The 125,614-nt window shown below is 44.3% G+C and overlaps 2 protein-coding genes across 12 annotated transcripts; both read left to right on the top strand.

Annotated features, from left to right (window-relative positions):
• Window positions 1-35,418: 35,418 nt before the first annotated feature.
• Window positions 35,419-81,683, top strand: sema3aa (sema domain, immunoglobulin domain (Ig), short basic domain, secreted, (semaphorin) 3Aa). Of its 3 annotated transcripts, none has more exons than XM_078787456.1 (17): window positions 35,419-35,549; window positions 61,868-62,028; window positions 64,011-64,073; window positions 69,285-69,404; window positions 69,505-69,595; window positions 69,670-69,789; window positions 71,951-72,093; window positions 73,388-73,502; window positions 73,579-73,648; window positions 75,893-76,037; window positions 76,239-76,458; window positions 76,541-76,632; window positions 76,706-76,747; window positions 77,526-77,683; window positions 78,826-78,893; window positions 79,618-79,772; window positions 79,860-81,683. In XM_078787456.1, the coding sequence occupies exons 2-17, from the start codon at window positions 61,870-61,872 to the stop codon at window positions 80,490-80,492; spliced, it is 2,394 nt and encodes a 797-aa protein (XP_078643582.1). In that variant the 5' UTR covers window positions 35,419-35,549; window positions 61,868-61,869; the 3' UTR covers window positions 80,493-81,683. The 3 variants fall into 3 exon arrangements, with proteins under 3 accessions (XP_078643582.1, XP_057933805.2, XP_057933804.2); XM_058077822.2 differs by lacking the exon at window positions 35,419-35,549 and adding an exon at window positions 46,541-47,117 and having other exon boundaries at window positions 69,288-69,404; XM_058077821.2 differs by lacking the exon at window positions 35,419-35,549 and adding an exon at window positions 46,542-47,117.
• Window positions 81,684-84,967: 3,284 nt separating this feature from the next.
• Window positions 84,968-121,264, top strand: pcloa (piccolo presynaptic cytomatrix protein a). 9 transcript variants are annotated; one of them, XM_078787417.1, is made up of 26 exons: window positions 84,968-85,167; window positions 88,817-90,029; window positions 90,411-91,379; window positions 96,562-98,634; window positions 98,743-102,655; window positions 102,994-104,528; window positions 104,606-106,679; window positions 107,839-107,886; window positions 108,267-108,349; window positions 108,438-108,513; window positions 108,774-108,899; window positions 111,948-112,056; window positions 112,129-112,193; window positions 112,261-112,436; window positions 112,519-112,569; window positions 112,633-112,763; window positions 114,388-114,414; window positions 116,149-116,242; window positions 116,475-116,546; window positions 116,614-116,848; window positions 118,017-118,193; window positions 118,421-118,562; window positions 118,681-118,736; window positions 119,300-119,434; window positions 120,012-120,157; window positions 120,236-121,264. In XM_078787417.1, the coding sequence occupies exons 2-26, from the start codon at window positions 89,022-89,024 to the stop codon at window positions 120,377-120,379; spliced, it is 13,665 nt and encodes a 4,554-aa protein (XP_078643543.1). In that variant the 5' UTR covers window positions 84,968-85,167; window positions 88,817-89,021; the 3' UTR covers window positions 120,380-121,264. The 9 variants fall into 9 exon arrangements, with proteins under 9 accessions (XP_078643543.1, XP_078643554.1, XP_078643549.1 ...); XM_058078661.2 differs by lacking the exon at window positions 84,968-85,167 and adding an exon at window positions 87,098-87,589; XM_058078663.2 differs by lacking the exon at window positions 84,968-85,167 and adding an exon at window positions 87,103-87,589 and having other exon boundaries at window positions 96,562-96,732.
• The last annotated feature ends 4,350 nt before the right edge of the window (window positions 121,265-125,614 follow it).

Below are 125,614 nucleotides of genomic sequence, written 5' to 3'. Positions count from 1 at the left end.
ATCTGTTGGTATTCAAAGTGAAAAGTTCTGACTGGAATTGTTGGGAATGGGATACGGAAGAACTGACCATTGTTGATCAAATACAGAACAGGTTTCCAACAGGTTCTACAAAATATCAAAGACTAATAAAAAAAAAATTGTTTGGTGTGAATCATAAAATGGGTATGATATAATATGAGAGCTGCACCGCACGGACGTAGTGTGAACCTACAACAGGGATTTCAACCTTGCGTGATGGTTCCGGCGCAGATGCAACGGACATTAATTTATCAGAGTTGGGTCTGGATAAATGAGACACGCCTGTACTGGAAACAGATCTCAATACGTAACTCTACAGAATGGATGTAGTTGTAGTATCATAACAGTGACCGTGACTGACTTAGAATTCATTGCATAGCATCTAATTAGCAGCCGGTATTAATGTTGCCGTACAAAAATAACCCAATTGTATTTAGCACACAGTTTGTCACTTGGCATGTATCACTTGGCAGATTTTTCTCAGTTCAAAAACACCTTGCCATCTCTGGGGAATTTTTTGCAAGAGGAAAAAAAACAAAACAAACACGGCACCAGTGAGTTATTTTCAAAGTTCATATCAAGGACCTTTCTCCGTTCCAGCTGGAGTCTCCAATTAGAGAAAAGAAAAACAACTGAAATTCAAGCACCGATGTGAGAAAACGGACTCGCTTTTTGATCCCCAGTTGACAGGATTGTCGAGAAAACGGTTGGCGTTATCTTCAAAAATCCAGCGCCGCCTCACCTCCCTCCACTTTGGTGACCTTGTCATGAGGCTCTCCGTCTTATCAGACGAGGCGGTGATGTCAGCACTCCTCCCTTCTCGCTTCTCCTCGCCACAACAAAACCGCACTCCGCTGAAGCCGGGCGGCTAGAAATAATTAAAGTGGAGGCTCGGTGATTTAACAGGGGACCACGAATCGATAAGGCTGGGGGGGAAAAAAAAACAACAAAGGAAGAAAAAAAAAAAAAAAACTTTCCGTGGGGCTGACGCGAATGCAGTGTCACTTGAGGGGTCTGCGCATTGTTGTTGACTGCCAAAGTGTTTGTTTTAATTGGCTCCCCTGTGTTGATCATTGGACTGGTCTCTGCCGGACTGAATTGCTAGCGCCTTGCTGCCTATTAGAGCTGACAGTTTAGCATCCACCGCTTAATATGTCCAATTTCTCATCCTGCCGCAAAAACTTCCCCTTGTTATTTCTGCTTTGTTGTCTTTTTTCTGTGGGCTATACGAAGGAAAGCGGAATAGCATTAACCCGCTCTTCTTTGCGTCTGTCAATCAACACAGTAGCCGTCCTTTGTGCGCCGCTACGGTTTTTGCCGAGCGCCTGCTGCAGAGATGAAAAAGCCACCTGACCTCTTTAAGCCCTGTGATCGTTCTACCATTTGTGCCCTTCCCCACGGTTTAGTGTTTGCCCCCGCATTGCACCGCTTCACACACTCTTGCCGAGATCAAACCTCCCCCCCTCGTGCCCCCCAATGTGTCCTGATTCCCCGCCGGGACCCGCTCTGAAAGTGCTAATGACCCTGTTGGTCCGAGGGACAAGCAGCTCATCTCCGTCGACTGCTTCCCGTCTGATTTGACTGCGTCCTGGCTTTATTGTGATTGCTTTGCCACCTGTGCGCTACTCCTTTGACCCTTAAGTGCCGGAAGGGCAGCAAACGGCTGAACTTTTACTGTAGGTCAGTGTCCTTCGTTGGGGAAAAGTGCTGATTTGGTTTTTGGGGGAGAAAGCAGACAAAGCAAACACCTGCTGACTCGTAGATGACACGGGTGTTGACATGTCGGTTAACGGCGTAGCTGTACTGAAGCCTATCAGCCGAGGCTTTGGTTTAACCCTTAGATGCACGAGTGACTGGACCCTACACTCTTCCATAAGTGGGTCAAAAATGACCCATACTAGAATCAATGCGTTTTTATATCAATTTTGCCGTTTTGGTTAGGAATAATCACTTGTATGATATTTAGTATTATATTCAGGACCACACAAGAATGATTTCATCCAGCATATGTAGGCATTTCAGCTGTGTATCTCGCAGCCAAGAGTAATGCCCAACAATACATATAGTAATGTTAGCTGGCTAGTGTCAGCTAGTTATAAAGTAGGCTAATTTGTTGATAATACTAAACAGTCATGAAAGACACATACATAATATTATATGAAGATAATACTTGTTGTATTAGCACTTTATGTGTAAAATAATCTTCCTGAGGGGTGACACTTCTGATATAGTCTGTGTGGTCTACAGTTAATTTATTCCTGACAGCCAAAGTTGATAAAAATCAAAGGTTCCGATTGGATTCCATAGAAAATTCATGCGGGTCTTTTTTGACCCACTTATGGAAGGTTGGGATAGTAACACAAAAACTAAAGTTTCTTAAAATTTATAAAAGGTAAGTTAAAAATGTGAATGGTATGATATTAAAAACATGTTTTTTTAGGAATACCTGGAATATGAAATGATGAAAAATTTTCATTACAAAGATAATTCAAGAAAACAACCTGACTGAGTCATTTTTGACCCACTTATGGAAGGTTGGGGTAGTAACACAAAAACTAAAATTTCTTAAAATTTTTAAAATGTAAGTTAAAAATATGAATGATATGATATTAAAAACATGTTTTTTTAGGTATACCTGGAATTTAAAATTATGAAAAATTTATTACGAAGATATTTCAAGAAAACAACCTGACCGGATCATTTTTGACCCACTTATGCATCTAAGGGTTAATGGCCATTTTGCATACTTTGGGGCGTTTGGAATATCTGAAAATGTCTTTAGTGAACTCCAGATGTAAAATCATACCACATGCTGTCAAAATTAGATTTGGAACGAATGGAAATTACCAACCAACAAACAATCTGTAAGGCTAAAAGCTCTTAAATGTTAGCAATGGCGTATGAGAAAGGAATAATATTATTATCCCAGGCAGCAGGTGTTGTGGTCCTACGTTGAGCCAAAATGGACCTTTCTGGCTTCCATCCCTGCAGATATATGAGAAGTTGTAATGAAACACATCCAACCCCCCCCCTCCCTTTAGTTCTTGGGATGGTGCAGTCTATGCTTTTATTTGCACTGAAGAAACCCAACTTCAGTTTGATAAACCCGCAATAGGACAAATGACAAAAAGCGCGGTCGTAGGAAGTTGTAGGCATCTTCAATCTCCCAAAAGCACAAGCGATCCACATGGAATCCGAAAGGAGAGCCGCGGCAGCGTATCTGGTGTTTCGCAGCGTCGTATCTTTTCCTTTATGTCAGCGCTTGGGATCGCAGCGAGATCACATGCGCAGCGATGATGTCTTTCTGGGCCCGGACCAAGTCGGCATTATTCACCGAATCTATCCTCCTGCGCTGGGCCTCACATTACCGCCAGCCCGCAAAGCAATTTGTAGGCAGCTCATTTCAATGACGTTGGACGGTAACTACACATTGTTTGTAGCGGCATCGCTTCGCCCGAATGGCTCTTTCGAGGTTTATCAAGTTGCGAGCTCTGGGAATCTGGCACCAGTTAGCGTGTCAGGCCAATTAGTGGTTTTGTGGAGCTCAATCATTTTCTTCATTTTTTTATTATTTACATAGGTGGTCTTCAAAAGCCAGACATTTCTTTCTTGCGCCGTGGTGAAACCAGTTACAAGTTGGTTCGGATGAACTTGAACGCCACAGATCATCACAAACGCAGCAACCGCCCTCCCGGATCTTGCCTCCAGCGAGTCCAAGTCCAACCCCGCTTTGGAGGGGTTCATTTCTGGTCCACTACCTGTGTCTCCAGTGTGATTAGTCAAGGGTTAGAGCTAAGCCTTCCAGAGCCGTGCGGTTTTCAATTTAAAAGCCTTGACAGGCATCCAAATACTCGCCGAGAGCCGCAATGAAGACGCCGGGATGTGCAGTTGTTGATTTCACGGCCCTTGAGTGTTTAAGCGGTCCCAGTCGGGGCTCGGCCACGGAGAATGTAAACGTAGCCTCGTATAGTTTTTACCCAACCCCGAGGCGCTCTGTTCATGAAACCAGTTTTTTATATGACACAATGATGAATACCGTTTAGCTAGTCTTACCAATAATGCGGTTTTAAAAATGTAACAGCCTTGCGCCGTCAAAAAAAGATAGCAGTCACTGCTAGCTTAGACAAAAGTAGGTTGCGGACATAAGATGTGCTGAGGTGGCGTTCTTAGATACGCCTTCATTAGTCATTCATTTTCATGCTAAAGCTAACATTTGCGTTCCTACGGTTGAACTGTTGACGTCATTTGTCATTCGCCGGACGTCATTCATTAACCACGCGCATTCCGTAATATCCTCACGTCGTTTTTCGGCTGTTCAACATCAGGGCCGCGCATCATCTGTTTTGTTTTACACTTGACGCAACGACAGGACGTCACCGCTAACACTTGCATGTTCAAGTCTGAAGTTTGACTTCACGATGCGGTCGGCCAACTCAAGCGGAACAGCCAAGCGCAGCCCGCAGGAAGTGATTACCGTGGGTGTACAGCGCTTACATGAAAAGAAATAGCCCTTGCAACATTTCAACATGGCGTGTGCTGGATAATGTTTGGAAAAAGACAATTTTGCGCCCGGGCTGTCTGGCGCTTTTCAGGAGGTTATGGTGTTTGTAGCCAACAGACCTTCAGCCGCATTGAATCTTGAAACAGGGCAGGTCTGCCGCTAGCAGACCCCGCTAGAAGCCGCCCGCAGTCGAGGCTGACTCCGGGTCACTGCAGGGTCATGTTTATTTGCCGTGACATGGAGTGTGCCGAAAACCACCTTCTCCTTGAGCCCCCCCCTTTCTCCAAATCTACATCCCCAACCCTGACTCACCGTAAGCCGGGCTACATCTGGATTCAATTGCATTTATTCCTGTAAAAAGTCCGGGAAAGTAAGGATTTCATTTTATAATAAAGACTTTTTAATGTAACTTTTTATTCATAATTGAGCACAACACTGGTGTCTGACGGCCTTAAGCTACTGTGGCCTGTTAGACGTGTTAAAGCAGAAAAAAGTGACATGTTTATTTGGATATTGGTACCCCGGTGGGATAGTCAGAGAGGCAGAACACTTTTGGATTTGAGGTCTCTTTCAAATAAGCCGTCATATTTCATTACGTCCATGCAGGTTTTAGGAAGAACCCGCCAGTTCCTACTGCGGTACATGGCACCAAATTTACGTCTATAAAGTCAAAGGACTATGCAACAATAAAATCAGTAAGGCCACTTTTAGCATGCAAAATAACAACATATTCATCTAGTTGGACTTATTTTCCAAAATAAGTGTTTCATTTGTTCAAATGTGATGGAATGAAATTTGGGTTTAATATCAGGCTATACAGACAAGATCAATACTAATAATATAATATTATATAATATATATAATATTATTCATGTTGCATTAGTGACCACTTCCTGCAAGGAATCTGCAATCTAAGATATTCAAGCTATAGACTCCCATCTTCGGAGGGGTCACCGAGGTAACCGAAAGTCCCCAAATGTGTCTCAAATTGGAACGAATCCCGATTGCTTTTGGAATATATGGTAATGGTAATGGTTTAATTTCATTTGAACATGCATAAGATTACAATTGAATGCATCCCATAATCAGTTCACAGTTCCACATGTCCAAAAGGAGTAGGAAGAAGCAAAGCTTATTAAATCCTACCCCTCCATCTGGTACTTTTACAATTACTAACTGTTACATTTGTTCACTCCCGGCTTTCCTAATATAGTTTACGTTTTTTTTTTTTTTTATTTAATATATTTATATTTATTTATATATTTTTTTATTTTATTTTATTATTTTTTATATATATGTTTTAGAATTTCAAAGAAATTCAAAGAATTCAAAGAATTCCGCTAGAATGCGAATCCGAATGGCGTCATAGTCTTTGTTGCGCTGCGGCAATGCGCCGCCAATGCAGTTTTTAAACGCCCCAATTGTCTCGAAAGAGTCCGGATGGAATTTTGGACCTCATTCGTGTGACGTCATGGAATCAAGGTGAGGAATGCCATCGTGGGCAGGGCAAAGGTGCCGCAACCCAATCCAAGAGGCCCCTGAAGAGCAGCCAGCTCTTACTCTTGATTGCAATGCACTGACGCTCACCTTTTGGACCACATAGTTGAAGAACGGAAGAAGATCCTCCTAAAATGGACACAGATCTTAACCACAACCAGAACACAGTCACTCTTGAACTGTGAACTAGTATCCAGTATCTCCGTCCAGGCAAGTGTTCCATTCAGGAACAGGGGTGCTTTAAACTGCACAGGCCTACTGGGACTCAAGAGGTATCGCATTGTGTGAAAGCGGCTGCAGGACACTGACTGACCTGCAAAGATAGCGGAAAAATCCAAACCAGCTGGGAGGCGTCGGCAAACTGTTTAGCGATATTTATCTGTGAGTCACGCTGATTACATGAGCGAGCGTCGAGCTGCCGACCGAGAGTGAGTCAGTCAGCAGGCCGCATCTTGACGGTAAACAATGAAAGAAACCTCAACCAAAATGAGGAATACTTCACAGTTCTTTAGGATTTAAGATTTAGGATTTAGTTCTTCCAGAAGGTTTAGACCGTCTTGTGTCGGCATCTCTACAAAGTATCATTCACACAAGGATGACCTGGCCCCTTTTAATGACTCCCCAATGCTGGCGTCCACGGGCCTCTTTGGACTAACCTCATCGGATCACGGGCACCGAGGTCAGGGGTTCAGGATTAGCACCCCCCTTCTTTTTGTGTCACCCCCCCCCAATCTGAGCATTATCAGACCTGTCAGATGCACAGACGTCGGAGGTCCGGGACCCACTTCGTGACCTGTCCATCAGCTCCCGGAGGAATTCCACTAATGAGGCACTATAGAGAACAGATGCAGCGAGGGCAGCCCGGGCAAAAACAACCTGCCACACTCGCTTAATGATCACGTCCACACGCGGTTATGTCACAGACGCTGTGGACTCACGTATGCAACTTTTCCCTAAGATGAATGGATGCCTTCCCGCATCCTCCCACATACCGCTAGCCCATTCCTCTAATAGCATTTCTCTACAAAGCTGCAGACATGCCCAGGGCACCCGGTATTTCATTTCAGGAAGGGATGGCGCCTTTTCCGAGATATGAGCCGGTTTATTATTACAATATGAAAGTAATATCCGATATGCACGCCATAAATATTGCACAGATGGTCATTGCTTATCCCCCCCCCCCCGCACGTGTCGTCTGCATGCCCTTAGGTAAGCAGACTTATTTCCAATTGCCGCAGGGTTCAAGGTCTCTTATGTGAACATACTGTATATTTGTGATTGGCATCTGTGAAGCGTAGCACCGCCCATTGTCCGCCATTGTTGACATGATTAGAGTTATATGGCGAGTCTTTTGAACCACATTTCATCGTATTTATTGACGTGTATTTATTTTTACGAAATACGACCACGGCGATATCAAATGCGCTTTCTTCTTTCATTACCGTGCGTCAGGAAAACGTGGGAGAAGCGAAGCGCCGAGCCTCCGCATATCTGCTCCAGATGTGTTTTTTAATCAGGTAACCATATAGTCCATAGTCCCCGGGCCTGTCTTTCCTTCTCAACGTCTCCATCGGTTTCTTTCTTTTCTTCTCGCGCTCTCTCCCGCCTCCACGCCACTTCCAGGACCCAGGAATCAACATGAAGCGAGCGAAAACGACGATCCGTAAAATGGAAATGAGCGTCTACCAGCTGTTAGTGGCAATCATCTGGCGCTTACCTCAGTCCCGTATCGGAGCATGGATCAAATACTAAACATAGAGACCATAGAGACCCCAACACACACACGCCATGCACGTATTGAGGTTTATAGAGTTCTAGCACATGATAAAAGTGGATTTATAGACTTTGGCAGGAACACGCAACAAGAACGTTGAGAGAGGTCGATTTCTGGTTAACACCCCAAGTTATTCAATGCTTTGAACGCCTCCTTGTGCAAATCATTGCATTTCACAGCAGGATTATAATGTCATCAATTCATAATTGAAGTCCATCCATCCATCCATCCATCCATGCATTTCCCTCCGCTTATCCGGGTCGTAGTAGTCTTAGTAGGGAAGCCCAGACTTCCCGGTCCCCGGCCACCTCCTTCAGCTCCACCGGGAGGACACCAAGGCGTTCCAAGGCCAGCTGTGAGACATAATCCCTCCAGCGTGTCCTAGGTCTGCCCCGGGGCCTTTTCCTGGCTGGGCGGAGTTTGGTTCCGAAACCCAAACCGTGGGTCGAGGTGAGTCCGACTATGTCCAGTCGGAATATCTCAACCTCTCGCACAAGTTCAGGTTCTTTCCATGTCCCAAGAACCAGATTTGGCCGCCGAAGACCAGGTCGCCCAGGCACCCGCCCTTGACCGCCACCGAACACACAATGCACCGGACCATTATGCTTGCCCCCGTAGGTGGTGGATCTACGAGGGGGAGATCCCGTGTGGCACGGGTGAAGGCCTGACCACCAGGCGCGCGCCTGCGAGCCCCTCCCCCGGGCCTGGCTCCAGGGTGAGGCCCCGGTATCCCACATCCGGGTGATGTACGGTTCCTCCTCTTGTTTTTCTTCATAATTGTCTTCTGAATCACTCTTGGTCTGTCCCGTCACCTCGGACCTGTTTGCATTGGGAGACCCTACCAGGGGCATATAGTCCCAGACTACATAGCTCCTCGGATCACTTTGATCAAATTGGATCAAATTGAAGTTCAGAATTTAAAGAGTAGGACTGAAAGTAATCTAAAGTCAAAACTCACAAAGTGTTCATTCAGCCGTGACTACGATCATGTGACGGACCAGATGTAGACAGAGCCAGACGGTGGAGCGAGGACATCAAGGACTGGACAAGAGTATCATTGATTTGATTTGATGCTTAAGAACTGTACAGGATTGATGTGAACGGGGAAGACCGGTGCAGAACTCGTGGTCGCCGTCCTTACGTCATGAGGATCGGAAACAGTAATGTGCCGAAGCACGAACGCTCGGAAGAAGTTAGTTTCCACCTCAACTTTCTTCAAGCAAGACCTTGAAACCTATTGGCACCTTGTATAAGCCCCTGCTCAGCACAACTGGGGTAAAAAAAAAAAAAAAAAAAGCGCCTGTAATCATATTGATTTGACCTCAGCGTCTGAGGGTCTGCATTGATTAAGTCATAACTCAAAGCCTAGCATCTTAGCAAGAGGAATTATCACGAAACAGAAGGGCTTTGCACGAAGGAAGGTTAAATCACCACAAATGTTGTTGGAGATTGACCTCACAGGCTGAAGGTGACTTTTAATGCGCGGCGATGCCGTCGGGGGGTGTGCGCCTTGATTAAATAATCAAAGATGGTGGACTGCAAGGAAATGAGGGGAACGGCGCAGCAGGATAGGGCTTTCTAAGAAGAGAATTACTTTATTGATTTTCATTAATGTGCTTTGCCCCTTGGTTGACTGAATTCATTAATTGAGGGCTGGAGCATCTTCTCTGTGTCTTAGCTACCTACTTAGTTCTACATTCGACACGTATGGACCTGTGGTCACCAACGTTTGAAGCCAACAGGCCAGTCGGGGTAACTGGGATTGGGATAAAAAGCTTATTAATGGGGGTGTACTTAAATGGTAATGGTAATGGTCTAATTTCATTTGAACATGCATCAGATTACAATTGAGTGCATCCCATCATCAGTTCACAGTTCCACATGTCCAAAAGGAGTAGGAAGAAGCAAAGCTTATTAAATCCTACCCCTCCATCTGGTACTTTTACAATCAGTAACTGTTACATTTGTTCACTTCCTGCTTTCCTAATATAGTTTCATTTTTTTATTTTTTACTTTAAAAAATTCGTAAACGTTCTGCTTTCCTAATATAGTTTAATTTTTCATTTTTTACATTAAAAAAAAAAATTATTCACTTCTTGCTTTCCTAATATAGTTTAATTTTTTTTTACTTAAAAAAATGTTTTTCATTCACTTCCTGCTTTCCTAGTATAATTTAATTTTTTTTTACTTAAAAAAACAAAAATGTTTTTCATTCACTTCCTGCATTCCTAATATAGTTTAATTTTTTTAATTTTTTTTCTTAAAAAAACTCTTCTTCATTCACTTCCTGCTTTCCTAGTATAGTTTAATGTTTTATTTTTTACTTAAAAAATTTTTTTTGATTGGTTGTTTGTCTATATTTGCCCTGTGATTGTCCAGTCCAGGGTGGACCCCGTTTCTCTCCTGAAGACAGCTGGGATAGGCTCCAAAAATATATAGTTTTCTGTTTTAACATAGATCTCAATGTTTTTTGCTGCCTGGTGGGGTGGCGGGGAGGATTAGATTCCCCATTGCCGACGGCTTGACTTCCTCATTCCCGTTTGTATTCACGCAGCATTTGTGCGAACTTTGCAACTCGTGCGTCAGGTTCCATGTTGTCCATTGTGAAACCTCATATTAGGAACGTGATTGACAGAAGTAAAGTCGGAGGGTGGAAAAAGAAGTAGAAACCAGATGGGGTTCCGTGTCATAGACAGTATATATCACAGCCTTGACATGTCTTCATTGTGGTGCCGGACAGATCATTATCAAAGACACGCTCGTATGGTAAAGAGCTGATGTGTCACTCTTTGAAAGCGGTATCAGTTTCACAGCTGGAGGGGGGGCCAGTCACACGGTGAGTCGATTGTAAAATGGATATTTATGCATGCTACCTACAGCAACGTGGACTTTTAAGTACCAATAATTGGACTCGCTAATGATTAAAACGGTTTGTGCTGACCTTCAGCATTGACCATCACGTCAAAACGGGCCTCATGGATCTTCTTTGAAAGATCAACTGTCCGATTGCAAACCCGGCGACCCCGCTTCTTAATACCGTTGTTGCCAGTATTGAGGACCGCCTGAAACGGTCAGTATCGAGAGAGCAGCAAACAGGAAAGAAAAGCGCATGGCTCGGGAATCGATGTCCGGGGGGGCGGACAGAAGGCCGATTCCAATCAAGGACGGCAAATGAAGTAGACTTGAAAAGCTGCTGAAGCAGCGCAAAGGAAAGAAAGAGTGTCATTTGGAACGCCTTCGACCCGGCCTGCGGTCGCCGAACAGTTTCCTCGCAACAGCCAGACACGCATGGCAAGATTTTCTCCCAGAGGTTCTTCTCTTAGGCGCGCCTTGCCTGTATTTATTAATAAGAGCCCCTGAGACAGAGATGAATGGCTTCCATTTTGATATCAATGCGGTTTTGTTTCGGGGCTAAAGAGCTTCAGCAAGAAGGGAAGTAATGTATTCATTATGTGGGAGAAAAAACCCTTAGGTTATTTTTTGCAAGTTTGGCCTTTTAGTGTGCACATTCTCCATTGAACTCCATTGGATTTCAATGGACGGCCCCCTACTGTGCAGAACCATCACGCACGTTCACCGTAGGGTGGTCCGCTCTGCCATGGTGAGGTCATCGCTTTAACTCACGTTCCAACGAAAGCACGGCTGTTGCTCCCATTGCAGACCCCAAACGGGAGTAGTTTCTGGAAGCGACTAAACCGAGGCTCGGACTTGTTTTCATTGTGAGATCTCGACTGCCATGCTGGTTTTCCTGTTAAACATCCTATTGGGGTACACGTCCGCCGACTCCATTGTGTACACAACCTCATCTGGGAGCACGGATTCTGTGTGACCTTCTGTGTGTGTTGTCGGACCAAGCTGGACCCCTCGGTAGGAAGCCGCGTTGTTGTTTTGACATTTTCTGCAGAGAACTGAATTGATGGGAGAGCGTTTGAAGTCAGATGACCGCTAGTGATACCAAGAAACTGTCTCTATTTTTAACTTGAAGTTCACTTTGCTCACATAAGGGAAATTTTGCCATTTGGACTAAATCAACAGACCTTTTTAGCGCCAATGGGGGGGAAAATATGACATCTCTTCTCATGGCTGCAAAAATATACAGTCCATGCATGGGTTCTCCATGCCACCAGAAGGCCATAATTCATGTGGTGCCAGCTTAAACAAATCATAACTGTGTGTTTCATTTCCCTTCAGGAACACTTTTTTTTTTTTTTTTTTTTTGGGAAGAAATCCCACTTGGAGGAAATGAAAGCATGGCTGTCCTGTTTAAACTGTTAATCTATTGATTTTTCAACACTTGAAGCGTGAAGTTTAATACACTCCTCAATCATAATCATAAGACCGGGACTAAATGATAAAGATTTTATTTATTTGACCCTTAATCACAAAAGATTCTCAAAGGGCTTGACAAGCTGGCAACAATCGCCTGATCCCACATCCCCCATATGGGCAAGGAAAAACCCAAAACCCTCATTTGGGGCGAAAAAAGAAACCCTGAGAAGGGATGACAATGCTACAATGGATTACAACAACATTATGACACTTTATCATTGTATACAATGTCAATTCAAGTAACACAGTAGTCCGGTTCATAGATGGTATCAGGGGAGTTGGTCAGTCGGGTCTCGTGCTGTAATCAGATTGACAATTCATTAGCTGGTCATAGGTTTACGGTAATGGTAATGGTTTCATTTCATTTGAACATGCATCAGATTACAATTGAATGCATCCCATCATCAGTTCACAGTTCCACATGTCCAAAAGGAGTAGGAAGAAGCAAAGCTTATTAAATCCTACCCCTCCATCTGGTACTTTTACAATCAGCAACCGTTACATTTGTTCACTTCCTGCTTTCCTAATATAGTTTAATTTATTTTTTTTATTTTTTTACTTTTAAAATTTTTTTTTGTTCACTTCCTGCTTTCCTAATATAGTTTAATTTTTAATTTTTTACTGAAAAAATTGTTCACTTACCACTTTCCTAATATAGTTTTATTTTTCATTTTTTACTTAAAAAAATTGTTCACTTCCTGCTTTCCTAATATAGTTTAATTTTTTTTTTGTCACATACCAAAGTACGAGGTGATATGAGCATCCTATTTGTCATTTTAGAAATAAGGACTTAGTATGTTCTCTGTAGGCGGCATTATGAATTATCCTTACTGACCTTTTTTTGCAATACATTTAGCCTGTGAAGATTGCTTTTATAGTTGTTAGCCCATATTTCCACACTATAAGTAAGATATGGTAGAACCAGAGAGCAATAAAGAGTGTGGAGTGATTTCTGATTGAGAACAAATTTAGCTTTGTTCAATATTGAAATATTTCTGGTCACCTTATGTTGTATATTTGTAATATGAGGTTTCCAGCTCATGTTTTCATCTATTTGTTTAAGACCATCAGTTAATTTTGTATGCTGTGTGTCCTCACAAGCTGGAGTCTATCCCAGCTGACTTTGGGCGGGGTGGAACAAAAATATAATTCAAGTGGTAGGCCTAAAAAGGATTCACCTTCCACCCACAGGAAGCCCGGTAACCCTAAGGCGGCATCTGCGAGACGGGGGCTTAAGATGGAGCTTGAGGTTTTGCACTGGCGGCTGGCTGTGTGGATGAGTCGAAGCGGGCGTCCATGTTGGCTGAGGGCCCCAGTTTGCAAAAAAAATGCAAAGGCGTATTTGATCAAGAGTGACTGTTGTTGCTTAGGTAGGTTATGGGTTGGACTTTGGCCTTCATTCCATCGCTATTGGGTCAGGCCGCATGTCCGCCCGCTCCGCAGTTTTTGGTGTTTGATCAGCACTCTTGATTTGCGCCGCCTCATTCTCAATCATCAATTCTGCCTTTGATTCGTCTGCCTGATGTCGCTGCTCAGACGCCCAGGTGTTTCTCATCAGGCCTGTGAGAAGGAGGTTCCCGCTCACCTAAACCTTTCCATACGTGAAAGCGCCCCCCCCCCCCCCCCCTCTTCAGCTCATGTTTCAGCTCGTAGGCGCTGATCAGCCTCGGACACAAAGCGCCTTTTCCATGTGACCTGGACTTTAAAGGGAAAAACATTACAGGACAGCACATTTTCTATCATTACAGTCTTGGTGTGCTTCGCAGGCCCATGCAAATAAAACGCCTGCGGGCGTCGACACCCACAGGGGTCACTTGCCAGTATTACAAATCCCGGACTCTTTAACAGCTCTTTGGCCCTCACGTTGAGGAAAATCGGCCCGTTTATTTCATTGCCGCACCTGGAACACTTTTATTTGGCACTGCTGGAAATATGCAGGCCGTGAGCGGAGGGGACGTTGGCGGAAAAACGAGTCTCCTGGCTTAGCCCGAGCCCTCCCTGCCAAGAGCACTTTGATGACGTCCCTAAGCGGGAACCATGTTCTCGTACGCCATACGGGTACAGGAGGACAATGGACAATGTAACGCTTGCAGGCCGTCCTTGAGATTTGAGCTGTTTCTTTTGTGATGGTGACAAGCATTCAGGATGTCAAGTCTTGACACATCCACCTCTCAAGTGCGGGCCGTTCTGTTGAGTCGAGACGACGTTTCGGAATGTTTCCTGTCACATAAGCCACACCCGAGTCGTGTCTCAGGATCTTATCTGATGTGAACACCATTTGCTAATGGTAATGGTTTTATTTCATTTGAACACGCATCAGATGACAATTGAGTACAAAGCTTATTAAATCCTACCCCTCCATCTGGTAGTTTTACATTATTGCATCGCATCATATTGCATCGTATTGTATTGCATCGTATCGTATCGTATTGCATTGTATCGCATTGTATCACAATCAGTAACTGTTACATTTGTTCACTTCCTGCTTTCCTAATATATTTTTTGGGTTGGTTTTTATTATTTTTTAAATAATTTTTAAAGTAATTTTAGTAATTTTTTTTGTATTTTTTTTGTATTTTTAGTGACGTACCGAAGTACAAGGTGATATGACCATACAATGACATAACGTACCATAGTAACTGTCAATATAGTGATATATATATATAGCACATTCATGACGGCCTTATTATCCTGGTGGGTACCGAATAAAAATGATAAACACACAACTACGAGTGCGCCTGAACGCCTCACACGCAGTCAAAGCAGAAAAAAGGAAGGCGATGCAGCATAAAGTTGTTTAGGGCTACAAACTTGTGAAGTTTTATGGTTATGTTATGGGACTTATTGTATCGTATCGCATCACAATCAGTAACAGTTAAATTTGTTCACTTCCTGCTTTCCTAATATAGTTTAAGAATTTTTTTTGTTTTTTCTGTTTTTTTTTGTCACATACCGAAGTACGAGGTGATATGAGCATCCAATGACATAATGGGTACCATAGTAAGTGTCAATATAGTGATATATATATAGCACACCATGACTGGTTCAAGACTCTTCATCCTTGTATTTAGCAAATTTATTTTATTTATTAATTTATTTTATAAATGTTTATAAATTTTTTTTTAGTTTTTAAAATTTTTTTACATTTTATTTTTTGTCACATACCGAAGTTCTGATGTAGGACACTGGACACGTGTCCTGCGTTACGGATGGAGTGACCTATGATGGCAGTGGGCAGGTATATGTCACGGTTACCATTGGTGACATTTTGAGGTAGAATGTCTTTTCATTGAATATTTAATATTTCAGACATTTTAGGGGTGACAGTGGGGGGTACACCCCAAGTATCTTTGCTGAATACTACATACATGACCTCAACCGTGCACACATCTGGTTTCAGTTTCTGAGTGGGCCCGTACGTGTACGTTCCTTGTTCATCCTGGTGCATACAATAGACTTTTTATTCCGTCTTAATCTGCTTCTGCTCCACCGCAACCTCCGCTTCCAATTAGGTAGATGAATTACAACACATCCGGCAAAATAAGCCATTTTATGCATTCAGCGCGACCTGGTCCATGTCTTTGTGTACTGCAGGGGTCTCAAACTCAATTTACTTGGAGGCCACTGCAGCTCGGGTGTGGGTGAGACTGGGCCGCATTTATTAAAAACAAAAACATTTAAAAAACTTCGCTTTGGTTCCAGTTTTCAAACAAGAAAAGCTCTGATAAAACATTCCACTGTTCTCAAATATCTTACTTTTTATTTTTCTACACAAAATAAGATGAAAAATAAATAAATCAAGAATAAAGAAAATCAATCAATCAGTAATATAATAATAAGAAGAAACCACATATAGTTGGTGGGTAGACAATTTTTTTTCAGATTTAATATTAACAAAGCATTATTAGAGCCCTGTAGACATGACAAAACACGACTATAGTCACATTTATACTCTTTTTATTTGCGCAACTGCAGGGTGTTGAGACACATGCTAACTCGCAAACTTAGAGAGCTAGCGACCTAAACGGTAGGCTTCAAGTTATTTCCTTTAAACTTAAATAGCCAAAAACTTACCACTTCCTCACGGATAGGGAGGATAACTATTAACAGTTATTTAACCTTTAACATGAACATTAATCAAACGGAATAATTTTTTCTGGGTACATGATACCATACAGCATCCATATCAAACTAACATTAAACTTTCATATCAAGGCGGGGGCCTCGAACTAGTGTCCTGCGGGCCACATTTGGCCCGTGGGCCGCGTATTTGAGACCCCTGGTGTACTGTAAAAAAGGTAAAGTACAGCATTTTAGTCGCGCCATGACAGGAAATAAAAGAGCGGCCATGACGTTTCACAAAAGGCAATTACCATCAATCACACCGGATTCTTTGTCACGGTGGCCTGGAATTGATTCCCGCTCTGGGAGCACTTTGACAGTGACATAGAATCCTCCCCTCGGCCACGAGCAGGAACCTACAAGATGAAAGATCCCATTGGACCTAATGGGGGGCCATGTTCCGAAATGTAATGCATGGTCATTGTCTGTCATTACGCCCTTGAAGAGCCCGTGACACGGACCATTTGGTGGCATTAAAATTCAGCTCATGGCTTCCATGTGGACAAGATGGAGGATTCTTGCTGAGCGTCTTGCTCACAAATGAAAGTGGAAATGAACGGACTTGACACGAGAAGCAAGTGTGAGCACATCATAATCACCTGCTTCCAAGTTTCTTTCTGGGAGTCCACGGAATAGTCCTATCCCAGCCCTGCTCAATTCCCCCCCCCACACACTCTTCATGTAGCATTCCACAGCACCTCGTAGGTGCTGGCTAATTAGCCACCTGACCTTTGAGGTCAAATGTCACGGGTTCACCCACCCTCAGGGGAAGCCAGTGATATTTTAAGGAGTTTTTATTTTGGATACTTAAGCTGGGGAAATACCCCCCCAAGGCCCCCCCCATTCCCCCTGTAGACCTTCATAAAAGCAGAGCCTGGCTCATCTGATGATGGCAGGTGATTGCGATCAAGGTGGTTATTGTATCTAAGGAACCGGTTCTTGCCTCTTCAATGCTAGTTCACCTCAACACTTGCTGACTTTTTCTAGCATTTTAAAAACAAAAATATGTTCCTGTCATTTTGACTAGCGCCCTAAAAATGCTGTAAGGCTTTTGGAACTTTAAAATTTTAATTTTAATGACCGGATGATTGAGTTTTGCAATGACGGGACCGGCCAGAGTAATTTAGTTCAACACCTAGGTTCCCGTCAAGGGAAACGCATACACATAATTATCCTGGTGTACCGAATAAAAATGATAAACACATGAACACGCTCACAACTACGAGTGCGCATGAACGCCTCACACACAGTCAAAGCAGAAAGAAGGAAGGCGATGCAGCATGAAGTTGTTTAGGGCTCCAAACTTGTGAAGTTTGATGATTATGTTGTGAGACTTATTGTATTGTATCGTATCATATCATATTGCATTGTATCGTATTGTATTGCATCGCATCACATTGTATCGTATCGTATCGCATTGTATCGTATTGCATTGTATCGTATTGCATCATATCGTATCACATCACATTGTATCGTATTGCATTGTATCGTATCGTATCGCATCGTATAGTATAACATTTTATCATATCATATCGTATCATATAGGATTGCATTGTATCGCATCGCATCGTATAGTATCACATTTTATCATATCGTATTGCATCGTATCTTATCGCATCGTATAGTATCGCATTGTATCATATCGTATCGTATCATATTGTATTGCATCGTATCATATCGCATCGTATCATATTGCATTGTATCGCATCACATCATATAGTGTCACATTGTATCATATCATATTGTATTGCATCGTATCATATCGCATCGAATCGTATTGCATCGCATTGTATCGTATAGCATTGTATCGTATCGCATTGTATTGTATCGTATCGCATTGTATCGTATCGCATCGTATCGTATCGCATCGTATCATATCGTATCATGATTGTTAACATTTCCCTTTCAGTTTGGTATCAAATTAACAGACTTAAATCCTACCAAGCGGACAAAAGTGAAGCTGGGGTTCAACTCATCAAAGCTGAAATAAAACATTACTACTACCAATACTACGATTAGTACTACCATGTATCAGTGCTCATTTAAAACTTTTATCCAAAGTTCACTCGGCAAAATGCTCACTTTTGAACCAGAATTCCTCACTTACTCTAAAATGAATTGGCCACCTCATCATTCAATATTTGGAGTTCATGAAGATTGAAATAGGTTTACGTCTTTTAGAGAAGTCCTTCAAAAGAGGACCTTCCCAGAAAAGGGGACGCCAGAGATTCTAGCTATCCTCTTCCAGTAAGTGTTGTCTACGTACCTCCTGCAGCAGTGCATCCCTGGGTACCCATACAGTTAATGGACTTTTTTACCACCACGTGTTTGAATTTCTTGCCAGAGGTGACATCAGGAAACATCATTTGGAGGTTTTCTGTGACACATCCGAAACGGCCATAACCCACAAACATGCAAAGCTAATTTACGAGGCGACTTGACGGGCATATGTCATAAACATTCCTCTCTCTGTCTTTACAAGTTGCCAGGTGGACTATACGCTGGTGGAGCAAGTGCTCTTAGTGCTCTTAGTGGGCGTTTGAACATGTAGATGGCCTGCAGCATCGTCGCTCAGGTGCAGCAGGAGCATGCTATGATGCAAGCCATCATGAGGAGCTTGTCCTCTGGAGGTAGTGCAGATAGAGCTGGTCCTCGGTTTATAGCGTTCAGACGTACGTGCTTCCAAAAATTCAGGAAAAACTGAATTTAGGTCTGTAAACATGAGACACGCTTTAGAAGTAGCATCATCTCCCGTGGATGAGCTGCTACTTTTTTATCACGCTTCAAACCCAGCAGCTCATGCCGCTAATTTGTGGTTGTATTCTGGGTTTGCCACGTCTCGTGTGCTTTGAAACAGTCATCATGACAACATCTGTGCACGTGTTGTCATGATGACACTCTTGTAGGGCTCTTGTACGCCAGTCGGGGCTCTTGTACGCCAGTCGGGGCTCTTGTACGCCAGTCGGGGCTCTTGTACGCCAGTCGGGGCTCTTGTACGCCAGTCGGGGCTCTTGTACGCCAGTCGGGGCTCTTGTACGCCAGTCGGGGCTCTTGTACGCCAGTCGGGACTCTTGTACACCAGTCAAGACGCCAGTCGGGGCTCTTGTACGCCAGTCGGGGCTCTTGTACGCCAGTCGGGGCTCTTGTACGCCAGTCGGGGCTCTTGTACGCCAGTCGGGGCTCTTGTACGCCAGTCGGGGCTCTTGTACGCCAGTCGGGGCTCTTGTACGCCAGTCGGGGCTCTTGTACGCCAGTCAAGACGCCAGTCAGGACTCTTGTACGCCAGTCAGGACTCTTGTACGCCAGTCAGGACTCTGGTACGCCAGTCAGGACTCTGGTACGCCAGTCAAGACGCCAGTCAGGACTCTTGTACGGACTCTTGTACACCAGTCAAGACGCCAGTCAGGACTCTTGTACGCCAGTCAGTACTCTTGTCAGGACTCTTGTACGCCAGTCAGTACTCTTGTACGGACTCTTGTACACCAGTCAAGACGCCAGTCAGGACTCTTGTACGCCAGTCAGGACTCTTGTACGCCAGTCAGGACTCTTGTACGCCAGTCAGGACTCTTGTACGCCAGTCAGGGCTCTTGTACGCCGGTCAGGACTCTTGTACGCCGGTCAGGACTCTTGTACGCCGGTCGGGACTCTTGTACGCCGGTCGGGACTCTTGTACGCCGGTCGGGACTCTTGTACGCCGGTCGGGACTCTTGTACGCCGGTCGGGACTCTTGTACGCCGGTCGGGACTCTTGTACGCCGGTCGGGATTCTTGTACGCCGGTCAGGACTCTTGTACGCCGGTCAGGACTCTTGTACGGACTCTTGTACGCCAGTCAGGACTCTTGTACGCCAGTCAGGACTCCAGTCAGGACTCTTGTACGCCAGTCAGGCCTCTTGTACATCAGTCAGGACTCTTGTCAGGACTCTTGTACGGACTCTTGTACGCCAGTCAGGACTCTTGTACGCCAGTCAGGACTCTTGTACGCCAGTCGGGGCTCTTGTACGCCAGTCGGGGCTCTTGTACGCCAGTCGGGGCTCTTGTACGCCAGTCAAGACGCCAGTCAGGACTCTTGTACGCCAGTCAGGACTCTTGTACGCCAGTCAGGACTCTTGTACGCCAGTCAGGACTCTGGTACGCCAGTCAAGACGCCAGTCAGGACTCTTGTACGGACTCTTGTACACCAGTCAAGACGCCAGTCAGGACTCTTGTACGCCAGTCAGTACTCTTGTCAGGACTCTTGTACGCCAGTCAGTACTCTTGTACGGACTCTTGTACACCAGTCAAGACGCCAGTCAGGACTCTTGTACGCCAGTCAGGACTCTTGTACGCCAGTCAGGACTCTTGTACGCCAGTCAGGACTCTTGTACGCCAGTCAGGGCTCTTGTACGCCAGTCAGGACTCTTGTACGCCGGTCAGGACTCTTGTACGCCGGTCAGGACTCTTGTACGCCGGTCAGGACTCTTGTACGCCGGTCGGGACTCTTGTACGCCGGTCGGGACTCTTGTACGCCGGTCGGGACTCTTGTACGCCGGTCGGGACTCTTGTACGCCGGTCGGGACTCTTGTACGCCGGTCGGGACTCTTGTACGCCGGTCGGGATTCTTGTACGCCGGTCAGGACTCTTGTACGCCGGTCAGGACTCTTGTACGGACTCTTGTACGCCAGTCAGGACTCTTGTACGCCAGTCAGGACTCCAGTCAGGACTCTTGTACGCCAGTCAGGCCTCTTGTACATCAGTCAGGACTCTTGTCAGGACTCTTGTACGGACTCTTGTACGCCAGTCAGGACTCTTGTACGCCAGTCAGGACTCTTGTACGCCAGTCAGGACTCTTGTACGCCAGTCAGGACTCTTGTACGCCAGTCAGGACTCTTGTACATCAGTCAGGACTCTTGTCAGGACTCTTGTACGGACTCTTGTACGCCAGTCAGGACTCTTGTACGGACTCTTGTACGCCAGTCAGGACTCTTGTACGAACTCTTGTACGCCAGTCAGGACTCTTGTACGGACTCTTGTACGCCAGTCAGGACTCTTGTACGGACTCTTGTACGCCAGTCAGGACTCTTGTACGCCAGTCAGGATTCTTGTACATCAGTCAGGACTCTTGTACATCAGTCAGGACTCTTGTCAGGACTCTTGTACGCCAGTCAGGACTCTTGTACGGACTCTTGTACGCCAGTCAGGACTCTTGTACGGACTCTTGTACGCCAGTCAGGACTCTTGTACGGACTCTTGTACGCCAGTCAGGACTCTTGTACGGACTCTTGTACGCCAGTCAGGACTCTTGTACGGACTCTTGTACGCCAGTCAGGACTCTTGTACGGACTCTTGTACACCAGTCAGGACTCCAGTCAGGACTCTTGTACGCCAGTCAGGACTCTTGTACGCCAGTCAGGGCTCTTGTACATCAGTCAGGGCTCTTGTACATCAGTCAGGGCTCTTGTACATCAGTCAGGGCTCTTGTACATCGGTCAGGGCTCTTGTACATCGGTCAGGACTCTTGTACATCGGTCAGGACTCTTGTACGGACTCTTGTACACCAGTCAGGATTCTTGTACACCGGTCAGGACTCCAGTCAGGACTCTTGTACGCCAGTCAGGATTCTTGTACACCAGTCAGGACTCCAGTCAGGACTCTTGTACGCCAGTCAGGACTCTTGTACGGACTCTTGTACACCAGTCAGGACTCTTGTACGGACTCTTGTACACCAGTCAGGATTCTTGTACACCAGTCAGGACTCCAGTCAGGATTCTTGTACACCAGTCAGGACTCCAGTCAGGACTCTTGTACGCCAGTCAGGACTCTTGTACGCCAGTCAGGACTCTTGTACACCAGTCAGGATTCTTGTACACCAGTCAGGATTCTTGTACACCAGTCAGGACTCCAGTCAGGACTCTTGTACGCCAGTCAGGATTCTTTTACACCAGTCAGGACTCGAGTCAGGACTCTTGTACGCCAGTCAGGACTCTTGTACGCCAGTCAGGACTCTTGTACGCCAGTCAGGACTCTTGTACGCCAGTCAGGACTCTAGTCACGTCCCCCCAGTGTCTTTGAGCATGCTAAAGGATCTGCTCCTATGAAAGTGCTTATGTAACCCGAGGACCAAATGATATTTGAAGGGGGGGGGCGTCTGCATCACACGTGACATCATTTGCTGTCATGTTACTTTTTTCTGCCATTTATTGAGTCCAGCAGCTGGCGACAAACGAACAAGATTTTCACTTTGGCCACCCGCTGCGGAAATTGAACCGACGACCCTCCAGGCACATGCTTGTGTCTTTAACCTTTCAGGGCACCACTTCACCATGCATCAGCACTGATTTATTTACGACTGCGCCAAATGCAATATTCCCGACAACGATATTCACCGTGTCCTCGTCGCGGCCCGACGTCGTACGTGCCGCACGGTGAGCAGGGCCAGCGGGAGGTTTGCAGAGCGCATAAAGCAAACTGGAGGCCACACAGACTCCCGATCCTGACTGATGGGTCCACTTTATTACCGCGGCCACAGAGAGCTCACCCCCCCCCCCCCCTTGAGGGACACATACCTATCTGCGTGATGGATGGAGACCCGAGGCACAACAGCACCGCTGTTCAAAGTTTGAACAGCACGATCAGGACTTGAAACTAATAAGACGCTGCAGATTGAAGGGAAGACGGCCATTACTTTCCTCCCTGTCTGTTCTTGGCCGGCCACTTAGGAAGTTTGGGAAGTGTGAAAGTAAGGTGCTAAGTTGTCAAGCAGCCATCATGGAGCCGGGCGCTTGTAATGAGCTCCGTGTCCGCGCTGGCCTCCATTTTACAGCATCGACTGCGAGAATAGGAACCGAGAGGCATGTTTCAAGCAAACTCCTTGAACCGAGGTTACTGCCCTGCTTTGCATAGAATGTTTGAAAACGTATCGATTGATACGAGGTAGCTGGGTTAACAGTGGTCAGCTCTTGATTGATGGCAGTGTTTGCCTCAAAAACATGTCAGGCTGCCTGATGGATGCTTGGCAAGGATAATATGGCGGTATTGACAGGCAGGGATTGAGGGATGTTGGGCTAAAACATGCCCCGTGTATTGATTAGTGGATGCAGATGAAGTCGGAGGGTCAGACTGGGCCTCCGGGGGCAATGCAGATGTGTTGGAATGAATGTCGACCAAGGTTGCGTCTACTTGTATATGAGCTGGAAAAAAAGTATTTTGCTATTAAATGAGTACAATAAAGTACAATTTATTCCCAAAGTAATTCAGTAAATGTAGCACATTTCTATCCACATCTGGTTACAAAACAAATAAAATCTGGTTGCTCGTCACACCAGCACAAAGACTCAAAATCAATGATATCTCCAAAGTCACGAAAGACTTAAAGAACCTAAATAATACTAAAATCATGCTGTTTGCTAACAGTAGAAAGGACACGTACCAGCAAATACAAATAGACGCTGTGGACATTGAAAGGGTGAAGGAAAATACATTTCTGGGCATCACAATCGATGAAAATATGAGCTGGAAACCTCATATTACAAATATACAACATAAGGTGGCAAGAAATATTTCAATATTGAACAAAGCAAAATTTCTTCTCAATCATAAAATAACTCCACACTCTTTATTGCTCTCTGGTTCTACCATATCTTACTTATTGTGTGGAAATATGGGCTAATAACTATAAAAGCAATCTTCACTGGCTAAATGTACAGCAAAAAAGGTCGGTAAGGATAATTCATAATGCCGCCTACAGAGAACATACTAACTCCTCATTTCTAAAATCACAAATACTTCAACTTGCTGATATAGTTCATCTTCAAACAGCTAAAATAATGCATAAGGCTAAAAAATAAGCAATTAGCTAAAAATGTCATCCAATACTTCTCTACAAGAGAGGAGAAATATGATCTCAGTGAAGAAGTACATTTGAAACACTTCTATGCTAGGACTACGTTAGCGTTAGCATAGCATTTCAAACAATGCACAACGATGAGCCAATTCAAGAAACAATACAAGCAGTTGATGTTTGCTAAATACAAGGATGAAGAGTCTTCAACCAGTCATGATGTGCTATATATATCATTATATTGACGGTTTAAATTTAAATTTAAATTTGTTCACTTCCTGCTTTCCTAATAGAATTTTGTTTTAAATTTTACAATAATTTTTAATTTACATTTTAATAAAAAATTAAAATAAAATAATAGATTTTTTTAATTTTACAATTAATTTTTTTAATTTAAATTAAAATTTTAAATTTTTAAATAAAAAATTACAATTTTAATTTAAATTAAAAAAATAATTGTAAAATTTAAAAAAAATCTATTAGGAAAGCAGGAAGTGACCAAATGTAACACTTACTGATTGTAAAAGTACTAGATGGAGGGGTAGGATTTAATAAGCTTTGCTTCTTCCGACTCCTTTTGGACATGTGGAACTGTGAACTGATTATGGGATGCATTCAATTGTAATCTGATGCATGTTCAAATGAAATTAAACCATTACCATTACCATTACCATTACTCGTATGTGTGTGATGCAATCCAGGTATGCTAGACATGTATGTCATTTGCTGCAATAGCGAAGGGTAGCAAAGTAGGACTAGAGGGGGAATTCTCCATTCAACCCCGTTAAGAGTGTTGACGCCTCAGCTGACACCCGAGCGCTCCACGCTGAAACGGACATGCCTTCTGTTGCTTGACACTTTAATAAGCCCACTTTTTCGCAGCCACGGGCCATGCGAAAACACACCTAAAACAACAGCCCTCCGACACCCCGCCTTAACATCTCCAGCGCAGTACAGCAGGAGGCAACACCTGCCTCACCGACGTCTCCCAGTGTCGATTTACCCCTTGATATTCACTGGGTAATTGCTAATATCCTCTGTAGCCATGTTGCCTGTTTTATTATGGGAGTTTTGTCGTCTTGTGGTAATTAATCTTATCTCGGCAATCCTCCAGGCCGCCGTCATTTGATCCCGGTGAGCTCACAGTCTGGCCTGTGGTTGCCAGATAGGAGAGGTTAATAGACTTTCCAGTGAATACAGTGAAAACACTTGGGTGTTTGGAAAAGTAGCAGGACGTGTCGACAAGCACGGCTTGACGGGAGAGGGGGGGGAGGGGGGGTTCTGGACACCGGAAAGTCGGGGACAAAATACTTTAAAAGACATGCTAGCATACCTAATACAGATATCCTCAAATTATCCAGCCAAATTTAATGGGGAGTCACTGATTTGTAGAATTCTTGGCGAGAAATTTCAAGTTAATCCAACAGTGCCATTTGACATTTGGTAATGGTAATGGTTTAATTTCATTTGAACATGCATCAGATTACAATTGAATGCATCCCATAATCAGTTCCCAGTTCCACATGTCCAAAAGGAGTAGGAAGAAGCAAAGCTTATTAAATCCTATCCCTCCATCTGGTACTTTTACAATCAGTAACTGTTACATTTGTTTACTTCCTGCTTTCCTAATATAGTTTAACTTATTTTTTTTTAACTTTTTTTATTATTTTTTGTTCACTTCCTGCTTTCCTAATATAGTTTAATTTTTTCACTTAAAAAAATACATATTTTTTGTTCACTTCCAGCTTTCATAATAGTTTAATTTTGCGCCACTTTGCGCCACCAGACAATCTATAAAAGCCGCTTCCTGAGTTTTTGAATTTTAATTAACTTAATAAATTTTAATTTAATGTAATTTAATTTCATTTAATTTAATTTAATTTTTTTTTTTTTTGTCACATACAGAAGTACGAGGTGATATGACCATCCAATGACATAGTGGGTATCATAGTAAGTGTCAATATAGTGATATCTATATATATATATATATATATATATATATATATATATATATATAGCACATACATTGACATTTTTCACTGTTGGGTCTTAAGGACGGTTTAAGTGAAAGCTTTAAAACGCCAAAAGAAGAAATGGAGTGGAGAGAGCTTTTCCACGACTGTGTGCACGTTATTCCTCCCTAAAGCCGACTCATTTTGCGTGCTTTCCACCCGTCATTAAACTTTGGCGCCACTTACTTCATACTTCTATCATACTTCCAGAGATAATACGGAGTACCTTCACCTCCTAAGCTTACGTGGCGCTCTGCTGCGAGGAAGAAGAGCAGCGGTAGATCACACGTCTTCATGGCTGTCCGACAGTAAATTGAAACAAGGAGCAATTTCCTGAAGCCCAATTAGCAGAAAATTGGTGCTGTCTGTTGGAGTGCTTGCACTCAAGTGGGAGGAAATGAGCGAGGAGGTTGTTTCCAGGAGGAAAGCGAGGATGAACTCATGCACGCGATTGATGATAGGCTGTCGTTTGAGATGTATTTGTTTCTATCGGGCAATGCAACTGACACCTGTTTGCCGTGTCCCAGAATAGCCCTTAAATAAAGACACATCATGCTAGGCCACAAGGTGCGTATCTACTGGGAATATTGGGAAAAAGCTCTCTCACGCAGTTCCTTTCCACTGACATCCAGGTCTTGTGTTACAAGAGCGGCCTTGAGACACTTTTATTTTGACAGGCTGGCCTGGGATGCATTCTTCTGCTACGACGAGGGATTTGTTGCTTGGTTGTAATGAAAGGCATAACAATGACAGCAAGGAACGGGATTTGTTTCCTGGGCGTGGTTTGCGTTAGACCGCTACACATCTTCAGGAAAATTTTAGAGATTTATCTCCGTGTTGATATCAGCCAAGTTTCCCTCAGACGTAACCGAGCGCTGATGGCTTGAACATCATCATAAAATAGTTTAGTCATTGTACGAGTTGCCATGAAAAATGTTTTACTGCAGGAGAAAAAATGGCAGCTACGTTCAGGAGACCAGGTGCTTGTCTTGGAATATTCATTCATTCATTCATTTTCCACCGCTTATCCTCATGAGGGTCACAAAGGGGTGCTGGAGCCTATCCCAGCTGTCTTCGGGGCCAGCCAATCACAGGGCACATATAGACAAACAACCATTCACACTCACATTCATACCTATGGACAATTTGGAGTGGCTAATTAACCTAGCGTGTTTTTGGAATGTGGGAGAAAACCGGAGTACCTGGAAAAAAAACCCATGCATGCACGGGGAGAACATGCAAACTCCACACAGAGATGGCCGAGGGTGGGATTGAACCCTGGTCTCCTAGCTGTGAGGTCTGCGCGCTAACCACTTGACCGCCGTATAGTCCATTATTATTATTATTTACTTTTTTATTTTAATTCTTCTTCCTCTTCTTCTTCTTCCTCTTCTTCTTCCTCTTCCTCCTCTTCCTCTTCTTCCTCCTCTTCCTCTTTCTCCTCTTCTTTGTCTTCTTCCTCCTCTTCCTCCTCTTCCTCCTCTTCCTCCTCTTCCTCCTCTTCCTCCTCTCCCTCTTCTTCCTCTTCCTCTTCCTCTTCTTCTTCCTCTTCTTCCTCTTCCTCTTCTTCTTCCTCTTCCTCTTCTTCTTCCTCCTATTCTTCCTCTTCCTCTTCTTCCTCCTCTTCCTCCTCTTCTTCTTCCTCTTCTTCTTCCTCTTCTTCTTCCTCTTCTTCTTCCTCTTCTTCTTCCTCTTCTTCCTCTTCTGCCTCTTCTTCCTCTTCTGCCTCTTCCTCTTATTCTTCCGCCTCTTCCTCCTCTTCCTCTTATTCTTCCTCCTCTTCCTCTTCTTCCTCCTCTTCTTCTTCCTCTTCTTCCTCTTCTTCCTCCTCTTCCTTTTCTTCCTCTTCCTCTTCCTCTTATTCTTCCTCTTCTTCTTCTTCTTCCTCTTCTTCTGCCTCTTCTTATTCTTATTCGCTAGAAATCAAAAAGCCATAAAAGGTGGTTGGTGTTTTAATAGAGGCTTGTACAGGCGGATTGGGTGAATTAGTGAGTTATGTGCATTGTGAGCTGCCTCGTGCTAGTCGTTTACAGCCCGTCTTGGAATATACTCTTGGCTATTTTCTATTACTATTTGCATGTCAGCATTATTTTCCAGAACAGGATCCCTGGAAAAATTCAGGCACAATTTGTCAACAATGTCAAATTCAATTTAAATATATAGCAATTACAGAAATAATATGCTTGTTTTATTAGCCACTTTGGGCAAAAATTGTCCACTGCGTACATGAAGACACAATCTACAGCGGAACATCGGATTCGATCATTAATTCCTTCCAAAAGTCAGAGGAAAACTGAGGCAAATTTTGCCCATAGTCAATCATGCAAATCCAATGAATCCCATCCCAGACCCCCAAAATATGAAGAGAAAATACATTCCATGTGCTAAATACTCGCCTCTTTCCTTTTAAAGGTTGGACAGAAATGCGACAGAGCGCGTGGTCGAAAAGGTCGGGTGTTGTAGACGACAGATTTTCCATCAGAGTGGCGACGACCACGCGGCCATGAAGGTGCTGATCTTTAATGTAGCTGTAATGGACAACAGACAGGAGTTGTGATGGATGTCGGTTTTTGGACAAGGTCCAATGCCTCCAGAAGTGCCACTCGTGCACGTACGTGCGCTGTTCGATCAATTTCCGCTTTTGCCTCCCAGGGCTCCACTATCGATGGGTCAACGCGGGAGGCAACCGGGTCAATGTTAGCTCCGGTTGGGCATCGACCCGTCATGGGCGTGATAATGAAAGTGGTCCATCCGCAGATCAATCGGTTCGAGTCTGCTCCTCTTTTATTCAATGAATGATGTTGATGACTTATCAAAAAATCATCAAGGCCTTTTCTGGAAGATCTGATCTCTTGGAATCAGGAATATTCCGGAAGAAAAAATCCTTCCTTTGGTAGCAGCTGGCCTGTCCGTGGCTGATAAGATTCAGTTCTTTATCCATCCATCCATCTAATGATCTGTCTACCTGCCAGCCCGTGTCCATCACCACTCCGCTCTATTGTTATTCATTCCAGGCAGCACAAACACAACACGCTGACCTCGGGGCCAAGCTAAAAAAAAAAAAAAAAAATGGGGAGGGCGACCCTTTTTACCTGCAGCGCCGAGGGTCATTGAACGCCACTGTTTCAATGCAACATGTCATCATTTTGTAAACAGCACAATAGCCTCAACTTCAACTGGAGCCTCCAAGAAAACAAAAGATAACCCCCCCCAAAGTGAAACCAGCGGAAGACCCCCTTTTTAGCACCGCTGAGCACGAGTGCCCGGCTTATCCTCCACTTGGAAGTTAATGTATAATCACACACGGCGGTTGTCTTCCCAGATCTGAAAAGACACGGGAGGAGCTTGACCTGGATTTCTCCAAAGCTCTCACTCTGCGGTGGGACTTTGTGGGAGTCTTATCGTGGTGAACATTAAAGAAGGATCGGCCGCTTCCTCGCAACAAAAGGTGTCTTGATTTTGTAGGAAGGTAATTTCATGGCTGCTTCCCGCAGACAGGTATCAGACAGCGGTCTATTATGAAGGCCTGAGGTATTAGCCTGCGAGGTAGGGGGCGGAGGAGGAGGTATTAAGCTTCTAAGTGTGTAGACGGCCCCAAAGCTCCGGAGTGTGTATGCGATGGGAGTGGGAATGTCGGCGAGTGTGGAACGGTCGGTCAGTCGGTCGGCGTATCACGTTGCTCTGAGGCCGCCGTCGCCGTATCGAAAAACGACGGGCTGTTTATGTCAACTATGACTGATCGACTTTTTATTCGCGTCTCACCTCCCTTACTCCTTCACTTGCTCCTTCAACTTCACTCCCCTTGCACATGAATTACATTTGTCAAACTTGCACCCCCCCTCTCCCGAAACCTTCTGTTCTCTTGCCATGGACGCTCACCCCCTAATGAGTTCCTCTTTCTCCCCTTGAGCCATTTAAACAGTGGGAAAGGTTAATTGTTTGAAAGACCTGCCGTGTTTTTTCAGCTGATTCCAGAAGGAAAACAAGATTTGTTACCAAAGAGAGTTGACTCTTATGCCAATAAAGCCTAATGTGAATTATACATGCTTTATGGCAGGGGTCTCAAACTCAATTTACCTGGGGGCCACTGGAGCTAGGGCAGGGGTGGGCAAACTACGGCCCGGGGGCCACATCCGGCCCGCCAAGTGTTTGAATACGGCTCGCCCAATCTTTCCAAAGTATTTCATTTAAACTCAACATACAACCTGGCATCATGGCCTGAGCCAACCTTTTGATGGTTTTATCAATTTCTGTTGTTTACAAAGTGCTCCTGAAAAAAGGGACACAAGCACATAATAATAATAATAATAATTATCATTATTATTAGATTATTATTAGATTAGATTATTATAATTATTATTAGAACTATTATGATTATTATAATTATTATATTAATGCTAGTTATTATATTAATTATATATAATATTATTGTTATATTTGCATATTTTACATCATAATAATATAATAATTATTTTAATTTTATTGTAATTATTATAATTTATTATTTTTAAAATATTTAAATATAAATATAAAATAATAAATAATAATAGCAGATTGCATTACAATTTTACAGATACAATAATACCAGGTGGACTGTTACGTGTAAAATATATAGTCTGCCCCCCCCCCAAATTTTGTCATATCAATGCGGCCCGCGAGTCAAAAAGTTTGCCCACCCCTGAGCTAGGGTCTGGGCAAGGCTGGGTCGCATCAGGTTTTCCAAAAAAAAAAAATATTTATTAAAAATAGAAAAATATACAAACTTTTTCAGTGCTTTGGTTCCGATTTTCTACAATAAAAGCTCTGATAAAACATTCCACTGTTCTAAAATATCTTTAATCTTTTTATTTTTCTGCACAAAATAAGATGAAAAATAAATGAACAAATCACATACTATACAGTTATGACAGGGACTGGGGGACAATAAAAGGGGAAGTGGAAAGGGGGCAATAAGAGAAGAAGGGAGGATAATCTGAGAAAATGAAACCTCAGCATTATAATCGCAAATAAGCACACTTTACAAGATAAGAAGTCCAAGACTTAGACCAGAGAGAGGAAGTGTTCCAGTGTATGGAGTATGAATGGAGTATGACATTACACAATTTCACACTAGAGTGGGAATGCCGTGGGTTTCACTTTAGATTATTTTGATTGAATACATTCATCCATCTTCCGAGGTTGGTTCACGGTTGGTTCCCTACCCCCTGGTTAGCCATCCAGAGGCATTCCCTGGCAAGTTGAGAGACACGGTCTCTCCAAAGTGTCCTCGGTCTTCTCCTCTCAACGCGGAGGAGCAGCGGTTGTAGTCCGAGATTCTCCCAGTGCTTCTCACCTTATCTCCAAGGGAGAGCCCAGCCACTTTGCGGAGAAATCTTGAGTTTTCACGGTCCCAAACATTCCGGAATTAAGGTGTGGAGTGCACCCCATGAACAGAACGATTACTTGAATGTGGGTACGCCCCACGAGTGACGGGTCCATGTGCAGAAACCTGCACTAATCCCAAATGAGCACGCTGCCCGCATTGTTGTGACCCCATGAAGGCAATAAGCGGTCTAGCTGCGGTCGATCGCTTCCTAGGTTGACGGTGGATTAGCTTTGATGATGCAAGAGCAGAAACCGGAGATGGTTTTGAACGTTTCAGGCACAAGTTTCCCAAATGGTGAGCTGCACAGAAGTGATGACTAAGCATCAGTAGGACTTCACAATCACCCGAACAAATCAAGTCAGAAGTTCTTTAATTCAAAGCAGGCCAGGCTGTAACGTGTTCAGATGAAAACCACAAGCGACTGTCATTCCGCGTTCATCCAATCAAAGGTGAAAGGACCGAGGGCCGATGTGCTGCAGCTGTGTCTGGAAGCAGCAATGGGAAGCTGGGGAGTGCAAGCGAGTTCTACGGACGCCATGTTGCCTGGGATGTCACTTTCAATCGCTAACATGAGCTTCAAGAACGTTAGTTTTGTCTACAGAGAAGCAACTGTCTCGATGTTAGCCACATATTCATGGTTGCTGTGTCTTTGTGTCGGAGCACCAAACATTGAAAGGTCCCTCAACGGTCTGAATGGCTTCCGACGTTCCGTTCCTTCAAGGAGATCCCACCTGAGATGTTTTCCACACGGCACAGTGGAGCAGGCGCCATTATGATACTTCAACGGAACAGTGGTGCTGCAGATTGTGCAGGGGTGTCAAACGGCAGCTGGCTATGTGGAGATGTTGCAGACGGCATCTCTCAGGACTGAAGTCCCTGGTCTGTGTGCTCAGGGCTGGTCAACTGGACAACTTCACAAAGGACGTCTTCCAGAAGAAGAAGAAGGTCATTCGGACCATCCTGGGTGTTCCCCTCATCTACATCCAATGGAGAACATTTGGGGATGGACATCGAAAATGATCCCGACAGTTCAAGACAGTGGAACTGTGGAACATGATTATGGGCTAATAACTATAAAAGCAATCTTCACTCGCTAAATGTACTGCAAAAAAGGTCAGTAAGGATAATTCATAATGCCGCCTACAGAGAAGAGTCTTGAACCAGTCATGATGTGCTATATATATCACTATATTGACACTTAATATGGTTCACATTATGTCATTGGATGCTCATATCACCTCGTACTTTGGTATGTGACAAAAATTAAAATTAAACTATATTAGGAAAGCAGGAAGTGAACAAAAAATATATATTAAAAAAAAATTAAACTATATTAGGAAAGCAGGAAGTGAACAAAAAATAATAATACAAAAATATATAAATACATAAATAAAAATAATAAAAAAGTAAAAAAAAAGAAATAAAAAATTAAACTATATTACGAAAGCAGGAATTGAACGAAAAATATATATAAAAAAATTAAACTATATTAGGAAAGCAGGAAGTGAACAAAAATAATAATACAAAAATATATAAATAAATAAATAAAAATAATAAAAAAGCAAAAAAAAGAAATAAAAAATTAAGGAATTAGGAAAGCAGGAAGTGAATGAAAAATATATTTTTTTAAAAAGTAAAAAAAAATCAATTAAACTATATTAGGAAAGCAGGAAGTGAACAAATGTAACAGTTACTGATTGTAAAAGTACCAGATGGAGGGGTAGGATTTAATAAGCTTTGCTTCTTCCTACTCCTTTTGGACATGTGGAACTGTGAACTGATTATGGGATGCATTCAATTGTAATCTGATGCATGTTCAAATGAAATAAAACCATTACCGTTACCATTTTTGCATAAAAAAAGCATAAAAAAGCAAAAGCAATCAGGAGTGCATTCAGAAATAGCATTTCCTAGTTTATTTGTGCATCCATCAGATTCCGTGTGGGGTCCATGTGTGTACTTCAAACCGTTGAAACGCATTAGTCCTAAGTGGCAGAAGCGAGCGTTGTCAAACAAATGACCCAAAGATTGCCGTCGCTGGCGCTGCTGCGTGTGATGAAGCGCGAGAGGCGGAGTGTGGCATTCTTTCAAACTGGCCGTGTTTAGGCGGAGGTGGCGTATTCAAACACATTACGGATAAGAGGGACAGAGCGAGGAGGGGGGGTCGTGTCACTAAATGCATTACAGGGTCTCGGCGTGCAGCATTTCCAAACACATTACGGCGGATTCACGACGACGGCGTGCTTAAACAGCGCTGATGGAGTTGGCGACGGGGTCAAGAGAGTTTCTGTTTTATTTCAGCGAGCTCTGTGCGCTTTGTCCGCCCCTCCCCGGTGCTGACAGCTTTGACATGCGTACACAAACGTCTCACGTACCGCACCTTGACACACGTGTACTGTACATCCACCCAGATACGCTGGAACCAGAAAAACACTTCAACATTCCTGGCACCGATTCCACCCCAATTAACCTTACAAGCTACCAACGGAATTCCCGGAACACCTTGAACAAAGCGCTCCACTCCACTTCTGCGCTCCCGTGGCGGGACTCGGGATGGAATCTTTTCAATTAGTCAGGTTGACTTTGCATGGCTAATTAAGTCCTCATCCTTGACGAGCTGTCTGACTCTACCACCAAGCGCCTTACCCAGCCGGGGCTTACATTACCCACGGGGGCCACCGTCCAGACGGATTGTTGTCCAGCTGGAATAGGATTAGGAGCGCGCCAGGGGCCCGAGGCCCTCAGCCCCTGATCCTTTGTTTGAGTCTCAAGTGTTGAGTTGGATGGGGCTAAGCGGAGAGAGAGGATTGAGGTAATACCCCTCCCCGACCCCCCCTATCTTCGGGACTCAAACCACAGAATCCTACAGAGCACCAGACCACCAGCGCCCCTGTTTGCTCATGGTAGATGGGTCGCCCCCGACATGGAGCAATGTTGTTCCGACGGATAATTTCCTCTCAACCTAATCAAAACATGCTGTTCCTGGTCAGGCTTAAAGGACAGGGGGATTAAATGACCCCCCCCCCCCACCAGAACACACCATTCAAATAATCTGGTCCAGCATATTTAAAGTACGCTCGCTGCTTGTGGTCCCGTACGACTCGGCATGAGTCAAAATCTCTGCATTTTCCTCCAGGTCTTGTTTAGTCACGTCCTCGTTTTTTCCACTGACAAGTGTTGTTTTAGCTAAGCCCAGCTGATCACAAATACCTAAAACCTGTCAAGATTGTGGTTTGTTTTAAGACGCCCCACCCTTTTCGAAAGGATTAGCGCACAAAAACTGCACAACTCCCAACGAGGGTCGTCCCTGCTTGACTCCAGCATCTCCGATCGGGGAAGCTCATATACGTAGGGTTGAAAAATTGCTTAGCATTGTGTCCCGTGGTGCACCTGCGTCTGCTAGCGTCCGCCACCCCCAACCGCCCCCCCCCTCCTCCCCCCAACCCCATCCAATAGCAACGTCTTTCATCGCCGTGTGACCGAAGCACACAAGATTAAGAGTGGAATCCGACCAAAAACAACCACACTGAGCTGGGGGATAATCTACCGCCCGAACATCAGAGGGAGTGCAGGAGGTTATCATTCATCTAGAAAAACACACACACACATACACACACACACATACACACACAGGGGTGTACAGATGCGTCACTCTTGTCCCACCTCGCTGACACGGGGGAAAAACAGGATGTGATGCCTGAGGTGACAGCGATGCCACCATTAGCTCGGAGACAACAATAGCTACTCCATTCAGTACGCAACAGCGTACTTTGTATTTTGAGTATTTGTGTACCTCACAGCTAGGAGACCATGGTTCAGTTCCACCCTCGGCCATCTCTGTGTAGAGTTTGCATGTTCTTCCCATGCATGCGTGGGTTTTCTTTGGGTACTCCGGGTATCCTCCCACATTCCAAAAACATGCTAGGTTCATTGGCTAAAAAAAACCAACATCCATCACAACTCCTGTCTGTTGTCTATTACAGGTACATTAAAGATCAGCACCTTCATGGCCGCGTCATGGTCGTCACCACTCACCGGCCTGCTGATGGAAAATCTGTCATTGTCTACAACACCTGACCTTTTCGACCACGCGCTAACCTCTAAAAGGAAAGAGGTGAGTAATTAGCGAATGGAATGTGTTTTTTGTTCATATTTTGTAGGTCTGGGATGGGATTCATTGGATTTGCATGATTGACTATGGGAAAAATTGCCTCTTTTCTTTTCCTTTTGGAAGGAACTAATGATCAAATCCGACGTTCCGCTGTAGATTGTGTCTTCATGTACGCAAAGGACAATTTTTGCCCGAAATGGCTAATAGAACAAGCATATTATTTCTGAAATTGCTATATATTTAAATTGAATTTGACTTTGTTTACAAAAATAGCACAAAAGAAAAATAAAGGAAGCGGCACGGCGGTCGAGTGGTTAGCGTGCAGACCTCACAGCTAGAAGACCAGGGTTCAATTCCGGGTACCCCGGTTTCCTCCCACATTCCAAAAACATGCTAGGTTAATTGTCGACTCCAAATTGTCCATAGGTATGAATGTGAGTGTGAATGGTTGTTTGTCTATATGTGCCCTGTGATTGGCTGGCCACCAGTCCAGGGTGGACCCAGACAGCTGGGATAGGCTCCAGCACCCCCCCGCGAATAAAAGCGGTACAAAATGAATGAATTAATGAACATTGAGTCACGGAACGTGCTTAGAATGTGCGACACAGCCGACGGTTTGACTGTAAAGGAGTCCGCCACCGTTGGCTAGTCGATCCGTGCACAAGTTCGGAACACGGCCCCCTACTTCGACATGGACACGCCATGATTCCACATGTACGCTGTACCTGAGGCATAAAATGGCTGTAATGCGATCGCACCTCCCAGGTTCTTTGAAGCACCTAGCGTGAGTATACTCTAAAATGGCGTCTGCGTTTACACTTTAACTACACTGCGGCAAGGAGGTGCCATTTACGACGGCTACTGCTCTCAACGCCAATAAATGGAGGGTATTAAAGCAAGCACGTCGAAGTTTCCACATGTAATTGACTTCTAATTTGGTTAATTTGTGTGTCTCCAGATCGGCCGCTTGACTTCAAGGCGGCTTCATCCTCATTAGACGGTACTTTCAGACCCTAAACACATTTTTATTACCTTCATTTTACAGCCTACAATTTCAAAGAGGTCATGTAGTAGCCATGCAACTTCTGTGCTACTTCCTGTGTGCTTTTTCCATCCACACGCAAATGTGTGCAAAGGTTTGGGCACCCTGGACTAGTTCCATGATTCGTTCATTTATGAATCATTGGTGTTTGTTAGGGGCTGCACGGCGGTTGAGTGGTTAGCGCGCAGACCTCACAGCTAGGAGACCAGGGTTCAATCGCGTGGGTTTTCTCCGGGTACTCCAGTTTCCTCCCACATTCCAAAAACATGCTAGGTTAATTAGCCACTCCAAATTGTTTGTCTATGTGCCCTGTCTGTCAGTTTTGTCATCTAACATTGAATAGTACTGTAACTCCAAACGATGGTTTAGTCGTGAAAATGACGGAAATTGTCAGGGGTGCCCAAACTTATGGTACCACAGTATGCTGTTTTTTTATGATAGTCGTCAAACAAGGTTTGCATACAATTTTCAGTTTTCCGGGGCAGCATTCTGGATCCAAGGGAACGCCAACATCCTTAATATTCCACCCCCCCCCACACACACACAAAAAACAACAAGGGTGGCCACCTTTCTGCAGCGCTCAAATTTGTTTTTATTAACTGCAATGTCTGTCAGTTATGTCATCTAACATGGAATAGTACCGTAACTCCAAACGATGGTTTAGTCGTGAAAATGACGGAAATTGTCAGGGGTGCCCAAACTTATGGTACCACACTATGCTGGTTTTTTATGATAAATAGTCGTCAAACAAGATTTGCATACAATTTTCAATTTTCCGGTACAGCATTCTGGATCCAAGGGAACACCAACATCCTTAATATTCCAAAAAAAAACGACAGGGGTGGCCACCTTTCTGCAGCGCTCAAATTTTTTTTTTTTTACTGCTATGTCATCTAACATGGAATCGTACCATAACTCCAAACGATGGTTTAGTCGTGAAAATGACAGAAATTGTCAGGGGTGCTTAAACTTATGGTACCACACTATGCTGTTTTTTATGATAAATAGTCGTCAAACAGGGTTTGCGTACAATTTTCAATTTTTCGGTGCAGCATTCTGGATCCAAGGGAACGCCAACATCCTTAATATTAAAAAAAAAAAACAAAAAAAACGACAGCGGTGGCCACCTTTCTGCAGCATTTTTTTAACTGCTATGTTTGTCAGTTATGTCATCTAACATGGAATAGTACCGTAACTCCAAACGATGGTTTAGTCGTGAAAATGACGGAAATTGTCAGGGGTGCCCAAACTTATGGTACCACACTATGCTGTTTTTTATGATAAATAGTCGTCAAACAGGGACTATTTGCATTAAATTTTCCGGTGCAGCATTCCGGATCCAAGGGAACGGCAACATTTTGTGATTTGGTCGTACAGCTAGCAGTTTTGGCAGAGCTCTGCGCTCTCTTTTGAAAAGTGGCTGCAGTTATAAATCTTTATTGGATTGTTCCTTAATATTTCACCCCCCTCCCCTCTTTTTCCATGTGAAGCGCAGCCCTGAGAAGAGTTTTTTTTCCAAGTGTTTGGCTGGCCAAGTGTGAAAGATAATTGGCCACCTCGGACGTTTTAATGGAGCCGCTCTGATGGAGTCATTTGCTCGCACCACTTTGCATTTCATCACCCCCGTCTGTCAATTATACTTGATTTACAAGGTGTCTCGGGGAGAGGCAACGTGAAGCATCAATTTGCGCGCGGGTGATTGCGCCGGGAGTGAGGGGAGATGGCAGGATATATCACACATTACCACGGCGGAATGTCCTTCAATTATACTCAGTCCTGGTCCAGAGTGAGTCATCGTGGGCATTGGTCCTATCTCAGGTGTTTCGCTTTGGCGTTGCGTCGTGGCTTTCTGAACTACGGTTTCTACTTTGGTACAGGCGGGGGTGATCGCTCATGAAGTTTATATTTACACAGATGGTTTGCATCCACTCGGAGGGCCTTACAGCACCCCCCCCCCCCACTTCAACTTTGCATGACATAGGGTCTTAAAGTGACAGACATAAAGCAGGCAAGGTGATAACATGCTAATGACCTCTGGAGAAGGTTGGGATAATAAATAAAAGAAGGTACTTACTCTGTTAAAAATGAGCTTGAGGACAATATTTAGTAGTGGTATCTTTTTAATGAGGGGGGGGCGACAAAGGGGTCGATGAGTGGCGACTATTTTTTTCTCTGCATGTTCGCACATCTGCAGCGAATCAGTGCACAGGAACACGTGGAGGCTCCGTGTTGCCCATGTGCCAAAAGGCGTCCGTTATTTCAGCTAAGCTCGGAATACATAATTGAATATTTCCAAGGATTCAGCGTTTACACGGCAGAGATGGATGCTGGCCGCGTCGGTGAGCCGTGCACGTGCGGCTCTTTAGCGGCTCAACTTCCTCGGCTTTTATTATTTGCAGGTGTATCACTTGTAATTCTTGTGCTGCAATTCAATACCGATGCCTGCCAAGCCCCCTGCCTCGGTTTGGAGCGTTCAAGCTCTTTCCTGGATTACTCGTACTTTGGATTATTTCTATTCTGCAAGGAGGTGGCTGTCATTAATTACTTGTGAGAGGAGCGATTGCTGTAATTCGTTCCGGGCGAGCGAGTGAGCTGGTCTTGGGTTTGGACTTTTAGGTCATTTTGAGTTAGTATTAATAGAAGGGATGAGATGGATTAGAAGGCGCCCAAAGTACATGACAGTGAAGTGAACCTCAGTCACAAACTGGTGGTGGTTATCTATATCCGTAAGCACAGCTGCCCTGGGGTAGACTGACGGAAAAATGGCTGACAATTTGCACCTATGGCCTCTCTGACCAACCCCCGAACATTCCAGTCAGTCATTGGTCTGCAGTGGTTGGTCTGCAGTGGTTGGTCTGCAGTGGTTGGTCTGCAGTCATTGGTCTGCAGTCATTGGTCCGCAATCATTGGTCCGCAATCATTGGTCCGCAATCATTGGTTGTCATTCTGCATCATTGGTCTGCTGTCATTGGTCTGCTGTCATTGGTCTGCAATAATTGGTCTGCAGTCAGTCATTGGTCTGCAATAATTGGTCTGCAGTCAGTCATTGGTCTGCATTCATTGGTCTGCAGTCAGTCATTGGTCTGCATTCATTGGTCTGCAGTCATTGGCGGCAGTCATTGGTCTGCAGTCATTAGTCTGCAGTCATTGGTCTGCAGTCAGTCATTGGTCTGCAGTCAGTCATTGGTCTGCAGTCAATGGCGGCAATCATTGGTGGCAGTCATTGTTCTGCAGTCATTGGTCTGAAATAATTGGTCTGCAGTCATTGGTCCGCAGTCATTGGTCCGCAATCATTGGTCTGCAATCATTGGTTGTCATTCTGCATCATTGGTCTGCTGTCATTGGTCTGCAGTCAGTCATTGGTCTGCAGTCAGTCATTGGGCGGCAATCATTGGTCTGCAGTCAGTCATTGGTCTGAAGTCATTGGTCTGAAATAATTGGTCATCAGTCATTGGTTGTCAGTCATTGGTCTGCAATCATTGGTTGTCATTCTGCATCATTGGTCTGCCGTCATTGGTCTGCAGTCATTGGTTGTCATTTTGCATCATTGATGTCTGCACGCCTTTCAAAATAAATGTAACTTTATTCTGTAGTGCGTTTAGGAGTCCGACCATTTGCCCTCTGACTCGACAGGAGATGACCGTCAAACAAAACTTTAGGGGCCCTAAGACACAGCAGGTGGAACCCCTGTGAGACCTCATAGTGTGTCTGCAGAAGATTGACATGAAACATCATCCAAACACGTCCATCAATACTTCTCCTTCACCTCCCCATTCAAATAGCTTGCACCTTCATTTTTAAAGCTCTTTGGAGTCTCTCAGCGGCCCTTTTTCACTCAGACTGACTGTGGGTAGGGATGGGAGGCAGGCGTGAGACCCTGCCCACTCCTCCCGGGGCCCATAAGCCCCTCGATTTGACTCTAAAGAGGGAATAATGAGCTTCTCCGCTGTTGTCTCCCCCCCCTAAACCTCCATTCACAAGTACTTTCTGGCCCTGCGTTTTACACATACATTCATTTTAAAGGAGTCTAGGATTAGCCCCGCACCCCTGTTACTCCAGAATTCCAATTGGTCCTTTCCGCATCAGTGCTCGTCCTTTGGACTCTCGACAACCCGGGAGTCTTTTATCTCAGAGCGTGAAGTTGCACAGTCACTCATTTGAAGCATTGTGGCTGCTTGTTAGCTGCCCCCATTTGAAGTACTACAGTACTAGCTAAGTCCATTGTTTGGCTGGACCTCTACTTTGGCAGTCACATTTGGACCTCACCAAGTGGCTAGCACACTCGGCACACGGTTTGATTGCTATTAAAAATGGTAAGAATTGACATTTTGACAGTGAAATAGGCCGTTCATCAGCTGATCAAATGTTTTTTAGAACGTAGCTCAAGAAAATCAGAAACCCCCCAAAAACAGAAAAAAATGGAACAAAAAAAAATTAAGTAATAAAATAACAAAAAAACAAAAAAAAACAATCGGATGAAAAACATTTGAAATGACTTAAAAGTGTGGAGAAACAATGCAAATAAATAAAAATATAAAAGAAATTCAAACACGTAATACACAACTATAAATAAAGAAATGACTAAAAATAATACAAAATGACATAAAAAATAATGAAATTATTGAAAAAAATTACTTGCATAAAAAAACAAATAAAATGACTTAAAATTGTAGAAAGTAACAAAAAAATTACAAATCATGAAATAACAAAAACAGTCAAAAAAAACAATTGGACGAAATAAACATCTGAAATGACTTAAAAGTGTGGAGAAACAATGCAAATAAAAATATTTTAAAAATTCAAACACGTAACACACAACTACAAATAAAGAAATGGCTAAAATAATACAAAATGACATAAAAAAATTATTAAATTATTGCAAAAAATATTTGCATAAAAAAACAAATAAAATGACTTAAAATTGTAGAAAGTAACAAAATAATTACAAATAACAAAAACAGTAAAAAAAAAAAATGGACGAAATAAACCCTACCTTTTGCCCGAAGACAGCTGGGATAGACTCCAGCATTCCGTGACCCTAGTGAGAATAAGCGGCATACAAAATGGATGGATGGAGTAGTTAATGAGGTGAAAAAAGGTTTTGGGAATGCTTGATGATTCCAAGAGGTGAGTGGGAATGTTGTCCCGGTGGCAAATTTGTAAATATATGCTTTTTTTTAGGAATCTGGTATCTCCCGCATTCTGAAGTCAAGCCCTGTCATTCAGTGCCACATTTGGGCTGCGGGCTACCTGTTGAATAGCCCTTCCCACAACAATGATTATTATGGTTATTGTGATGGAATTGAATCCGCTTCATTTCCAGTCTCAGTTGGAGCTGGTCCAGCTTTATGAATCAGTGTTGCGTTACCGTCAAATTTCCACACATCCTGTAAGCGCTTCCCGATCCGCTCATCACCACCGTCATCTTAGACACACAGCTCCGTGGGGGGAAGGTCCGTCCGGCGAAATGGAGGGAAATGCATCAGCAATGAATACACAACAACTCCCCCCCTCATCCCTTACGTAGTCCAGATGTTTGACTTCTCTTCCCACTGCAATGTGGTTCCACTTATTTATGCACTCATTCCTGCAGCGTGGAAGTGGAAACGGGATGGGCACCGACGGGAATGTGGTGAAGCATCGGTAGAGAGAGATTATCTGGGTGCTGTCTTGTCCGTGACGGGGTTGCCTGACCCCATTGCACCCCCGGAGGCTGACCTGTGACCTCTTGGAAAAGGGATGAAACCTCCCAGCAGTGGTTCTCAACCGGCGGGTCGGGACACAAAAGTGTGTTGCGGACCATTGTGGACGGGTCGCAGACAGCAAGTCACAAATGAAATTCAAACACGTAATACACAACTACAAAAAAAAAAAAGACTGTAAAAATAATAAAAAATAATACAAAATTACATAAAAAATAATGAAATTATTGAAAAAAAAGAACTCACATTAAACAAAGAAAATGACTTAAAATTATTGGAAGTAACAAAAAAATTACAAATAATAAAATAACAAAAAACAAACAAAAGAACAATCGGACGAAAAACATTTGAAATGACTTAAAAGTGTGGAGAAACAATGCAAATAAATAAAAATATAAAAGAAATTCAAACACGTAATACACAACTACAAAAGAATGACTGTAAAAATACAAAATTACCTAAAAAATAATGAAATTGTTGAAAAAAATAACTCGCATAAACAAATAAAATGACTTAAAATTATAGAAAGTAACAAAAAAATTATAAAAAATAAAATAACAAACGGTACAAAAAAATCAATGGGACGGAATAAACATTTGAAATGACTTAAAAGTGTGGCGAATCAATGCAAATAAATAAAAATATAAAAGAAATTCAAACACGTAATGAATACACAACTACAAATAACGAAATTACTGTACAAAAATACAAAATGTCATAAAAAAATAATAAAATTGAAAAAAAATCATGCACAAAAAAGAAATAAAATGACTTAAAATTATAGAAGGTAACAAAAAATGACAAATAATAAAATAACAAAAAGCAATTGAACAAAAAACATTTGAAATGACTTAAAAGTGTGGCGAATCAATGCAAATAAATAAAAATGTAAAAGAAATTCAAACACGTAATTAATACACAACTACAAATAAAGAAATGACTGTAAAAATAATACAAAATGACATAAAAAATAATGAAATTATTGAAAAAAATTACTTGCATAAAAACTAATAAAATGACTTAAAATTATAGAAAGTAACAAAAAATGACAAATAATAAAATAACTTTTGGACGTGTGTGCTATTAGTAGCTGTTAGTACAAATTAATATACTTCAATAAAATACGGTAAAAATGACCACATTTCACACGTAGCTGCAAATGCTGATTAATCATGATGAATTAATTTGATTGACAGCCCTGGTATTAAAACCTTGTTATACGTCTACAACAAATGACCCGATCGCTTCTGCATGTTTCCAGCCCATTTATCTGCGGCGTGGACCGGCCCCCCCCCCGGTGGGAATAAAACACGGAATAAATTAGCTGTGAAACTTCCACACGCCTCAAACATACTGAAGACTTTTGTCGAGTTTTTCCGTCATAACCGCTTATCCAGATGTTCCCCCAGGTAGATGTTTGATGACCACATGCTGCCTGCCGGGCCCATGATGATGTATGAGGTGACACCCCCCCGGCACCCCTCCCTCGCAGCCACGACGTACGTGTGATGGGAAAAAGTCCAGACTTGCACGATTATCTCTCCGACCCTCCCATCCTGCCCTGTCAGTAATAGTCACCCGTTTTGTTTTCCAAATTCCGCCCCCTCGCTTGTCGTAATCGGACCCCCGGATACTTCCTGGTTTGCATACCTGCGTCAGGGCCAATCACTCAACGTCTTTAGCACTAAAGTCAGAACTTTGCTACCGTTCTTCCTCTGCTCCGAGCTTCCTGGCCCTTTTGCTGACGAAGAGGCTGCCGCGTGACCCGTCCTAACCTGGGATGGTCGGGTTGGCGAGTGCAAAGTGAGCAGGAAGTGGCAGAAAGGAAGTGGATGCTGGGTGTACCTTGAACTTAACGAGGCGTCATCGGGTATGATATAAGCCCCGGGTGCTTTTCCAGTTGAGGAGGTGAAAGGTCGAAGTACAGGGTGGGGACCTTTATGATTTTTTTTCCCCCAAAAATAAACACCGCCGCCCGCGGTACCGGGTCCACGGGTGTTGCGTAACAGCAGGAATGAAATATAAATATATACATTTCATTTAGTAATAATATGCAATACTAAAAGTTGGCCAGTTAGCCGCCCTGCCCACCTCGTTCACATAAACAGGGTGTCTCGTGTGTCCCCCCCTCCCTCCCTATTTTTACCAGCAGGCGCTGAAAGCCTCTGGAAGCCGCTCGTCAATAGGCATCTCATTCCTGCGCCAGCGGCGTGTCACCATTTATTAAGTCGTCATTACTCAGACCGCGACTCAAATAGATGGGGCGAGGATAGGGCGGGCTGTTGCCGCGCTCCCTAAAGGGCGCCCCCCCCACCCCCAAAGGCGTGTTTCGGCAGATCGATGCAGGTAGCCGGGCAGCCATTAGCCGAGCTAATGCAGACAAATGGTGGTGTTTGGGGCGGGGGGGCAAAGAGGTGGATGGATAGAGAGGACACTTTCATGTCTGTCTGCACGTCTTGTTGTTTTGGGTAAACATCCAAAAAGGCCATTTGGGCTAAAAGGGTGATGAGATGTGGGCGTGTTGATTGACGCGCTGATGGAAAACCGACGACCAAAACACTCGCCGAGGGGTCACTTTGTTCGGTTGCGCTTCCTTGCGCCGGAATCCAACATGGCCGTTGCTGGAGCACGACGGGACCCTTATCTGAGGTCCTCCTCGCGGCGTGCCAGTTGACACATCAGCGCCCGTGTTTATCCAAGCTTTTATCAACTCAACACCGACACTCACCCCGGAGGAAGCGGCACACCACAGAAAGCCACCTGCGGGTACAACTGGGGGGTGTTGGTTGACTCGGGGAGGGGGGGGGGTCATTTCCACCGCCTCCCCCTCCTCCGTTGCTAATGTGAATGACTTTCCCAGAGACTCCAGGGGTTGACCACCTATTGGTAACAGCTTTCTGGGGGCGAGTAAAGGGGGGGGGGTAAACGTACACAAATGACGGTGGGACGTAGAACGTAAGCACGGGCCGCTATGATAACCAAAATAAAACACTATTATCTACAGCTTTAAAATGTAGAATGTAAAAAAATATAAAAAATACAAGCAGTTGATGTTTGCTAAATAAATTAAACTATATTAGGAAAGCAGGAAGTGAACAAAAAATATTTTTTAAAAAGTAAAAAAAAAAATTAAGTAAAAAAAATATTAGGAAAGCAGGAAGTGAACAAAAAATAATTCAAAAAATTATAAAATAAAAAAAATTAAACTATATTAGGAAAGCAGGAAGTGAATGAAAAAAATTAAGTAAAAAAAATATTAGGAAAGCAGGAAGTGAACAAAAAATAATGCAAAAAAATTATAAAATAAAAGAAATTAAACTATATTAGGTAAGCAGGAAGTGAACAAAAATATATATATATATTTCTAAACAAGTAAAAAAAAACTTTAACGATATTAGGAAAGCAGGAAGTGAATGAAAAAAAAATAAGTAAAAAAATTAGGAAAGCAGGAAGTGAACAGAAAATAATTCAAAAAAATTATAAAATAAAAAAATTTAAATTAAACTATATTAGATAAGCAGGAAGTGAACAAAAAATATATATATTTCTAAAAAAGTAAAAAAAAAACTTTAACGATATTAACAAAGCAGGAAGTGAACAAATGTAACAGTTACTGATTATAAAAGTACCAGATGGAGGGGTAGGATTTAATAAGCTTTGCTTCTTCCTACTCCTTTTGGACATGTGGAACTGTGAACTGATTATGGGATGTTCAAATGAAATGAAATCATTATTACCAATTACCATTACGTACTGGTTGAAAAGAAAACAACGGCTAGTGAAAACCATTTGATAGTCAACATGAAGACAGTGGTAAATTATATTTCTATAAATTCTGTTATAATATGCCATTACATTACATTGTAATATTTTTTTAAAGCATAAAAAAGCTTTTTATGACTTTCTGGATCAGGGTTTTAACATTGTTAGAGTCCTGCAGACATAAAATAACACCCCAACAGTCACTTTTACACTCTTGTTATTCTTCTATTGGAATCATGTAGACATCAAATAATAAGGATAGGTAGTAGGTGACAAATTACTGCGATTATATTATTATATTATAATCGACTTCCCGCATCGCTAAAAATAAAATCCCTTCAAAGAATTCTCATCTCCGAATGAAAACAAACATTCCGAGCGTGTAATGACACAAAAACGCAGGCGGATGAGACAACACTACTCGTGTTGGTGTTTCATGGTCGCTGTCAAGTTATCCCGCCCCCATGGCTCTCTCTCCTATCTCTCGCTTAGCCGCCCCCCCCCCGGCCCCCACCCCCCTGTCCTCCAGTCCTCGCTCGCTCCCTCTCTCTCTCCGGCAGTCTGCCGGAGCTCCACACAAGGATTAGAGGCTTGCTGTGGTGTCAGACAGAAGACGGAACCACACACGTCTCCAGAAGATTAGATGGTCGCGGCGGACACATTTGGTCGTTCATCTCGTCTCCACGCGGCCTCCACCTGATTGCCGAGATCTTACCTGAGACATAAACCACAGGGACTACCTCCTGGACCTCCACACGGGGAGCCATGTGAGCTGCACCCCACTTCCCCAACACTCTCCGCCGGATCCCTCCCCCGTCCCTACATCATCCACCTTCTGGACTCCCGTAGAGGGAACCTGTGGGCAGCTCGCCCCCTCGGAGACACCGCTTTTCGGGGTGAACCGGTTGGGGTGTGAGTGGCGCCCTGGTCTGGAGGCCCGCCGGCAGCACCCCAGCACCATGGATTACCTCTTCAGCTTTGTGGTGCTGCTGTGCGGGGCAGCGCAACCGGGGGTGGGACTGGAGCCCAGGCACAACGTCCCCAGGCTCAAGCTGTCATATAAGGGTAAGCCCGTTCTGTGTTCAACTCCCCGTCGGCTCGTCTCGGCGGGTCTCGTGTTGACTTTTGAATTCCTTTAATTTCGGCTATTTCGGTCAGCGGTTGCTTCCAAAGCATCTTCCCTCAACTTGTTACTTTGCCTCCGGCTCGGAATTTCATGTAACGTATATCCAGATTGGTTCCATATGCCGAGGAAAAGGGTCCTTTGCCTGAAGTTAAATGTATATTTTGGCCCCCGTTCCTGTGCAGCCCCTGTTAAGTGGGGTGGACAGCGTCTTGTTTTAATGGCTGCTGTCCCAAAAATTTGGAAAAGCGTGGAGGTGCGGCTTCACGCGGTTTTCCTTGAAGGTGGATCCAAAATGGAGCCGGACTTGATGTTCTTTTTGGATGTTGAACGGTGCATGCGTTTATTGTGGAATTACACGGAATTACATGTCATTCCGTCCTCGCTGTGTTATTTTGAGGGGACTACCGAGCGCCGCCTCTTCCTGCACGCCAGGTTCCGCCCCCCTCCAACTTTTACCACCTCACCCTGAATAATAATAACATTTTCGGCATACTTTTGGAGAGGCTCGGAAGGATTCTGTTGTGGTTCTCGGCCTAAAAAACGTGATCAGAGGTACCCGCCTGTGGACTGTGATCTTTTTTTAGTCTGGCACTCTCTCTCTCTCGTAAAATCTTTCTCTCGGAAAATTTATGATCAATCGCCGGCAATTTGCAACAGACAACAGGACTTTGCGGTGGAAGGACTCCCTGGCTCTATTTTCGAAAATCCAGTGTTGAGGGCGAATGTGATGTTTGCCACTCTAATTGGCGTTCTATCTTGGGACGACTTCTTTTCTTCAACTTATATTTAGCGGCCGGCTATATGACATGTTTCATCATTCCGACGTTGTAATTTTGAGACGATTTGTTTTTCCTTTATCACTGTTTTTTTGTCGTTGACTCGCACTTGGCGGTCTTTCGACCCAGGAAGCGGCTTTTATAGATTGTCTGGTGGCACAAAATTAAACTATTAGGAAAGCAGCAAGTGAACAAAAAATATGTATATTTTTTTAAAGTAAAAAAAACTAAACTATATTAGGAAAGCAGGAAGTGAACAAAAATAATTAAAAAAAAAAAAAAAAAGTAACATTTTTTTTAAAAGTAAAAAAAAATGTAACTATATTAAGAAAGCAGGAAGTGAACAAAAAACAATTTAAGTTAAAAAAAATATTAGGAAAGCTGGAAGTGAACAAAAATATGTATATTTTTTTAAAGTAAAAAAAACTAAACTATATTAGGAAAGCAGGAAGTGAACAAAAATAATTTAAAAAAGTAAAAAAAAAAAGTAATTTTTTGTTTTTTAAAGTAAAAAAAATTTAAACTATATTAGGAAAGCAGGAAGTGAACAAAAAACAATTTAAGTTAAAAAAAATATTAGGAAAGCAGGAAGTGAACAAAAAATAATTTAAAAAAATAAATAAAAAAATAATTAAACTATATTAGGAAAGCAGGAAGTGAACAAATGTAACAGTTACTAATTGTAAAACTACCAGATGGAGGGGTAAGATTTAATAAGCTTTGCTTCTTCCTACTCCTTTTGGACATGTGGAACTGTGAATTGATTATGGGATGCACTCAATTGTAATCTGATGCATGTTCAAATGAAATTAAACCATTACCATTACCATTAATTGGCGTTCTATATCTTGGGACGACTTCTTTTCTTCAACTTATATTTGGCGGCCGGCTATTGTGACATGTTTCATTATTCCGACGTTGTAATTTTGAGACAATTTGTTTTTCTTTTATCACCGTTTTTTGTCGTCGACTCGCACTTGGCGTTCTTTCGACCCAGGAAGCGTCAGCTTTTATAGATTGTCTGGTGGCGCAAAGTGGGGGGTCGGGGGCCAGCCGAAGCCGTGTTTACACGACTTCCACTGCGAAGGGGAAGGATGCTGATAGTGTCCAGATGAGGACTCTGCAGGAGGCGTTTCCACGGCAACCGGCTGTATGTATGCATGCGACTCGTAGTGATGACGCATGCGGTGAATAAATCTGCCGGGACTTACCTGATCTGAGTCCCCCCCCTGGGTGCCATCGTGTCATCTCGCGCTTAGGCCGGCCTGGAAGCGCCGCTGGGGTGGGGTGAGGGGATGGGGGGGTGGGTGTCATCCTTCTTCCAGCCATCTGTGTGAAGAATGGCATTCCCATGTGTCAGCCTCTTCACTTTTAAGGCCATGACAGCCCGTGGAAAAAAAAAACGTCAGCCTGTATCTGCATTAAGTGCATGAGTGACGAATAAAAGGACGCGCTCTTTTGTTTGTATGTGACGGGACTCGACGCTCCCGACGGGATTGCTTCAAAAGAACCAAAAATGTGTCGCTGATTGCTGGAACGTGGCGTCTCAGGACCCACAGGTGTCTCGATTTGCCCGCCACGGGATAATGGCGGCAGGAGGAACTGGCAGGAAGACGGCCGCAGACGGAAGAGAGGCTGGCGGTGGAGTGAGGTGTCACTCATCTCCTCTCCCAGCATAGTAATTAAGTCAAATAAACGACTAGGCGGAATCCTCCGGGGGCGGACGACTGGAGGGGGGGGGGATAGACAGTCAAACAAACGGCGAGCCAGAGACTTCCACAACCGCACGAGTGCTGAGTGAAGCGTTTGGCGTGGAAGACGGAAACAACCTGGGATTTTGGAACTGTCAAATAAACGCACGCGAAGAAGCGATCTCCGCAAAGGAGCGCTGATGACAGACTTCCAGTGGGGGCGGCGGGGGCAAGTCGGAGACCAAGTTGGTCCTCCAGGCCGGCGTGGAAAGGACATAAGAGGGAGTGCATGAGCGGCCAGTTGGAGAGATAAAATGTGTCCTCGCGGGACAGCTGGCGCGGCAAGTGCAGAGTGAATGATTTCCCAGAGTGTGTCAGTTGGGGGGGGCGGAAGAGGGGGGGGCGCAAATGCTCCATAACTTCAAGGAGGCACAAGGATGATGGCAGGAGTTAATGATTTTCTCCTTTGGAGGCAGAGTACAGTGAAAGCCAAGTCCAAGCCAAGTCGTTGATGCCATTCGAAAAAAAAAAACAAAACGTTCCCTTCCATGATGTCAACGTTTGGGAAACATCCGTGCTAATGCTAGCCGACAAAAAGGCCAAAAAGTATTCCCGGGATATTAATCCTGGTGAGTTACGCGTGTCAACATGGGAATTCCTGTCTGGTGGAAGTCAACTCATGCTAACTTTGCCAACCGAGGGAACTTCACTCACTTTCTCCCCTTGTGGTCTAATACGGGAAATACCCCCCCCCCCCCCCCCACGATGGCGGCATTGGTGATTCAGCATTAACTTGGGTGTCACCAGACGCTATCCACACTGAAATCTTCTCGGGTCCAAACAGCTAAATATTTCATCCTGTCATCCACACGGGAACACGTATTTTGGTCTCACTCCGTTCATGCCGTTGTTCCATGGAGTGAACCCACTTCCTGCTTGTCTGTATGCAGGAAACGAGGAAAATAGACTGCATTGTGGTGTCCACGAGACACCGTGTGAATCCCTAACATTGGGTTTTTGATGAACCTCCAAAACTTTTTGAAGGCCTTTTTTTTCTTTTTGCAGTTTCCAAAATTTGGTAAAAATATCTAAATACATAACTAAAATACATGTTCTACTTTTAGAAAGTATCTCAATTGTTCTTATGTTTCACTGATAAGATTAGATTTCACTGTTTCTCATCAGGCGGTTTCGCAAGACTTAAGACTAAGAAGTCACTTTTATTGCAAATGTTGATCTGAAATCGAAGGAGAATGATTTGGGTTTTCTTGGCAGTCTCAGGTTTTTGCCGTTTGCTGAACGGAACGTCAATTACGGATGAGTTTGGATGTTCCGAGCGAAGGATCCCATTCAAATAGAAATATTTCTACTATTTCTACGGAAGCCCAAGGACTAGAGGTTTCACCAAGGGGTGTCCAAAGTGTGTACCGGCTGTTTTTTTTTGGTCACGAGGTGGCAGCTCTCACTCAGTGTAGAAGTGGTATGTTTTTGGCTTCTGAATAAATTCGTAGCTAACTGGTTAGCTCGTCAGCTTGGTCCCGGCAGCATAAGAGTTTTGGCAATGTGATGTAAACAAAGAATAATGGGAATGAAAAGGTGAATATAGGGGTGTTATGTCATTCCCACGGGGCTGGAATAATGTTAAAAACTGGATTTTGAAAGTCATAAACGGGTTTTCCGTCCTCTAACTGAATCTATATCGCAGAAATTCACTTATTATGATCATGTGTAGAACCAACAATTTTTTTTTTTTTTAGCATATATTTGCAAAATATCCTTTCTTTTTTTCCTTTGTGGCTCTTGCTGTGTGAAGTTTGGACTCTGGCTCTTATGCACAATGCGTGGCTCTCACGGATCAATGCATTCCTCAAGGGAATACCTGCAGAAGCCTCTCCTCCAGAAGGAATCTAAAGGTCGGACCGTGACCCCCCGGCCATCCCCGGGTCCACACTCCAACACTTGAGCAACCTGATGATTGCTGGTGTAATTATGGCGTCCGCTGCGCCGCCACGTGATGGGCGTCCTCGCATGGGCGTTGACCGTGAAGTGAAGAAGGCCCGGAATCCGGACGAGCCCGACACGGCTCCTAAATAGAGACTGGCTGTTGAACCGCATCGACTGCAGTCTGGCCCCATAATAAGCCCGCCTGTCTACGGTGGATGTCGGTGAGACGCTGGCTAATCGGCAAGGCAGCATCTCATCCCGGTCTCGTCCGACCACCCCCGCCGACGGCCGGACGGGAATAATTACAAGGTGTTCTCCTCGCTCGCCAGCTTGGGAGACGCCGTCCCCCCGTGTCACTCCGCCCCCCCGTGGAGAAACCGCGGTAGCGCCCGACTATAAGTAGGATGTTTGGATTCTCACGCTGTTCATGGCTTGGCTGTCATTTGGCCGCCCGCTTCCGCATTCCCCGACCCCACAGCCACCATGTTTTGCCGCGGCTTTGTTGTTTTTTTTTCTTGGACGCGTCCGTGTGTTCAACCCAAATGGACCACATATTCTGACTCTGACTCACACGCATGTGTTTGGCCGCCGTGTGCAGACGCCCGGCGTGCCACGCATTCTACCGGAGCCTGCTGGCGCTCGGCAGCCGGCGACGGTCAACCCACAGGAAGGCCGGCGTTTCTTTAATTCGTACTCACGCCGTCATGGAGTCACAATACGCTAGGACGTTTGGGAATTAGCATAGAAAAGGTAGTAAAATTATAGCCGTCACGTTCTTTTCACATTTTGATGATGCACACAAAAAAAAGGAAAAAGTCCAACAAAAATGACAGAATTTGTAATTTTCTAATCATATTAGTTGATCTTAAAAATAAATATATAATACTACACAGAAACCAAAAAAAACCCAAAATGATAAATGGTAATCATGATTTAAAAAAAAAAAGTCAATCAACAAAACACCAATGTTGGCACACCTCACATCATTTATGATAAATAAAAAATATATATTTATATATACATATATATATATTTATTAATTAATTTTAATAAACAAGAACATTAAAAAAAATCAATCAACAAAACACCAATATTGGCACACCTCACATCACTTATGATAAATAAAATATATATTTTTAAATATATTTTTAAATAAAATATATATTTATATAAATTTTAATGATAAAATATATATTTATAAATATATTTTTAAATAAATATATATTTATATTAATTTTAATAAACAAGAACATTTAAAAAATCAATCAGGAAAAATATTTAAAAAATCAATCAATCAACAAAACACCAACACTGGAACACCTCACATCATTTATGATTAAAGAAATTGTATATTTATTAATTTTAACAAACAAGAACATTTTAAAAAAATTTGTACAAATATTTTAAAAAATACACCACAATCAGAAACCCTCCTTACATAATTTATGTTTTATTAGGAATCATTTCATACAAGAAAATACTAATAGATAAATATAAATACCAATCACCAAATTTTAATCAGTAATAAAATAAATAAACAATAAATAACCAATACGCCAAATTAGGGACGCTTCATTTAATTTCTGATGGATTGAAAATAAAACTAATATAAATTAGATGAAATATTAAGGAGACCTCTGAGATTATTTTCATAAGCAAGAACATTTGGAACATCAATCAGTCAATAAAAATCAAATAAACAAGCAAATACACCAAATTATGGAAGCCTTCCACGTGGTTATGGTTGATTCATTCAGCATAATCTGGAATAGAAATATTCTGTATGCGATATGTTTGATGCCCTTTTCACATCCACCAAACCATCTCCATGGCAACGGCAGCACCCCGGGAAAGGGCACACGTGTGCTCTCTGTGAACTTGTCTTGTTATTATGTCTAGTGTACTACGTAATGGGTGTGTAAAGCTGACTTTAGGGCTGTTATTTCCTGTCTGGAGGGCTCTAATGATGTTCCAATAATGTCAACTGTTTTTTGGTGCTCCAACTGTAGAAGTATTAGATTTAGGAACCAGGAAGTTCATTGGTGGCCAGAAATGAGGAAGTACTGTAATATAGTATCATTGCTGCCCCCCCCCCCCCAATCCCCCTACCCCCCAACACAGCTGTTTGTTCTAGTCTGTTGGGAAAAGGTTGTCGTTCCCATCAGCAGTTGGGATGTGAGCTTCAGTTGTCTTTGCACAAACAAAGCGATGCCCACCCTAAGACATGCTGGACCGCCCGCCCGGTCGCCCGCCCGTCCGGTCACCCACCCGGACGTGCATGCGAGCCGGCAGGGGGGCTGCAAGCACCTGTGTTTGCCGTGTGTGGCTTGGGTTACAGGAGGGTGCAGATTGCTGAACCCCGCCCACGGGCGGGTGCCCCACCTGCTAAGTCTCGTCAGTGGCGTGCCCGGCCAGAGAGAAGGGTGTTCAATCGGAGCAGAATCGGGTTACAAATTAGCAGAAGACGCACTGATAGACAGCAGACGGACACATGGCACCGGCAGGAATAATGATATTCCTTTGGACACTTAATTAGGTACACCCGCACCGCCAATGTGGGACTTTGTGACGTGACGCTGTACGACGTCATCGCCCATACAAATATTCCGTCAAAGAAGACAAAAAAACATTTTATGATTTAATCAAGTTGGAACACAAAGACAATTTTTTATATTTTTTATTTTAAGTAACATGAATTAAAAGACAAAAAACAGCATTTTATGATTTAATCAAGTTGGAACACTCAAAGACAAATTTTAATATTTTAACTAACATGAATTAAAAGACAAAAAACTGCATTTTATGATTTAATCAAGTTGGAACACTCAAAAGAAGAAACAAAAATTATTTTAAGTAGCATTCATAAAAAGACAAAAAACAGCATTTTATTATTTAATCAAGTTGTAACACTGAAAGAATAATTTTAATATTTTTTATTTTAACTAACATGAATTAAAAGACAAAAAACAGCATTCTATGATTTAATCAAGTTGTAACACTCAAAAGAAAAAAATTAATATTTTTTATTTTAACTAACATGAATTAAAAGACAAAAAACAGCATTTTATGATTTAATCAAGTTATAACACTCAAAGAATTTTTTAAATATTTTTTATTTTAACTAACATGAATTAAATAAATTTCATAAATTAACATGAATAATAAATTAAATTCTAATAAAATTCCAATATATTTTTTATGTAAATGATCCCAATAATGACGTAAGAAAAAAGCAAGTGAGGGGAGAAAAGACAAAAAAAACAGCATTTTATGATTTAATCAAGTTGTAACACTCAAAAGAAGAAACATTTTATTTTAAGTAACATTCATAAAAAGACAAAAAACAGCATTTTATTATGTGACACTCAAAACATTTTTTAAATATTTTTTATTTTAACTAAAATGAATTAAAAGACAAAAAAACAGCATTTTATGATTTAATCAAGTTATAACACTCAAAGATATTTTTTTATATTTTTTATTTTAACTAACATGAATTAAATAAATTTCATAAATTAACATGAATAATAAATAAAATTCTAATAAAATTCGAATATATTTTTGTATGTAAATGATCCCAATAATGACGTAAGAAAAAAGCAAGTGAGGGGAGAAAAGACAAAAAAAACAGCATTTTATGATTTAATCAAGTTGTAACACTCAAAAGAATTTTTTTAATATTTTTTATTTTAACTCACATGAATTAAATAAATTTTATAAATGAACATGAATAATAATAAATTAAATTCTAATCAAATTCTAATATATTTTTGTATGTAAATGATGCCAAAAATGACGTAGGAAAAAAGCAAGCGAGGAGAGAAAAGACCAGAATAATAATTAAAAAAAAAAAAAACATCCCAGATGATCAAGAGGCCGTCCCGGGACTGTTAGCCGCTGTGATGCTAGCAAAGCAGGATGTCATGGTGGATCAGGTGTACCTAATATTGTGGCCAGTCTGTGTCAAAGAGCAATTTGCAAAAAAAATGGCCGACTGAAGTCCCTACGCTATGTGTGTGTGTGTGTGTACGTGTGTGTGTGGTCTCAGGGAGCCGTCCGCCATGATTGTCGGCCATTACTTTGCACTCTGATCCTCAGCGTCCGTTCGTCTTCGCCGCAGCGTGGATTTGCATACCAACGCGTCCCGTGCGTGCGTACGTGCGCTCCCTTGAAACCAGAAGCAGGGAGAACGCTTGTTAGCAAGAACATCGGCGGTGCGCCTGTGTGGGCTCCCTGCGGCAGGCGCCATCGGCCTCGAGCCGTCTGCGGTCGCCATGCCGCAGGGGAAGTCGCTGGCTGCGGTCCCGCCGTGCAGTGGCGGGAGGAGACGCACGCTAATCAGATGCTTCCCGAGGCCACCACGTGCTCTTGGGATTGTCATGGAGTCTTCGTTCCTCGTTCCTCGTTCCTGAGTTGGACGACTTGTGTTTGATGGGCCAAAGCGTGCAGATCGTCAACGTGGTTTCATTCCCAGACCAGGAGGTCTTCCCTCCTTCTACCTCATTTCAGAAACAACAGCATGGAAAACACTCTGCTTCTTCCTACTCCTCTTCGGAATCGTTGAAGAATAATTCCGTCAAAGAAAATACATTTTCATAAATACCAATTCTTAACAAATAAATAACCAAATTAACAAAATTCAATGCCATCGTACAAAAGAAAAGAAAAATAAATCAATAAAAAGGAGATTTTAATGAACAAGAAAATAATAATAAAAAAAACAATAAAAAGTCAATACAGCAAATACAATGTACATAGTTTATGATAAATACAATAAATACAATCTTCATTTTCATTCATGTAAATACAACTCATATTTCTGGCATCGCTCATTCCATTTCCATAAGCAGAACAAAACTCTATTCATTAAAGAATAAATATCATTTTGTATGTGTTACATAAAATTATTAATATATTTGCTAGAATATCATCCAATATTATTGTATGAGTTACATAAAATAAATCATATATTTGCCACAATATCATCTAATATTATCGTATGAGTTCCAAAAAAATCATATATTTGCTAGAATATCATCCAATATTATTGTATGAGTTACATAAATAATAATATATTTGCCACAATATCATCCAATATTATTGTATGAGTTACATAAATTAATATATTTGCCACAATATCATCCAAATTATCGTATCAGTTACATAAAATTAATAATATATTTGCCACAATATCATCCAATATTATCATATGAGTTACATAAAATGATCATATTTGCTAGAATATAATCTAATATTATTGTATGAATATCATCCAATATTATTGTATGAGCTACATCAAATTAATAATATATTTGCTAGAATAACATCCAATATTATCGTAATGAGTTAGCATAACATTGTTATGCTAACGTCCTTAGCATAACGAACATTACCATCCTCGCGTGTGAAAAGTGTTTCCTGTCGAATTGTGCCAAACTGAGTGAACGACTCTCGTATCGTCGAAATCATCGTTTCTTTGCAAATGTCACTCGGGATGAACTTTGACCTCCCCTCCGAGGGGTCTGCATGAACGATACGTGGCGAGGAGAGAGTTGAGCGTCTCGGCCGAGTGAGCTGCATGGTGACGGCTGAATGTGATGTGTACATACGTACATGGCGATATGTACATACATGGCGATATGTCATACATGTGCATACATGTATGACATATGTATGTACATGTATGTCCATGTACGTAGCTATTGTTTTACATGTGGCGACGCCGTGTGGCAAGGAGACGAGAGCAAAGTGGCGTGTTTCTCCTTGGCACCTGGTTGTGTTGTTCAGGCGGTCGCCGTGGCAACCAGCCCACACCTGCTACTGTGCTCACAGAGGCGGGAGGAGGAGAAGAAGAGAAGAAGAGAAGAAAGCCCCAAGAGGGAGGAGAACTTTGGTTATCCCTGAGCTTAGGATAATATTTGAACGTTTTGTGGAGCACGCCGCGCACATTTTCCACGGCTTTTCTTTGACACCTGTGTTCTGTGGCCGAAGGGGAAAAAAAAAAACACTACGCGGCGCCACACACGGAGAAGAAAGAAAGGGAAGGGCGGGGCTGGAGGTGAAAGACGGGAGGGGTGGAGGAGTGGACTCGCCAAAGAAAACGGAGAAAAGGTGAACAGCTTTGCTTTTCTAAAGCTCAGATCACGCCTGACAGACGCCTTTTTACCTCACGCCCTTTGACCTCCGTGGCTGGGATGAACCAGACTAGATATTTTATGGATATGCTAAGAACACCATCCTCATCCATGCTAATTATTTTTCTTATTTTTCTATCTTTTCTTAATATTTAGACTTTTTTCCCAACCAAATTTTTCAAAAAAAATTACAACTTTATTTCGGTTTTTATTTTGGTTTCAACTTTAGGTCACCAAAATATTATTTCAGAATATTTTGACTTTATTCCCATACATTTTTTTTGTTTCTGCTGTTTTTCCATCTTTATTTTTGTAATTCTGACTGACCAAATTTATAACTTTTTGCTGTTGCTTCTATTAATATTATGACTTAACATAAAACATAATGACAAAACATTAATTCTTATTATTATAATTTATTTATAACTTTATGATTATTTATTTATAACTTATTAATTCAAATCTGTGCCGCTAAATTTAATCCAAATATTTTTTTCTCAAAAGACTTTTTTCCAAATTTTTTCCAAAAATGACAACTTTATTTTGGTTTCAACTCTATGCCACCATAATATTATTTCATAATATTTTGACTTTATTCTCATACATTTTTTTTGTTTCTGCTGTTTTTCCAACTTTCTTCTTGTAATTCTGACTTTCTTTGCTCCAACCAAATTTTCAACTTTATTCAGGTTTTTTGCTGTTGCTTCTCCTAATATAAATTCTTTGTAAATATTATAATATTATTAAAAATATTATAATTTCTTTATTATTTCAACTCTGAGCCGCTAAAATGACTCCAAATATTTCTACTGACATTTCTCCAAAATGTCAAAGTGGTTTGTTGTTTTCTTTCTATATCATATATATATTATATATTATCATATATATATTATATATATAATAATACAACTTAAACAAAAACATCTTCATGCCAGTACGAAGACCTGGTATTTTTCTAGTATTATTTTATTCAAATTAAAACAGTTTTTTTCTCATCATCATATTATGACTTTTATTCTTGTAAAAATACTGCAGATTTCTCTGTTTTTGCTCAAATTTTTGTGTTTTTGTTAAATCATATTTTGGCCAATAAAATAGCCCCCGGGCCCCCGGTCCCCGTGTAACTTATTCATGCTGCCGTAGACGCCACTATACTGGATGTGACATGGAAGGTGTTCCATTAGCCAGATGTTAGCGGCTCACTTTTTATTTGTTCACCTTTTGTGAGACGCATACACACACAGACACACACAGACACACACACACAGCTGTCTACTCTAAAAAGAAAAATATAATAACGCTTGTCACCTCTTTTTCACCATGGCGACACGTGTAGGCGTCTCTCGACGTGCGCTGAATGAAGGGTCCTCCATGCACACACACACACACACACACACACACACACCACAGTGAAGGCTTCCTCTTGAATGAAGCGTGTGTGTTTTTGCAGGACAATAGAAAAGCCAACATGGCTGCTTTGCTGCGCGTGTCGTTCGGGTAAAGAGGGAGACCGTGAAGGATGGCAGCTGCTGAGTGTGCGTACGTTTGTGCCGCATCAGCACAAAAAAAAAAAACTGATTGGATTACAAGTGTGTCTTTGTGCTTTTGTGTGTCTTTTTAGGTGCACACGTTTTGTGCGTTTTGTGCAAGTCGCGGCCTTTCACGAGCGAGTGTGTCGGCTCGCCAAACTAGCTTGTCCGTGTTTAGGTTGGAGGTCGTGAGGCGAGTACGCCCCACTTATCCCTCCCACTCCCCACCCCACTCACATCCTGTGTGTGTGTGTGTTTGCTTTTCCACAATATTAGAAACACCCCTATTCAGGGTGCAGTGGGAACCTCCACCGCGATAATAAACATTGTTCCGTGAAGTGGCCTTTATTAGCCCCGCCCAATGTGGCGTTCAGGTGATGTCACGTCAGCATAAAAACCCTGATGGGAGCTTCCTGGCTCCGATGCTAACCAGACCTGCGATGCATCTCACTTTGACGCCCCAGGTCTGGATCCGACCCGGGCAGCTGTACCTAATATTATGTCCGCTGAATACCTCCACCCCGCCCGCCCGCCTGCCGCATCTGAAACATAAGACGACCTCCTCGGGTTCTGTTGACTGGAAATAGCATTTCCTTGCTTCCTCTCGCCACCGATTCATTTCCTGTGTGTGCGTCTGTGATGACATCGTCCTTCGCCTCCTCCATTGTAGCGCCGTGGAATGTCTATTGTGGGAAGAAAAAAGCCACACAAGCCCACACGCATACGCTCAAGCCATCTGTGGTGGGAGTCCAGAGTCCAGACCCCCCACCCCCCACCACACACTTTGAACATACACCCACCTGGTACTCACCAAATGAGCTGCGAGCACCTTTACGGGGTGACGGCCATCGCCAATACTCCATAGGTCGACCCCACGTGGTCGCCAGCCACTTCCTCCATCCCTTCCTCCTCCTACTCCTCCTCCTACTCCTCCTCCTCCATGCGGGCGCAGATGTCCGACATCGCCCACAGATGGCTCCTATAGCGGCCCGTCAATCACATCACAACCCACTACCCACTGTGTGTGTTCATGTACTGTATATGTGTGTATATGTGTGTGTGTGTGTTGACACTGATGATGATGGATGATGTTCGCAGCAAATAAAACGCACATGGAGCCAGGCGACTACCAAGTTTTTGATATTTGCGAGCCTTCATTTCCATAAACGCACCACAAGGTCGGGATCCGCGTACCAGGTTAATTTATGTTATTTTTGTACTAATGCATTTTTTTTAATGATTCAGTTTATTTTACTCGGTTGCATGGTGATTAAGTGGTTAGCGTGCAGGCCACACAGCTAGGAGACCCGTTCAATCCCACCCTCGGCTATCTCTGTGTGGAGTTTGCATGTTCTCCCCGTGCATGCGTGGGTGGCTTTTCTCCGGGTACTTCGCTGCCCCCCCCTTCAACTCCCAACATTGTTTAATATTACGAGTATACTCTTGTAAAATTGTTTAATTTTACGAGTACTACGAAAAAAAATATTACCAGGGTGTACTCTTGTAAAATTTTTATTGTTTAATATTACAATATTACAAAAAATATATATATTACGAGTGTACTCTTGTAAAATTGTTTAATGTTACGAGTATTATGAAAGAAATATTACAAGTGTACTCTTGTAAAATTGTTTAGTATTACAAGTATTACAAAAAATAAATATTACGAGTGTACTCTTGTATAATTGTTTAATGTTACGAGTATTGTGGAAAAAAAAATATTACGAGTGTACTCTTGTAAAATTGTTTACTCGTAATATTTTTTCCCCATAATACTCGTAATATTAAACGATTTCACAAGAGTACACTCGTAATATTTTTTTTCGTAATGCTCTTGTAAAATTGTTTAATATGACAAGTATTACGAAAATATATATATGTTACAAGTGTACTCTTGTAAAATTCTTGAATATTACAAGTATTACGAAAAAAAAATATTACGAGTGTACTCTTGTAAAATTTTTAATTTTACCAGTATTACAAAAAAATATTACGAGTGTACTCTTGTAAAATTTTTTAAATTATGAGTATTACGAAAAAAAATACTACGAGTGTACTTTTGTAAAATTGTTTAATAGTACAAGTATTACAGAAAAAAAATATTACGAGTGTACTCTTATAAAATTGTTTAATATTACGAGTATTGCGGGAAAAAAAAAATCACAAATGTACTCTTGTAAAATAGTTGAATCACAAGCAATAAATGGTTAACGCGACACACGGTGCATTGATGGGTTTGTTTGTGGATTCATTGAGCGTCCGGATGGTTCTTTGTTCATGAAATCCTCTCCAGGCTCGGCGAGCGCCATCTCTTCTAATGAAATGTCAATTAAGGGTCACATCGTACACGAGCTGCACTCGTGTTGTCACACTCGGATGGACAAAAGCCGTGTTCACGAGCACACATTCAGCCATGCTTCCCTTTGTCTTCATTTGCATAATAGGACATTTACACACACACACACAGACACACGACGGCGTATGAATTATTCAACCAATCACACAGATGAACAGACTGGCCCGCGGTCCCTGATTGGGACATACGTGCTGTGTTCACTCTGCTGGTCTCACACGCTACGTGTGCAAAGGTTTCAGGTCTCACCTTGTCGTTTCAGAGATGCTGGACTCCAGCAACCTGGTCAACTTCGGGGGCGTGGCCAACAGCTCCGGCTACGACACCTTCCTCCTGGACGAGGAGCGAGGACGACTCCTGGTGGGCGCCGAGGACCACGTCTTCTCCTTCGACCTGGTCAACATCAACAGGGACCACAGACAGGTACACGGTGCAGTACACAAAGAGACACTCACATGTACTTCTCAGTACTTCTCATCTCTGCATCGTTAGGAAGTACAACAAAGTGATTAAGAATATGCAACGTCGTCAGCCGGAAATTTGCAATGCAGATTCTCGACTCGGCTTCGTTGTCTCCAGGATGCAAAGCCTAAAAATAGACAATAGGCGACGCCTTCACGTGCCTCGGGCATGCCTCGGAATTGTCATTCGCTTGTCATCCACGGCAGGTGAATGCTGAGGGATGGACCAAAAAAAAAAAAAAACACACATCACAGCACATCATAGCATTCCACACAAGCATGTCAGATGTACTGGATTTGTGCAGGGGTGTCCGAATGCAGCAGATACACATGATAACCCGCACAGAAAGCTTTCTACATCCTCCAGAATCGGCACCTATTCCTGCTCTATTTCCTTGGATTTCCAAAACACTCTGTATTTATTTATTCCACTTATTTTTCATTTATTCGTCTCATACTCATGCTTGTACTGGGGCACGCCCCTATAAGGAAGATCACTGTCATTTTCACAAAATTGACACATTTACTTCGTTCCATAATGTTATTTTTTTAGGATTCAACTCCAACATTGTTTAATATTACGAGTATTACAGGAGAAAAAAATATTACGAGTGTACTCTTGGAAATTGTTTAATATTACAAGTATTCCGGAAAAAAATATTACGAGTGTACTCTTGTAAAATTGTTTAATATTCCAAGTATTATGAAAAAAAATATTACAAGTATACTTTTACGAGTATTACGAAAAAAAATATTACGAATATTATGAAAAAAATATATTATGAGTGTAGTCTTGTAAAATAGTTTAATATTAAGAATATTATGAAAAAATATATTACAAGTGTACTCTTGTAAAATTGTTTACTACTATGAGTATTGCGAAAAAGGAAAATTTTATGAGTGTACTCTTGTAAAATTTTTTAATATTATGAGTATTACGAAAAAAATATATTATGAGTGTTCTCTTGTAAATTTGTTTAATATTACGAGTATTATGAAAAAAATATAGAGTGTACTTTTATAAAATTTTATATGTTATGAGTATTACAAAAAAAATAAATATTACATGTGTTCTCTTGTAAATTTGTTTAATATTACAAGTATTACGGAAAAAAAATATGACAAGTTTACTCTTGTAAAATTGTTTAATATTATGAGTATTACGAAAAAATATATATTCCGAGTGTACTCTTGTAAAATTGTTTAATATTACGAGTATTACGAAAAAATATATATATATTACGAGTGTACTCTTGTAAAATTGTAACCATCGTTCTTGTTTGAATTTGACTTAATATTTTAAGTTAATTAATATTAATTAATATCTTCTATATCTAAAATTACAGCTTTTTTGACATTTCTGCTGTTTTTTCCCAACTTTCTATTCCAATATTTTCCTCATAAGATTAGAATTTTCCAATAATTCCAACTCCCGTTTCTTCCTTTGGCTTTGTAAACGTCTACAAAGCATCTCCTCACGATCCAAAACGGTCTTTAATTGGGAGATTACGGAGTCTGTGTTGTACAGAACCCTGGTTCCCATGCCCCCCCCCATGTGTGTTTATAGCGGGTGTGACTCCAGGGTGCACACGTGGCTTAGCACAGGAAGGACAATATGAATCCATTATTTACTTTGACATCACGTCTCGTCTCTTCCAAGGCGAGCGGCACTCGAGCGTGCGGCCGCTTCTCACGTCAGAAAAGGCAAAGTGCATCCATATGTTGCACACCAACTTTCTCCTGGTGAGGAGCAGACGTGGAGCAGAGCGCTCGGCTCGGATGTTTGGTTGGGGCCGCCTTCGGGATCCCGGCTGTAAAATTAGCATCATTTTACTTTAATTATACAAAACTTTCTTCTCGGTGACTCACAGCCTTCCTGTTTCATGAAACATTCAAACCTGCTCTCTTTCCACTCTGGGTGGGACTTTGTGTCGTTTGGTGCAGATCGCCTGGCCCGCCACCCCCTCCAAGCGGGACGAGTGCAAGTGGGCGGGGAAGGACCTCGGGGTAAGTTCGCCTTTTTCCTTTGTTCGCCAAAAGGATGCGTCTGCTCTACCATCCACTCTTAGATGCTCGGCTTTGGGATTCACTTCAGCCAATCGGTTTGAAATGTCCACCCTTACTCGTACAACACAGCCAACTGGGGTTTATCACGGTGCAACCAAATAGAACCCATGTGGGGCACACCATGGACGTGTGCCACACAGACGATGCAGGCATCGAAACGAGCGCCCACACATATGCATGCAACACAACACTATTTTATGCTATTTCATAACCCACAAGGCATGCCGGGTCACTTCCTGTTTGTACACTCTTACTTACACAGCACCAAACCAACATCGGTGTATCTAATCCAAACAAGACCGCAAGGCATGCTGGGCCACTTCCTGTTTGTACACCCTTACTTACACAACACCAAACCAACATTGGTGTATCCAATCCAAACGACACCGCAAGACATGCTGGGCCACTTCTTACATTTACACCCTTATTTACACAGCACCAAACCAACATTGGTGTATCCACCCCAAACGACACCGCAAGGCATGCTGGGTCACTTCCTGTTTGTACACCCTTATTTACACGGCACCAAACCAACATCGGTGTATCAAACCCAAACAACACCGCAAGGCATGCCGGGTCACTTCCTATTTTCACACCCTTACTTACACTGCACCAAACTACCATCGGTGTATCCAACCCAAACGACACCGCAAGGCATGCTGGGTCACTACATTTACACGCTTTCTTACACAGCACCAAACCAACATCGGTGTATCCAACCCAAACGACACCGCAAGGCATGCTGGGTCACTTCCTGTTTTTACACTCTTACTTACACAGCACCAAATCAACATCGAGTATCCAACCCAAATGACACCGCAATGCATGCTGGGCCACTTCCTGTTTGTACACCCTTACTTACACAACACCAAACCAACATTGGTATATCCAATCCAAACGACACCGCAAGACATGCTGGGCCACTTCGCTTACTTACACAGCAACAAACTAACATCAGTGTATCCAACACAAACGACACCGCAAGGCATGCTGGGTCATTTCCTACATTTACACCCTTATTTACACAGCTCCAAACCAACATTGGTGTATCCACCCCAAACGACACCGCAAGGCATGCTGGGTCACTTCCTGTTTTCACACCCTTATCTACACAGCACCAAACCAACATCGGTGTATCCAACCCAAACAACACCACAAGGCATGCCGGGTCACTTCCTGTTTTCACACCCTTATTTACACAGCACCAAACCAACATCGGTGTATCCAACCCAAACAACACCACAAGGCATGCCGGGTCACTTCCTGTTTTCACACCCTTATTTACACAGCACCAAACCAACATCGGTGTATCCAACCCAAACAACACCACAAGGCATGCCGGGTCACTTCCTGTTTTCACACCCTTATTTACACAGCACCAAACCAACATCGGTGTATCCAACCCAAACAACACCACAAGGCATGCCGGGTCACTTCCTGTTTTCACACCCTTATTTACACAGCACCAAACCAACATCGGTGTACCCAACCCAAACAACACCACAAGGCATGCCGGGTCACTTCCTGTTTTCACACCCTTACTTATACGGCACCAAACCAATATTGGCCTATCCAACCCAAACAACACCGCAAGGCATGCTGGGCCACTTCCTGTTTTCACACTCTTTCTTACACAGCACCAAACCAACATCGGTGTATCCAATTCAAACGACACCGCAAGGCATGCTGGGCCTACATTTACACCCAACAGGCGCTTATCGAGCCCAACTCCCTCACGGTGCAACCAAATATTAAGACGTGTGCAACAGACACTGAATGTACCACGGACTATGCGGGCATCCAAATAAACACTTCCATACTAAGTACACATGCAAAGTAAACCACTTTACAACCACACAGGAAGTCACCCGGCATGTCTTGTGGGTTATAAATGAGCATAAGAGTGTTGTTTTGCGTGTAGGTGTTTATTTGATAGTTTCTGTGGTGCAGTTACAATGTCTTTCACGTGTGGGACTTGTTGGGGTTATTGTTGGGGGGCACCGTGGTTGAGGGCGGCGTTTTATAGCTTAAGTGTGATCAGAGTGTCAAAAATAGACGTTTTTATGGGCGCCTCATTACTCCTGGTTTTTATAATAATCCAACATCACATTTATGCCATGCAGCGACGATGAGGCGTTTGCGTGCCGTTTAAAAAAAAAAAAAAAGAGAAAAAAGTTTCCTGTTTAGTGCGAGCCAGCGAGAGCAGATGGAGCGGAACACACACCACGGGTCTTGATTGGGACGATGCTCCAACTTTCCAAAACATTTCTCCAGAAGTACGATTTACGGCAGGAGACGCTTCAAACGCAGCAGCTGCGAAACGCCGAGGAGGACGCTTGAGCTTTAGGATGGAATCTGCTCATCCTGATATCGTACATTGAAACTTCCCACATGTCATTCATGGAGCATACATCGCTTCTGAACTCGCGTTGGGCTCCAGAAATGATGAAACTAGCATTTTTATTATAGTTCGCTATAATAAAAGCAAAAAAAAAAAGGTTTTGCTCGCAAAGCTTCACTTTTACATTTTTTCTAATCTATCACTAGCCACGTTTACATGAGGAGTTTTTCTCTTTCCGAATGACCTTTCCGAAAACAATGGTATCCATGAAAAGGAATATTCCAGTCTCTTGTCTACATGCGGCGCTATAATTAAACAGAATAGTCAATGGGGCATGCCCAGTAAAACGTAAACATCAACATCACGTGATACCGACTTCCCCGAGTTGGAATAACTCCGTATTGCCAGTTTTTCCTTTGTCCAGTCTTGAAATCAGTTTGGATCAAAAACAAACTTTTCCGAAGCAGTCCAGTGCCGATTGCCGGCCTCCATTTTTAAAACCAAAGAACGTCTGGAGCTGCGTGTTACGTTATATCTGATCATTCGCTGAAAGAACGCACTCGGGATAAATTTAAAGAGGAAAATATCAAATTCAGGGCTGCACGGTGGTCGAGTGGTTAGCGCGCATTTTTGTACCAATGCATTTTTTTTATGATTTGTTTTTTTTACTCGGTTGCACAGTGATGGTGTGGTTAGTGGTTAGCATGCAGGCCACACAGCTAGGAGACCCGAGTTCAATCCCACCCTCGGCCATCTCTGTGTGGAGTTTGCATGTTCTCCCCCGTGCATGCGTGGGTTTTTTCCGGGTACTCCGGTTTCCTCCCACATTCCAAAAACATGCTAGGTTAATTAGCCACTCTAAATTGTCCATAGGTATGAATGTGAGTGTGAATGGTTGTTTGTCTATATGTGCCCTGTGATTGGCTGGCCACCAGTCCAGGGTGTACCCCGCCTTTCTCGCCCGAAGACAGCTGGGATAGGCTCCAGCACCCCCACCGCGACCCTCGTGAGGATAAGCGGTAGAAAATGAATGAATGAATTTTTCTAAACATCAATAATGGAAAAGTCAGCAGTCATTTTCCAAGAATAAAGATATGGACTATGGAATATGGACAGAAAAAAGAGGAAAATGTGTTTCCAGTCGTAGACTTTCAGGTTGCAAGACGTGTGACAAAAGTATGTCGTGTGGCCAAATGTGGCGATCGTACGGCTAATAAATGGTACGTCAGGTAGCCTAGGCTTTAGCTAAGTCAGTTTGGCCCGTGTTGGTGTGTTTTTACTGATCGTTAGCCATGTTTTCTTTGGAATTGTTGGTCCTTTTGACCCTCGACTGTGTTTATTCATGTCAAAGACAAGCGTTGGTTTTGGAGCCATGACGCTGTAAGTCATGTGGAGCGCCAGGCGAGGTTTGGACGTGTGACGAGGGTGTGAGAATGATGTCGGGAACGTGCTCCTGCAGCGCTGCGATGGGAAAGACACATGCTAAAGTCATTACTTCGGTGTGGCGCTGTATGGACGCACATACATATACATATATATAAACGTACGTACGCATGGAGAAGTAATGCTGAGCTCAGGTCAGCCGCAATACATCACCCGAAAACTCAACAAGGGTCCTCTGGGTGAACCGGGGGAACGTTTAGCACGCTAGTCGGTAGTCAAAATGTCAATGGAACAAAACTTGGAAAAAAAAAACGATATTGGAGTTTTTCGGAGATAAACGACCCTCATTGGCGTGTTAGCCGACTTGGCGCTTTCCAACGCTAACACAGGCTGTCCATCAAAAGCAGGCGCTTCCAAGCAGTCTTGTTTCCTACGGAAGCCTGATTCCACCACGGGAAGAATAAATATCCCAATGCAAGGCCGAATTGGGAGATAAGAAGTTCGATTCCCGGGTCTAAAATATCTTTTTCGTGGTGTTTTTCTTCTTCTTCATGTGCATTAGCGCCATCTGTGGAACAGAATCTAAAGCCTTCTATACTTTATTCATAAGTCCAGTTTTATTAAAAAAAGAAAATACATATTTATATAAAACATCAATATTGAACAAAGCAAAATTTGTTCTCATTATGTCATTGTATGGTCATATCACCTCGTACTTGGGTATGTTACAAAAGTAAATAAATAAATGAATAATTAAAATAATTATGAATGTAAAAATTATTATAAATTAATAGCTTAATATAAATTAATAATTTAATTAATATCAGTATATATAATATAATAAACATATTAATATGAATAAATAAATTAAAATACATTTTAAAAACTTAAACTATATTAGGAAAGCAGGAAGTGAACAAATGTAACAGTTACTGATTGTAAAAGTACCAGATGGAGGGGTAGGATTTAATAAGCTTTGCTTCTTCCTACTCCTTTTGGACATGTGGAACTGTGAACTGATTATGGGATGCACTCAATAATTATACATTTAAAAAGAATTATAAATTAATAATTAAATTAATAATTAAATATACATTATAATGTAATTAATATTGATATATTATATAATAATATACTATTGTAATACAAAATATTCATATTAATAAATATTTAAATTAAAATACATTAAAAAACATTAATTATATTAGGAAAGCAGGAAGTGAACAAATGTAACAGTGCTTGATTGTAAAAGTACCAGATGGAGGGGTTGGATTTTATAAGCTTTGCTTCTTCCTACCATTACCAAAACATGTCCCGAGTTTATGTATATTATATATATACATATATAATATGTATGTTTGTTGTATTACTAAGTTCAATTTGAATTGCTTCAACTTTATTGGTTTCTGGTTCCACGTCTCCTCCAGAAGGAGTGCTCCAACTTCATCCGCGTGCTCCAACCCTACAACCAGACCCACCTGTACGTGTGCGGCACCGGAGCTTTTCATCCCATCTGCGCTTACCTGGAAATGGGCAAGAGAGCCGAGGTGAGGCGTGGCCAAGGACGCACAATGGCGGCATGTTGACAGCTGCTCATGGCGGCCGACTCCAAATACGTTCTTCTTTTTCTTCTTCTCCGGCGCACAGGACAACATCTTCCGCCTCGTTCCCCATTTTGAGAACGGCCGCGGGAAGAGCCCCTACGACCCCAAAATGCTGTCGGCATCACTTCTCATCGGTAATGGGATGAGGGAGTCCCGAGTAGCCCCCCTAAAAAGCAGGGCCCCCCTTAATACGACCGCTCTTTTGCAGACGGGGAGCTGTACTCGGGCACGTCGGCCGACTTCATGGGCCGGGATTTTGCCATTTTCCGGACCCTGGGTGAGCATCATCCCGTCAGAACGGAGCAGCACGACTCCAGGTGGCTCAATGGTAGGAACCGCACACACAATCTCAAGACTCCGAACGCATCCCAAGTCCGATTAGCGCCACGTTGTTGACCGTACGGCGAGCTTTTCAGCATCCTGGCCGCCCACAAAAGGCCGTTCAAGCTGTGCCCCAAACCCCCCACCCCCGCCTCCCTTCAGTTGCTTTCCCACACATCTAATCCGCTCTCAGCTGTTTTCCTGTTGTGGAGTCAAATTCCTCCACTTCCTGCGCCACCAGCTTGAAAAATCCTACATACAAGCACCGCTGATGACATGTTAATAAAGCGTCCAGACGCTAATCCTCATCCATCTTTCACTCGGAATTGCATGGATTACTCTCCTGTCCGATGCCTTTATCAACACGGGGATCACATGCATGGAATAGAGTGGGATAAGTATCGGTTGACGGCAGCAGCGGGAAATCGAAGAGCGCAAACGGATGGCAAAAACATCAGGCCGCGCTACTGTCCACTTTGGACGCTACGACGGGTCTGAAACATGTTTGTAAAATAAAGCACCACCAAAACCTTTCCACAAAGGCCGCGTATGGAAAAATGACAATTTCTTTCCATAATATGATGACTTTATTCCTGGAAGTAATATTGGAATTTTTCCTCAAACTAATTCTACAAAAATGATGACTTTGTTTTGTTATTTTTTCATAATATTACAACTTTTATATTTTAGCTCAGTGCTACTAAAAACTAAAAAGTTCGAGACTTCATTCTCAGCCAATCACAGCTTTTTTTTTTTACAGTTTTTTTTACTTTCTGACGATTTCAGCCCTCTTCTTTATGACGTCACTCCCATCATATTTACACTTTTTTTTCAACCTGATTTATGGATATGTTTTTCTTGTTTTTCATAATATTGCAACTTAAAAAATACTAAAAAATTTAGCTTTATGTTATTAACATGGTGTTATTTTTACTCTTAATATTATAAGGAAAGACTTTTATTCTTGTAATGTTTTGACTTTTTCCATTTCTGTTGGGATGTTTTTCTATTTTAACTACTTCAACTATTTGGTTTCTTCTTGTAATTATTCACAAATTTTGAATTTATTATTATAATATTGTAACTTTTTTACAGATTAAAAATTCTTAGATATCTAAATATTAGATATTTTTTCCTCTCAATATTATGTTATTCTCCTAACATTACGACTTCTACTTGTTAGATGTTGTTGGACATTTTTCTCTTAAAATTCTGACTTTAGTCTTATTAAATCGATTTTTTTCTTTTTTTGCTATTTAAAAAAATATGTATTTATTTTGTAAGTTTTTATATTGAATATTTCGTCATGAATATATATATTTTAAAATGTTGTGAATATTGAAATAATTTCAGAATGTGCCGAATTTCAGAACTATTTGGTTTCTTGTTGTAATTATTCCAATTTTTACTTTATTCTCATAACATTGTAACTTTTTTGTAACTTTATTTGTAATATTATTTAATTGTTAATTCTTAGATATTAGATATTTCCTCCTAAAATTACGACTTCTTCTTGTTGATGTTGTTGGACATTTTTCTCTTAAAATTCTGACTTTACTCTTATTAAATAAATTTTTTTCTCTTTTTGCTATTTTTTAAAAATATTTATATTTAAAATAAATATATTTTAAATATTTATATTTATCTTGTAAGTTTTTATATTGTTTTTATATATTTCATCATGAATATATATTTTTAAAATGTTGCGAATATTGAAATAATTTCAGAATGTGCCGCGGGTGGACAATAAAAAAAACATCTCAGGGCCACAAAGGGCCCCTTGTCCAGACGTTGGACACCCGTGCCCTCAGGTGGGGGTGCCCGCTCTTGCACAAACTAGCCTTTGAGTTTCTGAATGTTCTCGCCCATATTCACGTTCACGCCCCCCCCCTTTTTCACAGCTACTCCACATCCTAAACGGCCTTAAGAGGCGTAACACGACACCGCTTGTTTCACTCCGCCGCTGATCCTTTTCCCGTTTTTTTACGTGAAATATATCCTCGCTTGGTTTTGATTTCCTCTCCGTCTTAAAGCAGGGGGGAGAAACTTATTGAAAAGGTACACAGGACAATCACAACCACGTGTCTGTGAGAGGATACGCTTAGCTAGGATTTGGACTCCCGAGATACCCTAACGCCACGAGTGGTCTCCTCTCCCACGTCCATCAGATCCCAGATTCGTCGGGGTTCACTTGATCCCCGAGAGCGACAACCCCGAGGACGACAAGATCTTCCTGTTCTTCAAAGAGAACGCCATGGACGGCGAGCACACGGGCAAGGCCACCATCGCCCGCATTGGACAACTGTGTAAGGTAACAGATGAACGCCGCCGCTCGAGTCCTGTGTCGATGATGTCTGACCGCAGCTAACATTAGGATGTCTTCCCAAGGGGCGGTGGGATGTCCTTTAGATTAGTCAGTGTACAGCTTCTAAAACGGCTGATGCTTCTAAAACGGCTGATGCTTCAGAATGTCACATTCATTTGTAAACCGCAGCTGCCTTGGTACCGGCAGCACTCATGCAACCTCAGTTTGTGTGCCTGTGCGCCTCATCATGTTAGAAAAAACAGTTTTAGCTCCAGAATGTCAGTGCATGTTGTTATTCCTGTATGAACCACAGCTCCCTCTGTGCCGGCAGCACTCATGCAACCTCAGTTTGCGTGCCTGTGCTCCTCATCATGTTAGAAAGAACAGATTTAGCTCCAGAATGTCACAGTGCATGTAGTCATTCTTGTATGAACCGCAGCTCCCTCGGTGCCGGCAGCACTCGTGCAACCTCATTTGGTGTGCCTGAGCTCCTCATCATATTAGGAAAACGGTTTTAGCTCCGGAATGTTACAGTGCATGTAGTTAGTCCTGTATGAACCGCAGCTCCTTGGTACCAACAGCACTCGTGCAACCTCACTTGGTGTGCCTGAGCTCCTCATCATGTTAGAAAAAACAGTTTTGGCTCCAGAATGTCACAGTGCACGTAGTTATTCTTGTATGAACCTCAGCTCCCTCGGTACCGGCAGCACTCATGCAACCTCATTTGGTGTGCCTGGGCTCCTCATCATGTTAGAAAAAAACGATTCGAGGTCCAGAATGTCACAGTGCATGTTGGCATTCCTGTATGAACCGCAGCTCCCTCTGTGCCGGCAGCACTCGTGCAACCTCACTTGGTTTCACTGCACTCTTCATGTTAGGAAAACGGTTTAAGCTCCAGAATGTTGCAGTGCATGTCGGCATTCCTGTATGAACCACAGCTCCCTCTGTGCCAACAGCACTCGTGCAACCTCACTTGGTTTCACTGGGCTCTTCATGTTAGAAAAACGGTTTTAGCTCCAGAATGTCACAGTGCATGTAGGCATTCATGTATGAACCGCAGCTCCCTTGGTACCGGCAGCACTCGTGCAGCCCCAAACCATATGCTACCACGCCCATGCACATTTTGCTGCTCGCTTGTGTTGCCAGCTTATAATGATTATAATGATAATAATAATGTGTTGACTCATTAACAGTAGATGTATGGAAGCTGCACACTGACTACTCTTAAGTAGAGAGTAAGTCTACCCTTTGAGAAGACTTGCTTGCTGAAATGCCAGGTGATGATGACGTCCTTTTGCAGAACGACATGGGAGGCCACCGCAGTCTGGTCAACAAGTGGACCACCTTCCTGAAGGCCCGGCTCATGTGTTCCGTGCCGGGGGTCAACGGCATCGACACACACTTTGATGAGCTCCGTGAGTGTGTCTTCCTTTGCTCCACTGCGCTGCAAGACGCTTCCAAACGCCCTCACGCCCTATTTTGTGTTCGCAGAGGACGTGTTCCTGATGAGTGCCAAGGACCCCAAGAACCCAGTCATCTACGCCGTCTTCACCACGTCCAGGTATGAAAGCCGTCGTTACGTTGCTTTACCTCCTCTGCCTCCTCACACCCACACAGGAGCTCCTCCTGTCTTGTTTGTGTTGTTGGCTTTGTTGCTAGGAGACCAGTAGGAGCTGGTTACGCCATGAACGTGAATATGGCCACGTTACAGCCACGCGTTCATCAATTCAACTTGCGAGAACATTCAGAAAGTCAAAGGCTAGTTTGTGCAAGAGCGCCTCTTGAGGGCATGGGTGTCCAAAATCCGGACAAGGGGCCCTTTGGGGCCCGGAGATGTTGTTTTATTGTCCCGCCCGCGGCACATTCTGAAATTATTTCAATATTCACAACATTTTAAAAATATATATTCATGATGAAATATTCAATATAAAAACTTACAAGATATAAATATAAATATTAAAATATATTCATTTAAAATATGAATATTTTATATTTAAAAATAGCAAAAAGAGAAAAAAAATCTATTTAATAAGACTCAAGTCAGAATTTTAAGAGAAAAATGTCCAACAACATCTAACAAGAAGAAGTCATAATTTTAGGAGAATAACATAATATTGTGAGGAAAAATATCTAATATTTAGAAATCTAATATTTAAGAATTAACAATTAAATAATATTACAAAAAAGTTAAAAAAAGTTTACAATGTTATGAGAATAAAGTAAAAATTGGAATAATTACAACAAGAAACCAAATAGTTCTGAAATTTGACACATTCTGAAATTATTTCAATACTCACAACATTTTTAAAATATATATTCATGATGAAATATTCAATATAAAAACTTACAAAATAAATACATATTTTAAAACAATAGCAAAAGGAGAAAAAAATCTATTTAATAAGATTAAAGTCAGAATTTTAAGAGAAAAATGTCCAAGAACATCTAACAAAAAGAAGTCGTAATTTTAGGCGAATAACATAATATTGTGAGGAAAAATATTGATATTTAGAAATCTAATATCTAAGAATGAACAATTAAATATTACAAAAAAGTTACAATGTTATGAGAATAAAGTAAAAATTGGAATAATTACAACAAGAAACTAAATAGTTCTGAAATTTGGCACATTCTGAAATGATTTCAATACTCACAACATTTTAAAAATTTTATTTTTGATGAAATATTCAATATAAAAACTTACAAAATAAATACATATTTTTTTAAAAATAGCAAAAGGTTACGTTGTTTTACCTCCTCCGCCTCCTCACACCTACACATGAGCTCCTCCTGTCTTGTTTGTGTTGTTGGCTTTGTTGCTAGGAGACCAGTAGGAGCTGATATTTGTTCCACAGACCTATTTCCTGGATAGCGAAAGCACGCACTTCTGAAGCATTCTGCCAGCTTCTTTTATTATTGTCCTTCCCTTGTCGCATTCCCAGACAGCGCCCCACATTCCCTGTTCCACATCCCATAATCCACTTCCAGGTGGCCTGATCCCGGCTTACCTGCGCCCTTCTTTCCAGGTGGTTGTAGTAGCATGTAAGGGAGGCGGGAGCGTCCCAACACTTCAACCATCAATCAGTGCTAACGCTAACGCCACATCGGCTTTTCTCACTTTTCTGGCACGCATTCAAGCCGAGAGGTCAGCGCGGCACGTACGCACACGCGTGAAATTCAATTAGGATCGCATTTGGGAACGAGAGCGGCTTAATTGGTTTTCTAAGCGGCCAGTTTGCCCAAATGAATAGAGTGCAGCTTCTTTTCAATACGGCTGCCTAATGGCGCGGAAAAAGGCAGATCCATGTTTGATTGGGAATGTGGGAGTCGATGGAGTCCTTTTTTTCCCAAACGTCGCCACAGACAGATGTTCTTCTCAAGCGTCGATATCGTACGTTAATTGAATTTTGCTTTAATTACCGTTTTCGAGCGCACCCTCCATTCATTTTCCGCGCTTCCATAATTAGTCTTATTTAACTTCCCGTCGTCGTCAGCAAGCGAGACAAAGGACGTCCCCGCAGCTCGCGCTCCAACGTCGGAATGCCGGCATCTGCCAATCCACATCAAAAGTAGGGCCCTCGCCGTCGACCACGTCCACGGCATCAGGATCCTCTCCGCTTTCACGCTGCCTCCTGGATGACCTCAAATGTTGCAGAAACAGCTTCCCTTTCCTCGGAGATTGATTGATCTTGGAAGTTCTGCCGTTCCCGGCCAAAATTCCCGTCAATAAAATAAAACCTGGAAGCAATCAGCCATCAGTCACTTACGAGTCTTACTTTCTTTCTTTCTTTCTTTCCCCCTGCAGCAACATCTTCAAAGGCTCGGCGGTGTGCATGTACAACATGGCCGACATCAGGAGGGTCTTCCTGGGGCCGTACGCCCACAGGGACGGACCCAACTACCAGTGGGTGCCCTTCCAAGGCAGGGTGCCCTACCCGCGACCTGGAACTGTGAGTAGCGGCGCTCGTTTGTTGGTATTATGTAAACAAGACGCGAATCAAGCGCACGCCAGCACGGTGCTCGGACCATATCAGCCAATCAGAAGCCTTCCCTGGATGTAAACAGTCGAGATAAAGTTTTATTTAATTGACAGGAAGCTGCAAATAGACGTACGTGTACGAAAGCTACCACTTCCTGTGTCTCCTCCCCAGTGTCCGAGCAAGACCTTCGGCGGCTTCGACTCCACCAAAGACCTCCCGGATGATGTCATCACCTTCGCCAGGGGCCACCCGGCCATGTACAACCCCGTGCACCCCATCGGCGGGCGCCCCATCGTGGTGCGCACGGACGTGGGCTACCAGTTCTCGCAGCTGGTGGTGGATCGCGTGGAAGCCGAGGACGGGCAGTACGATGTCATGTTCATCGGCACGGGTTTGTGTTTGGGTTTTGGGTTTGGGTCTGGTCATGTGTCAGGTTGCCGACTGGTGATGGAATGCTGACTGTTGGTTAACAGACGTAGGAACGGTGCTGAAGGTGGTGACCATCCCCAGAGAGAGCTGGCATGACCTGGAGGAGGTGGTGCTGGAGGAAATGAGCGTCTTCAGGGTAAGCCATCTTGGAGAAGGCGGACATGATGGATGAGCTCTCACACATTGAAGTTTGTGTTGATGTGATGCAGGAGCCAACGACCATCACCGCCATGGAGCTGTCAACCAAACAGGTAAACAACACAAACTAATAATCATTTGGAGTGCATGAGAAAGCGGTGAGAGGGAAAAATGCTCCTCGACTTGATTGTAACCAACAGCTGAGTGGCAACATTTTAAAGTGCAAGCAGAGGTAGATAATGCTTCTCATGATACCTCAAATGCAGCTAACGCCATCTTCTTGACTTTTTTTCATTTTATTATAAGAGAAATTCAAAATAACTAATCATAATTGTAGAGTGGCAACATTTTAAAGCGCAAGCAAAGGTAGACAATGCTTCTAATGATACCTCAATTGCAGCTAGCGCCATCTTCTTGACTTTTTTCCATTTTATTATGAGAGAAATTCAAAATAACTAATCATAATTGTAACCAACAGCTGAGTGGCAACATTTTAAAGCGCAAGCAGAGGTACATAATGCTTTTAATGATACCTCAAATGCAGCTAGCGCCATCTTCTTGACTTTTTTCCATTTTATTATGAGAGAAATTCAAAATAACTAATCATAATTGTAACCAACAGCTGAGTGGCAACATTTTAAAACGCAAGTAGAGGTAGATAATGCTTTTAATGATACCTCAAATGCAGCTACCGCCATCTTCTTGACTTTTTAATAATTTTTTTTTCATCAACATTTGGTCCCTGAACAAAAAGATGAAATCATTCCAAATTGAAGTCCTGTTGTTTTGATTGACTGCCATTGTTATCCTTTTTAAAGATGGATCGCGGTCCTGATGTTGTGGTTGTCTGCCTGATTCAAGGAAAAGACTCATTTTTGGCTCCTCCCACAGCAACAATTGTACCTGGGCTCGTCGCTGGGCGTCTCCCAGATGCCCCTGCACCGCTGCGAGGTGTACGGCAAAGCCTGCGCCGAGTGCTGCCTGGCTCGGGACCCCTACTGCGCCTGGGACGGCGCCGAGTGCTCCAGATACTTTCCCACCGCCAAGAGGTACGGGAGCGTGTCGGCTAAATTGCAGCTGTCTGTCCGACCACTTCACCCTGCGGACAGGAGTTACGATCACACACACACACCCTCAAATTACCCCGGGCTCGCACACATCGCAGCTCATTCATCCACGGCACAAGTAGGCCAGCAGGCATGCGGCCGAGGTGGCACGCCCTGCAGGGATGCCGCCTCCACCACCTCCGTTCTTCTTCTCCACTGCAGATATTTTCACTCCCACAATGGGAACCACGTGTGCTCGCACAGGAAGGTTAGCCACACAAAGTGTGACATTGTAGGTTTACCGCACTATTACCCCCCCAAACCCCCCTTCATGTTCTACTACTATTGCACCCTAGACGCTTTTGATTTTTTACCTTTTTTGGCACAGCAAATTGCTACCTTGAAGTCCCGTAATTATCCCTGTGGGGTACACTTAGCTTTAGGGCACACAAAGGGACCCCTGACCCTCACCCGCTTTGTTCTCATCATTCCCCGTGTCAGCCGTGATAAATAGCAACAAGGGAAACACTTGACTGGCCGACGTCGCCGTTCCTCGCCATTGTGGTTTAAAAAAAGATGACTTTCATATTACAGTCCATCAGAGGGCAGCGAGTATGTACAGTCGTTAAATTCAGCCTATTTCCCTCCTTTTCACACAAGTACTTTAACAGAGGGGTTGAGTTAAAAAAAGGCTTTTTTTGATTTAGATCTTGCATTGGGTAACAGTGGCCCCTAGCGGCCAGAGGAGGTTGAGTTAAAAAAAGGGCTTTTTTTGATTGAGATCTTGCATTGCGTAACAGTGGCCCCTAGCGGCGCTCAAGGGTTGATGCATCCTTGCATCGCTTTAAGAATGGCATTAGGCGATGCACTTTTATGTTCCTGTAATTCTTCTAATACTGTTTTATACTGTTTTGTAATTGAAGTTTGTAATAAAATATATATTTAATTTAAAATAATAAAATGAAAAAAAATAAAATGAACAATAAAATAAAATAAACACAAAAAATACAATTAAAAAATAAACAAAAAAATAGTACGTAGGCGATATGAATATTGTTGGATATACGATGCCTGTTCATTAACCATGATTGATTTTCAGATTGTTTAATATTATCGATATTTATATATCATTTAACTCATCCCAGGCGCACCAGACGGCAGGACATCAGGAATGGCGACCCGCTTTCCCAGTGCTCAGACCTTCAGCATCACGGTACGGTATCGTGGTTACAAAACACACAAACAACACACTCTAGAATGATCCCGGTGTTTGCATTTGTCTGACTCTGTGGTTCTCAACTGGTGGGTCGGGACGCAAAAGTGCGTCACGGATGCTCCAGTCAGGGTTTCTGTGGCCGTTTCTGGGATTGATACCCATCACATGGATGAACATGATTGGTGTAGCCATTGACGATTTACAGGCCGGTGTTGATTCACATTTTAAAGCACAAGCAGAGGTAGATAATGCTTTTAATGATACCTCAAATGCAGCTAGCGCCATCTTCTTGACTTTTTTTTCCATTTTATTATAAGAGAAATTCAAAATAACTAATCATAATTGTAACCAACAGCTGAGTGGCAACATTTTTAAGCGCAAGCAAATAGATCGATAATGCTTTTAATGATACCTCAAATGCAGCTAGCGCCATCTTGACTTTTTTCCATTTTATTATAAGAGAAATTCAAAATAACTAATCATAATAATTGTATAATTTTTTTTTCATCAACATTTGGACATAAAAGATAGGAGCATCCCAAGACACGAGTCTCTGTCTGGAAAAACAATGTACAAATAGTGTAATGACCCAATGTCCGTGAATGCACCTCACTTTGTTATCGCTATCATATCACATATGAGAAGTTTGAGTTGAAGAATTTGTCACTGAGGGGTCGAAGGGGGGGGTCACCGGTCTGACTCATGCCCACGTCCCAACTAGATGACGTGGATGGCGCCGGTGGCGTGGGCGGCGTGGAGGACCGCGTGGTGTACGGCGTGGAGAACAGCAGCATGTTCCTGGAGTGCAGCCCCAAGTCCCAGCGGGCGCTCATCTACTGGCAGCTGCAGAGGCCCAACGACGAGCGCAAACAGGAGGTGACCTTTCACACCACAGCGGCGCATCGAAACGGGATGAAACGGGAATAAATAAATTGTTCTTCTCCTGATTGGTGTCTTCTCCAGATCAAGCTGGACGACAGGCTGCTCCGCACGGACCAGGGCCTCCTCATCCGCAGCCTAGCCCAAGCGGACACGGGCGTCTACCACTGCCAGGCGGTGGAGCACGGCTTCATTCAGCCTCTCCTGCGCCTCAACCTCCAGGTGGTCCCCTCTCAGAGGCTCGGGGACATCCTGCCGGGGCACCTTTCCGTCGGGGCGGGCCCTTCAGGCAAGCAGCGGGTGTGGTACCGGGATTTCCTGTCTCTCCTGGATCACCCGGACCTCAACAGCGTGGAGGAGTTTTGCGACCGTGTGTGGAAGAAAGAACGCAAGCAGAAGAAGTCAAAGGCGCCGAACGCCAACCCGTCGTTACGGCCCAAAGCCGTGGCTCCCAACGCTCAGAAGCAGCAGCAGGCCAGTCCAGCAGCGCAGGGCAAAACGTGGCCGCAGGCCGGAGCGCCGACAGCGGACGCTAACCAGAAACTGGGAATGCTTAGCGTCCAGGCGCCCAAGAACCAACCCAAGACGCAAAGCAACCAGGGCGCTCCGCGGGCGGGAGGGCAGCAGCAGGCCGCCAAGTGGAGACGCATGCAGGAGAGCAAGAAGGGACGCAACAGGAGGACCCACGAGCTGCAGAGACCCCCGCGTAGTGTTTGAGTCCTATCAAGGAGAAGCACACAAACAAGCACATCCAACACATCCTGTAGATTGTGTCGGATTCTCTTCGCCGTACTCCTTCAACGACAGGAAGAGCCCAATAAACTGGAAAAAGGCGTTAGGACTTCCACTTCCTGTATATATAAGCTAGTCCAATAAGCCACACAGAAAACTGTGACTCGGAGGCTTCAAGAAAAAAAACTAAAAAGCACATCCTCCACAACGTTTTGACTTGAGCATGTGACCCGCCCCCACCGCCCCCCTCCCTTAGTGACAAGAAACTCTTTCTACAGAGCCTTCCATGTCTCATCAGCATCACATGCAGACCAACAAAAACAGGAAATGAACTGTGCATGTTGTCCATTATTTTCATAAGCTAGTTATTTTATGGAATTCTTTGTATTTTTTTTTATATCGACTTTCCTACCCGAACCTTCGACAGCATCACTGTGGTGGTCTCATTGCCCCCCGACACCCCCTCCTCTGTGTAACTTATTACATCACACACTCATTTTGTGTACATATATATACAACAAAATTCACTCTGTGTATATACAGTACACCTAATCCTTATTTATTGCTCGTTTTTTTTTTGTGAAAGGGGTGCATTTATTTTTGATATGCTATTTTTGGGCGCATCATCAGCGGAAAGGAAAACTTTGGACCAACTGACACAGTAATACAAGAACATATGTCTAAAAAAAAAAAAAACCCAGCAATAATAAGCACAACACATATTTTTTAGATACCATCTTTGTGTCTTTTGTGTGTAAGATCACCCCACCACCACCCTCACCCCCCCTAAAAAAACTTAGCTGTGAATCTCTGTAAGAAGTAGTGCAGAAAACTAGTCAGAGGAGAAGACATGTTATATTGCATGTGAATGCTGCCTACTGTAAGTGCATCTTTCTATTGTCTCTTGAGCGTTTTTTTTTGTGTGAGACAGCTCCCTTAATGATATTACTTTTGCTGACAAACACCATGATGATGATGATGATAATAATAATAAGCTGGCAAAAAAAGCTGCTGGATCATAAATAATGTACCTTTTTACACAATAAGAGTAGAGCATCCACACATTGGCACAGAAAAAAAATAATTTAGTGTATCCTTAATTGAACACTGAGAGCTGAAAGTGACCGCTGCTGTAAAACACTTCTTTATGGCATGTTGTCTGAATAAAAATCTGTTAGAAACTTATTTTCTGCAATATTATGTCTCATATATATTTTACTGTTGCGTGCATTTGAAAGTGCTGTTTTCTTAACTCGTGTAGCAACAGCGCCACTCACAGGAGAGGAGTGAGAACTACAACAGGAACTACAACATACACAGGTGAGTACGGAGATTGTGTTAAAAGGTGTCTGCTGACTTTTGAAGAGCAATTTGGTAGCTTTGAACAATTAAACTCCATTTTACCATGCACTTTCGTCACTGTTAAGCGTGTATATCGCTTTCGTGTATGTTACGTAGCGATTAGCCAAAGTTAGCATTCGCTAGCATTAGCAAAACGTTATCGCTGGCAAGGTGAGTCACCTAAAAGTTCAATTTAGAGCCGGAGCTGTGTTTACTACATACGTTTGTGCATATAAATGTATATAAATTAGTATTATTGGCCCGTTTGACACGGCAAAAAATTAAAAACGGCTTTGTGGCGATAACTGCTGTTAATACCGCCGTCCACCAGGTGGCAGCAGCGATTCCTGCGCCATCTGTCACTCATTGTGGTTGAATAGTTAATCAAGTAAATATTTTCCACCGGAATTAATGGAGAATAAGTACAGTTATTACATTTATTTCAAAAGTGTACTATTTTGATAAAATTATAGAATTAATTGTGTACTGTTTTACGAGAAAATGACACAAAATAGCAGCAAACGACGCTGGTTAGCAAAGCTTGTTTGAACCACAGCAGGACAGTGTTTAACCAGCGCTTATAATAAGTGCTTTCTAAAAAACAAACAATAAAAAAACAAAACATCACAATTCCCAAGAGAGAAACAGTTGCCAGTAAGACTCATGCTTTTCTGGGACTGAAGTGATTCAAGTAGTGCAATCATGCCCCCCCCCCCTGCCTTCTCAAGATGCACACTTGTTGAGAACAAGCTGTTTTTGCTACCATGACAACCGTCCTTGAACGCCCCTTGAGACTCTATACGTGTATTGCAAAGGAGTCCTGCACTTCAATGAGCATATTGTGGAATCAAAACTGCTTGTGTAAGAATATTCAATAGTGACAATCCCTATGTAATGCTGCCCCCTATCGGATGAAGCTTTTCATTGCCGTTTAAAAGACACTATCTGATTCATAATTGTTTACAGTATCTGTATCTATTCAAATGTATTTTCTACCGCAACATGACTGATGTTAAACCCTCAAGTGATCTGGTAATGAGAAGCTCAAGCGGGTGAGTGGCAGCTCCTGAGGAAACCATGGCAACCAGGAGTAGAGCTCCTGGATGGAGCTTGTGTTTTTTTCTCTCTTATTTTTCTCTCATATTTAAAAAAAAAAATGCACACAAAGCAAGGGAATCCAAAGTGTGGCCCAGGGAGCCGTTAGTGACCCACAGTTTGGATTTTATTAGTCTTTGGTGTATTGAAATGAAAATGAATGAGCGCAAAAAGAGGTTATAAAAGTGATAACAATACAGATCAACTACCTTGTATATTAATATTAATTTTACTGAAAAAAAATAATGAAAAAAAAATCCTGGATCCATACCGAATTTCTGGATAATCCTGCTAATACACAAATAAACCATTTTCTTTTCTTTCCAGTCTAGCTGACCCATGTGTCCACATCTGACTGTTTTCAGCTTGGGGGTACGTTGTGCCTGTCTACACCCATGGATTTATTTTACATCTAAGTAATGAAACAACACTCGTTGTCCTTTGAGACAACCACTGTCACAGGAAGTGTGTGTGTGTGTGTCTTCAGTGTGACTCATCCCTCACGTCCCCCACGAGCCACCAGGGGGACGTCCAACGGCATCCACGCACAGCCATGATGACGCACGTGGCGACGACAGGTAGGTGGCGTTAATAATTCATGAATTTTGCCAAAAGGGGGAGGGGATTTGTAGACGCCTTGCGACACTCATTCTTTCTGTGTGTGTGTGTGTGTGTGTTTTTCCATCGTCTTCCTCAGTGTGGGCCAATCAGAAGGCAAGACAGCATTCACTATGAGTGAGTCAATGTGGAAGAGGAGTAGATATTTGACTGGTAAGTTATTGTTCTTTTTGTGAATGATCATAGAAATGTCCAACTCATGTCATTAAATAGATATTTTTCCTATACATTCATTCATTCATTTTCTACCGCATTTTTTTTCGCGATGGTCGCAGGGGTGCTGGAGCCTATCCCAGCTGTCTTCAGGCGAGAGGCGGGGTACACCCTGGACTGGTCACCAGCCAATCACAGGGCACATATAGACAAACAACCATTCACACTCACATTCATACCTATGGACAATTTGGAGTGGCTAATTAACCTAGCATGTTTTTGGAATGTGGGAGGAAAACCGGAGTACCCGGAGAAAACCCACTCATGCACGGGGACAACATGCAAACTCCACACAGAGATGGTCGAGGGTGGAATTGAACCCTAATCTGCGCGCTAACCACTCGACCGCCGTGCAGCCCTACTTTTCCCATATAGTAAAAGATAAATGTTTTAAAAATGTACTTCCACCTTTTAAAGGATTTTTTTGTGGAATTGTGTTATATTAACCAGGCTGCACGGCAGTCGAGTGGTTAGCACACAGACCTCACAGCTAGGAGACCCGAGTTCAATCCCACCCTCTGTGTGGAGTTTGCATGTTCTCCCCGTGCAAGCGTGGATTTTTTATCCAGGTACTCCGGTTTCCTCCCACATTCCAAAAACATGCTAGGTTAATTAGCCACTCCAAATTGTCCATAGGTATGAATGTGAGTGTGAATGGTTGTTTGTCTATATGTGCCCTGTGATTGGCTGGCCACCAGTCCAGGGTGTACCTGGCCTCTTGCCAGAAGACAGCTGGGATAGGCTCCAGCACCTCTGCGACCCTCATGAGGAAAAAGCGGTACAAAATAAATGAATGAATGTTATGCTAGCCACCAGCCGGCTAGCGACTAGCTTCACCGCACACTGCCGCCGCTGCTGTGTTCTTTGTTTTTGATGGCAGGTGTAGCGTTAGCGTAGTCAATGCAAATATATCAGGTGGAATAGTTGCATTTCATTACATGCTTTCTTATCTGCCTTTTTTACCTGTTTTTATATCTTTACAACAATTCCATCCAACATGAATAAGGTTCCAGCACAGGTATATATCCCCGGTGAGCTAACACGGATGGAATGAATGCAGCCAGTGTACAAGGAGGCGGATTACTGCTAAAGCTGATTAGCGACACCTCCTCCTATGTTTCTACGCCTTCGTCTGACGTCACGTGTTTGTGTTTGTGTCAGGTGGAAAAACAAGGAGAGAAAAAGCCGCCTCCCTTCCGTCTTTCCTCCTTCCTTGCCGTGACATTAAAGGTATTTTTAGTGCGGCACGCCGGCCAGCCGGTCGGGAGGAATTGGCGGCGGCAAGAGGTTGGAATTAGGCGCTAATCAGGATGAGGGAGGCTCAGGTGGAACGCAACAGGAATCACTCGCTCACTCACTCACTCCGCTCTCGGACGACCACACTCACTTCCTGGTATGTAACCTTTTGCTTATTTGGTTGTTTAATGTGCGATTTCAGCTTCAGTTCTATTGCTATTCAAATTTAATGACCAGCGCCCACTGTTTGAGATCCGGTTGCCAGAGTCGTGTTACATGTGTGGGTTTGCGTCCCGACAAGCTTGACTGTCTTTCCCAAAGCGTATAAAGAGCTGCAGTACTGACTAAACACGCCATCCCGATCATCACGGCCATACTTTGATGCCATCGTCCCGTACCGGACTTCATTTTTACATACTACAAACTTTGGGGGAGCTTTGGGGAAACTCTGGGTTCCAGTGGGGAATACATAATAGTGATACCACTATGAGGGCTGCACGGTGGACGAGTGGTTAGCACGCAGACCTCACAGCTAGGAGACCTGAGTTCAATTCCACCCTCGGCCATCTCTGTGTGTTTGCATGTACTCCGGTTTCCTCCCACATTCCAAAAACATGCTAGGTTAATTAGCCACTCCAAATTGTCCATAGGTATGAATGTGAGTGTGAATGGTTGTTTGTCTATATGTGCCCTGTGATTGGCTGGCTGGCCACCAGTCCAGGGTGGACCCCGCCTCTTGTCCGAAGACAGCTGGGATAGGCTCCAGCACCCCTGCGACCCTCGTGAGGATAAGCGATAGAAAATGAATTAATATGAATGTGAACTATTAGAATTATATGTGTAAAATATATAGTCTGCCCCCCCCCGTCAATTTTGTTAAATCAATGCGGCCCATGAGTCAAAAAGTTTGCCCACCCCTGATATAGACGATAGTGCCTTGAAGGATCTTGGCAGTATCCGCCTTAGCTAAATGCTAAATGATGGTAAATAAACAGGGCTAAGTGTTAGCACAACAACATGTGACTTTTTAAAGCTTTTCCGTCTGTTAAGACCAAGCCAATCGAACACAGAGAACCTCCCGAATGACAAAAAGTGCTGTGTTTCGCTTTGATCCGTGCAACTCCTTGGCGGAGGTAACAATTGGTCTTATTTTGCTTGTTGAAGACAGCTTATCCAGCCCGGCCTTCGGACTAGGTTCTACAGGTTCTAGGCTATGCTCTCATGCATGGAGGACACATGTGGCCCAGAGCTACACACACACACACACACACAGCAAATGAGCGTTCGTGTCATCTTGCAACACATCGGCTTGACGCTCAGTGGAGCTGACGGGTTGCGATGCGTTGTAATGCCGGCTGCGTGTGGTGTGTTTATTCTCATCAACTGAGCCATTTCCACATTTTATATGATAATAATAATAATCATAATAATAATAATAATATACCGTAACAACACGTCATCATTTTCATCCAAATTTGAACGATTAGGAATGAATCCGCCTACTTCTGACTGTCAGTACATTTGATCATCTCCAGTACAATTGCCAAAAAGGGAAAAAGCCAAGGCTGTGAATTATTATTATTATTCATAATATGAGTCATCCTTCAGTGCGCCACAGTATTTGTACTGTGAATATCTTTCTTGACATGTGACATTTTGTCTTTCACTGCTGTCGTCGCACCAGTAAAGCCTCAGCACATAAACAACACAACAATTCCCCCCAAATACTTCATCGTTGTATGGATTCCCCTGCATCGATACCGGTTGGCACCCTTTAAAGACACATTTTGCTCCACTGGAGAATCCACTTCACCTGTCAAGAGACTGCGCGTGCGCGGTCAAGCTAGCGAGTGTTTCCTGTTAGAACGCGGAAGCGGCGTCACGCCATGGCCATTTTGGGTCCCAAAACATGCTAGTAAATGTAACGTATTTGCTCGATTGTGTCATTTAAAACTAATCCGTGTTTATTTAGTTTGTTTCGTTTGATTTACTAATACAGTGTGCATAGATAAAATGTGTAACAAGCAGGAATGGGAGTAAATTTAGTTTTATTTTGAAACAACATCCGGAAGTGGTGTTTGGTGGCTGCTCAGGGAGTGAAAGGAAGACCCCCCCCCAGTCTCGGAAAGCTAGTAGCTGGTGTGTAAAGCTGCAGAGATGCTCTGCATAGAAAACATGCCAGAGGCGGTGGACTCCTGCGGGGAAAGTCGTCATTAAATGGATACCGCCGTGTGACATGCACCGAGACGCCGACCGAGGCCGTTTCCGCTGCGCATTTCGGAGCTAAACCCCCCCACTCATAGTGCCAAGGGTAGCGCGGGTCTCGGCGCATCGATCCAGGACGCACTCCTCGGGAGGGGTCTCGTCATGGGGAACGAGGCGAGCCTGGAAGGCGGCGAGGGCCCGCTCTCAGGGCTACCCGAGGGGCTGGCACCCGACGGGGCCGGGGGTTTCGTGAGGGTCCCGGGCGGAGCTCCGGTGGACCTGGCGGAGCTGAGCGAGGAGCAGCGGAAGCAGCTCGCCGCGGTGATGTCAAGGGCGCAGGGCAGGCAGCCCGGGGGTGCAACGGCCGCACGAAGGCAGGGCTTTTTCACATTTCTTATCAAATATTCCAACATGGACGGGAGTGGATGGATGTGTTGTGGCCGGAGACGCCCATTTTTCACATCCTCCGAGACGTGATCTCGTTATTAAAGCCAATTTCCATGGCTAATCACCAACATCCGAATGGCGGAACAAACGCCTTTCTGGTTTAATTTTGCAGCTTTGTTTTTCTTTATAGCGTGTAGCTCTCTGTTTTTTCACACATGGCGTACACTCGGGTTCTTCTATTAATACCGTGGAATATGCATCCAGATGGCTGAATTGTTTATGTCAGCGTCTCGGTGTGGTGAGCTCAGAGGAGGAGACACACCTCCTGTATTTGTGAGAAATATTCGAAATGCCTGCTGGGTAAAAAAACCCCCAAAAAATCAACCTAGTGTGTTTTTTTTGTACACAAAATGGTCGCTTGTATCTACATCAATGTTGTCATTTAGACTTGTTGACTAATGATTATCACTATATTGGCTTTTAATGGCTTGTGGAGAAAGTGTGTGTGTGTGTGGTGGTGGTGGTGTGGGGGGGGGGGGGTGAAGGCTGCAAATACAAACAAAAACACTTTTTTGTTCAAATATCCTCCATCTTCTTCCAATCATGGTGCCAACTCTTTAGTTTGTCTTTTTTAGTGAGAGGTGGTTTGTTAAAAATATGTAAGCCGGCAATGGAGGAGGCAGTGGGGGTGCATCAATATTAATATGACTAAAAATAGAAGTGCAGTGTTAATGTCACTTCCCTCCTCCTGCTTTCTTCATTTTAAAAGGAAGATTTTTCATATTTGAAAGCATCGTTCATGCCGCCTCTGTCCGTGGTGCTGAATCGCAGCACATTGTGAACATCAGAATTCATCAGAATTGTGCAATAAGGCTTCAAAAAATAAGATAACTGTATTGTTATTAATGTAGCAAAGCAAGTAAAGTCAGCTTGGGCGTATAGCGAGCAAAGCGAAACCACTTCCGATGTTAGCTTCTTGCTTTCGCTTTCATCACAGCCACTGACTGAATTGGTTTCCTCTCGCCTCAGCGCTAACAAAGGCGTCTTCGCTTACACCCTCTTCATCTACGTGATGTACGCTCAGTGTCACTCAGTCATGTTCGATTCCCTGTTAGCCCCTACCCCTTGGCGACCTCAAAGCAACTTAGCTAAGTTAGCATCACACCAGTAAATATCCTAGTTTTCAACTGCTTTTCTCTTTTGTCCGTTCCCAGACCGTCGGAATCTGGTGTCCAGCAGCGACCCCAGCAGGCAGGGGCCTCCAGGGGCCCGACAGGCCTCAGTAAGAGTCGGACGGTAGACGCCTTCAACCAGAGCCCCCCCGGCAGGCCGGCAACAGGCCGCAGCCCCTCGTCGCTCAATCTCTACGATTCCCGATCCCGGCAGGAGCCTAAGGAGTCTGAGAGCAAGCGATCCGGCATGTTTGGCTCCAGCTTCCTCAGCGGGGCCAACCCCCTCAGCGCCGTGTCGTCCATGACCTCCTCCGTGTCCTCCTCCATCTCCTCCATGGGCGACGCCGTCAACATCCCCAAGTTTGGACTGTTTGGAGACGAGGAGGAAGGAGCTGAGTCTGGCCAAGCAGGGAAACCACAAGGCAAGGGTCCTCAACAAGGTTCAGGTCCAAAGGGGCAACAACAACAACAACAACAACAAGGGGCTTCTCAGAAACAGGGTCAGGGCCCTCCTAGACAGGGGCCTAAGCAAGGGCAAGGACCACAAGGCCAGGGGCCCAAATCTGCTCAGGGACCTCCTGGCCAGGCCCCCAGGGAAGGCCAGGGGCAGCCAGGACCAGGGCCATCAGGGCAGCAAGCACCTAAACCAGGTCAAGGACCACCAGGACAACAGGGACCTAGACAAGGCCAATGCCCACCAGGTCAGCAAGGACCCAAACAAGGCCAAGGCCCACCAGGTCAGCAAGGACCCAAACAAGGCCAAGGCCCACCAGGTCAGCAAGGACCCAAACAAGGGCAAGGCCCACCAGGTCAGCAAGGACCCAGACCAGGCCAAGGCCCACCAGGTCAGCAAGGACCCAAACAAGGCCAAACCCCACCAGGACAGCAAGGACCCAAACAAGGCCAAACCCCACCAGGACAGCAAGGACCCAAACAAGGCCAAACCCCACCAGGACAGCAAGGACCCAAACGAGGCCAAACCCCACCAGGACAGCAAGGACCCAGACCAGGCCAAGGTGTTAAACAGACACAAGATGGAGAACCTGCAAAGCCTGGACCAGCAGGCCCAGGCGCTCATCCCGGAGAGCCAGCCAAGAGTCAGCCGGGGTCAGGGACGCCCGGAGGTGGGCTGTGTCCTTTGTGTAAGACCACGCAACTGAACACCGGTTCTAAGGACCCGCCAAATTTCAACACCTGCACCGAGTGCAAGAACCAAGTGTGCAGCCTGTGTGGATTCAGCCCCCCGGACTCTGCAGTAAGTCTCCTTCTGTACATTTCTCCTCCTTCCCGCTTTCCGTGTACTGCCGAATCCTGGCTTAGCCGAGTGTTTGCGTGAGCATCCCACAAGCGTGTCAGGGACCTTAAGAAGCAGAGGCAGCATATGGAGGTGGTGGGGGGGATGTTGAAGAAGGTGACTCATATTATGGCCACAGGAAGACCGTGTGCTAGACACACAGCCGGAACATTCTCTTACACGTGGACGTGAAACACAGCATGGCGGAATGACTGTCCTTTTCCGAAGTAGAACACGCTGGTGCTCCGCCTTTTCCAGAAATCTGATCTCGAATGACTGCTTTTGCTAACCGCTTGTATGTATATGTCTTCTAACCATAACTATCTTCTTTGTGATGCCCAGGGGAAAGAATGGCTGTGTCTCAACTGCCAGATGCAGCGAGCCATGGGGGGCATGGACCCCCCCGGCATGACAAAGCCCAAACAAGGTTCGGTCCCGCCCTCGCCGCAGAAACAGTCTTCGGGCAAGCCTGGCAAGCTTCTCATCAAGCAGCAAAGCACCACCGACCAAGGGCTGACGCCGCCGACCACCCCGAGGCAGAAATCCCCGAGCTCTCCAGGACCGCTTTCCCCGGGGTCTTCATTGGGAGGTTCCCCCAAGATCGACCCCAAGACCGGACGTCCTATTCAGCAAAAAGCCAGCCCGCAGCAGTCACCGGCGAAAGCCAAACAGGAGTCCAGCTTTTTTGGGGGGTTGGGTGGTATCAGTTTTGGGGGTTTGACCGATTCAGCAAAGCCGGCCGCCGCCTCCTCACAAGCGGCAGAGTCCGTCACCGGGAAACTGTTTGGAGGTTTCGGCGGATTGATGGAGTCCGCCAAGCCTCAGGCGGCTCAGAAGCAGGACGAGTCCATGACCGGGAAGCTCTTTGGAGGTTTCGGAGGTTTGTCGGAGGCGTCGAAACCGCCGGCCGCCGCTTCTCAGATGTTCAGCTTCGGGTCGTCGCTCTTAAACTCGGCTACCAGTCTCGTCACTGGAGAGGAGGAGAAGGCTGCAGAATCTCCACCGGCATCGCCGCCGGACTCGGTGCCCGGCTCCCCGCCTGATTCTCCCTTCTCTGTTCCCGGTTCTCCTCCTGATTCGGATTCTGCACCCGACACTCCACCGGCGAAACCCAAAAAGGCGGCAAGGACGACATCCGTGGGGCGAGAGGCGGCTGATGTGACATCCGAAACGAAGGAAAAGTGTCCTCTCTGCAACGCGGAGCTGAACGTGGGATCATCATCGGAAGCGGCCAACTGCAGCCTCTGCACCGAGTGCAAGAAGACTGTGTGCAACCTGTGTGGATTCAAACCCAGCCCCCTCTTAGGAGAGGTAAGACCCACTCGTCATGTAGTCCTCACTAAAAGGTGAAAATTCATCAACATGAACCCCTCCTCCGTTGGTGGGGGCGCCAGTCTCCGTGGATGATGGAGATGGAGAATAAGCCCAAGTGAAGACAAATGAGCTTGTCTGGCCCTCAAACAGCAATTCAAGCCATCGCCACTAAACACTAAGAGGGGCTTGTGTTTGTGTGTGTGTGTGTGTGTGTGTGTTGTAAAGCACACATAGAACCCAAACACCTTTTGACCTGCTTCTCTTGTGTGAGCAACATGGTGTGTGTCACCTCACAAGGCCGAGAGCAGATGGGCCGCTGTGGTGCAGCATCACAATGTTGCGGGAATGGAGGCCAAAAAGTGTTTCCGGTTGAGTGGGTCGGTCCAAGCGAGTCGGTCAGTGGGGTTGGAAAAAAAATCAATGCAGCAACAATGCAATGTTTTTTTTTTTCCCACCTCCATCAAAGGCGTCACGTTTAGCCGGCCATCCCTTGATAATCTCTCCTGGTCATTCCGTTAAGCTGGACATGACCTCCCGGCGCCACCGCACCGTCATTCTCTTGGGAAATCATCCCGGCATCTTACCTCCATTAGTTTTATCGGAATATGAAAGCTATACTTTTATGGAGTCAGCATTGTGTGTGTGTGCAGTCAAAGAACATTCCAGATAAGATAAGATAAGATAAGCCTTTATTCGTCCCTCAGTGGGGAAATTTGCATGAGTACAGGGGTCTCAAAGTCAATTTATCTGGGGGCCACTGGAGCTAGGGTCTGGGCGAGGCTGGGCCGCCGCAGGTTTTCCAAAAAAAACAAAACAAAATGCATTTCTTAAAAACAGAAAAATAAATAAACTTTGCTTTGGTTCCGATTTTCTACAAGAAAAGCTCTGATAAAACATTCCACTGTTCTCAAATATCTTGAGACACATGCTAACTCACAAACTAGAGAGCTAGCGACCTAAACGGTAGCCTTCAAGTTATTTCCTTTAAACTTAAATAGCCAAAAACTTACCACTTCCACACGGATAGGGAGGATAACTATTAACAGTTAATCAAACGTAATAATTTTTTTCTAGGTACATGATAACATACAGCATCCATATCAAACTTGCGCGGGCCACACTAACATTAAACTTTCATATCAAGGCGGGGGCCTCAAACTAGTGTCCTGCGGGCCACATTTTGGCCACATTAAACAATATAAACAACACAAGTATTAACAAATCGAAAATTTTACCCAGTTCATATACAAATACAGTTTGCATAATATGAAATGAAATGAAATATGTGACCAGTCGATACACGATGAGATGTCATAATTTTGTTATTAAAAATACATTAAGAACACAATTGGCCATGGCAAAATATGGCATACATTTTCAATAATAACCGAAAAACATGCCACCCGTGGTGGAGGCCAACCGAGGGTCCACAGTACCGTCATTGTTGTCAAATACAGTTTGCAGATAATATGAAATGAGATTAAATATATGAGCAGTTTATACACTATGAGATCCTGCTAGTGAGTTAATATGAGGTATTATAGAAATACTTAATATATCGTACTTAGAGCCTTAATATTGCATGTGGAGCTTGATCAGATACTGCACAGGATTTGTAATTGCAAATGGCGCTTGTCATGAGGAGCCACAATGGCACCATCAGCACCATCATAATTACGCCGTAGAAATAGCTACGCTTGTAATTCGATAGAGGCCCTCGCCGCTCGACTACCCGAAGAACTCATGCTTGGACTCCTTCTACATTACACGGCGTCACAATGACACGGAACACTCTCTCGTGTGTCGTTCATAACTCCTGTTGGAAGAGACAGGAAGTAAAGGAGCGGCCTGTGTAGGCGTGTACAGAGCCGGGACACATGTGTGCTGCCTTGGGTTTAATCCCAGTTTCCTAAAAGGATTTAAAGGGCTACGGGAATCTTGTTATTCCTGCGGAGGCTTGATCCTCCACTCAGGTGGTTAACCCTCATCAATGCTAGTTGTGGAACCGTAAGAGACAAATTAGCATGTACAGTCAATTTCAATGATCACTCCTGAAATATTAGTACTCTGTTCATCTGTTGTGTGAAATGGTAATGGTAATGGTTTTATTTCATTTGAACATGCATCAGATTACACTTGAATGCATCACATAATCGGTTCACAGTTCCACATGTCCAAAAGGAGTAGGAAGAAGCAAAGCTTATTAAATCCTACCCCTCCATCTGGTACTTTTACAATCAGTAACTGTTACATTTGTTCACTTCCTGCTTTCCTAATATAGTTTAATAATTTTTTTAACTTTACATTTTTTTTCGATCACTTCCTGCTTTCCTAATATAGTTAAATTTATTTTTTTTTACTTTTTGTAAAAAAAATCTTTTTGTTCACTTCCTGCTTTCCTAATATAGATTACATTTTTAATTTTTGTCACGTACTGAAGTACAAGGTAATATGACCATCCAATGACATAATGGGTACCATAGTAAGTGTCAATATAGTGAGATATATAGCACATCATGACTGGTTGAAGACTTCATCCTTGTATTTAGCAAACATCAACTGCTTGTATTGTTTCTTGAATTGGCTCATTGTTGTGCATTGTTTGAGGTCCTTACTCAATCCATTCCATAGTTTGATTCCACATACTGAAATGCTATGGCTTTTTAACGTAGTCCTAGCATAGAAGTGTTTCAAATGTACTTCTTCCCTGAGATCATATTTCTCCTCTCTTGTAGAGAAGTATTGGATGACATTTTTAGCTAATTGCTTATTTTTTAGCCTTATGCATTATTTTAGCTGTTTGAAGATGAACTATATCAGCAAGTTGAAGTATTTGTCATTTTACAAATAAGCAGTTAGTATGTTCTCTGTAGGCGGCATTATGAATTATCCTTACTGGCCTTTTTTGCAGTACATTTAGCCAGTGCTTTTATAGTTATTAGCCCATATTTCCGCACAATAAGTAAGATATGGTATTTGTGATTTTAGAAATAAGGAGTATAAGGAGTATATCAAAATGAAACTAACTCCAGTAGCTCTTTGTTAAAGTGACGGAATTGTCAGGGGTGCCCAAACGTTTGCATACGACTGTATATTTTACACACAGCCTGGATATATGCTCGCATCGGCCACCCTCCCCCCTTCCCTGGTCAAATTCAGTGCTGCTGCCTCACAGCTCTCCCATCACGTGCCCAGGAGGCCCGGGCATATAAAAATAGTCGTGGCCACGAACGAGCCACAAAGGCGGACAAGACGAGCCACCGCGGGGCAAGCTCGCTATTAAACACACATCCTTTTGTGTGCCATCTATTCACATTTACCTCTTTAAATGCATATATATGTGTGTGTGTGTGTGTGTGTGTGTGTGAGGCTATTTCTGTCTGTTCACAAGGTGCGACATCTCATTTGGCGACATTACAAGCAGTAAATTTGATTGCGTTGTAATAAAAGCTTGCATGTCGTGCCGTTAGAACCCCGGGTACTGGGGGGAAAAAAGAGCCCAGGCGCTGCCGAGACAGACGGGCTGGCTTTCTACGGCGCATATACACACATTTTGGCACTCGTCACGTTCGGTTAGCACAGACTGTTGTGTTTACATCCTGACTGGCTCCCCCTCAATGCACTTAGCTGCAGTGGCAGCTCTCCCAGAGTGGAAACAGTAAGTCAAATCCTTCAGCAGAAAAAAACTGCAGTGTTTTTTTTTTTTTTTTTTTTTTTGGTGAAAAACCGCTAGGTGACAGTCACATTTCAAATAGTAGCGCAAAAAAAAAAAAACATTCCCTGGATGGTGTGGGGTGATGACAGATAGGATGCTAATGTGTAGCGGAGGAGGGCTGACTCTCACGCGGAGGAGAGAGATGATATGAACCGAAAAATGAATCCCAAAGGCAAGCATGTGGAGGGGGGGGCGGGGGCAGGGTGTCAGAAAGGATACAGTATGGCGGCGGATCCGTGCGGTGCTGTGCTGTGCTGAGCAGTGTGCACCATGACCATCTTTGGTGTAGCGTATCTCTGATCAGGTCTGCAGCACCTGCTTGTGCAGATCAACAAAGACAGAAAGCTTTTTTGCCTTTGTGGTCAGGAGGTCTTGGTGTCTGACAGAAATGACAAGAAAGACAGATTCGGACTTCTTAAGGCGATGGTTTTACACTTTTAATCAGCTAATGAGCAGCCCGTTTGTTTGTTGTTTTGTAGCACTTTATTGTCTTTGCATTGAGTTCGAACCCGGTGACTGTTGTAGAGGGATAAAGGGACATGTAACATAAAAGGGTGGACATACGTAATAGTCCAGTTGTGATCAATTACAGATACTTACAATCTGGTTCCAATTCCGTAGTCCAGTTGTGATCGATTACAGATACTTACAATCTGGTTCCAATTCCGTAGTCCAGTTATGTATCTGCTGACATATGAGTAGTCGTTCATGAGTATCTGCTGCTCATAACGTGGTAGCCACAGAGCTGCTGCTGCTGTAGTGGACTTTTACCCAACACACTGCATTTAAAGTAATCACCACTCTCCAAACATTTGACTCTCATAAATCAAACAGGAATTACATTAACTCCGCAGACAAAAAGGCAGCACCGTCAATAAATTTGGGATATTTATTAGCGGAAAGATCTTTTTTGGCTCATGCTGCGATGGGGTGTTTCCCATCCAGTTGCCGACTCATCGATGATTTTTGCAGTAAGGACACAAGAAAGATGCTTCAGCTAGTAAAAATTTGACAGAATTGACGTTTGTTGCAAACTGAAAAGACCATCGATTTGCAGATAAAGAGCGTGATAATGTTGATAATGTTGTGTGTGTGGAGTCACACACAGACCCATTAAGTTTTTGGTTGCCGTTTCAGCATCCATTCAGTGGGCCGATTTTGGGCCGATTCCGATACCGATTTTTTTCCCATCACGCTTAGCCGATGGCCGATTTTGCTTGGGCCGATATTTGTGGCCGATACTGCTTTTGCTCCCTCAATTTACATGACATTCCCAAAACATGCTAGGTTAATTAGCCACTCCAAATTGTCCATAGGTATGAATGTGAGTGTGAATGGTTGTTTGTCTATATGTGCCCTGTGATTGGCTGGCCACCGGTCCAGGGTGTACCCCGCCTCTCGCTGAAGACAGCTGAGATGAATGAATGAATAACTAACCAATTATTTTGCTCTTTGTCATTTCAGAAAGAATGGCTTTGCCTCAATTGTCAAACGAGAAGAACCAGTCAGCAGGATGACGTCCACCCACCGGAGATGCAGCCAGCTAGTATCGCTCCCGCTTCCTCCTCCACCCTCGCTGCTGTAGTTAGCAACCCCGTAGTAGAAGACCAAACCCCACCAGCCCCTGAGACTAAGGTAGAAGATACACCCGCACCGATAATGCATGAACACGACAAACTACACTCAGTTAGCAAAGAGCCACAGTCAGATCAACCACTCGCAGCCGAGGCTAACATCTCAGAGAATCCTGAAATCCAAGAACAGCAGCAACAGAGCGCTGACGTAGAAAAGTCAGATGCTGAGGAAATCTCAGTAGTCGAGCAACATAATCCTAACCCAGACACATCGCCCGCTATCGATGCACATGTATCGCAGAACGACGGCACAATACCAGCAGCTGAGGGAAAGCCAAGTACTTCTGAGAAGGTGAGGGAGAACCTCCCTGAGGTGCCTCACCCGGGTTGCGACAAAGCGACCGCACCCGCACAGGCAGAAGAAGACACAAATCCAGCGCTAACTAATCCACTCGAGCCCAAAACAACCCCTCAGGTGGAGTCAGAAGAGCTCCAGAATGAATTGCCGGATTCAAGTCGGGTGCCTCCTGCAGATGAACCCCAGCTGACTCCACAAAATCAGGCTGTGGATTGCACCTTGAGCATGAACCAACCAAATATCACCCCAGAAACCGAGGCTGAAAAAGCTGAAAAACCGACTCAAATTAGCACAGAACCCGAACCAGCGGTAGCAATGCCTTCGAGCAAAGATGATTCTGTTGATGTTCTTGCAAATGCACCCCCGTTAGCTGAAACCGAGGGCCCTGAACACGACAAGATGAAGGAAACATTGCAGTCAGATCCTCCAACATTCATAGAATCAGTCACTAATCAACCTGACTCTACTGCTCAGCAGAAAAGTCAGGCTGATGAATTAGAACTCGAGGTCGGTCCTCCTGACACGGAAAATAAGTCACTCCCCGATACCACAACTGTTGAAAATGCGTCATTGACTATGGCTGCCGATGAGGAAGTATCCGTGCAAAGTGACGTAAAAAAAACAGCCGAGCCAGAAACAATAACGGACACTTCCATCGAAGAAGAAAGAAATACGGGAAACGATGATGAGAAGCCAGGTGTTGAGATAAAGTGCGATGACTTTGAAGAGGTTCATAAAAAAACAGCTTCAGCGGCAGCCGGCGAGGATAAAACAGATCAAATAAGTGCGGTTGAAGAAACAATGGAGATGAAGGCAACTGAGCAGAAACTTCTTAATGAGCTGGCTTCGCCTGAAACACAATCAGGGAACACTCTTTTAAGTGACAATAATAACACTCTTAATCACGCTGTGCTTAAAGAGGCAGAGCCAGAAATAGAGAACAGGCCACCTTCTGCTGACGAGATCCTCGTTCAAACAGACTCCTCCCCAGAGAAGGTAGCAGAGACACAGAAAGATGAAGATATTTTGCCAGAAGAGCACGATGACGCTCACAAAGCTGTGGTGGTTCCGGATTCCGAAGATTGCGAGAAGGTCAAAACCGATGAGGCAATTCAGAGCGAGGACTTGGTTTCTCCCTCAGCTGTCATTAGTCACATGCAAGTCAGCGATAAAACCCTCGAGGAGAAAGCCATCCCAGACGAAACCACGTCAACGTCAAACAGTATCTGTGAGAATTTAGCGAACGATGCGGAGAAAGCGGTAGAAATACAGGAAAAAGACCGCGACGCAAACAAAAACAGTGTTGGCTCATTACCCGTAACAAGCGACATCCAGGAATCTATTTCAATATCAGAGGCCAGTGTAGTCGGCGTCACAGATGGCGCTGCGGAGTTTCAAGCGGAGAAGAACATGACATCACAGAACAACACAGTCTCAGATGAAGGTTTGGAAAATAGCAACGCTTCTGCTGTAGTTGATTCAGCCCCTCTAGCAGAAACCCAGATCCTAGACTCTGTAGTCACAGAAGACGCTAGTTTGACGGAGAAGAAGGAGGCCCAAGCAGAGCCTCAGGAACCGCAGTGTGAAGGAGAAACAATGCATGAGGTGACCGTAGAAGAAAAAGTAGTGGTTGTAACACTGTTCTTTGCTGTGTTTTATGAGATCGTTCAAGTTTAATCGAAGTCATGTTAATATCTGTGTTAAACCCAACAGGTCATCAAGGTTGAGACCCTGAAGGAACCTCCAAACGTCATGAAGGAAGGCAGTACCACCAGTTTCTCAGACCTGGCAAAGCTGGAGAGCACAGTCCTACCCATTCTCGAGGCGCAAGCAAAGGGCGATTCGGACAATCAAACGGACACGTTGAAGACCAGACGTAAATTGGAGGTCCTTCCTCTGTCACCCGACTCCCCCTGCTCAGAAGACGACAGAGAACTTAGCAAAAGCAACGCAAAGAAAAAGCTTCTGGTGCCTCTGGATGTCAAGGCAGATTCTTTGGATGACAGCAGCGAAAGCTTCGGAAAAGAAAGCCCCATGTCAGGCGATGACGAGGACTTCATCCGCAAACAGATCATAGAAATGAGTGAAAATGAGGACGCCTCGCCGTCCGATGAGGAGAACCCAATCAGGCAAAAAATCAGAGAGGATGAGAGGAAAAAATCGGAGCAGAAGAAACCGTCTCCTGCGGCGAGGAGTGCATCCGGAAAGACCAAAAGGCTAACCAAAAAGGACTCCATAAGTCCAAATGATGACGAGGATAAAGAACTGCAAAGCTCTCTGGTTGAAGCTCAAGATCCAAAAGAAGCTGAACGTCAACCTGGCACCGCAGTTCGTATATTTCCAACGATGGAGCTGAATACAACCAGCAGCCGTGTCTGCGTACCCAATGTCGATCTGGAACCAGAAATGGAAAGTCTTACCGACTCACCGGACGATCGATCCAAAGGCGAGGGTTCATCCAGTCTATACGCATCCAGCTTTACACCCGGGACGTCCCCGACATCTCTATCCTCGCTGGACGAAGACAGCGACAGCAGCAGTCCCGGCCACGTCCGCTCTGGCGAGAGCAAGCAGCACAGGAAGGCCAAACACAGACAACCTGGACAGATGCTTCCGACGATCGAGGACTCCTCCGAGGAAGAAGAGATGCGTGAAGAAGAGGAGCTACTCAGGGAGCAGGAAAAACAAAGGGGATCTGGTAAAAAATCAAAGAAAGACAAAGAGGAGGTTCGAGGCCAGAAGAGACGTGACCGTTCGAAGACACCGCCGAGCAACCTTTCACCGATTGAAGATGCCTCACCAACGGAAGAACTAAGGCAAGAAGCCGAGATGGAGGAGATCAGGCGTTCGTCCTGTTCTGATTTCTCCCCCAGTATCGAATCAGACGCTGAAGGGTTTGAAATCCATGCGGCGAAGATTGCGGCGGTGCAGAAAATATATCACTTACCCACGTCGGTGTCCCTTCATTCGCCGACAGAAGATCAAAACGCAGATAAATCACCGAAGAAACTGCGATCTGCTGATGAAGCTTATGAGGAGATCATGCTGAGGGCGAAGTCCCCTACGGTTGAAAACGTTGAGCTGCAACCAGAAAAGGAGCGTCCGTACAAAAGTGTTCTCATTGAAGATTACGCTCTTATTGATGTGGGAAACACGGAAAAGATGAGTGTTCCTGCTCAGCCGAAGAAGCTGAGATCTCCAGATGAAGTTTATGAAGACATGATAAAGAAAAGAAAGGAATTCATGAAACTAGAACAGGAATACCAAAACATGCAACCAAAAATAGAAACTACAAATCCAGAAATTGTGTTGCAGCCCGCTGACTGTATCTCGCCCAAAGTCGGTCAACCGACTCTGGGACAAGACGGAAAACCACTACTGGATGCTGAAACTGCATACGAGGAACTCATGAAAAAAGCCCTGACTCCTGGAACAAGTCCTACTTTACAAGAGACAGTCGGGGAAGCCACCTCGTCTAGAAAGGCTCTCCGTCCGATCCCAGACCTGAGGGTCACGCAGTGTTCTTCAGGAGAGTTGTCCTCGGATGAAGAGAGTATCCTTAAAAAGGACGAGGTCATATCAGACACAACATCAACTGTGGTAACTACGTCTCTTCCATCAGATCCGCAAACACGAACCCCCGTTACCGCATCCCAGACTGACATCGTTGACTTATCCAGTGCAATTCCAGACCCTGTAACCGCCTTGCCCACAGTCCCTCAGTATGCACAAGGTACTCCTAGCATCGTTTCAACCGCACCACCTGTTCCCCCAAAACCAAGTGTCCTGCGTCGGGGTAATTCTCAGGAAAAAGCAGATGTTGAACCAGCACTTCCTTCTGCGACGCCACAAAAACCTACAGTCTTTCCCAGGAAACCTCCAGTTCCGCTCCCGCCTCAAGCCAAGCCAGAGACCGTCACCACGGCTTCCCAAGCCAAACAGTCAGTTACACCGACGTATAAACATCAAGTCCCGCCTCCCGTTCCCCCAAAGCCCTCCATACCTGCTGGGATCGGGGAAGGTCACAGACCAGCACATGTCAAACCCCCAATTGCGCCGAAACCGTCCTCGCAGTCTTCCTCGATTGCACATGCCGCACATTCTCAAAGGCCGACCGTGCTGACCACGGGCTCCTCCGAAATCGTTTTGAATCTCAGCCCTTCGTCTGAGAGCAAGCATTCCCAACCGTCGCCGAAGTCTCCTTCTTCGCCAAGATATGCCAAGAATCTCCGCGACACATACGTGGTCATCACTCTCCCATCTCAACCCAGCTCTCCAGTCGACACCGTCTCAACTCAAGCTCCGTCTGACCATGGTCCGACCGCAGCACACCAAGCTCAGCCGCAAAGTTATCACCAAACACAGACAGGATCTCAACCGCAATCACACCAGCAGTCGGCTTCTGCTCATACGACTCGAGTGCCTCTAGCCTACACTCGAGTCACGGAATCCATCGAGAGCCAGGAGATATGCAGCGCAGAAAAGCACGTATCTAGTTCCTGTCACATCATCGAGGCTGTGTCGGCGTCGGCACAGGTGCCCGTGGTCACGCCAAACCTCATTTCTCAAGTGGTTACCACAGAGGTCCAAAGAACCACCGTCTCGGTTGTCCACGAAAGGGCGCCGCCGCCTGTGCCAACTCCAAGGGCAAACGGGGTTCCGATTTCACTGGCGAAACAAAAACCACCGTTGCCCGCGCAGAACGGACAGACAGCCCTGCCCGCTGAGGTGGTGGATTTGAGGACTCTGAAGGTGGACGCAGAGTCAGACATGAACGGGGTGGATCTGTCTGCCGGTCCAGATTCGAGACGCCAGTCCCTTGCTGCTGACGTCGCTCGCCAGAGCAGTGCGGTGCAGTCGCCAGTCGTGAACCTGAGCGCTGAGTCCTCCACGGTCTCCATCGTGACCGACAGCATCACGATCGTGACCTGCGCCGCCACCATTCAGAAATGCGACAGTTTAGAAACCACCCAAGCGTCTTCGGTTCCGCTCCAGCTAACGAAAAACAAAACATTCGAACCAGTTTCACAAATTGTGTACCGCTCAGTGGACTCTCCTTTGCCTGTTTCTGGTGAGATACCCATTAACCTCACGGTGGGATCCGGCACAGGCGGCGGAACCTTCCAGACGCCGCCGGTAATCATGGCCCCCGACTCTGTCGCCGGTTGTGTTGCGAATGGATTAACGACAGGCGCAGCATCTGTAGCGGGAGCCGTTGATCTGAGCACTGGGAAACCATTCAATACCATGGTGTCAATGGACGCCGCCTCCACGGACGTCGTCACCGCGGTGATCACGGAAGACGACGGCAAGCCAGTGGATCTGACTGCGGGGAAAAGAGCCGTGTGTTGTGACGTCGTGTACAAGCTCCCCTTCGCAGGGAGCTGCACCGCGCAGCAGCCCGCCACGCCTCTGCCTGAAGACCGTTTCGGGTATCGCGACGACCACTACCAGTATGACCGCTCGTCATACGGGATGAGGGGCTTTGGCGGCATCAAACCGTCAATGTCAGACACCAACCTGGCTGAGGCGGGCCTGTTCTTTTACAAGAGTAAGAACAGCTATAATTTCAGTGGCACCACAGAAGGTGCGGTAGATCTTTCCTCTGCAAAGATGTCTGATGCAGGTCAGTGCTGCGACATTGCCGACCTGTCACTTAAATGTCATTTTGAACTGCTACCCCTCATCCATGGCTAACATGGTTTATTCCATTTTTTTGCATTTTTTTTTTTTTTGCATGGTAGTGATGTTTTGTTTCAATTTTTTTCCTTTTGTTGTGATTTTTTTGTGCTTGCATGCTCTTTCTGTATTTATTGTTTATACTTTGGGAGCTTTTTTTTCCACCTTTTTTTTCATCGCTTTATGATTTGGGTAAGCAATGGCTCACTTCATTTAATTCAACTAAATGATATGGCTTCAACTAATGTTTTTTATTATTATTATTATTATTATTATTCCCAACAGGTGAAGCAGTGGACTACTCCAAGAAAGGGACATATTCAGGAATGACAATCCCTCCTTATTCCCAAGCCAGAGTAACAAGTGGCGTCGGACCTCTTTTTGGTACAAGTAGTGTCCTGAGGTCATCAAACGGGGTGGTTTATTCCTCCGTTGCTGCACCGGTTCCATCCACATATGCAATAACAACTCAACCAGGGTCCATATTTTGTACGTCATACAACAGTCAATCAAGTATGCACACCAGCGACACCATGCCTTCGCTGTCGGATCTCCAGAGTTTACCACTGACACGATCGCACAGTTTCCTGTCCACCGTGTCCATTACTACATCGGCGGAGCAAGGCGACGGCCCTCTGAACCTGGAGCTAACCAAGGAGGATGCTACTGGGAATTGCGTCACCCCAGCGACAACCTCGTTAACCCTTGACACCTACACGGATGCGTCACTGGAGGCGATCGCCGCCTCACTGGAGGCTCTTTCCTCACCCATGGTTCCAGGCGACGGCCAGTATCAGGCCGAGCGTGAAAGGCTGGAAATGGAAAAACTAAAGCAGCAACGCCTGGCCGAAGAGCTGGAATGGGAACGTCAGGAGATTCAGCGTTTTCGGGAGCAAGAGCAACTGCTGGTGCAGAAGGAGCTGGAAGAGCTGCAGGTCATGAAGCAGCAGATCCTGACCCAGCAGGAAGAGGAGAGGCAAGCTCACCTCATGATGCAAAAGGAAACCTACGCTCAGCAACAGCAGCAGCTTGAGCAAATTCAAAGACTCCAAGAGCAACTCCGCATACAACTGGAAGAGCAAAAGCTTCGTCAGATGTACCCAGGTGGCGATATGGGACTCGGGAACGGTGTCCAAGAGGCCGTGGTCTTGGGTCCTGATGGCACAGTGCTGTCCAGAAAAATCACAGATAGCGGATGTCAAACGGATGAAGAGGACGAGACGCTAAGCAAAGCGTACACAGCGGGGAGGAAAAAGAAGAGCGTCAAAAAGAGCGTCGACAGTTGCGTTCAGACCGACGATGAAGATCAAGAGGAATGGGAGGCTCAGAGAAGCCGGCAGAACCGTCCGCGCACCGCCAGGGGAGACCGAGGAGGAGGCAATTCCGAAATGTCTCTCCAAGCTCACACTGAGATTTCCATCCAAACAGACACCGATGGAAACATCATCATGGACACGAGAATGGAACTCTCCGACTCGGAGAGGACGTCGCCGAAGAAACGTCTCACCCCCTTGGACATCAGTCAGTCTAACCTCAAAGCAGAGTCCTCCACGCTTCAGGCCCCGTCTAAGTCTGCCAATGTTCTCTACTCTCCTTTATCGCCGTGCATTTCGCCGAGCAAGTCGCTTGAGTTTGTATCGTATGACAAGTCGCTGGGCGATAAAAGCCCTCAGAAGCTAAGAGGAAGCACGGACCCAATAAACGTCTCTCCAGGAAGTCCAAGGGGACCAAAGCCCATGCAGAGATCTATGTCTGACCCCAAACCCATGAGTCCGACAGGAGAAGAAAGGGCAATATCTGGTACCCAATGTGGCGAAACCGTGAGTACAATCCGTTCAATTCACTTGACTTAATCACTTCACTTAACATTAATGTCACATGACTTGGTGTTTTGCAGGGGAAGGGCTCAGGCGGCACGCCTACCGGCACCCAAAAGAAGGTGAAGAGGACTCTCCCCAACCCCCCCTCAGAGGATGAGTCCACATCCGGTGCACAGACGGCGTATTCCACCGGTTCCGCTCGCCGAAGAATGTGCCGCAATTCAAACATGGCGCGCGCCAAGATCCTGCAAGACATCGACCGTGAGCTCGACCTGGTGGAGCGCGAGTCGTCCAAACTCCGCAAAAGACAAGCGGAGCTGGACGAGGAGGAGAAAGAGATCGACGCCAAGCTGAGGTACCTGGAAATGGGAATCAATCGGAGGAAAGACGTCCTGCTGAAGGAACGAGAGAAGAGAGAGAGGGCTTATTTACAGAGTGTGGCTGAAGACCGAGATTATATGTCGGACAGCGAGGTTAGCAACATCCGAGAGGCTAGAGGTGGACATGAAGACGGCGAAGATGAGGAAATTGACAGCCACGGTCTGGAACGTCCGAGAACGGCACCTCAGTCGGAATTGGACGACTTTGTCCCACCTCAAACTAAACACGAATATGGAAAATACTCCCAGTACCAATACTCTCAAGGCCCATACCAGCAGTCGCTCTACCAGACCCCCCAGTCCTACCAGTCTCATTCCATCTACTCGTCGGTCCCCTCACTCACCAGCTCCCAGCAGCAAAGCTACCAACAGATGCTCCTGCTGCAGCAGAAGGCCGCCAGGCAAGCCGCTCTCCTGTCAGAACTGGATTCCACCAAATACGACGTCATCAGCCGCCAGCCTGATCCCGCGTCGTCGTCTTACCTCGGTGTGAAATACGACAAATACGGCAACCACCTGGACCTCAGAGCCTTGGAGGTCGGAAGCATAGCAGACAGCCCCATGTCCACGGTCTCCGATTCCTACTACGCCGACCTTGATCACCACACACCGAGGAGCTACCTTCTCCTGGAAGACGCCGCAGAGCTAGCTTCGAGCTCCACGGGTCTGTCCGCGTCTTATAGTCTCGCCGAAAGAGAATTAGCCAAAGCGGAGAAGCTGCTCCACCGCAGTGCCGCCGACCTTGGGTCAACTGACTATCTGGGGTCCACCTCCAGGCTGCATACATACGGAAAAACCCCAGATGAGGAGGATCCCATGGAGGAGCCCTACGAGCTGAAGCTCCTGAAGCAGCAGCTCAAGCAAGAGTTCAGGAGAAGCACAGGCGGGACGGAAAGCTTAGACCCACTGACGGGGCTCTCCCAGCACTACTACACCCCGAGCTCCGGCGTCTCCAGCTACTCCCAAAGACACTATCCCAAGTCGGAAAAATACAGCATCAGTCGACTGACTCTGGAGAAGCAGGCAGCGAAACAACTCCCAGCATCCATGTTGTACCAAAAACACAAGACCCCGTTATTGGATCCCAAGCTCTCCTCCAAGTATTCCTCTGTTACTGAAAGCAGAGGTCTGGACTTGGACTATACCAGTTATTTGGGTTCCACCAGCGGTTCTTCCCCAAGATCCAGCCGACTCATGCAGGATGAGATCACCTTTGGTCTTCGTAAGAATATCGCAGAGCAGCAAAAATACTTAGGGTCCACCTTGGGGGCTAACTTGGCTGGTTCGCTAAACCTGGGCCAGAGCTTGGGCTTAGACTCGGCTTATCCCAGTGGTAGCCGCTCAAGACCGTCATCAAGGCCCACGTCCTGCTACGGACTGGACTTGTCCATCAAAAGAGACCCTTCCAGCTCCTCGCTGAGACTCAAAGGCGACGGCGAAGCCTCCTCGGACGGTTCCAGTTTCCAAACGCCCTCCGGTCGTGCCAAACCCACCAGCCTGCCCATCGTGCAAAGTGGGCGCGGGAGGATACCCATCGTGGCGCAGAACTCTGAGGAAGAGAGCCCCCTGAGCCCGGTCGGGCAGCCCATGGGCATGGCCCGCGCTTCGGCCGGACCGCTGCCGCCCATCTCGGCCGACTCCAGGGACCAGTTTGGGTCTTGCCTGTCGTTGCAGGACTCGCAGCAGCAGCAGCACATGAGGGAGGAAGCGAGCAGGGGTAGGGGGTATGTGCTACTGGATGACCTTCAGGGCACCATGTCGGATAGCGAAGGTAAAGAACACACACGTTAGACTACCTTTATGTTCTTGCATGCATTTACTGTGTCTTACTCTCGTATCAAAATGTCTTCTTCTGCATGCTCTTTGAATGCACCTCGATGCATGCGCATGCTTCCGTCTCTCTACTTCAGATATGATGTAACATTATCCACTGATGGTCGTCTGCATGTGTGTTCCAGCTACACTGTGTGGGAGGTGTTCTCCTCCACTCGGGGCTTAGTATGTACACAAATACGCTGTTTGGAACTTTTATTTCAGATCATATCAATGATATCTCCAAAGTTACGAAAGACATAAAGCTGGTATTATTTGCGGATGATACCACTGCTTTTTGTTCTTTAGGGAGTGCAGACTAAATCATTAGAAAGGGCAGAGAAGAAATGGTGAGACTAAAAAGATGCTTTGATGATAATAGATTGCCCTTGAACCTAAATAAAACTAAAGTCATGCTGTTTGCTAACAGTAGAAAGGACACGTACCAGCAAATACAAATAGACGGCCTGTTGATAGGCTACTGTTACATACATTCAACAGCATTTCCCAATATATTCAATCATAAATATCTCTCTATTCTACTTCCTGCTTGTGTATTATACTGCAGATATTGATTTCAAGGGCTGTTCATGTTCAAGAATATACGTCTGAACTTGCATGTCTTGTCATACATAATTGCATGTTGGCGCACTTTGACCTGTTAGCCTGTTGCTATGCTACTGCTACATACATTTAATAACATTCCCCAATATATTCAATCATAAATATCTCTCTATTCTACTTCCTGCTTGTGTATTATAGTGCAGATATTTAGTTCAAGGGCTGTTCATGTTGAAGAATATTTATCAAAAACATACGTCTGAACTTGCATGTCTTGTCATAAATAATTGCATGTTGGCGTACTTTGACCTGTTAGCCTGTTGCTATGCTACTGCTACAGCATTTCCCAATATATTCAATCATAAATATCTCTCTATTCTACTTCCTACTTGTGTATTATACCGCAGATATTTAATTCAAGGGCTGTTCATGTTCAAGAATGTTTATCAAAAACCAAACAGCTCCCCGCAATGTGTTCTTGAATGCATCATAATATCAAATTTGTTATTGATAGATTGTTATGGATCCGAGTGTAAACACGTTTGCCTTGATTGCAGCCCTAAGCGATTCCCTGATGCCTTTGAGCAGAGACGATGCGGCCAAGGGTAGAGTATTAGTTCCCAACACTATTATTAACATCTATTAACTCTACATCCACATGATACCGGAATGTTTTCCACTGACTTGAGCCACGATTCATCATATTTGTCATATTAATCTTAGAAAAAGGACATGCATGTTAGGTTAGCCGATAAAATGCATACCCAGCTTTTGTATGATGTAGGTTTAAATAACACTACAGTGTACTAATACCTCATGTGTAACTACAATATATTGCTGTACTGCAGTGAAAAACCGTTTCATCCTCATTCACAGGAACATGAAGCAGTATTAAATCTGCGTTGGTTTTTCCCATGAATTAATGGCATGCATCAATTTCCCGTTTAGCGTGTTGTTACACGTTCTTCTGCTTCTTGTTTACCAGCCTACCACCTGAGACGAGAGGAGACCGACTGGTTTGACAAGCCCAGGGACGGACGCTTGGAGAATGGACAGGAGAAAAGACAGGTGATATTATTATACGTACAAATAAACACCATCTGGATTTGTACCGCGTAACCAGTACGTAACGTATGATTGTTACATGGTTACACAGGGTAAAGGGCCCTACTACCCCTTCCCTCACCTCAGGGTCAAGCTGCAGAGAGACCCTAAAGACCGCAGTGTCTCAGGTAAGCTAACTCCTAACACCCGCCTTTGTCACGGCGATCCATCATCAGTCGGTCAGTCTTGGTGCTTTCTCAAAGCTTTTCCTGGCATCCCATTCCGTTTGGCTCCCGCCCCCCCTCTCCCCCCGCAGCTATTGCTACGCTCAAAATGGCGCAGGATTATCACACTCGCAGTTAGCTTATGTAACTAACCGGACAAATGGAGGTTTTGACCATGTGGACTAAAATGGAGCCGTCGTGGTTCTCTTCTTTCTTCACATCAGGGAACGGTCTGGGTATCCGAGTAGTCGGCGGCAAAGATGTGCCCGGCAGCAACGGAGACATCGGCGCCTACGTTGCCAAAGTTCTACCAGGCGGAGCCGCCGAACAAACGGGGAAAATTCTTGAAGGTGAGTCGGCAATTTTCATTGAGTTATTTGGTTTTTCATTGTTTTATAACCGGGCTGCACGGTGGACGAGTGGTTAGCGCGCAGACGTCACAGCTAGGAGACCCGCGTTCAATCCCACCCTCTGTACTGCACTCCGGTTTCCTCCCACATTCCAAAAACATGCTAGGTTAATTGGCGACTCCAAATTGTCCATAGGTATGAATGTGAGTGTGAATGGTTGTTTGTCTATATGTGCCCTGTGATTGGCTGGCCACCAGTCCAGGGTGGACCCCGCCTCTCGCCCCAAGACAGCTGGGATAGGCTCCAGCACCCCCCCTTGTGAGGATAGAAAATGAATGAATGAATGTTTTATAACCAGGCTGCACGGCGGAAGTGGTTAGCGCGCAGACCTCACAGCTAAGAGACCAGGGTTCAATTCCACCCTCGGCCATCTCTGTGTGGAGTTTGCATGTTCTCCCCGTGCATGCGTGGGTTTTCTCCGGGTACTCCAGTTTCCTCCCACATTCCAAAAACATGCTAGGTTAATTAGCCACTCCAAATTGTCCATAGGTATGAATGTGAGTGTGAATGGTTGTTGTGCTCTGTCAGAGATTTGACAGAAACAAGCTGGTCCGTGGCCTCAAAAAGGTTGGGGGGGGGCCCACTGACCTAAAAGATAAACGACCTTTCTTGCAGCCCCGCACGCTGCCGCCAGAATGAAGTGTGGCGCGCTACAACATTAACAGCAGCACATTGCAGGAGGCGTTATTGATTCCAACACAGCGGAGACGGCGTGCGGAGTCATCCGTCTGCCCGGCGATTCGGCCTTTTATTGTCAGCGTGGCGTCACATTGAACATGTCAGGACTTTATGGGCCAGGCGAGACCTCGGCCTTTCTTATGCTGCCATGTGTGCTGATGTATGGATGCTGAGATGGGACCAGAATGACACCGGACCATTGGCGCCTTAGACCATCTGTCTGTGGGGGGTGGGGGCGTGGGAGTGTGTGTGGGCAAGCAATAGTCTTTGCGCTTCCTGTTTTTCCACCTCTTATGTCATTTTCATCCTTCGCATTTCAGCCTATTTTCTGAAACATTGATATACAGTGCATCCGGAAAGTATTCACAGCGCTTCACTTTTTCTACATTTTGTCATGTTACAGCCTCATTCCAAACTGAATTAAATTAATCTCTTACCTCAAAATTCTACACAAAATACTCCATTATGACAATGTGAAAAAGGGTTTTTTTTTACATGTTTTGAATTTATTAAAAATAGAAAACAAAAAAATCACATTTACATAAGTATTCACAGCCTTTGCCATGAAGCTCAAAATTGAGCTCAGGTGCATCTTTTTTCCACTGATCATCCTTGAGATCTTTCTACAGCTTAATTGGAGTCCACCTGCAGTAAATTCAGTTGATTGGACATGATTTGGAAATATAATAACTGTCTATATAAGGTCCCACAGTTGACTGTGCATGTCAGAGCACAAACACCAAGCATGAAGTCAAAAGAACTGTCTGTAGACCTGCGAGACAGGATTGTCTTGAGGCACAAATCTGGGGAAGGATACAGAAACATTTCTGCTGCTTTGAAGGTCCCAATGAGCTCAGTGGCCTCCATTATTCGTAAATGGAAGACGTTTGGAACCACCAGGACTCTTCCTAGAGCTGGCCGGCCTTCTAAACTGAGCGATCGGGGAAGAAGGGCCTTAGTCAGGGAGGTGACCAAGGCCCCGATGGTCACTCTGTCAGAGCTCCAGCGTTCCTCTGTGGAGAGAGGAGAGCCTTCCAGAAGGACAACCATCTCTGCAGCAATCCACCAATCAGGCCTGTATGGTAGAGTGGCCAGACGAAAGCCATCAGACCAGAGAATTTTGTTTCTCATGGTCTGAGAGTCATTCAGGTGCTTTTTGGCAAATTCCAGACGGGCTGCCATGTTCCTTTTACTAAGGAGTGGCTTTCGTCTGGCCACTCTACCATACAGGCCTGATTGGTGGATTGCTGCAGAGATGGTTGTCCTTCTGGAAGGCTCTCCTCTCTCCACAGAGGAACGCTGGAGCTCTGACAGAGTGACCATCGGGGCCTTGGTCACCTCCCTGACTAAGGCCCTTCTTCCCCGATCGCTCAGTTTGTAAATGTGATTTTTTTGTTTTCTATTTTTAATAAATTCAAAACCTTTTTTCACATTGTCATAATGGAGTATTTTGTGTAGAATTTTGAGGTAAGAGATTAATTTAATTCAGTTTGGAATGAGGCTGTAACATGACAAAATGTAGAAAAAGTGAAGTGCTGTGAATACTTTCCGGATGCACTGTATATTGCACGAGTGCTGCCAGAACCGGGGAGCTGTGGTTCAATTAATGGATAAATGACTGTACAGCTTTGATTGTACATTTTATAATATTAATAAGACGTACTGTAATAAAACGGTCACCAAAGTGTGTTTAATTAGCTACTAATAATAGTACAGTATATAATAAGCATACTTTTCTATGTACTTATTGTAAATATGATGGAGGATATTTGAGTTTTTCCTGCTTGGATGTCTTCCTATCTACTTCCTGTCTACGGCAGCCCGTTCAGAGTAATAATCTGTGGAATGACGGTTCCAATCCCTCCTTCCTTGTCTCAATAAATTACACAAGTGCAAAGCATTTTATCCCTGTTACTGGAAGCCGCTTCCCACTTCCTGCGTCGGGCTGCGTGTCGAGGACATCTCCAACGCCTGCGGGTGTGAAGACGGGCGACATCGTGTATTCTTGCTAACTTGTGTGTACCATGCGTGCAGTGCGACGCAAGCAGAGGACGCTGCTGATGAGCTGCTTCAGGCCGTGTAAGTCTGGGCTTGGCTTTGCTGTGCTGTGTGACCCACTAGGACCTAGAAGGACTACTCAGTCTGGAGTGGGACTTTTATACGGGTTTAATTCTTTTTATTTTGCCGCCACCAAGATTGCATTGCTGTGGATTTGTTTGTTATTGTCATAATAACCTGTTTTTCATCATAACCTGTATCCGTCTCTTTAAAATTGTGATCCATAAGTCTGGTGTGAACTTCCTCCAACAGGAATGCAAGTCCTGGAGTGGAACGGCATCCCCCTGACGGGGAAAACCTACGAAGAGGTGCAGGTGCTGGTGGGCCACGCGTGTAGCGACGCGGACGTGTGCGTCAGGCTGTGAGTACAAGTTTGATTTCCTGTGTTAATGGTGGAGGATCTTCTGAGCTTTGGTCCTGTCTAACCTCACAGAGATCTCAACATGCTGGCAGAGTCTGAAGGAGCCGAGCGCCTGGACTTCCAGGAGCAGAGCAAAAGTGAGCGGTTGCATGGTTGGAGTGTAGAAGCGGCGATGACTCGTTTTTTTGTATCGTTTTTGTGCAGCCGAGAGACCGCCAAGATCTCCAGGTGTGGACCCCAAGCAGCTGGCGGCGGAGCTGCAGAAGGTGTCCCAACAGCAGGCTCCGTCCACCGCCGCTGCCGCCGGCACCGCTTCGGCCACGTCCAGCCCCGCCCAGCCGGGGTCGCCGTCAGTCGGCAAGAAACGCCACAGCAGCAAGGCGAGACACTCGTAAAACTGCCGCCATTTTGCTCTGGTCAACAAGCGTCCCGAGTAAAATTTATTTTTTGGGTTCATCCCAGGCTTCAGATGGAAGCAAGACCCCCTCGCACCCCGTCACGGGCGACATCCAGGTCAGTGAGGATCCTGCCTTTTCTGTCACAACACGACAAAACTGAAATATCTTCTCCCCGCAGCTTCAAATCCACTACGACAAGCAGCTGGGCAACCTGATCGTCCATGTCCTGCAAGCGCGAAACCTCGCCCCGCGTGACAACAACGGCTACTCGGACCCCTTTGTCAAGGTCTACCTCCTTCCGGGACGAGGGTACGTGCAAACATATTTCATACCAATTCAAGGAAAAGCACATTTTGGGGGAATTTTGCCCGTTATTCACAATCCTTATAGGAGACTTTCTCTTTTCTGGGGGTTCTAAAGATATAAAAACTGCTAAAAAAAAGATGCAGCTAATTCAAGAACGTAAATGCAACACATGGTTGGTTATTTTAAGCACTAGTCTGATATGCACTACGCTAGTAGTATATCTTTGGTGTAACAATGTTAATAATAAGAAGAAGAATAATAACAATTCCGGCTGCACGGCGGTTGAGTGGTTAGCGCGCAGACCTAGGGTTCAATTCCACCCTCGGCTATTTCCCCGTGCATGCGTGGGTTTTCTCCGGGTACTCCGGTTTCCTCCCACATTCCAAAAACATGCTAGGTTAATTAGCGACTCCAAATTAGCATTAGGTATGAATGTGAGTGTGAATGGTTGTTTGTCTATATGTGCCCTGTGATTGGCTGGCTGGCCACCAGTCCAGGGTGGACCCCGCCTCTCGCCTGAAGACAGCTGGGATAGGCTCCAGCACCCCACATGAGGATAAGCGGGAGAAAATGAATGAATGAATGAATAATAATAATAATAATTGGCTGCACGGTGGTCGAGTGGTTAGCGCATCGACCTCACAGCTAGGAGACCCGAGTTCAATCCCACCCTCGGCCATCTCTGTGTGGAGTTTGCATGTTCTCCCCGTGCATGCGTGGGTTTTCTCCAAATACTCCTGTTTCCTCCCACATTCCAAAAACATGCTAGGTTAATTAGCGACTCCAAATTGTCCATAGGTATGAATGTGAGTGTGAATGGTTGTTTGTCTATATGTGCCCTGTGATTGGCTGGCCGCCTCTCGCCTCTCGCCCGAATAGGTGCATCCCGTTAAGTGCTTTCTGTTTTTATGTATTGGGAACGTCGAGAACGTATATGGACGTACGCTAATGTCTCATGTAAGGATTATGGGTAATGAGCAAACCATAAACAAAGCAGCCTTTTCCTTTTTACTTGACTGTTGAGTTGACTGTTCCCATTCACATTCAGTTTCTAGAGTCATTATTTTTTGGCTTCATATCAATATGCGGATAATGCCTATGCTTTGCTGTCGCCCCCCCCCCCCCCCCCCCCCCCCCCCCAGTCCCACTTCTGTGGGGTGTTAAAATCTTTAGCTGCAATATGACACCAATACGCTGGGCCTGTAATTGCACTCAAGGTAGTCATCTGCTGGTATAAGGAGGAACATGGAGGAAAACATTGGATGAAATCCTGGAGGAGGGATAATACCCTCTACTTTTTTTTGGTAGTGGGTCAGCGCCCAAAATCCACGTCTTCCACTGGTAATTAAGACGGGAGAGGCAACAACGTTTTCTATTCTATTGCAGAAAGTTCCGTTAACTTTCATCCAAAATGGCGTACTAAAGAATATTCTTCATAGTGAAGCATCATTTGGGTTGAATTTTGCTTTCCTGCCCCCCCCCAACCAACCAACCCACCCACCCTTACACACTGAAGTCAGACCCCCCCCTCCCTCTACTCCTTTTTGGCACACTCACTCCCTCTGACTATTGTTTTTGTTTTGTATGTTGTTCTCTATATTTAATGCATGCTGGACCCCCCCCTCAGTCAGGTCATGGTTGTCCAGAACGCCAGGTATGTGATGGATTTTGACACTCTTTGGTTTTGGTGTTTTTACTTTGTCAGTTTGGTGACGGTCTCTACATCCAGTCCCCAGTCTCTACATCCAGTCCCCAGTCTCTACATCCAGTCCCCAGTCTCTACATCCAGTCCCCAGTCTCTACATCCAGTCCCCACTAACCTCAGTCGATGGCCAGCCTCTGCATTGCTTTCTATTTACCAGGAATAGGAGTGACTCCATTTTGTGCTGGTTTGATCCCCTGCTAGGGGTGCACGATAGTCATCCATATCCATATCATGGAATTATGGCCATAAATCCGTTAATAGTAGCTCTGGCAACCCAGCAATTAAAACAGCCTCCATTGAGTCATGATTACTCTGTATAGGTGAGCGAATCAAGCGCTCCTTTTTTCTCCTGCCTGTCGTAACTTCACCTGAGCTTGTGTGCTAATTGTACCAAATGCTATATGATGCTACAGTATAATATAATATACTTATGTATACTACCGTATATGATAGGAATATAATATAATATACTGTATGTATACTACAGTATATGATAGGAACATAATATAATATACTGTATGTGTACTATCGTATATGATAGGAATATAATATACTGTATGTGTACTACAGTATATGATAGGAATATAATATACTGTGTATGTGTACTACAGTATATGATAGGAATTAATACAATATACTGTATGGTTGTATACTATCGTATATGATAGGAATATATTATAATATACTGTATGTATGTATACTACAGAATATGATAGGAATGGAATATACTGTATGTATGTGTACTACAGTATATGACAGGAATATAATATACTGTGTATGTGTACTACAGTATATGACAGGAATATAATATAATATACTGTGTATGTGTACTACCATATATAATAGGAATATAATATACTGTACTGTGTACTACAGTGTATGATAGGAATATAATATAATATACTGTATGTATGTGTACTACAGTATATGATAGGAATATAATATACTGTGTATGTGTACTCCCGTATGGGATAGTAGATAGTAGAGATAAATATAATGTACTGTGTCCTGCTGCTCGGTGCATGTATCCGAGTATAGTGCACCTTACTGGGCTACGTCAGGTGGCTCCCTCCTCTCTCCACTGCGGTTCTCCCTTTAGTCGTGACGCAATAGTCGGAATGTCATCATACTAATTAGGAGTCCTGCTTACCTCCACATATGCACAAACGACACTTAAACCAACGTTTAAAAAAAAAAATCATAAAGTTATCGTTATCGGTTTGAAAAAAAACCCCCAAAAAGATATCGTGCATCTCTACCCCCAACCATTGCTAGCTCAGGAATGTCCCCCATCCTGGAATCCTCTGACCCATTCAAGTGAACACTTGTTCCATGGTTGTTCCCTGCAGTGCTCATGATGATGAAATATAGGTCACCCTTGTCTTAACCCAACTAACCCTGCACACTGCTAACGATGCTAACGATGCTAACCGGCTAACTGGACTCCTTCTGGGCTTAAGGTCCAAGAAAACTACTTCTTAAAGACGTAGCACGCCCTTACTTTGGACCCCGCCATTGTTTCTTAACAATGTGCATCCCATTCATTCTCACCCCCCCAAGTGACCCCCCCCCCCCACTTCCAGTACACTAAGAACACTGTGCTGCTTTTTATATGTAAGTCATGTATCTAAGTCAAATGTCTCCCCTGGTCCCAAAACCCCCGTCCCTCCTTGCTCCCACCAGTGCTGAGAACAAGAGGAGGTCCAAACATGCGGGCAAGAGCCTGAACCCCGAGTGGAACCAGACGGTCATCTACAAGAACATCCACCTGGAGCAGGTAGCGTTTCCTGAGTTTGGCCCCCCCACCCCCCCAAACCCCCACAAGTGGCTGCTTCAATGTTGCCATTACGAGCGTCTCGGCGTTAACAGGAAGCCCATTTAGGCAGCAAAGGGGGGGTTGGGTCTGAGTTCATTGTGGTCTCTGTTAGTTCCGTCCCGTTGGTTCGATATCCTCAGGCCAGAGTGTGGTGCCCCCCCTGCTGGTTGAACATGTGACTGTGTGTGTTCAGTTGAGGAAGAAGACCCTGGAAGTCAGCGTGTGGGACTACGACAAGTGTTCCTCCAATGACTTCCTGGGGGAGGTAAGCGGCCGTTTTCATTGGGTGGTCCTTCACCCGGGTGACTAAAAATGTCCGTGTCCGTCTGCAGGTCCTTATCGACCTGTCCAACACGGCCCAGCTGGACAACGTCCCCCGCTGGCTCCCCCTTAAGCCGCAAACGGAGGGGGACCACCACCGGCGCTCCCACCAGGGCCGACACGGCGCCTCCAAGTCCTCCTCACATTCGTCCCCGAAGACCGCGGGCTCCGCCCACGACCAGGACTCCCCGAAGTCGTCGGTGATCAAGAGCCGAAGTCACGGCATCTTTCCGGATCCGGCAAAGGGTAGGACACCGCACGTCTTGACTCGTCCCCGTCCCGCTGCTCCATGTTTGCACACCCCCCACCGACCCGCCCGCCCACACATTGCTTCGCTGTGGTCTGTCATCTTGGTTGCCATGGTAACCCAGCTCTGCCAGAGGGCAGCGTGGCCACGGAAGGCTTTGGATCAAATCAAAGTCCTGTAGAAGTCCCCCCCCCCGCCCCGACTAAACCACCTAACTTACTCGCTTTATTTTGGTAATTTGCTCAATCTGATTGTTTTAGACACGCAGGTGCCCCCCCTCGAGAAATCTTGCAGTAGCCCCGGCACATCCAAGCCTTCCCCGTCCGAAGGCCAGAGCCAAAGCCCCCGCCACGGACACACGCAACACGCTCACTCACGCCCCACCAAAAGCGCCGCATGGCAACGCCGTCAAGAGGGCGGCGCTGGGAGTGGTGGAGGCGTTGCCATAACAACAACAACAACAACAACAGCGGTTGACGGCCCTCAGCAGCCGCCTCAACGCCTCCAACCAAGTAAACCAAGACGCAGATAAACCCCCCCCACCTACCCTGACGCAGCATGGCCGCCATCTTTTTTTTTTTCAGTTCCCACTCACACTTCCCCACCCTCACCACTTCCACTCATTGCTTCTCTTCTGTACACAAACAATGCCGAGGCTCGCCGCTAGAGGACGCCATTTTCCCCTTTAACTGACGCCGAGGAGGCGGACGTGCTCGCTTAAAACGACTAAATTGGCGCAGTGATGAAAAGATCCTAAAAGAAACATAACTTGGAGTATTTAGCTGAACTTTTATTCAGAGTAGAAGCTTTTATTTTGAAAATACAAACAGAAGAAAGCTGCGTTCCTCCCCGATTCCCTTAACTTCCTCTGGTTTTCTTTTCTAACAAAAACAGCACATTTGTGAGGCTCTTCCTGTGGGACGGCCGTGCATGCAAACCCCCCCCCCCCCCCACCCCACTAAACCCCGCCCCCCCCACAGGACCCGCAATGCACCTGTGCATCACCCCCCATGTGGGAGGGGCTTGCATGCGATTGATTCTCAATCTCCATCTTGCTCCTCCTAACCCCCCCCCTCGTCCTTGCCCTCCATCTTCAACTTTGACCCACAAACTTTGTCTCCCGGGTGCTGACCCCCCCCACCCCTAAAAAAAAACAAACACGGCCAGGCCAGCGAGCCGGCCCCCAGAGGCACAGCGTTGCGGGCGTGCTCACCATTCAGAGAGCTCAGTCTGATTGGCTGCCCGCCCTCCCGTCGCTGGTGCCGGCCAATGGGAGCAGAGCAGACGGCCGACACCTGACCCTCAGGAAAGCCGTGTCGGAGGAGAGGCCGACCGTCACCCGAGGTGAGCCCACCCCCAAAGTCCCGTGTCCCACCCCCCCCTCCCCGATGCTACTAACGCAGAGCAGCGAGCCGAGAAAAGAAGAAATATTAAGTTGAACTCATCATGGAATATGAATGAGCGTGTCCTCGCCGCTAACTCGTGACGTCACTTCCTGTCACCTTCACGTCCTGGCATCGCCGCCGTTCTCCCTCTTTGTTGATGTCTTCTCCCCGCCCCTCCCCATGCAGCCCGGTCCAGCTACCGATCAGGAGACGCCCCCCTAACCGCCGCCTCCCTGGACAGCGGCCTGAGCGGCAGCGCCTACAGCCTGCTGGACGAGGACGGGGAGACCAACGAGGTGGATAGCGCCATCTTCCAGGTGCCGCGATTGTGAGTCCCATTCATTACAGTAGTCCAAGTGCTCCAAATATTGGATACAAATACTCAACAATATCACGTATGGAAGCCTATTCCCGTATTCCCATCATCAATTGTTTTTTGTCTTTAGTGGCAAGATTCCCAACGGCACAGACGGGATGAAATCATCTCTGGCTGGTTCAGATGGTAACACTTCTTTCATATTCACATATGCATACTATATTCATATTCACGTACACATACTATATTCATATTCACGTACACATACTATATTCATATTCACATATGCATATATTCATTTACGGATACTATATTCATATTCACATATTAATATTAATTCACCCTAATGCATGATTTAACCTTATGACATACAGTACTGGTACTGTAATACTGCTAAATACATGATGAACTGAATATGTCATTGTGAATATAATATACTGTATGTATACTACCATATACAATAGGAATATAATATACTATATGTATACTACCATATACAATAGGAATGTAATATACTGTATGTATACTACTGTATATGATAGGAATATAATGTAATATACTGTATGTATACTACCTTCTATGATAGGAATATAATATACTGTATGTATACTACCATATATGATAGGAATATAATATACTGTATGTATGTATACTACTGTATATAATATAATATACTGTGTATGTGTACTACCATATGGGATAGGAGATGAGATGAATATAATGTACTGTGTGTGTGTGTGCGTGTCCAGGTAAGTCCCAGGTGATGGGTGAGATCAAGATTGCCCTGAAGAAGGAGGTGAGGACGGAGGGAGACCACCTGGTCCTGGAGATCCTTCAGTGTCGTAACATCACCTACAAGTTCAAGACTGCAGACCACCTGCCTGGTATTTCAGACGTGCTCCTACTACACATACTCTACATGTACTGTATACTGTACATGTACAGTACAGTAGGACACTACTCTATTGTACTACACATGCTCCCAGTTGGAATTATTTCATCATTCATTCATTTTCTACCGCTTATCCTCACGCTGGAGCCTATCCCAACTGTCTACACCCTGGACTGGTGGCCAGCCAATCACAGGGTACATATAGACAAACAACCATTCACACTCACATTCATACCTATGGACAATTTGGAGTCGCTAATTAACCTAGCATGTTTTTGGAATGTGGGAGGAAACCGGAGTACCCGGAGAAAACTGAGGAGGGCTGAGGGTGGAATTGAACCCAGGTCTCCTAGCTGTGAGGCCTGCTCGCTAACCACTTTTCCACCGTGCAGCCCTTCATCCTTCTATTTTTTTTGTCTTCTTTGTGTTCTTCTGTTATTCTTCTCGGTCTTCTTGCTGTTTTTGTTCCTCATTCTCTTCTTCTTGTTCTCCTCCTTCTTGGTCTTCATCCTTTTCTTCAGGTTGCTCTCATTCATATTGTTCTTCTTCTTATTCTTCTTCTTTGTCAGATCTGTACGTGAAGCTCTACGTGGTCAACATCGCCACCCAGAAGAGGATCATCAAGAAGAAGACCAGGGTGTGTCGCCACGATCGCGAGCCGTCCTTCAACGAGACCTTCCGCTTCTGCATGAACCCCGCCGGGCACTCCTTACAGGTGACGCCCCCTACCCCCACCCCGAGGTTCAACAAGGTGGTCTTCTACTTTTTATAACCTTCCTTTTTGTCCTTGTAGCTCTTCCTGGTGTCCAACGGTGGCAAGTTTATGAAGAAGACGCTGATCGGCGAGGCGTACGTGTGGCTGGACAAGGTGGACCTTCGCAAGCGTGTGGTCAGCTGGCACAAGCTGCTGGCCAGCACCGCCCAGATTCACTCCTAGGGCCGCACCGGGGCTTCCTGTATGGACGGACACGTTTAGTCAGTTGTGACAGGAAGTGGCGACGGGACGGCCCGATCGATCAAGCAGGTACAAGAACACACACGCTAAATACAGGGACACACACGCGCTCCTTCATCCCACACGTTTGCCAATGATTATTTATTTTTCTATTATGATATTAGGATATCATCCCTTCTTCTGGTCTCCACAAGCACCAAGTTTCACGCACACACACACACACATACTACCTAGCATTCCACGCCGCATGTTCACTTTAAACAGAGTTCTATGAGATGATTAGCATTATATTCAATTGGTCATTAGTGTGTGTGTGTGTGTGTGTGTGTGTGTGTGTGTGTGTCAGTCTGGTTCACTCTGTACATAGAAAATCCTATTGTCCATTTATCATAGATCCATATAGTATAAATATAGAAAAGACTATCTTTATCACAGACAATCAGCTCTAGATGATTGTTTTTATTTCTCCGCAACAAAAGCTTTGGTTTTTTCAGCACTTTTTCCTCCTTGAATGTAAAATGTGGGATCCTTCGTCTCCCGGCGGTCCGATATTAGCCGGCGATATCGACACATCGCGCGGCAAAGCAACGTCGGAATATTTCATGGTTTGTTCATGTTGTTTCTATGCAGTAAGCACCATATTCCCACCAGACTGAAACGTCACATGCGGACCCTTTTTATGCATTTTTCTTTTTTTTATGTTTTTTTTATCGAATTAGGTATTATTTATTCCCAATGCGTGCGGGAGTGTTTACAGGTGGTAGTGGGCTTTTTTATACATCATGCTTTTATGTTAGGAAACTCAGTGAATTTTTTCCGTTTACAAGAGAAAAAAAAAAAAATATATATATATATATATATATATATTCCGATAAAAGCGCCTAGTCATTTCCCGGCCTCACTTTGAGCGACGACCAAAAAGACACACTGTTTGTCCCCATTGTGGTTTAAGTCAACGTGGGCGGTTTTTTAAACGACATGGTTTCAATCCCGCCACGCGTCGTCGCTTCACAAACACGCGCGTTTAACAACCCAGCCGTGTAAATACGTCACCTTTTTTTAAAAAACAAACAAAAAACAAACACCGTTTGTTTGCTAAGTAAGGAGCAACAGGTCCTTCCGTTTTCTGGCTGTACCGCGGCAAACTCACCACATGAGGGCAGTACACAGTCTTCAATGTGCTCACTCTGGATGTTGCATGTTTCGTTGGTGGCTCATAATATTTTTGTGTCCAGATTACTATTAGAGGAGAAAAAAAAAAGAGAATGAAGTGTAGAGAAGGATCTAGAACAATTGGTTGGGGGCGCGGGGGTATTTATTCATGATGATTATGATTATATGCTGACTGTACAAAGACGATGCTCTGCTCTGTCTGTTTTGTTTTCCACTTGTAAGTAAAGAGAACTCTACTGTCTATTGGTTTTGTGATTGTATACAGGAGGTATTGATACATTATGCAAATTGTGCTGTAAAAATGGCTGTTGCCCCCCCCCATGTGGAAATATATTAAATATGAGTACAAACGAAGCACTTGTGGTGTTTTTTTTTTTTTTAAGGGAAAGGCTTCAATATTGTATTTTTGGTAATTAGGGGACAGTGAGCCGCTCTACACTGGATGGTTGCACTTCTACACCTCAGCCACCAGAGTGTGCTGTTTTACATTTACTATCATATTAGCGCTAGTCGGTGGTCAGCCACCAGAGGGTGCTGTTTTACATTTACTAGCATATTAGCGTTGTACGTTGTGATTAAATATTGATAAAAGCAATGCATTATTATTAAAACAATGTGACAAAATGTTAACCGTAAAACATCTATGGACTGCTCACTCTTTTTTATTCATTGTATTTTTTTACAACTTTATTGCCATGCTCAATATTGAATGAAGTAATGAAATATTGAGCATGGCAATAATGTTGATTAAACTTGATTGAAGTAATACTAATACTATAACATAACCATAAAACATCTTAGGATGGCTCACGCTTGGCTCCATTTTATTTTTGTAATTTTAATCAACTATATTGTTAATGTATATTCAGTCAATCATTTTCTATACCGATTATTCTCTTGGAGGTTGCGGGCATGCTGGAGCCAATCCCAGCTGTCTCCGGGTGAGATGTGGGGTACACCCTGGACCCCACATGCAAACTCTACACAGAGATACCCGAATAGACAATCGCACCCAGGTTTCCGTGCCAGCTAACCACTCATCCACCGTGTGTCATTGTCAGTTTGTATTAGTTAATTAAATATTAATTTAAAAACATATGTAATGTGATGTTGATGAAGAAAACATAGGGGCCAATAGATAATCATAAAACATCTATGGATGTCTCACTCTTCTTTGTAATTTCTTAAAAAGTTACCATTCAACATTTATTTACATCTCAGTTCCCGCCATTAGAGTTTTTGTGACTTTATCGGAATCATCATTATTAACTAAAATAATACACATTGACCACGGCAACATGGCAATAATGGGGATTAAACCAAAATAGATTGGTCAAGACAATATAGTTCCAAAAAGTAACCATTAAACATCCAAGAATGTGTCATTTTTTTCATTTACTTTTTTTTTTTAGGTTTAATCAACTATATTGCGATGGTCAATATAGATTTAATTATTTGGGGAATTATGCAAAACCTACCTTAAAAAATGTTGGTTATTGGTTCACCAGTGGACTGTTGTACTTGTATACTTCGTCCAGCAGAGGGAGATGTTGTACACTGTACAGGCTGGTAACAATTGTCAAGATCCCCTTTGTCTTTAAGGTACAACTGCAAATAAATGTAAAAGATCATTTATATGTGGAAAAATCATTCAGGAGGTACAGCAGACATGTTGGTCAAGGATCAGGAAGTTTTGAAGCAAAGTTATTTCTGCTCCACAAGGTGACTAACCTTCATCGTGAGTGAATTCATGTGTTCTGCAAACGTGGTCTCTGTGACGTCTTTCATATTCAAGTCAGGATCCTTCACGTCCAATCACCTCTGCCCCCCCCCCCCCACCTCTGAGCCGGCTTGCTGTCATTGGACGCCTCCAGTGTCCCTCGGCCCGGCCCAGACTCTGTCCTCCTCCTGACAAAGTAGCTCGTCCTCATGGTAATGTGATCAGTCACTCTGTCCACACACACACAAAGACACAAACCCAGAAACACACACATCATATCAAACACACGAGCGCCGTCGCTTCCCTTCGCCCTCATCAACCGGGCGCCATGATGACAACCCAACATCACAAGACGAGGACTTGGAAAAACACTTCCTAAAATTATGATGCCATTTTTTATTGTTAGAATGAAATCTGGATCAGAATCGAATTAAATCTGCTTTTCATATTAAAATACGTTTTTTTCTATTAGATTCTTTCATTCATTTTCTACCACTTGGAGCCACCCACTTGGGTGCTGGAGCCTATCCCAGCTGTCTTGGGGCGAGAGGCGGGGTCCACTCTGGACTGGTGGCCAGCCAGCCAATCACAGGGCACATATAGACAAACAACCATTCACACTCACATTCATACCTATGGACAATTTGGAGTCGCTAATTAACCTAGCATGTTTTTGGAATGTGGGAGGAAACCGGAATACCCGGAGAAAAACCACGCATGCACGGGGAGAACATGCAAACTCCACACAGAGATGGCCGAGGGTGGAATTGAACCCTCATATTAACTTATTTTTTTAATGGAGTTTGGTCTGTCATAAAAGACAATAACGTCCTTTATGATTTTTCTTTCCATCCACTATAAAACATTCTTATACTTTTGATTTTTTTTTTTACTAATTAAACTCCGAATGAGACTTTTGCCCTGGTCTGTGCCCCAAGCAGGAGCCCATCGACACCCAAAATGAAGCCCCGAACGCAGCATTTAAAAGCTGTAAAAAAAAAATGCAACAATTGTGTTCTTCTTCAGCGTCAGCAACAACAACATCCGTGTGAGTCGGCGTGGAGACAGACGAGGCGTTGCTAGGCGACGCAGCTGGGCAATTCCCCGGACAGGTGGGTGGGGTCGGGAGCTGGCGAGGCTGAGGCCGCACCTGCTGCACGCACACACACAGACAACACACATGCACGCACACGCATCAAATCATTGCAAATTCACTCAGAAAAACAATCTTATCTTTGACGGGTGCGCTCGCATCGACGTTTGGCGGATGCTCTTTCCCTCAGGCTGAAGCGAACCTTTGTGACTCAGCAGGCCTTTGACTCCTCTTTGTAGCAAGACAACAAAAACAACAATAAAAGTCAAAAAAATCCCTCGTTTATCGCAGTTAATTGGTTACAAATCCAACTAAGTCAAATGAATTCCCGTGATATGTACATAAGTCAGTGCTAATTCATGTTTCTAATGATTCCAAAAGTACAATTACCAATCAGACTGAGTCAAATGAATTCCTGTGATGTATACGTAACCCAGTGCTAATACATGAAAATTGTTATTGTTTGAGCTTAAAGACATATTTACAAGTTTCTAATGATTCCAAAAGTACAATAATCCCTTGTTTATCACGGTAAATTGGTTACCAATCCGACTGAGTCAAATGAATTCCCGTGATATGTACATAAGTCAGTGCTAAAACATGAACATTTTTATTGTTTGAGCTTAAAGACATATTTACAAGTTTCTAATGATTCCAAAAGTACAATAACCCCTCGTTTATCACGGTAAACCTGTTACCAATCCAACTGAGTCAAATTAATGTTGGTGATATAATGTATAAGTCAGTACCAATAAATGAAATATTTTCACCGTTAGAGCATAAAATACACATTTGACTTTCTAAATACACTTTTAAACATTATCAGATCCCCGTAGTCTTGAAATAACACCTGGATAATCGCTGTTATTCTTTCTTGACGTCATATTGCCGAGGCAAGATGGCTGCCGCTAGCATAGCAAGCTAGCGCGCTCACTCGTTAGCTTCTTTGATTCACTTGTAAATGTTTGTACTTCAAGCTAGCGCGCTAACTAGTTAGCTTATTTGATTTACTTGTAAATGTTTGTACGTCAAGCTAGCGCGCTAACTAGTTAGCTTCTTTGATTTACTTCATATAAATGTTTGTACTTCAAACGGAGTGTGGAAGAAGGAGAAATGAGACAATAACTTACCAGACAGGACGAGAGGAGAACCTTTTTTTCCACTCGATTTCACCTAGTCTCCATGCAGAAAGGTAGAAATATAATGTAGCATTGCTGATGCCTAGTAACCA

This window comes from Doryrhamphus excisus, linkage group LG2 (genome assembly GCF_037039965.1).
Source record: "Doryrhamphus excisus strain RoL-2023G ecotype Guam linkage group LG2, RoL_Dexc_Guam_v1.1, whole genome shotgun sequence".
NCBI classification, from domain to species: domain Eukaryota; kingdom Metazoa; phylum Chordata; class Actinopteri; order Syngnathiformes; family Syngnathidae; genus Doryrhamphus; species Doryrhamphus excisus.
Note: the sequence above shows the minus strand (reverse complement) of the source record. Positions and strands in the feature narration are given on the sequence as shown.

Excerpts from the sequence above, each read along its gene's own strand:
- sema3aa (XM_058077821.2), top strand. The coding sequence starts at position 47,012 with ATGGATTACCTCTTCAGCTTTGTGGTGCTGCTGTGCGGGGCAGCGCAA. Across the intron at positions 62,029-64,010 it reads TCAACAGGGACCACAGACAG|ATCGCCTGGCCCGCCACCCC; the intron begins GTACACGGTGCA and ends CGTTTGGTGCAG. Across the intron at positions 72,094-73,387 it reads GCATTGGACAACTGTGTAAG|AACGACATGGGAGGCCACCG; the intron begins GTAACAGATGAA and ends GTCCTTTTGCAG.
- pcloa (XM_058078661.2), top strand. The coding sequence starts at position 87,378 with ATGGGGAACGAGGCGAGCCTGGAAGGCGGCGAGGGCCCGCTCTCAGGG. Across the intron at positions 87,590-88,816 it reads GGTGCAACGGCCGCACGAAG|ACCGTCGGAATCTGGTGTCC; the intron begins GCAGGGCTTTTT and ends GTCCGTTCCCAG. Across the intron at positions 112,057-112,128 it reads GCGGACGTGTGCGTCAGGCT|AGATCTCAACATGCTGGCAG; the intron begins GTGAGTACAAGT and ends CTAACCTCACAG.